Genomic DNA, 118117 nt, shown 5'->3' with positions numbered 1-118117 from the left:
GAACTGTTATGATTAGAAGTCTGGACAATGCTGTAAAATCTGTGGGTTAGTATTCAGTATTCATACAAACACAACCCACCTCCAAAAGCTTATTTCATCCTCATGCTCTAAAACACTTTTTGCATTATGTCTGAGCGTGTGCATACTTTTGGATGATCAGAAGTCTTGGGATCCATTAGCGATAGTGGAATGGATGAGTATGCATTTTCAGTCTGCAATAACTCTGTGAGGATGATGGACCCAAATGGCACAGAGCCATCCTCAAAAAGTGAGTCTGAGATGGTGAATATTAGATATGATGATAAAAATCAAAGTGCTTGCATTATAATTATGCATAAGTACAGCCTCCATGGAGCTAGTCGCATGGCTGGTGAGTCTCGATCCAGACCAAGGTTCATGTGCTTGATCCAGTTTGTTTTGGTACCATATTGCAATTTTGCAAGTGCACTGAAGAACTTTGTATGAACTATCTACATTCTGTTGTCATCATGTGGGCTGGATCTCCCGATACTGGAATTGATTGGTTTGTAGACGGCTGTGCATCTGGCGGTGGCGTGTTGTACATCCGGCCCCTTTTTTGTTTGAATGGAGAAAAATGAACAGATTAATCTCGTTGCCACAATACTGTTATTATTATGACTTTTTTAATAACGCTTATTTCCGGAGAGGAAAATAAGGTATAGGTTTCAACATTTGTATTCGTTTTTCCAGGTTGACTTTTAGTTTCTTAATTGGGCAAAATCACAGTTAAATAATTTGACTTCTCCACTCACCATGTGCCACCGTGGCTCATTTTTATATCTTTTTCTTTTCTTTTTTTTCTTGCATTGTTTAAGGGCTGACGATAGCCTTCCTCCACTTCCTGTAACTGGCTCAAAGTCCAAGCCATCCAAAAACTTGTCTTCACACTGCAAACAAACCGAATCAAGTTTCAGTTTGATCCAAACTAATTTTTGGTCCTTTGGTCTGGACCATGGTTTGAGGCACCTTTTACATCTGCCATTATATTTTGGACCAAACTGAAAAGTTTGATAGTCCAGACCAAACAAGGTGTGAAAGCAGCCTTACTGTTGTTTATATTGATTGTATTATTAATATGTTTTGTTTTGTCTGCTGGTGTAGTCAAGACTACCCACAATAACCAAAAGATCAAATCAAAATGTTATTATTCTGTGTGTGGAAAGTTTGCCGCTGAACTCATTAGGTATTATCAGCCATAACTATGATAAGGACAAATGATGCAGCTGCTTTAGAGGCTGCTGCTCCTAAAGTTTAAGAATTTTTTGATGGTTGGCCCTCTACCGGGGACCTTTTTGTTTTTAAAGTATACTTTCTTGTGTCTGACAGACTGTAAAAGGAAAGGAAAATTCCCCTTCTCTTCAGCAGAGACGGCTCGTTGCTTAAACTCCTCTTAATCCCTTCACAAATGCCTCAGAGCAGTTGATATATTTAGAGAGAAATGGAGTAGAAAAGCCTCTGTCACAGTCTTCCATGTTGTCAGGTCAATGGCCCTTTGCAAAGTCCAGCCTGCTCAAGTGCCCTGCAGCTTGTTATCACTTCACGCTCTGTGTGTGTGTGTGTGTGTGTGTGTGTGTGTGTGTGTGTGTGTGTGTGTGTGTGTGTGTGTGTGTGTGTGTGTGTGTGTGTGTGTGTGTGTGTGTGTGTGCGTGCGCGCGCGCTGGTGGTGGTGGTCAGTGAGTGAAGCCAATGAGCCAAGAAGCTGTCAGCCAGGGTCGGCAGTGACCATCCAGACAAGTCATTTCCGTGGTTAGGCTCAAGGACAGCTTTTCAAGATAACAGGGAAAACCATGTCTCACACAAAGGACACAGCATACCCAAGTATGGATTTGTCCTGCTACATTCCAGCACCTGTACCGTAACACCACAGATAGTCGCGCACTTAAAATCGACCGGTTATATTTTAGCAAATGATACGGAGCTAATATCTAAAAAATTCATGAATCCATCGATATTTGACCATATCACTGTCATGCCAATAATGATGTTAAAGCACACCCTCTTGTGTAATATTGCTTAATTAACTGTGTGGACAAAACAAACAGTATGAAGATGTTATCTCAGGCTGCGTGATATATATGAACATTATTTTGTGACTATCATCTCATATTTTTATAAGATTATTTATTCATCAGTTTTGCGTAATGCTTGAGGTAGAAAAACAAAAGCTCAGTGGAGCTTTCATTGATGTATAAACGTGAGCATTTCAGCTAAATGTATAACAAGTGATGGCCAACAACAAATTTAAAGTGACCCACACCTAAAAGTATTGCGCCATAGAGCCAGTAACTCCACAACATGTTTTTTTATTAATCTGTATAACTGCCATAAAATAATGTTATGACTGTGACTTGTAATTGTACGCCACAAGGTCCAAAGCCATGTGGAGAAAAAACAAGGCAACGCTCCTGAAAGGGAGTTTTATCTTGGATAAGAAACTCTACTAGATCATAACCCGAACAGGACAGAAGGCTTTATAGAGACTTGAATAAACTGTAGCTGCTGCACTAACATTACTGAGGACAAACGGTGGAGACAAAACGTAAACACTGGAAAGAGCTACACAAACTGTTTAGCTTTGAACTTCCCAGTTAGTGTAGATACTGCATGAATGAACCAGGGTCAGTACTTTGGACAGCTCCACTGTCCCCAACAAGGACCATGGAGAGTGCCTCACATGGTTACAGTTGCATTGAAAGGTTTGTGCTGGTCTCATAATCCAAACAATCACAGAAGGTTGCACAATATATATTAAAGCTTCAGCAAAAGGTTTAGTTGCTCAACAATAAAACCTGATCTCAGTTCGTGCTGCATTATTTCTTATCCCAGCATGCAAATTTGAGACCTTTTCACATAATAGATCTCCAATGAAAAAAGGAACACTCATTACTTAAGCTTTGTAATTATTCAGAAAACCAGTCTTGGTTCCATGAATTCTCTATTTTCATTATTCATCACATCATTTGTCATTTTAATGTTTTCCCCCTCTGCTCCACCTCCACAGGTCAAACATGGCTACTTCATTAACAACACAGTTTCATAATGTGTGCAAATTAAGATTTATAACAAAAAAATTACCAACATCTGACAAACTGTCAACCATTGTTTTATAAACAAAGATCATTATGTCGTTTCCTCCTGAAGTAGAAAATGTGACTGAAAACTATGATTAGACATCTTCACTATTTAGTAAACCTGCAGGAAAACAAGGCAACTGTGGCTAAAACAAACTGACAAAATGTGAAAAAATAAAATATTGGGCTCGATTTATGCTTTCCCTGAACCTGGTAGGAGTTCAGAGACTTGCTGAGGGAGCTCACTTCAAGCAGGCGGATGTTTGCCAACAAGAGTCTTAAACCCTGCTCCTGGAGTGGAGGGATTGTTGGACTACTTTCCTCTTCATCCAGCTGTCATTAAAGAATGCTGGCAATTGTCCAAAGAATGATTTACAACTGTGCACAGCGAGTCCTCTCTTGACAGCCCACTGAAGCCAGTCTGAAATGTGGAAAGAGAAATCTGAAATGTAATGTTCTCTGAACCTGCTCTTAAGAACAACAGCCCTGGGAATAACAAAGGATAACATGAAGGAACAGGCTGTCTAAATGTAACAAGATAGTCTGATGTTTGTGACAGTTCAGATTGACACTGAAACAGCTGTATGAACAAAACTCGTGCAACATACAATCAATTATGTATCAGCAAATAAAGAATGATACATGACTTTTTAAAATTGCCCTTAGGTGTGAATGAGAGTGTGAATGGTCTTTGTTCCCATCTGTCTGTGTTGGCCCTGTGATGGACTGGTGACCTGTCCAGGATGTACCCGGCCTTTGCCCAAAGTGAGCTGGGATAGGCTCCAGCCACCCCCGTGGCCCTGTTCAGGATAAGGCGGGTGTAGATAATGGATGGATGGACATGACTCTAGTTCAGGTAGGGATGTACAGCACACACATTGTAGCCAGACTCATATTACAGTGGTGCTTTAAGCAAACTGCAAATGGTGGTGGCTAACGTGGTCCAAATAATGATGTTAGTGTAAAGCAGGCGTAATGTTGATTATGGCCTGTTAATATCCATTTTATCAGTTGTGAGGTTAGGTTGCTTTTGTCACTCATCAGTCTAAATGCATAAAATACTAGCAAGTTAACATTGGCTTTGTCAGTTTGTGCCACAAAGTGTGCTGTGTGCCTTTTGTGAAATTGTACTGGTGAAAGTGACAGTCGGCTACGTTGCTCTTTGCTTGGAATAATTATTATCAGAGCTTAGTGAATCTGTGCTTTTTGCCAACTTCGGTGTCTGAACCTATTCACACCTGTACTGTAACATGAGCAGACTGAGGTTGCCAAAACACAGTAAAATGAATAAAGAATTAGATTTTGAACTTGCTTATTTTAGTCGACATCAACCCATTAATATACCCAGTCTGGCCCCAACATCACGTTTTATCACTGGTGCAAGATATCAGAGGTAACTGATTTCCACTAATGAACCTATTTGTTGGGCATAACTTCACAAGTCACTTTGTAAAAACGTAATGTTTCTATCAAGGATGAAAAACCAGGAGCAAACTTCACTGAGTCCCTGAAACCAGTGTGCTGTAGCTGATATCTGAGGAGAGGAAAAAAGATCAACAAAGGATCACATAATCATTATTTTTCCATGAGACAGTGTACAGGCCTCACCGGTCATTTCTGAAAAAAGCAGTGTGTCATGTTTAAACAGCTACACACCAGTCAGAGCTTCCCAGAACAAGCCAGCTTCAGCCTGCCATAGATACCCAATTTAAGTTGTTTAGCAGTTATGAAGTGTTACTCATTCACTTTTGTAGCCAATGTAAGTGAAGTTGTGGTACACGTTAACATTTAAGCAACATAATATATACAAGTTAAAATGGTCAAATCTATGTATTTTATTCGCAATCAAGGAAGAATTTGATGTCTCTGGGCAGATGATTCAATAAAGTAATCAAACAATTGTACTGCCTAGCACCAGTTTTTTATGAATCTGGCCTGTTTTTGGACACGTGAATGCCCAGATGTCACAAAGTGACAGGCTGCTCTCTAATTTCTTCAGAGGGGGAGAAGTCATGGTCCACAGTCAGCAGGGTGCTGGCACAAGTTCAACGCTTGTTAACTAATCGGTTTAACTAAATGACTAAGATTACTTTTTGTGCTGTAGTTTCCATGGAAATCCTCCCAGACAATTATCTACTCTGCACAGCCGGTGTGCTTCTGACAGAACAGCTGCAGCTATGAGTTAGTGCTGCTTTCCCTCATTTGCAGCATGTCCTTTTTGCAATTGCCTAAATACATCATTGTGAAAAGGAATTCTTTATCTTCAGATTCAACTACAGGCTCTGTGGCGCTTTCAGCATTCTGGAAGAATCCGGGACCATTTAATGTTCACTGAGATTCCCTAGAGCATGAAAATTTGACTGTGAATGTTTCTATTTACTGCAATAAGATAAGCAGTCATTGTGGTACGGTTTCCTGATATCCATCTCTACATTCAGTAAATATCATCCCAAGCTTGCATGAACGCGGCCTGAATGGAGGATATTTGTACTTTCTTGGACTTGAGCCCTGCGTAGCAACTCTGTTTGCCCTGGCAACAATCATTATGAGGACACAGTTCAGCCTCTGGGACGCTCAGTGCTTTGCAGCTTGTCCAAGCACACAGTGATATGTGCTGGCTTTTCAGATGAAATTGGGATTTAATGGAGCAGCTACAGCAATAAATCAATAAAGGTTGTTATAGAAACTATACACCCAAGTTGCAATAAATTAGCTTTCACGCATCAGAGTTGCCCGCCGTGCCAAACAGAAGTCCAGGGTTTTTGATTACAGGGCATTAGGTATATGCCTGTTAGTGACTCATGTGTTTCAGTAAATCATAAACCAATTACATTAAAATGGACAGCCAGCTTGGTGCATGGAGGCCATGGGCTTTGGTTATCGTGTTACCATTAGTAGTAGACCACTGCTGCTTCAGCAATCTCATCATACCAGAGCCTGTCATTGCAGTTGTATGAAAGCTGGAATCAATACCAAGCGACTCCACATTACATGAATAAATAAGGAGTGCAATAATTACACTTTGTACAATGGATTTCATGTAATGGGACTTTAGGTGTGTTTGGAAACAAAAGTGAGGATCTGGGGTGAACAGAGTTTTGACTCGCATGTCACAAAAATAAACCATATTGAATATTTTCTTCCTTGATTGTTTTAAGTTCTTGATATTTCCAGGCTTGTTTTCTATTTCTGTTTACGGTAATTCAGTAAAATCATGCCCACAACCTGAGAGTGAACTGAATTGCAACGAGCCCGTACTGGACCGAATGGAAGCTAATTGCCTTGGCTTATGTGTCAGCAAAGTCAGATAATTGTGTTGTATGATAAAAGGGTGCTTTGATTGGTGAATATAGATTTGATTATATTTAGTAAAAGTGAAGTATCCATGTTGAAGGCTGTGAGGGTTGCATTAATGTGTGACTAGTAAGGAATGTTTTTGTGTTTCTACTTCAAGCTTTCTGCAAACTCTAATACAAGGCATCTGTTTAAAAAACCAAAAGCCAAAGCTATTTAGCTGTTTACCACACCATCCACATTGTTTCCTTGGAGACGATGATGATACATTCCTTTAATTTCCTACTAAAAAATTGACAATCTTTGGTTTCCTATCTGCAAATGGCCTGGCTTTGCGGTGTAATTTGAATGCACAAACAGAGTTTCCCGTTCTTTCAGATAATGTCCCCACAAAACAATTTATGACAAAAGGGGTCTCAAAAAACAAAAATCTGTATCTCTCTGGTTCTGCTGCATTGATTTTTATCTCTTTTTCTAACGGTCAATCAGGAGTCCACTCATAAGTGTGACGCTAAACTGTACAACGCTTTTAACCTGAATGAAATCTAAATATTACCTCTACTTCTGAAAAAAAAAAAGTAATATTCTTGCAGCTTCACAGGGGTCAGGTTGTTGAGACAAACCTCCAGTTGTCCTCGTTGACTCGGGTCTTTAAGTAACAGATACTACATATGTTTGCGTGGTTCCCACACTGTGTTATCTGTATACTGTAGAGACATGAACCCCCAATGCTAAGGTATACTAACAGCTCAATTAGTCGTGCTGCGCAAGTACACATGTTGCAGATCTATGATCAATCTTGACTGTTGAGGTGATTAGTGCTTTTTCCCCCAGAAAAAACCTGCCCAGACAACAGATGGAGTTACTGTAGCCTGGGAAAGCTCGAGCTCCTGTTTAAACAAATTAGCTAAAGGTGCAACCTTGAATATTTTACTGTTCACTGCGCAGACGTGTTCATAAAACAATCCATATCAATGTTCCTGAGCCCGACCTGGCCTGCAGTTTCTACCAGATGTCTACAATCAGTCAAGACAGTACCTGATGAATGCATCCGGGGTTTTATTGTCTTAACTGATAGGGATAATGGGTATTTTTGCTCAGTAAAAGGTCCATGCTAATAATTTAGTTAATTATAGAGCAAAGATTTATAGATTGCAAGTCAATGAGCGAACATAATTGTATATAATGATCCTAACTGTGTGAGTAACTCTACTCAACTTGGCTTTATTTATATAGCACGTTTCATACAAGCCTATAGCCTAAAGTGCTTCACATCGGAGCAACTTACACACATAAAAAGCATAGATCCAAACAAATTGAAAGGCATACAAAACAGAACAATAAGAAAATAAATAACGTAAAACTTGTAAAAATATAGGTTCAATAAAATTAAGAAATTAAAATTGCAACAATAAAAACGTTATAAGAATCAATAATTAAAATTCAGGAAAGTAAAGAAAAACACAGAGGATAAAAACAATAATCAAAATTTAAAATCAGAATGATAAACATCACCAGAAAGCCTAATTAAAAAGATAGGTCTTTAGTTGGTAGGGAAGGTTCCTGAACTAAGAGCAGAGTTCACTATGCTTGCTGTGACTTGGGAGAGGCTTTGGAAGCAGGTTTTAAACGGCTTGGTTGGGATGGGGTCTAGAGCACAAGTGGAGGACTTCATTAGACAAATTACTTCACTGACAGCCTCTTCTGTCATAGTACTAAATGATGACATGTGGAGGACTTCATCAGACAAATTACTTCACTGACAGCCTCTTCTGTCATAGTACTAAATGATGACATCATAGCTGGTGGCCTACGGGTAGGAAGGTCTAGTGAAGTATTAGTGTCGGTGCTTATGATACTAGCTCTGACGTTCACTTTTTCTTTTTTAAAGGAATTCTTCACATTTAGGATATGATGAGTTGTTTTGAATACTAATGGTAGGTGCATTGTGTTGGTTTTCTGAAATAATCTTTAAGAAATGGGCTTGTCTTTTTTTTCTTTTCATTGTTGTAGGTTATGACTTAATCCTTAAAGATGTCCAAATGAACCTGCAGTTTGCTTTTCCTCCATCATCTGGCGGCTTTTCTGCAGTTTTTTTTTCAGCTGACAAATAGCAGCAGATTTCCTTGGCGATCTATGAATTAATTTTATTTTGGGGGGTTTTGCAGGAGTGACTGTATCTAATGTGAGTTTCAATTTATCATTAAAATCAGTAACAAGAATATAGAGTCAAAAAAACTGTCAATAGCTTTGTTTAATGTTACACTTCAAGACAACACTCTCAGTCAGGGCAGTCATTTGACGCAAATTGTAAAAAAAAAATAATAATAATAATCATCAGAGAGCGGGACATTTTGAAGTGGATGAAATGTCAACATCAATACCTTTTTAGTAAAGACTAAGTCGAGAGTATTTCCGTGAGCGTGGGTGGCAGTCACTCAAGATCCATGAAATCCAAAGCCCTTTAATCAGTGTGATCGTCAACATGAAAGTTAAATCACCTATTAAAATAATCTTATCATGATTGGTAAGAACAATAGACATGAAATCGTAAAACTCAGTTAAGAAGTTGATTTTATGTTTGGGAGGGCGATAGACAGTCACGATGAGTACAGGTTGTTGCGATTTGACAACAATTGCCAAGGATTCTGAGAGTGAACTGTCACCAAGTTGCGTTTTCTGACAAGAGGGATCAGAGTGACATTACTGTGCGAGACTGAACTTTTGGGAAGACTTGCTCGGTATTTCTTATTTTAAGGCGACAGCTGATAATAACCGGAATGGAGATGGGTGCATTAGCAAATGTAGAACTGTGATGGAAATCAGTCGGTAATTTTATGGATTGACGCTGCAATGTTACTGAGCAACAACTAATTCCCATATGACGTGGAAGTCAGGTTTCTGTCGGTTGGCAGGACGTCAGTGTGAGTTATATGTTGTAAGAAAACAACCTTCTCTGTTTAGATGAAGCCCATCCCGTGCAAAGAGGTCGGGTCGTTTCCAAAAAACAGTGAAATTATCCACAAAAGGAATTTCCATTTCACAGCAGCGTCTTTTGAGCCAGATGTTCCCCAGCTGCACATCTGGTTCAAACAGCTGTTTCCACAAACGGAGTAGCTGATAGGCTTGCAGTCCTTTTCTTCATTTGGCCTGTGATTATGCAGCAGATATAATTACTAAAGTTATAACGGATCAGACACCTGCACACAATTCTGGTTTACCACCACTATTTGAATATGAATGTGTCAGCCCTGTAGGGAGGGGATTTAAAATCAAATAATTTAAATAGACTATAACTTGACAATGAGATTAATAGAAGATAAAAGTTGCCTGACAACACCACCTAGTTTAGGGAGTCTAGGTCTCCATAAAAACACAGGCTCTTTTAAAATTGAGGGGAAAGCGGCAGGGATCACCAAGACACAATAAAAAAAAATTTAAAAAATAAAATGTTTACTCCTGTAATACTACAAAATAATAATAATTTTAAAAAAAGAGTTCAACAGCAGGTGAAAGCCTGCCACCAGGAGGGGAGTCAGGGTCTGGTTGTTTCTTCTGGTTCAGCCACTCGTCCTCTCCAGAGTTCCTCCAACCACTATTGACACCACCGCCTGTCGTCTTTACGTCCTCCTCCCGTCCGTGGCCACTTTTCCTGGTGCTCCTTGCTGTGCTGCTTACTCTCGCTCTGCCTTTTTTTTCCTCGTCCTGTCGTGCTGTAGTCTGTCCTTTTTATAGTGGCTCCAGTAATTGGTGTCCACCTGGGAGGGAGGGGAGATCCTGCCCTCCTGCGACGCTGTTGGCCAGTTTGGTACTGCCAGCACTCACGATTCATCCCTTTAGATCAAAAGAGCCTCTCCAGATGCAGCGGATCAGTGACTGCAACCAGCTTCATTAAGGTCAGGGTAGTCTCCAGTAGTGTGCCTGGTAAAATCGTAGGTTATAAAAACATGCAACTAAAGCACCACGATGCAAATAAAAACAACCCATGCTAAAATCAATATAAAAGCAACAATGATTCACAGCAAACATAAAACAACAATCTCCACAGAAAATATGGCTTACTCTCCTCCTGGTGACAAATGCATTTTTGGACATGTGCACCACTGAAAATCTGTGTAACTGGACCTGCAAACAGAATAGCTAATTGTTTTGAGGTTTATAATTTGACAGAATTTTCAGTGAAATTATATTCTTCTTGGATGAAAAGCTTGCCTGGTAGGTTCTTTTTGTACCATTTCCAGATCTGTTTTAAACGAGGATGAAATCTTTTAAAACTTTTTCTGGGAATCCATTAGAGTACCTTTCAATGATTCAGAGTTTAAATAAACTCCTCATTTATCTGAAACTGGCCCTCTCTGTGGCTTTCAGGCCCTGCCTCCTTAAAAGCCCACTTTTTTGTGATTGGTTTCCTGCCAGTGTGGAAACAAAGACTCTAAACCTACAAAGATAATTTCTCATTCTTGATTGGAGATGGAAACATCTCGAATGCAACCGTACATGTTCGAAACCTGAATGTTGTCCAGAATATGATGGCACTAACAACGGCAGCAACAAAGATTACAGCAGGACATTTTGTAAATATCATGCTAATTACCTGCTTATTGTGTGACATCACTGTGAATGTATGCTTTTAATATCATCCTGCATGTGCCCCTCTTATGTAAATGTGCCAAACTGTAGCTTGAGAGGCTTATGTCTTTGCTTCAGCATGACTGCCTTTTGTATCATAGACATAGTGAGCAGGTGGATGTGTGTGTGTGTGTGTGTGTGTGTGTACGTGTGTGTTCCTGTACTTCCTGGGCATGCTGTGTCTGGAGCAGATAACCATATAAAGAAATCTGTGACAAATTGGCATCTGCTTGTTGCTAACCAACTGTAGCGAACCCACTTTGAAGTATCCTTCACAAAGTGCCAGAACCACATGTCCTCCCCAGTTATCTCATTTGACCCTGGATGTACCTCTCCCAATTCTCAACCCCCACGTCATGATGTAACATGTAGACTTTTGTTAAACTGCTCTGGCCCTTCTTCTTTTTTTTTTTTACCCCTTTTACCTCATAAAAACCCAAACCTTCTTCGGAGTGACAATATCCACACCCTTTTAGGTATATAAAACCTGTCACTTTGGAGACAACATCCTGCCAGCCAAAAACCACAGGATATTTTGGGTCACAACCGCTCCAATACACCAAGTCCAAAATTGATACTCTCCCGACGCCAGATGACCACCAGTATTGACCATCTCGAAGATCCACGTCTCCCTTGTGGTCATGGGTCACCAAAAGTGTGACATTGATCGAAAGTGTTCAGTATCGCAAACTATGACTTTACGTGAATATGCAGACACTCTCTCTCACTTTCACTCGCTCAGTCTTCTCCACTCTCCTTCACCTCTACGAGTAATTAGGTAGAATGACTTTATCGTTTAAAATGTGATCTGTGTTGTAATGATATAGCTAATCTTATGTTGGTGAAGTGAAATAAGGGACTTCTTTTACACATAGTTTGAATCAAATCGTGCTAAGCGTGGGCCCTCATGACACCCCCTCCTATCCCCCTGAGATCCTTGCCCATCCTCTTCAGCTTAAAAGAGGGAGACTCGAGCTGATCACTGATTCATTTTAGTTTTCTTGTAGATTCATTTTAGTTTTGTTTGAGATTCGATTAGTTTTTCTTTTGGTCCATTTAGATTCACTTTAACTCGCTTCCCTTCGTTTCAAGGCTCCTTCAAGTTAGTTTTTGTTCTTCTTAGAGTTTTCAGTTATTTTTGAGTTTCGTTAAGTTTTGACTTAGTCATTTTTATATAAATTCAGAATTAAAACCAAACAACCTTCAAACATCACCTGCAGCTTTCCCAAAGAAAAGTAAACTACATGGCAAATCTTATAAAATATAGATAGAAATGACTTTCCATCATGTAACCTCCACATCTTACGTCACATGTTGTCATCAGCCTCAGGAGGAGGAGGTGAGGAGGAATGCTGCAGTTGCTGGTAATTGAGATGAGAGTGCACACTGATTAGCCGTTGGCTCCTGGTGGAGTTAGACTGAGGAGTACTTCAGGTACTTCAGATGGTTGTGGAAGTTCTTCCTGCTGTCAACAGACAAGAGGAGATTGTCTTTTGAAGGGCTTTAGCACAGAGGGAAACGACAAAATATAAAATAAGGTTCTTGATGTAATTCCTGAAAGGAGTCATTAAATGAAGGAGGAGAGGTAAAAGCTCCATTATGCATTTTTTTTTTTCATCTTGTAGCAGGAGCTTTTGGCTTTGCAATATTAACTCTCTTCTTTTTATCCTAACCTTTTATTCAGGGTTTCAGTTTGATGTAATTTACTCACCTCACCCATTATGTCATGAATTTCTTAAACTATTTATTTAAAATAAAAATGGTACAGTGAGATCTATTATTGGGATTCTGCCTTGCAGCAGTAATAAATCATAAAAGTATATGTTTGTTTTTGCAAAGTTGTAGTAAGTGCAAAACAAGTCTTTGCTATTTTCAGACCAACACAGTTGTCATTTTCCCATCCAGCACCCACATTGTTTAAATACCAAATGCAAACTCCCATGAGTGTGTTGGTCTTTAACATGAGGTGTGGTGAGACACATTGTTGGTGCAACGCTGTCTTGAGGCATTAGAAAGGTATTCCATGATTAACCATCAATACCTGGTCTTAAGTCAATGGTGCGGTATTTTACTGTTATTTTAAGGGTGCATTATGAAGATGGTGATATACATAGGTGGGTGAACAACATACGCACACACTGTGCTTGTTACACACACGAACACACAACAGTGACCAAACATGCAAATGAAAAAAAAGGATTCTAGTGTCAAAATGTTATTGTCTACATCAATCTGCCCCTGGGCAGAGCACTTGGCTTTTAAAGCGAATGGGAGATGACACTATGGTTTCATGTTACGCCCAAAAAACACTGCGATTAATTAACTTTGAACCATGCACCTTATTTTTTACTCTGATTATCTGCCGATAAACTAGCAAAAGCGGATTTGGACAAACCCTAAATGAATTTAGATTGTTAATAAATATCAGCTCTCAGGTAAAATACCACCATCAGCATGTGAACATACTAACAATAACAATGCGTGCTGAAGCTAAGCAAATGAAAGATTTGCAAATTAGCAATAAACACAAAGTAGAGCTTAACGTGATGGACATGTGATTAGTTTTTAATTAAACTATTGAACAAATAAAAAAAATTACCTGATGGAGGCATTAGAGGCAACAACAGAAGGATCACTAAAGTTATTACAGTTCATCCTGATGAAAACATCAACTTCAAACTGAATGTCCAAAATAAAATTAAAAAAGAAAGACATTTTCATGGAAGTTCGTTCAAAAGTTGTTGAGGCATTTCAAAACAATGAGCTGGAAGACACTATAAAGCAAAGAATAATTCTCTGTGCATTTTTTACTGCAATCGACCCCTTTCACATAGATTTGTCAAGAGATCCAGTGTTCTTATACAAATATTTATCACAGCAGTTTTAAGACATAATATTTCATAAGGGGAGAAATTGTGGGATCACACATCAGGTCATTGTAGCAGCTAGCTAATGCTAACATTTTACCTAAAAGGTGAAGAAACATAGCAGGTGTATATAAGGCATGTTTATCATCACCATGTAAGAGGACATCAGTCATCATCATCATCAGTCAGTTCAAGTACAAAGAGCTGCATAGACAGCTACCAAAATGTTTGACTTTTTATCGGCCATGATCGACTGTGTGTGGTCCAGGGTAAATTCAGATGTTACTCGGGCCAAAACGTGAATAACTGGACATCAAAAGAGTTCCTTCAAAGGAAAGCCTGACAATGAAATCAAAGGGGGGTTGTTCTCTCGTTTAGATTTTTCTCATGATGCCTATTACAGTGTGAATGTTTTTATCACGCTGATGGGACTCCCAATAAATCACCTCACCTCTTAATCTGTGGTTAGTAGAGAATCTTTGAAGTGGCGTTCTGTTACCAGTACATGGTAAAACACCAGAGCACAGTAAGACAACTTTGCTCCCATCTAATTGAAGACAAAGGAATAACAGAGAATTCGGTCATTCTGTTCCTCTCGGACGTTCTGCTGCAGTGTTTGCTGCAGCCAAGAGCTGCTGCTGATTTGAGAGTGTGACTTTCTCACATGGTCTGATTGACCACAGGCCGTGAACGAAAATTGGCTCCATGAAGTGAAATAATTTTCCAGTTTGACCTGAACTGCAGGCGTGGTGGTGCACTGAATCAGAACAAATGGATTTTCTGCCACAAGACCATTTCCTGCACCGCTTGCAGATGTTCCACTTCAGAGGGGTTCCTTATATCAAACATAAATAATTATATATATACCGGTACTAGATATGTGTTACTTTACTAATGAACCTATTCATGATAAAAGTTATGCATGTGCACAGAAAGCTCAGTAAAACAGGTCATCCTTTTTTAATTTCAAATTGAAATACAAGTTATATCTAACAATTGTATTGACTGTTTGAACTATAGAAAAATAAATAAATATTGGTCTTGTTTTGTCCAGTAAACTAATATTAATAACACTAATAAAACACACAATATATTCAATTATTATGAGCTGTTCTTTAAATTAGAAACAGTGGTTTATGATATTGCTCTTCAATATAACACTGCTGTAATGATTTTGTAAAAATCCAAAAGATTTTGTCATATTGATGCATCTGTAAGGTCGTTTTTGATTTTGTATTAGGTGCTGCAGCTTAACCGGTTTGTATCACAGCCAGTCAGAGGTGGTTGGTTTGTTTTTTGGTGAAACTTCCATTTGTCCTTCTCCCACCTGCCTGCAAAGCTATCTAGCACCTAATTTATTACTTCAATTGATTCACCTTCATCGCTGCTGTTTTTCTATGAATAGTGACAATGCTTATTTATACCAGGCAATATGTTGTATCCTCTCCAGGCTTGTAAACCTTTTAGTACATTTTAAATGTGGTCGGTGACTTTGAAAGCACTCGGAAAACTAAAAGGGAGAACTGGAGCTATAGGGCATAAAATACATTTGGTTTAGTGTATACGTTTCTTCTTGAAGCTTTAAGTTGTTCTAAAGTGAGCCTAACAAAAATTTACTACACAATTTGACCTAATGCACCTGCTTTATATGATCTGTTGCAGCATAGAGTACTTTTCTGACCTATAACAGAAAGTAAAAGGAACATGTTGCCAATTTATTACTCTTATAGTGAAATGTAGGTTCCATAAATATGCTTCCTCTGGCCCATAACAGGCTCCCCTGTCTGCTCTACTCAAGCATGGTCTAGCAGAATAAGCAGCACTCTTAATGGCATAGTAAATTGTCAAATCATATTGTCAAGAATGCAAATTCAGTATTAATGGGGTGTGTCCTCCATCTTTGTAAAGTGGTTCTTTTTCATAATTTTGCCCATGCAGTAAATAGCTCTTTGTGAAACAGAAATCGATTAAGATCTTAAAGGAGTCATCAGGTTAATGTGGAGAAAGCATCATTGGAAGCATTTATCACTGCTGAAATGAGATCAACAAAAAGTCCCCTTATGATATCAGTACCATTCTTCAAACATGTCTTTAATATTCAAACTGTGGTTTTATTTAGACATCAGCTAAATTATAAATTATTGACTTATTCTTTATGAATCAACCACTCTGTTTTTCCTCTCAGATCTGATTTCTGTGTTTACCGCTCTCGAACTGTGCAGTAAATTTGTCTTTGCCATTTGTTGTAGTGCAAATCACCTGATTGTTGCCAGTTGATTTTATGTCAGTTGATCAGAGGAGAGGGAACCACATTGTAACAAAATTAACATAATCAATCATGGCATTTTCAAACATTATCTCAGCTTGGTTGTCTTCCATCTGTATGACTTTGAGAGAATTTTAAATTGACTTACAAGCTGTCATGAAAAATTGTGGATCCAGTTAGGGCTGGGTATCATTAAAAATATTTCATTATCAATACACTTACTTTGACTTTGATACTGCTTCCTGAATGATACTGTTTTCAATACCAATTTTATAGAATCCATTTTAACAAAAAGAAAATTATGTCAAACATTTCAATACAAATCTAAAGTTGTCATGCATTCAGAGGGTGCGAGCGTAACACACATTGTTTTCCGTTGCTACAATTAACCGATGTTCCCTAAATTCCTCACATACTGTCGGAAGATGGTGGCTCGCCAGCCGAGAGGATCCTCCACTCCCTGCTCAGTTACTGTAACACACACAACTTCTATTGGTGAGTGGCCAAAAATGAGTTTGAGAGAATAAAAGGTGTTCTAATGTAACATTTTATTCATGTAAGATTTAATCCTGTGTAAATGCAACAAACGTTATGTGTTTTAAAATGAAAATCTGTCAATGTGGATGTAGCAAAGTTTGGTACCGAGTGACAAGATAGTAGACAGTACCGTTGCAGTTCAGTCGGTGTTTCATGTAAAAAATTCAGTACGAAGCCCTGGTTAGCAGAACTTAGATTTTAGTTCTGTGACAGGAAAGTGTTTCTACTGATTTGTGTTCATCCAACTTCAATTTAAACTTGACCAGTAGCTGTACAATCACCACCAGGTGCCACTAAATTTGTCCTTATTTTGTTGAGACAGTTTAATGCGCATTTGGCTGCATTTACCTTAGTGTTAACATCCACATAAACACTATCCCCATCTCTGCCTGCCCCACTACACCTGCTCTTCACAACAGACAGTTTGTATTTGTATTTGTTTGCTCAATGTTATTGCATCACGCACACATCAAACTTTTAGTCAGTGACTCTTGTTTCTGTGGCAGTATCACCTGTCAGCTTGTCGAGTTGTTAGCACTATATTTTGATCAAATGTGCCCCGTCGTGCTTTTAATTTGGAATGAAAAACAACTTTATTGTTCACCAAAGTGAAAATAGTCTTCAGTGATTTTCTTCTTTTTTTTTCTTCTTTTTTTTTTCCTCTGGCACAATCACATATGGCTGTAGGATCAGCAGAAGCAGCTTTTTCTGAGTTTAATTATGAGTCACTAGTATTGTTTAATCACAAATCCAATCTCTACTCTCCCAATTAAAGACTGAAAGGTGTCCCCATGTTGTACTGAGGCCTATTTTTTCTCTCACTTCTGGATTCACTTTGAGGTGTGATGTAATTTTATTCTCTTTGATGATTTTTAATGTCCAGCCTTTCCTCACTCTGACATCAAACACTTTGATTCTCTTGGGCATAAATCATGTTGATGTGTGTCTTTACACATACACATTTTTATGGAGTGTTAACCCATCAAAGGAGCCAAATAGAGGACACGAGGCCACAATAAATCTGCACCATCATTCACCAGCTGATGGAAATATGACAGCCCTGAGAGTGTGAAAGCGGGTTTGTGTCCGGTGTTATCGAGTACGCTGCTCATCGACACTTGTTTTTGATTTAATCACCAAATCAAACTGTGCATATTTTGAAAATCAGCAGAGAAGAAAATCAATCAAAGAGACGCAAAATAAATGTTGGACTGTTGCTGTAGTTGGTGAATTGCTCCAAAAAAAATCTATGATTATATTGGCTTTGATTCAAGTGTGCAAAGTCAAAGATGATTTAAAAATATGTTGTGCATGTATTAGTTGAAGAAAAAAAGCTGTGTCATTGTTTCAGTCATTTAGTGACACTTTTATCTGAGCTGTTTTCATTGTCAGAGCTGCAGCAGGGAAACTTTATGGATTCCCATTTGTCTGTAATCACCGGCCACAAACCAACATGGATAATTTATCTGAACAGCAGCAACCCCCAAATCTCTGCTGCTCTCAGTTAAAAGTGAAATGTGTGGAAGTTTACTTCACCCAGACAGATAACATTTGAGATGAAAGGTGACACTTTTAGCTTGATAGTACAGCAATAAATACCAAGTGTTCCAAGTGTTTGACTTTCCAAAGATACAGTATAGTTTAATCACTGTCTGCTGTAAAGCCTTGTGCTAAATTTACAAATAAGTCTGAGTGGTCTTTTCAGTGCTGTCAGAGGAATAAAGTTAACCAGTGAAATGTCAAAAAACAAGGATGTTATTACGTGCCCTTATCACATAGGAGCCTTGAATGCCAATGTGGTGTTTTGGCAAGCTGAACAAAAATTTTGAAATCATCTGAGGCAGGAAAATCAATCAAAAACTGCTGAAAATCTGTCACAGTGAACAAGCAGGACACACTGATGTAAGAGCAAATGTATCAAGCTATCCAGTGGACTGAAACACCAGTTAGTCACAGTCCGAATACATGAAAAATGTTGTATAGTATATAGGGGCTGCAGATGAGAAGCAGATTATAAGACAGACCATAAGGTGCATCTCTGTAGTCTCTGTGACTTTACTGAAGACAATAAACCCTTATTCTTTCAAAAGATAATCCCTTATTTGGAGTTTTGGTCATTACAGTGGAGTGTGCCATCTAATTAGTCGGTTCAAAATGTGCCACCTGTTGAGAGGAGTCGAGTTTTGATGACTGTGAAGGCCTGACCATACAATTCATATAATTGTAATACAAATAAAGCCATTCACTGACCTTCTGTACTCTCTAAGGAAGCCTCAGCATCTGTCATGTTGTCCTGAAAGCCTTTGTTCATGTGTTACAGGAACACTTCACTTTAATATGTAATGTTTATTCATGTATTTTTCAACAACTGAAGCACCCATATGTAGAGGATGTAAAGAGATACCATTAAAACACTGTAGTAATAATATATGTATGACAATAACATTATGTAATCATAATCAAATATGCCTTCTTAAAAGTCATAATAGCTGACAATAACTGCATATTAATAAACACTTAACATATTGCTGTTTCTGCTTAGTACACCATTATATTGTTTCGTAAATAAGGTATTTGTTGCAGTGTTTTTCCTTCATTGTGGCCCTTAGCAACTACTTGTTTACTAGTTGTTTGGCTTTTTTGCATTTTCAATTTTCAGTTTGAGTTTCAACCCAGCTGGATACAAACTACCGTTGTTGATGAGGAGAAGCTAAAGATCACACTGCAAATGTGCCTCTCGCTCCATATTCAGCCTGTGAGAATCTGCTGTTGTAGTAACCATGGTAACCAGCTGAGCTAATACAGTCGATGTTGAAAATGTCTTTGAAGTAGCTGGCGTTGAAGATACCATTTTGACTTTAGGTTACTCCGTACAGATGTAATCTTCATGTATGTATGTATGTATGTATGTCTCCTCAGTGCCGATCCAAACTGTCATTGTTTAAAATGTAAGCACACTGCGCTGATGCTCTTATTTCTCAACATGATACATATAACATATAGTTACTAACCGGCTTCCCTTAAACACCCAAATAATGTAAAAAGAAAATAGTATCATAACATTTTCAAATAGCCGGGTATCCGTGTCAACATTCCTGGGAAAAATTCCAAGCCGCGCACAATCAGTGAACCGTTTTCCATTATCCACTGTTACTCCAGAGAAGGTGGTCGTAGCTAATGCACAGGCTCGCTCTTTAACTCGTTCTTCAACTGCCAGCTGACTGATGACACACAGGTGAAGTCCAAAAACTGCAATTCCCACTTATCCCCCGAGGTGCAGGTCCAAAGTTAGTGAATCTTCGATTTTGAGAAACTCGGTAACTGCGTAACGTCAACACTATGAAAATATCTATTATCGTACAGCTGTCCAAAATGTCTTCTTTATCTGCACATCCGACTGCAAATACACAATACCTCTTTTTTCGTATAGTGTAATTTACAACTGTGGCATACTTACATTTTACATTTTTTATTATTTCACACCTCCTCTTTAATTCTTCTTTGCACACTAGCGTTGATGGCAAAGCTTCAAGAGGAAGATAAATAATATCCTTGAATCTGGTGACATACTTAATCAATCAATGCCAGAGTGCAACATTTTGCCTACACAGAGAAGTTATTGAAGCTAAAATGTCTAAGATACTCCCACACTGTTTGGTATCATCAGTGTTGATTGTTGTGCATCACAGATTAGATTATTTTGTGATCAAGTGTTGTAATTATGTTTTGGTGTCCACACTATTACTCAAGATGCCTTAATTTACCAGGTGAATTGCTTCAATTATCAAATTCAGATTTGATCAACTTTTTCATATGCTATCGGCAGAAGTAAAGTAGATAGAGCGGACAGAGATGGATGACAACAGCTTCAGTAAACATCTTGCATAAACCCACACACACAGATAATATCCCCTGCAAGCCTTTGATATGCAGATCATGATGCTGTGATGGGCTCCTTCAGGAAGAAGTCCATCAATGTGCGTGTGGGGCAGAAACATACATCCTCTTCCAAAATTCTCTGGGTTATTTTTACACCTCAAATGGAACAAATTCTATCTTTGGGGTTTCCATTATGTCCTCTGAGTTGTTTAAAATCACTTTGGTTCATGTTCCTGGTACAGACTGTACATTACAGCTCAGCATCAGGAACATTTCCCTCTCCACAACACTATCACCACAGGAGTAAATGTGCTCCAACAGTGAGTGTACCAGAGAAAAAAAAACCTTTAATGATGAAGTGCAGCAGGTACACGGCCATCTCGTCAAGTAAAATGCACTCTTTCTTTGTTTTCACGGTTTTGAAAAGTAGAAATAGCTTACCTCTAGTTTAATCTGATATAGGTTTGTATACAGAAAATAAGTTTATGTCAGAGGCCAGAAAGGTTTGAAATCGCTGGTGTAATCTTTAAAGTTTGTATTGTATTTAAAAAGCTTTTTATAAAAATCATTGTTTCAAATCTTCATCTTAAAAGTTACTAAAGCTTTCAGATGAATGTACTGAAGAAGAAAGTCTCATACTTTCCACTGAAATGCAGTGAAGTGGAAGTATAAAGTTGAATCAAACAGAAATAAAGTAAAAAAAATTTAAAAAAAAAATAAAAATTCAAAGCTCTTAGTACAGTACTTGAGTAAATGTACTTACTTATTTCCCACCACCGATCATAACTACACCAGCCATATTCAGGTAATGATTACTGCAATTCATATAAACGTTTTGAACTTTGTGACTGACAGTGGTGGCCTGTATTTATAGAATTTTCATGCTTCAGCGCAACAGCCGAGGTCATTTATGTATTAAGGCTGTTCATTCGTCCATACATAAGTAAGTCTATTTGTCTGTCAGTCAGTCAGTCAGTCCCATTCCTTTAAACGCCATAACTCAGGAACACTTTGAAAGACTGAATTCAAATTTGGCACAAACATTAAGTCGGCCCCAATGATAAACTGGATCCATGTTGGTGGTCAGAAATATGCACTTAATAGTTTTCAGGAAATTCCTTTAAAGTCCCTACGTCTTGTGTATCATTAGTTTGGACAGACATGAGTGTGAGCTGCAACTTAACTTAGGCAGTAGTTCTAATTTTATTCAAACAGCCTTTATTATCCAAGTATTATGAACCATTTTAAACAGTCACCCATGTTTGCAACTTATCCTTTTTTTTTTTTAAACACTCAGAGCTGTCATCTTCAGCAAAACATGCCTTAATATTTGTGTTGGTGGTCTCAGTGTTCGGTCATAGTTGGCTGTGAGTCGCAATAGTTCTGAAGAGGTCAGGTCAGACTCCTCTTTGAGGACAGAGGAGGGGATGCTATTTTGGGTGAGATGTTTTTCTATTTACAGAATGATGAATTTCTAACAGCAAAGTCGAGGACTTCTGGGAAACAAATGAAACATCAGATTGAGCCAGAGCCAGAGAGAAGAAGCTGCTTTGTCTGTTTGCTCAACAACACAACAAACCTCAGAGTGTGAATAATTGATACGGCATCTCTCCTCGACAGGGTCATGAGCAGGGAAAATACTCCCTCTAGCTCAACCTGCCAACACATCCATCTCCTCCATGTTAACACTGACGACTTATTTCCTTACTCAGGACTTACTTTATCCTACTTTCTAATGTGGTGGACTCCTGTTAGACCTGGTCCTCTTTGGAGAGGTAGCACAAACGTCAACATATTGATGACTCCTTAGGAAAATACATAGATCTTCTACAACTAGCAGATGGAGGGTAATAATGAGGAACAAGAGGCAATTTTCTGCTTGATCTATTACCATGCTGGTATGCAGACGACAGCATGTAATGCTGTTCTGGTACAGATTTTAGCCTCGGGTAAAGTGCATATATAAATGCATATACTTATTGCCCTTTGCTTGGCAAAGTAATGTCTCAACATCGTATATAGAGCAACCTCACTAAAATGTCTGAACATATAGCATGGCAAACACTAATGAATCGAAAAGGAAGCATGAACGTGGGAACTCAAACACATGTCTTGAGATTTTTAACTTTTATCAAATGCTGCTTCACTGTTTTAAGGCCACAAGTTGTTCAGCTTAGGAACAGGTTCAGTGTGTCGTATTTAGGTTGATGTATTGGCAGAAATAAATTATACACTCAACCAAGATATAAATGCAACTTTTTTGTTGTTCTCTTCCATTATTCAGGAGTTGAAGCAAAAGATCTATAACTATTTTCATGCACATGGAAGATTAATTCCTCTCCAAATTTTGTTTACAAATTTGTTAAAATCCATGTTTGTGAACACTTCACCTTTGCCAAAATGGTCAGTGATATGGAGTTAAACCAATTTGTAAAGGAAATTAGATAAATAAACCTTTTGTGTGCATAGACAAGTCTTGACATTTTTATTTCAACCCACAAGGAATGCATTAGTTGCATTTTTATTTTTGTAGAATGTAATATTTTATAGTCATATTTGTATTATTGTATAATCACCTGAAACTGTGATCATTTTTTTTCTGTTACCTGAGAGTGAGCCCCTTCTGAGGAGGCACTGCCATCTTGCTACAGTAGCTCAGTAGAGACAAACCAAACCTGGCTCTTGAGAGGGACGCTGTATTTTTCATACACTCTTAGACGGGCCGAGTATTTCGTTGGTTGCAATCTGCACCCTCACTTCTAGATTACAATAATCCCACAAACGGGTCCCTTAAACAGAAATCCAGGACATCCTTTCCGTCTTTCCTTTTTTGCTTATACTGAGTTCTTACTGCTGTGGTGTTTCCGCATTAAGAGATAATAGAATACATACTGTAAGTGAGGTTTTACTTACAATCTTCTTGAAGTAATTCAGTTTGAAAAACCCACTCATGATTTCTTAAATGGAAATTTTAGCTTAAATTTCATGAACTCATGATCTGGATTGATGTTTGGAAGCTACAGTTTCTGTGTCAGATTGCTCTTCTAGTTTTCACTGTCCTATAGTTGGAGTGTAAAGCTGCCAGTGTGCTTCTTCCACACTGCTCGTTTGGTAATCGGATAGCTTCCTCTCTCCACATCCTCTCCAACCTCGAGTTAGAGAGGTCGTTGGACACAGCCACCCTAACTTTTCCAAACCATCAATCTTACATTCACACTCACTTCACTCAGAAACTGGGAAGCTGTGCAAAGGGGAGACAGTGGCCAGCGTTTGAACTTCTCTCTGTAGCTAACATTTGTTACAGAACTATTTCTGTTGCTCTTCCTGTGAACAACTGAGTGCAACACGATAAATTTGTTCCGGAGAAGACTGCCTTAAAATAGTTATTCCATTTACAGGAGACCACGTCTCACTCGTCTATGAAGATGAAACTTGCACTCAAAGCGACGTTTCAAAGCAGCAGCAAACACTTTTTATTTCCGACGTGGTCAGACAAACACCAGTTCTGTTCAGCATCTACATGATATCCTTCTATTATCCGACGTGGCAGACTCAATGTGCTGCAGATATGCTCATAAAAATTCCTCTGAATATAGAGTAACATGTTTTCCATCCAATATGCATTCCTTCATTGTTTGCACTGCCTACGCTCCTGCACTACAGCCCTGTGTGTACAGTACATAGCAACAAACTGACCTGTATGTAGATGGCTTGTGGACTGGGGGCTGCCGTGGTGTAATGTTTATATGTTTTGCTTATATTTCTTTAGCTGTGTGTTCTTGTATCCCTCCCTATGATGATCTTTGTGTAAATATAGTGAGAGCCACAGACAAACTTATGTTTCAACAAAATTGGCCTCCAAAGTTGATTTTGATCATTTACTACAGCTTATTTAGTTTTTACTATGTGAATGACTTAATCACACAGAAAAAGTCATTTTTGCAAAAGGACAAAGTCATCTTTGATTTGTCTGCTGTTGGGAGCCTTAAAGTTCACTGAAGCCACTCATGCCAAAAAGTTACGAACTCTGTGCACAATATGGATAGAAGTTTCCACCAAATGGTGCGTGCATTAGAACAATTTTATTGTGCATACAAATTGCTCTCCTGACAGAATCACTCATGACCTTTCTATTCAGAGGCAGCAGGCCATTCTTCTGCCCTGATCAATATCTACTGGAACTGAAGGCTGGTTGTCGTACAGACCAAACAGGTCATCAAACTTTAATTAAATCTCTGGTGACAATAGTATCTGTTCAGTAAATAAAATTTCATGTTGAACATAAAAGCAGGAGAGAGTTGTAATGGCACCAAATATTAAGTCAGTATGTCTTCTTTTTGTTTGAGTGGGGTTATTGGGGTTATTTATATATATTAAATATATTTATTTAATTTGATGAATACATTTAATTTGATCTTCTACCCTGCAGGTTTCCCCTTCCTGCCTTCAAATCATTACATTTAATGGCAGCAGGGTTTCTGCAGGTGTCCACTGACTATAAATTGTAAATCTGTAAACTGTCCAGTTTTAGATTGCTGACTTCCGCTGCAGGCCAGTTTTGGGTATTAATGGCTTAACATAACTAACCACTTACAAGATCAACGACTGCTGCTGCTTCTGGTCTATCCAGAATAGCAGCATAATTGATCTCATTCAGAATCAATATGCGTGTAATTATTATAGTATATTATATATACAGAGCGGTTGAGAGAAGAATGGTGACTGAAACCCTTCAGAAAGGTAACTATCGTTTTCTATACAAACAACACTTGTATTGTTCAACATCTAATAGTAGATGTACTCTTTGAAAAGAATAATGATTGTCATTTAAAACGTGTTCTCTTTAATCGAAAACAAACAAAAGAGGAATGCTGTTTTGAATCTTCCTTTATATAAACTTTTACAGTACCAAGAAGATAATTCTGCTTTAAACTACTGAATTCTAATATGTGAAAATATGGCCATTTTTATTTGCCCGAGTACATCAAGTGTGAGATGAAATTCAGTGCAGGATTATTTGTAACCAAGATATGCCATAAAATGGAACATTTATAAAATGTTATAAGAAATATACCATGATACTGTACATTAATTGTAATACACTGAAGGTCAGCTACACAAATTGTATTGTTTGATTTCTCTCAATAGATGTCCTGTGTTCTGTACAGACAATATGATTCTGGGTATCCTTCATTGTTGATATTGGACACAAATGGGTCTATTTTTTTTGTGGGTGTTGCTGAAGATTCATTTTGGGGTGTTTTGTGCCTTTATTTGATAAGGACAGTGGAAAGAGACAGGAAATCTGGGAGAGAGTTAACCTGGCTATACACAACTTTTGCTCATAGCCTTAGTCTTCACTGTGATTGTAGTCTGGAAACTCTTTTTTGCATTAAGGTTTACTTGGTCAAACCCACTGGTCAGCCCTTCAGTGTGATGATGTTAAAATAGTTCCAACAATGTCGGCGGTGGTAAAGTTTTGAAGCACAACATAGAGTACAGTAATTGATACTCAATGTCAATTGGTTAAAGACTGCTTCAAGAGTTTCCCATACACTTTCCCAGTCACCCATATATTCATGTAGTGAATTTGGCTCTAGGCTATGAGAGAGTAGGGCAGTGAGTTGAAGCGGAGACTTCCTGCTCAAAGCATTTTCGCACCAATCTCTCGGCTATTTGGGTCACACTGCAAATTTGGTGTCAATCAACTACAAAACAGTTTTTGTTGACCTTCTCCTTTAGCGACAGGAATTTAAATGGAAAGCTAAGCAGAGTGCACCCATCATACAAACAGGCTGGTTAACTTAGGTGAGTTATGCCCCAATATATACTTCATCAAACAAGTTTAAGGATATAGATGTGGTTGAGAGATGAGCTACAAAAATATATTTTTTGAGAAATGACATCATCAGCAAATGTACTCAAAGGCACAGCTGTGAATGGTTTAAGGTGAAAAATACACTTAAAAGGAAAATGCTAATTGTCCCCTTAAGAGTAAGAAGTGAGCACTTTATCTAGAGAAAGAGACACTGACCACTCTTCTATCTTTCGCCTCTCAACAACTGTTTAGTATCTTTTGGTAATACAGCACCGACACCCTGTCCAAACTGTTTGTGGTTGATGCAGGCCTTCTGGGAACCCAAGTCCATATTTTAAACACTGCAGGCATTTTGGGCTAACACAGCAAGTTGAGCTTCAGATCTTTTATCTACATATTTGTGTGCATGAATGTCATCTTTGACTTCAGATGTGATGAATTGCAGATGGCCTCCAGTGAAGGCAACAGGGTGGTGCAACAGATTAAAAAAAAAAAAAAAAACACAGTGGGAGTCACAACAGCTACCTTATGTTTACATTGAAGACTTTTGTCACAGATTTAGTGATTGTTTGTTTAAACTGTTGATAGCACTTACCAGGCATATCTGCAAAATAAACACACAAAAGAACACACAGTAACAACATAAGCAGTCATGCTTCCAGTTAGTTGCATCGTCAAAGGGTTTTTTTTATTGTTAATGTTCGACATTAATCTGAGAGATGCTCACCAAAAAAGGCTCTGGCTGTGTGAGTGGAGATGAAACTGAAAACCACAGCTGAATGATGATATCCTCCAGGAAAAACAACCCTCTCACTCACTGATAAAATCTAACTGCAGTTACGGCTGTAAGTGTTGATAAAGTGTTTCGAACACTTCAGTGGCAACTTTACTTTTAAGCCTCTCCCAGTCCTGTTTCCATTTTGACCACCACCTCGAATACATGTCTGTAGAGCCAAACTGCTAACTCTGAGCCACGTGATGGTTGCTGTAATTTAGACTTCTTTGGTCGAGTTTTGAGAGGTGGTGGGTCTTACATTAACTGATTTAGGAACTCCTCAGAGTTACAAAATCTATTACATGCATGTAGTCAACATCAAATTCAAGTTGCACTGAACCAATGTGACAAGTATAAATATTGATGATTGGTTATCATTTTAAAAAAGAGTCCATTGATATTCATAAATAGGTTGAAACATCGAGTGATTTATTCATTGTTTATTTAATCTATTTTTGTGTTCAAAATTCATTCATTATTGTTTTATCAATCATCCGCTAGGTAGCCTGATCAGCTACCCTGAGATCGATTGCTTTTGTCTTCACCTGCAAACCAGGGGAATTCAGGGTGTTCTCTTCATTCCAGTAAATGCTTCATTGAGGAAACATCACCACATCACTCTTGTGATTATTTCTCCCCGTTTCCAGGGGCGTAACATTTTGGAGGCACAGCTGGGATCGCTCCTTAGATGTTTGGTGTCTACAACCAGGCGACTGAACCCTGAGGCAGCTAAATCCCCTCCCCTCCCCTCCCACTACACAACCCCAGGCGCAGTGTGAAAGGTGTTGCTGTTCGAGGAGAGCTGGAAGCTGTGGACTTGAGTTCATGTCACAGAGGCCAGCCAAAGATCATCGAGGACATCAACGAACATTCACTTCGTAGTCGACTCCTGCACAGTAAGCGTTTCTACTGACCTGTGAACATGACGGCCTTGGAAGAGCTACAGGACGAGATAGCGATAGAATTACACACACTGACAAAAGACGATTTGCTGGCAGTGTGATTTTTCTACATATTTCTGGTGAGCAGAGAACAAGGATCGAAGGAAAATCAGGCATGTCAGTTGTGACGCACATAATGAAATACCTTGGCAGAGAAGAGGTGTCAGAACTGTTACTCCTAAAAGATAAGATCACAGACCTGAACCACTGGCACAGATCCTGGAACAGCACAGGCTGAGGAAAGTGTGTTAACGGCAGAGACAAAGAGGAACATAGACGAACAAAGAACTGCAGAACAGCACAACAATGTACGAGCGGAGCAGTCCGCTGCTAATTCTCCTGGTCCTGAGACGCAGCACCAGCTCCGACCCACCATCAATGTGCAGCCGAGTCCATGTTGGCGCAAAGATTTCAAAATCTCAGGCCAAACTGGCGAACTAGGTCAGAAGGACAAACTGACATTTTCCAGCCTTGCTCATCAGATTGAAAATGGACTAAACAGAAGTTATCCTGAAATGGAGATAGTAGATGCTGTAATTCGGGCTATTTCCCCAGGCTCACAGTTACGCCGCTATCTAGAAGGAAAACCCCACTTGACGCTCCCCACACTTGGGCGCATCCTGCGCTCCCACTTTCAAGAAAAAAGTGCCACAGAACTTTACAAACAATTAGCTGCTGAAGCCCAAAACAGCAAAGAAAGCCCTCAGAGCTTCTTCCTGCGAGTTTTAGATCTGAAGCAGAAAGTACTGTTTGCTTCCCAAGAGTCAGAATCGGAACTGAACTACGACCCAACCTTAGTTCAGCGCATGTGTTTGCACACACTACTCACTGGACTCCAGAATGACAGTATTGGGGTAGACATGCAGCCCCTTCTACTAGATACTGAGACCGCAGATGAGCTTTTGCTAGAGAGGTTAAACATCGCTTGTGCTACCGAGACAGAAAGGAGAAATAAAAAGAAGTTTGCCACCCCTACAGCCATACTACTTCCAGCCCTCCTTCATGTATGGACTCCAGCAAATGTGAGCCTACTGACGTGACATATGTGACTAACCCCAGGGACAATGTAGAAACTGTTGTACAGACTGTTGTCGTGTTCAAGTGATGGACCGGTTCCCTGATCTGTTGTCAAAGGACAATATATGGACTGGTTTTTTTTACAGATCATTGCCATGAAAAGCTAATGGACTGTTGAAAGACAACTTATAAACTACTTATGTGGCCAGTCACCAGACTGGGACTGTGGCCCCAAGACTATGAACTATGGGCTGTTGACCATCATCGAACTGCGACCTTTGACCTTTGAGTCCCAACTCACAGAAGATCTTCCAAGTCAAGTTTGAGAGAAGAAAGAAAGAGGAAATGGTTAATTGTATTAATGTCGAGACGACATTTATTTTGTAGAGGAGAGTGTGACAAGTATAAATATGAATGAGCTGTTATCATTTTAAAAAGAGTCCATTCATATTCATAAATAGGTTGAAATATCAGGTGATTTATTCATTGTTTATTTAATCTATTTTTGTGTTCAAAATTCATTCATTATTGTTTTATCAATCATCCGCTAGGTAGCCTGATCAGCTACCCTGAGATCGATTGCGTTTGTCTTCACCTGCAAACCCCGGGAATTCGAGGTGTTCTCCTCGTTCCAGTAAATGCTTCATTGAGGAAACATCACATCACTCTTGTGATTACTTCTCCCCGTTTTCAGGTATGTTAATGTTGTTTTACAGTGAAGTGTTTGTAATGATTTCCTGATGAGTCCGAGGTGACGAGAGAATGTGTATGTCGTGTTTGGGTAAGTTAATGAGTTTTGTCGAGCAGTGTAAAGTGTATTCGCACGTGTAAAGTGAGAGTAGTAAAGTAACGTCACTGAGTGATGCAGCCATTTTGTGAATTCACCTGTCGAGATAATGCATGCATGTGAAAATGTTGATTGTTCTGTTAAAGTGTATATTGGAAATGTATGGAAGTCATTCCGGTAAATGCGTTCATTGAGGAAACATCACCCGTGATTATTTCTCCCCGTTTTCAGGGGCGTAACACCAACATCTCAAATAAGATAATTGGTCGTCTACTGGAGAACTGGAACAGACAGCTGGAACTATTGGTCATTAAGACAGCAGCTAACTGTCCTCCATCCCCCACGATCCAAGCTAAATTGAATGTGGCGTGTTGACTAGCTTCGGTTGCTGATGCTGAACTCTGTCACACTGCTTCTGTTTGTGCAGCTGTATGGTTGAGTGGAAGTGAGACACAGAGACTTGTACTGCAAAGTGATTTTAATAGTTTTTTGTTTACATTAATGACAGTAATGAGCAACATGTGACAACAGGGGAGAAGAGTTAGGGAGTGCCTGAGTCTCAAAACCCAAATATGAGTCCTAAACCTGCTTTCCATGCTTTAACTTGACCTCGAGAACAGACAAAGCTTGTCATCAAACATGAATCTGAGAAATATTCCTGGAATAACCTTGAGTTGTTCTTCATCGTCATCACTTCTGGGAAATTCTGCTCCGAATATGGCATTTGCGCATCGAGCCCTCCCACGTTTATTGGCAAAGAGCCTGATTAGTTTCAGGAGTACGATTCCACTCTTCTTCTTTGTGGCAGTTTAAACTTGATAAAGCTTAATCTCAAATTCTGCCCAAACAAAATGGTATCCGTTATTCTTGTGCATCTGCAGCTAAAACACATTTATGTTCATTCGTTTTGTTATTTATGGCGGGAAGATATTTGTGTAAAGCTTCTAAGAACCACTGTGATACTGGGCTCTCAAAGCCAGACAGTTCTCCACAGTGCTTTGTCAGGAGAATAGTCTAGTTGCACCAATATATCATTCTGCTATCGGGGGAAAAAATAAAAATCTGTCTTATTTGTATTTCTTTAAATCAGTCACAATCCTCTTGAACTTGCCATTTTCAGCGTTCAAGTTGATGCTTGGCGGTTGTTGTTGTGTTCTGTTGTAATGTGAATTTTGGGAGTGGTAAAAAGCAGATAGCAAAAAAGGAGGAAAATGTAGCTAAAATAGTTGGCCAGTGGCAAGTTTATGCCAACATTTTACATCAGATTAGTGCGAGTACTGTAAATGACATTTCTGACTTTTGGTCAGTGTGGCATCATGAGATTGAAGACATGTTTGTCCTTAATACATCTGTCTTTCACAGAGCAAACTCGTTTTAGAATGAGGATTTATCAAAACAAATGATCAATACAGATTACAGTTTCAGATGTTCAAATAGTGGCAAAAACTTTTGCAATAACTTCTGGAGATGTCTGCACATCAATACTAGGAAGCACAGTTTTCAATCGTAAAAGTGCTCAGAGAATATTGTGTGGTGTTTTTCCTCTGATAAATCATACTGTGTCAGTCCTGACTGAACAGAACTTTGCCACATAATAAAGTCTTCCAAAAAAAAAAAAAAAAAAACACAAACATATAAACAAACTAAAACCAGCATAAGATAAATAAAATTACAAATTATGTTTTAGGAAAACCATTACAAAGATTTATATGTAAAAATGGTTAATTATTAACAAATACCATAATCTGTATTTTTCAAGAACAAGTTGTTCCCTGAAAGATTAATCTCAATGAACTGAGGTTCCACAAGTTGATCTGCACTGGCTCACGACTTCAGGTACCTCTGCTCTTCATCCCCACTTTGACTGATTCAGCCTCAGCCTCAAGGATGCCCTGAAGACATTTCACTTCTTCTTTGGATGCTATTGAAGACAAAAGAAAAAAGATGACCAGTGAAATCAATTCTCAGTACAGTCCACAACCAGGGAGCAGCAGACAGACATGAAGCTTCAGTCAATGGCGCACTGTATTTTTTCTAAAAAGAAGCATCGTCTTGGATCAAAAGGGAAAAGAAAATAAGCACAGTCATTCCTTTTCTCTTTGCTTGATGAGCTGAGACAAGATTCCAAAATGTGTGCCATAAAGGTGAGCCAAAGCAGATTAACAGAGGTCCCACCACAGCAGCACTTTAAAGCAGCGACATTATAAATTCACCAACCCATTTACAGAGTTCCAAATGATTAACCAACAGCCACGTTTGTGATTCTAAACTAACCCTCGGATGAGAGCACATGACGGGAAACTTAACCGCTTGCCCCAATCTGACCTGCCGTCCCATCCAATTAATTGTCTCACCCATCAGAGGTGCCTTTTCCTGGGACCACAGACAGTCATTAGAGATATTTGTCTCCATTTAATTTCCATTAGCTCCAGATGGGCAGTAGTAGGATTCAGTGACATTATAGGAAGGCTGAGGGGAGGAGGTGCAGACCGCCAGGCAGGACACGGCTGAATGAGGCAGCAAGGAGGGTTTTAGGAAATTCAAATTCCCTGCTGATAGTCATGCAGTCAGCAGGTGGGAAGTAGTGGTAAATCATCCAACTAGTGAATCAGCACTGGAGCCAAGTTAATACAGTTTTATTGTGGCAGCCTCAATGAACTTGGGCCAAATTGATTCTAAATGAGCTGCTGGATTCTTGCAGTTTCATTATATTGTTTTTTTTTCTATTTAATACATCTATGCATAACATAAAATAGACTGGGACTCCCATCCATAAAACTTCCACACTGAACAAAATGATTCAAGTACTGTGTTTGAGTCTGGCACAATGGCTGAGGTTTTATCAGAGAGAAAGACAGAGGTTTAGTAAAACCTCAGATGTCGACGCCAGCCGTTCGAGAAAGAGGTGTGATTAAAAAAATGCAGATGTCTGGACAACGCCTGCCAGTTCTGAGAGCAACGGTGCAGAGCACTTCTCGGAGGTGAAAAGAGCTCAAACTCAGCCGTGAACTTGAAAGTGGATTCTGGGAATGCTGCGGTACTTCTGATGAGCCATCTGTTGGTCTCACAGGCAGAAATACTTTACACTTTTTCCACCGCAAAACTACTAAGAAAAGACAGGCAGCTAATAAATCCACTTAATGTATTTTTAACTGAGAATATGAGTGTGTGAATCAATAAACATTTTTTTCAAACCTTAATAGGGCAACAAAAAGAAGTCTGGCTTCAGGAGTTATAAACGGTATTAACAAAGATTTCTCATTGCATGATGGATTAGATCGTGCAGCAGAGAGAAGAGTTTTTTCTTCTTTTTTTTATGGGTGGATATGTGCACAGTGTGCAACCACTGCCCACAGAAATATTATTTAAATTGCTTTAGAGTAGTTGATTCAACAGTGCGATCGTTTTGGAGGCTTACATTTCATTAGAACAAGGAGACAAGACACACTTGAGTTACCTTGGTTTTTCTGTACAAGTCAAAACTTAGGACTCTTTCTAAAAAAATGTGTGACAAATTACTGTCCAGAAGATAAGCCAAACTTCCCCAGGCCAAACGATCTCTTCTTTGGGGACAGGAGGAAACTTTCTGGTTCTCATCACTCACTGAGAGCTAACAAGATTTATAGTCTCCCACAACTCGGTGTCACCATTTTAAAAGTTGATTTAGACTGGTAAGAAACCAATTTGTGGTATTCCAGGAATGTCTGATACTTACAGCTGCAGACAGTGCCTGCTTCAGATCTGCAATAATGTCGACCTCATTCTCCAGTCCCACAGAGAGTCGGATCAGTGTGTCACTGATCCCCAGCACTTGCCTCTCGTTTTCTGGCACCGATGCGTGGGTCATAATCGCTCTAAATTATGAGAGAGGACAGTGTAACTGACACATGAACTGGAAACAGAAAAACATCCTGAGGTTTCAATAACACATCAGAGCAATGTCTCAATTCAAGTTTATGAGTCGGAGAGGATTTTCCTTGTGATCTCTGCTGCCTCCTTGTGGTACTGCATGTTCACTGCAGTTTAGGTAACGGCAAAGGGTTTCAGATTACAGTCGTGTTGCACAACAACACTAAAATAATTATTAGTGCCGTACTAAAACTCTATTCTAAATGCACTGTTATGAAAAGTCTGCAAAGATACTTACGGATGTTCTGCTAAACTTTCATAACCACCAAGACTCTCGGCTATCGCGAACATCTGAAATAAGAACACAACAGAGGACATAAATAATGTGATCACATCAGCACAAACAAGTACGAAGAAGGAATTAATTAACATTTCAACAGGAAGCATGAAGAGGCGTGTCATACTGTAAAGAGCAATATAACCTTTTGTTGATGCGACAAGAATTAAATAAAAAGCTACTGAAGCACATTTGTCAAAATTAACACGAAACTGAAATGTGTCAACGACAGAATCTTTTTCTAATGTGAAAATGTTGTATGATTTTATGACTAATTTAAGTATTACATCAGGTCCAATTTTTTTGTTGTGGATCATGATGGCATTATAGTTATAGCACCTTTTCTTGTGTAAAACATTAACCACTGTCTCATCTCTGGACACGAGGTCTTGTACAAGACGGAAAAGAAATGTCTTCGCCTGAAAGTTTGACATAACTGCTGTGCTAAAGTTCCTTTGGAGCTGCGGTCCTGTGCCCAATCAATCTGGTAATCTGATCCGTCATTTTGCATAATCCCTTCAGACCTCACAACACCACACACTTGTCAGCACATAATCAAACGGATCAGATTAAATAGAATTTACTGCCAAATTACTTTGAGGCTAGTGAGGAAGGCAGTGGCATGCTCAAGTTTCCCTTTAATGTAGAAGGTGATCATCCCAGGACATCCAGTGCATTGTCTCTTCATCACCTCATACTGGGGATGGGAGGGCAGGCCTGTGACAAGAGAGGGAGAACTTGAAAAACCAGTCATTGATGTAGACAAATCCTCTAACCGATAGCACAGACAAGTGGGCTGGGCCTTACATTAACAGGGAACACTCCTTTGTGTTTTTTTCTCTTTCAAATATAGCCATGTGGATTTAAGTGCTTGTTTGAAAGTGTGTACAGAAGTTGTGGATAATTAATTGGAAAAGTATGACGTTACTGTTATGCCTAGACTTGTTTACATCAAAGTACAACAGACTAACTTGTTCTATTTAATGAGGAAATTGTAATAAATCAGCATGACAGGTCACTATTTAGGCATTGTGAATTTAAATGACCCACAGTGACAATGTGTAACGCAACAACTGTGTCTTCAGAGATTTTCAAGTTTTGTAACCAATTGTGGCATTCTCCCAAACCACATCAGGGTGGTTGGTTTGCACAGTTTGGCTGTTGGGGCATGTCTCAAAGACTTTAGGAGTACATGAGTGGTACATGTAAAATGTGTTACCTGGGAAGATGACGCGCTCCACTCTGGGATCGGCCTCCAGAAACTTGGCAGCAGCCATGGCGTTCTTAAAGTGACACTCCATCCGCAGGTGTAGCGTCTTCAGTCCACGGTTACACAGGAAGCAATCAAAGGGGGACGGCACACCGCCCAGCGCTGACCAAAGGCAAGGTCACATGAAAAAGAAAGAAAACAGACCTCGAGGTCACAAACAAAGCTTCCTAAAAGCCTGATCAGGCGCACAACAGGAGCATGAAGAAACACTTCCTTCTGAAAAGGTTTTGAAACTGGGTGCTGAACTTTGGCCTTAGGAGCAAGTTTGTGTTGTTTAATGAGTTCATGCAGGTCAGCTTTAAATAACCAGTTCACCATCTGTTTGACAGAGAGGGACATTAAATAAATAAATATAAAAGACTAGAACTGTTCTTAAATCTAACTTAATTTAATTTACAAAACTTGGAAAACTGGAGCCAGCATGTGTTTCATAAATGACTCAAATCATCAAGACATTTTAATATTCTGTCAACTGACACAGCATTTCAGCACTAGCCTACTGTACAGTACAGTATATCTGAGAAACCAATGGACCATGTGTGACCTGTACATCAAACACATTTAGGCCTTTACTCACCATTTTGCAGAAACTTCAGTCGCTCGTGCAGATCGTCCCTGTTCACCGAGACCAGGCCCATCACCACATCACTGTGACCTGGAAGAGATGACAGGAGCAAAAGAGAAGTCCAAATTACAGCCAGGTTATATTGGATCAAAAAAATTATGTTTGTATGTTCTTAGTATCGGTGTGATAAAGCCTTACTGACAACTTCAGGATACAATTTGAATATTTTGATATAAATTGTAATTTCACAAGAATGAAGTCCCGGTATTTTTAGAAATGTTGCTTTATTAAAATGAATTGGGTAAATTAGATTAAAATGTGAATGTTTTGGCAGCCTTACTGACAAGTTATTATTTATCCTTGAAAAAGACCAGTTTAATCAAAAATAGTGGGGGCTTGCAGATGTCTACGTGTGATAATGAAGTGTTTCCTGGTGAAGCATAAACTGTAGATCCTCCTCTCTCATTCTGACTGTTGACAAGTTGACTGCTCGGCTTGCACTCGTTTACTCGCTTTCTTTTTCCTTGAAAAGTAGCCCTGATACGACCTAATGAGCTTTGTAAACCATTGATCTTTACTTTTGATCTTTTTTTTCCCCCCATTCCCCTTTTGTTCTCTGAAAGTGAACATGTAATGAGTTAATTTACCCAATATAAATGAGAGACAAAAGTTGGAAATGTGTTAAATATGGAAAATATCAAATCCCAGAGGGCTTTTTACTTTAAACAATAGCTTTTAATTTGAATGCTGTTGCCGTGCAGGACTTGTAGTAATGAACAGGGAGCTGTACTGCAACGCAAAGCTCTCTATTTACTGTCTGTCTACATCCCGACCTTCACCTTTGGTCATGAACTCTGATTAATGGCTGAAAGAATAAGATCGCGAAGCAGCACAGGATCCTCTGACGAGCTGGAGGAAGCTGCAGGGGACAGGGACGTCATGGGCTTCTCTATTTCCCCACATTCTATGAGCTCTTCATTTAAAATGGATAGTCGTGACATTTGACCGAGCAGTAGTGAAACTTTGATCTCTGAGTCTTTCACTCAGTCAGTGACAGACGTGTGCAAAGGTCTGTCAGGGTCCAGAAAAAAACATCCAATTAATTTAAGGATTAGAATATTCTCTTTCTAAGTATAATATTTAAATACACATTCTTTTCATCTTCTTACTGTTATAGTAAGAATGTAGAGGAGGTTTCCCACTTGTTACAGTAACGGGAAACGTGATTATTTAGGAAACTAATGCACTCCTGTGTTTCATGGATCATTTTAAGATTATACTATGTTTGTATCAAATTTTGATGAAAATGTAATAAAAGTAATAAAATGAAGAGATGTACATAACCTACCATTCATGTATTTGGTGGCTGAATACATGCAGATATCAGCTCCCAAAGCCAAGGGGCGCTACAGGTGTACAATACAAACACGAGTTAATCATTCCACAACTTGTTTCCACATGGACTGGAATTTAATTGCAGCAGATAATCAAAATCAAAAGAGCATGAAAAGCACATCTGTAAGTCTGACCTGGAAATAGGCCGACATAAAGGTGTTGTCCACAACCACCACGATGTCTTTGTTGTGTTCGTGGACCAACTCAGAGCAGGCCTTAATGTCAACGACCTTCATCGTGGGGTTGGTGGGCGTTTCAATCCACACCAGCTGCATGTGCAAAGAGAGGGGGTCATTTCAGTTCAGTGCCATATTTAGGAGGAGTGAGTCATGTGGTTCAACTGCTGGTGTATTTAACATGAAGACCGTTATTACGCAACGTGCTGATTCACAGTCACCGTTTCGAGGGAACACAAAGGGAATGCACACACCTCATAATGCAACATGCACTTAAAACCAGACTAAAAGGATGTCTATTATGGTTACCAAGAACCGAAAATCATAAAATCTTTTGGAAGAAACACTGACACAAACACAACAGCTGGAGAGAACATTGAACTTAATGCTGTATTCTTCTTCTGAGTTTCCTTGACTTACCTTAGTATTAGCCTTCAGAGCAGCCTTGAGCTGCTCTGGTTTTGTACAATCAGCAAATGACACCTGCAGTCCAACTTCAGCTGCAATTCTTTGGAAGTAGCGGTTTGTGCCTTGTAAGTAAGAAAGTAAAATTTTGTTAACACCTCCGATCCAACTCACAATGTGCTTTCACAACACAAATGAGTCATCTAGGTATCGTAGATGCTGTACGTGGTAGGCTACACACTTGCCCAAGTTACAAAGGGGTGTCTCACCTCCATACACGTCATCCATGCAGACGATCCCATCACCTGCCTTCAACATATGGGTGATGGTCACTGTGGCTGCCAGTCCTGAGGCAAGAGCAAGGCCTGTAGGGGGGGGGGGGGGGGGGGGATCCCAAAAGTTGTTAAGGCCAAAAATCTGTTTCCTTTCATCTTATCAGAGGAACTTAAGACTGAAATACCCCAAATGTTCCACTTTTTTATGCACCGAGTTTTTTTCTAATACGTTGTGCCTCTGGGGAACCTTACATGATCAACACATAGTCTCACTTACAGTACTTGGCTCCATCTAGCGCTGCCACAGCCTTTTCAAGACAGTTTCTGGTTGGGTTTCCACTCCGGCTGTATTCAAACCCCTCCATGAAAAAAAGATTTTTGGAAAAATCCCGTTACACAACATTTATCATAATACACTGAACCATACACGTGTTCAAACAACAAGAGACCCTAGTCATTAAGCAGACAGGTTGACTATACAAGTGATCATAAATCCGTTTCAAGTTAAAATAACAGGATAAGATGACAAAAACATGGCCAAACCCAGTATTTTATTTCTCCACTGCTGAATACGTTTTACATAGAAGAAAAAAAATTAAACTTGTACCATTTAATTATTCTACTACTAATACTAGTACTATTTAGAAAGTTTTTAAAAAGTATTCTCTTCTGTACACTTTCCAACAGAGTATGTAATTAAAACAAGACTCAGGTAAAACCTACTGTATGGCTGGACCATGTATGAAATGCTGACCAGTGGAGTAACCCAATCAGTCAGTTACTGACAGACATTTGCATTTATAGGGCCCCACTGTTGTAGTCCAAACAACATGTTATATAAAGAGTGGAGTCTATTGCCCACAGCAATGAATGTTTGAATAGCTCTGAACAAAGGGTTTGTGTAGGTGACTGTGAATAGCGGCATCTGTAATATCAAACTACCATGTTAATTTTATCTGTTGTCTGTGACGACCTTCAACCCTCAGCTATATGACTGTTTGATCTGTGATGTAAAATTTTATTGGTTGGGAAATGCAATAGAAAATCTGCTTACTTACTTTTCACAGCAAACCCTTTAGTAAAGCAGATTGTAGATACGATTAGTTTTAGTTGGACTAGTTTACTCTAGTTTGAATGTGTCATATCTGAACAAACAGCAGCAGGTCTTTTGAAAGATAAATATGTACTCCAGACTTCCCATCTCTGTGAGCTCAGTCAGAACTTTGTGGGAGTAAACCTTGTTTAAGAAACAAGACCAAACGGTCAGGAGATCTGCATGTGCATTGGGTTGGCATATTTTTTTTTAACTTGAACGTTTAGCTGTTAATGCCGTACATATGCCCCAAGATTAGTCTTAAAACTGGGAAACCTTAAAGGGAGAAAAATAGACATGAGAGTACCTACATGGCCTCTGCTCAACAACTCCTTCTACGTGTTGTCTGTGTGCCAGACTTGTAATATGTAATTTCTGAATAACCTACCAGCTAATCATTAACAGAAACAAGTAGTAGCCAGAGATGCGGCCATACTATCGACAGAGAGATTATGATAGTGAGGGGGAAAACTGGATAGGTATCTGCCTATCTGCTGGTTTTAGTCCAGACTCCCCAGACATGACCTCAGGGCAGGTTCATCTCCACACTGAGGGAGGAAAGAAATCAAGTGGTCACTATCAAGGCAGATTCATTTTTGAGTGACAAAGTCACAGCTGTGGTGATTTGTTTGACACTTCCCAGGTTGTAGGTGTTTAATATGTACTTCGTCACTCCCAAAGGACAGCTTTAAAACGCCTCGAATAACCCATTACATCATCATTTTTGTTTTACATATTTGAACACGCATGTCTCACATAATGTACAAGGGTTTGGGATTTGGGCATATCTTGACTGCCTCCGACTGTACCGATTCTGTCTCATAAACGCGTTATCATAAAACATTAAGGACATCTGTCCATATTTAAAAAAATAAAAAAAAAAAAAAAAAGATCCCCACTTTTATAGCCCACTTTAATAGGGTTTGTTTCACACACGTGCGTGCCAGATAATTTCCAGCACACTCTCCTCTCCCCCAGCCTTAAATAACCAAGTCATGTCGGTCTACTTACGGCGTGGTTTCCTGGTCCTTGCTGCTTGAACGTGGTAGAAAGGGAAATCGGCGGCACTACAGCCATTGACTTCCACTGTTCCGGCTCCTGGCCGACGTGTATGGCCTCTGTGGCAAAAGATTTAAAGGCCGTACGGAAACCGGCAAACACATCGCTCTGCTCGTCTTGTTGGTGCGTTTGATCCATGGCAATGCGCTCCACCAAATATGTTCCGGAGTGAACTCAGAGTGAGTACGCATTACCGTTTAGCGCTAAAGGGAAAAGCCATTTAATGGAGATGTGCGCTGCACTTGGCCCCCTGAGCCAATCAGTGCTCATCAACAAGCCGAGAGCGGCGCTGATTGGCTGTGGCGTAGGGGGCGTCCGGCCAATGTGACGCTGCACGCTGTTTACGTTCTTGTGTTCCGTATGCGAGGTATCACTGATGCAACGTTTCCTGTTGTTTGAGTCAGGAAAGTGACACTTTTTCATGTCGTCTCATTTTATCACAAATTTACTTCTCCAATTGATGAGTGAAAAAGTCAGGTTTCTATCGAGAACCACATTAAAATTATATTTTATACAGTTTTATCAAGCAAAAAGTCAAGTCAAAAAAAAAAAAAAGAATGGGGTGAAGTGTCTAAATTGTAGCTCATTTGTTAACCACCGCCAAAACAGATGTTGTAGTAGCAACAGGAGGCATTAAATTTGGTGCATTTTTGTTCCTCGTGGTTCACATAACAGGGAAGTTAAGCTGCGTTTCCCTTCTTGAACCACAGGGGGAGGAAGTGCTCTGTACGTATGAATGCTTTGGTTGTCTGAAACCTGGCCAAGTGGGTGCTACCGTAGTTTGTCAAACACATTTCTACAAGTGCATGCAGTCAGTGGAGTCCTCAAAATGGCATCGACATCAAGTGAATATGAGACAATAACAGGTAGATTTATTACTCTAAGTGAGCTCTCGTATCCAGTCATGGGACAAACACATTTACCTTTTCTGATTACACCCTGAAGTGAGTTTAGAGGACTGGAAGTAATCATCCACCCATCCATATGGGGATGCTGCTTGTCATACTTAATATTTCTTGAAATTAAAATGTAAAACAAACATTTAACCTTGTATCCCTGTATTTCCCTTGGCGCTGGTCCAATAAATTGTTTATGCATCTCTTAAATTTACATTTCGGAGAGGATTAACATTCACTTGATGTTTCAGGTACACATTTAAATTATAATTAGAGGCAGTGTGAAACAGTGCAAGGAAATATACAGTACTGTGAGGTGAAAACTGGAAGCAGTCACTGAGGTATATAGTTTTAAATTATGAAAATGTTCATATTATGCCTCTAACACTTGTAAATTGCTGTACTTTGTACTCTACTATATTCTGCCAGTTGGAGTCACTCATTACTTTGTAGATTAATATAAAACAGATGAATATAAACTGTGGTAAATTTTTACAGTTTTAACTACCCAGCGCTATGTTAAATTGTAACTTTTACTCTTGATAAGATGACCTAAACCTTGATTAAAGGTGACAGTAAAATGCAGATTTCACAATAATGTAGTAATAATTTTACAGACAAATAATACAATCTACAATAAATACTCACAGGTACCATTTTATGTATTACAAGTAGTTTTGATAGGTAAAGTTTAATTTTCTGAAAATACCTGCAGTTTTAAAATGACTTTATTACAAGTATTAGTCTTGTATTCGTCTTTTTATTAAGTCTAAGCGCACACAAAAAAAAAAATCCAGAAAAAGAAACAGGAACAATAACAGTGTCCATTGTTTTAGAGTGTTACAAAAAAGAAAAGGGAAGAGAAGTACCCTTATGACCATGTGATTCAGGCAATTTTTGTGAAATAAAATATCAATGCAAACATAACCCCACACACAAACAGACCAGTGTCATCATTCGCTTTCTGCAGACAGCATTTTTATAAGAATACAAGAAAGTGCATAAGGAGCAAGTTGTAGAGCAGCAGCTGCCACTATCTCAGGTGGTCTTGCAACATGCCTCCCATTTGTCATGAAGGGTAATGTCTTATCTTATGAAAAATATTTTCCTTACTAATAAATCTTGATTAAAATGTTTCCAGGTAAAGCATATATTTCAGTTCTTTGAGCCATATATGGAATTTGGAGCTTATTTCAGACCTCCAATTCTGCAAAATTAGGCATTCGGGCAAAAGAAAAAAGAGAGAAATGGTCACCTCTCTATGAAGAGTGGGCTGAGATTTGGCCAAATATAGCCAAGCTGTTTGGAGTGACGCTGTTCTGAGAGTTTTTGATTAGTAATCACTTATGAGTGACCAGAAGGGTTTCAGTTTTTGGCAGGCCTAAAGCTGGTGGGTGACTGGTCTGTATATGGAGTGCAATTCATTTTTCAGTTACTTTAGCTGTCAAGTAAATGCAGTGGATTAAAAACAAATACATCTTAAATGTCATGGAATAATTTTGTACTTAAATCTAGTATATGAGTATGAAGTATGAACTTGTTATTTTACACCCCTCTGTATTTTAGAACACTTTGCAACATTTTTGTGTACTACAAAATAAAACAGGTGGCCCTTTTAGTGCTAATTTGAAACTAATTTGAAGCATTTTTTACGCCTCCCCTGCAGCTCTCACCAACCATCAAGTCAGACGAAGTCAGGCGCAGTTGAAGTCGAACGCACCCATAGACTGTAGGCTGTATAAAAGAACAAAAAAGTATGTATAAAGTATAAGTCTAAACAATATATATTTAAGTCACATCTTAGAATAGTGGACTATAGCCTACCAATAGATATTTTTTCAAAAAACAAGGAAGAATTTTCTCTATCTGGCATCGCCTTTGAGTGACCAATTGTAAAGCCCTATATACATACATACAGGCTTTACAATTACAAATATATATATATGTACCTTGGTATATATGTATATGTACCTTGGTATATATGTACCTTGGTAGGTCGGATCACAACCTGGTCCTGCTGACATCAAAGTATGTTCCTCTGGTACAGAGGCAGCCTGTAACCACCAGGACTGTGAGGAGGTGGACACAGGAGGCTAAAGATGCTCTGCAGGACTGCTTTGAGTCCACGGGCTGGGATGTGCTGTGTGGACCACATGGGGAGGACATCAACAGCATGACGGACTGTATCACAGAATACATCAAATTCTGTGAACACACCACGGACTGTACACTGCTTCCCCAACAACAAGCCGTGGATCACCAGTGACCTGAAGGTGCTTCTTAATCAGAAGGAAGCAGCCTTCAGGTCTGGGGACAGGGAGGAGCTCAGGAGAGTTCAGCACGACCTGAAGGAGAAGCTCAGGGAGTGCAAGGACTCCTACAGGAGGAAGCTGGAGGCCAAACTCCAGCAGAACAACATGAGGGAGGTGTGGACTCTCTGTGACGACTGGCCAGGTTAGGAGACAGCTGGAGAGACTCCGCCAGCGCAAGGCTGCAGGACCTGACGGCATCAGCCCCGGGGTCCTGAAGACCTGCGCCGTTCAGCTGGCTGAGGTCCTACAACACCTCTTCAACCTGAGCCTGAAGCAGGAGGAAGTCCCGGTGCTGTGGAAGACGTCCTGCCTGGTTCCAGTCCCCAAAAAGATGACTCCATCCGGCCTCAACGACTACCGACCGGTTGCCCTCACATCTCATGTGATGAAGGTGCTGGAGAGGCTGGTCTTGGCACACCTCAGGCCGCTGGTGAAATCTTCACTGGACCCGCTGCAATTTGCGTACCAGCCTCATGTGGGAGTGGACGACGCCATCATCTACCTGTTGCAACGAGCTCAGTCTCACCTGGACGGAACCGGTGACTCTCTGAGAATCACTTTCTTTGATTTCTCCAGTGCATTTAACACCATCCAGCCACTGCTGCTGAGTGAGAAGCTGCGGGTGGTGGGGGTGGACACGTCCACCGTCTCCTGGATCACTGACTACAGGACAGGCAGACCACAGTTTGTCCGTCTGGGCAGTGTGCTATCTGATGCGGTGGTCAGTGGTATTGGAGCTCCTCAGGGAACTGTTCTGTCTCCCTTCCTGTCACCTTCTACACCACTGACTTCCAGTACAACTCAGAGTTCTGCTACCTGCAGAAGTTCTCTGATGACTCTGCAGTGGTCGGGTGTATAAGGGATGGACGGGAGGAGGAGTACAGGGCAGTAGTGGAGGACTTTGTGGAGTGGGCGGGCAGAAATCACCTGCTCCTGAACGTGGCCAAGACCAGAGAGATGGTGGTTGACTTCAGGAGGAAGACGACGGCTCCACAACCGCTGAGAGTTCTGGGAGAGGAGGTGGACATGGTGGAGGAGTACAAGTACCTGGGTGTCTCCATCGACAACAGACTGAACTGGAAGACCAACATCAACGCTGTCTACAAGAAGGGGATGAGTCGACTCTTTTTCTTGAGGAAACTTCGATCCTTCAATGTGTGCAGCAAGATGTTGGAGATGTTCTACCAGTATGTTGTGGCCAGTGCATTGTACTTCGCTGTGGTCTGCTGGGGGAGCAGCATTGGAGCCGGCGACACCAACAGACTTAACAAACTGGTTAAGAAGGCCGGCTCCATCATTGGCTACAAACTGGACAGCCTGGAAAAGGTGGTGGAGAGGAGGACGCTGAGGAAACTATTATCCATATTGGATAATCCTGACCACCCTCTCCACCACCTGCTGCAGGGACAGCGGAGCACTTTCTCCAAAAGACTCCTCCAGCTCCACTGTCACAAGGACAGATACAGGAGATCATTCCTGCCCACTGCAATAAGACTGTACAATAACTCACCTCTGGCAAAATCCATCACACAACAATAACACCGTTGTCTGTTTTTCTTGTTTGTTTAAATATAAAAAAAACTTTGCACTATTGTTTAGTTAGTTTTAATTTAATTTAATTATTCTATTTTATTTTATTCTATTTTATTGTATATACTGTGCAGTAAAATAACAGTAAAAAATATTAAATATAAAAATGCACAGTATATACAATAAAATAGAATAAAATAAAATAGAATAATTAAATGAAATTAAAACTAACTAAACAATAGTGCAAAGTTTTTTTGTTTATTTTTTTTTTTTTTTTTCATAAATAGGCCTGTTTTTACAACTTCTTTGTATAAAATGACTTGTAAAATGTACAAATGTGTGATTTCCGCCTATATTTGATTCCAGAAAATCCCTCTTTAAGAGACAACACATGATAGAGAAATTCTGACAATACATTTGGGTTCGGAGTACAAAAAAAAAAAAATAATAATAAAAAAAAATATATATATATATATATAAGAAATAGGTCGTTTTTTCTTACACGGGACAAAATCTTTGTTAACCAGTGTGATAGGAGCAGTCCCAGCTAGTGACCGCTAGTAACCTCTCTTGAACTCTCGCGATACTACGAGGCGGAAGACATCAACCGAATGCTTTCACACCAGTCAACTGGAGCCGCTTATGTTGTGCAGCAACCAGCGACAGTTTTGGACGACAGGAGAAGAGCGAACAGTTTGTTTCCCCAACAAACCGGTGAACGGTCGCTGCTACTTGTTCGTCTTCGAACAACGTGTCGTTTTTTTGCGTGCCCGGTGGAAGAAATAAGTGTTTTCATGTTGTACAATTTCCAGCGCCTCTGCGTGAAGACTTCCAACTGGCGAATCGCATCAGTTCGCCCGGAGGGTCATCGTCAGCGACGACACCCTCTGCTCCGTCAGCCGCTTAGAAAATGACCGGAGAGAAGATCCGCTCCCAGCGCAAGGACCACAGGCCGAACAAGGACGAGGACTTACTGGAGCCGGACGAGGAGGCTGCAACCGGGACGTTCACCGCGTCCAAGACGAACAACAAGAGCAGAGCGAGTAAAATCTTCAGCAATCACAAGTTAATCAAGTCGTCGTCGGCCCAGCAGCAGGACCAGCAGTCGCAGATTAACGCCAACACCAACACTCTGTCAACATCGGATGTTATCGATGACAACAACAAAAACCCCATCGTCCGAACAGGGCAGGACTTTCCGGTGCACGAATGTGTATTTAAAGGAGATGTCCGACGTCTGTCTTCGCTCATACGGACGCAGAACATCGCCCAGAAAGACGTCCATGGTGAGTTTTCACAGCCGGTTATCACATTAGGGCCCCCCACCCCCCCCTGAAGGCAGGATCCTTAAAAACAATCACGATCGACCAATTTCAAGGTCCAGTGCAGCTTAGTTTTTTTTTTTTTTTTTAGCTCATAGGCCATCAGTCTCCGGCAGCAGTGGAAGTAGGCGAGGCGTCTCCCTGCCAAGGCCGGGAGAACTGAACCTCTAAAATGAGGAATGGTTTGATTTCACTACTCTGCCGTTTCTTCAAATCTAGTTCCCTCAAGTCAGCTTCACAGAAAGTGTGTAAGAGTCATAGTTTGAATGAGGTGCCACATGGGGCCTTTCTGATTTATCAGTAATAGTCACAAAAGCCTTCTGAGATGAGTCATCTTGAATCAACACTGGATGATAACTTGGTCCACCAACAGCCTACCATTAATGTGTCAGGGCGTCCTGTGTGAAACTTTGCCTGATAGCAACTCTTCTGTGAGACAAAGTCTGCTCAGATAACACCACAAATGCCAAATAACCCCCCCCCCCCTCCCCCCCCCCCCCCTCCTGAGCTGACAGAACCACAAGGGCGTTTTGTTCTGGGACCCAGACAAAAAAAGTTGGCCTGCACTTGTGCTCGGTGTCAGCAGCACTGGAATGTGGTCTGTCTTCAAAGCTCGGTGTCAGACAGGACATCGGCCTCTGGTGTTGTTGTGGAACTTAAACATGAGCTTTAAAAAAAAAGAAAAAGTCTCCCGCCCTGCTGACAGTTAGTCTGGCTCAGTGGCAGCTCTGTGTTTACTCCTTCAAGTGGATAAGCTGAGGCCGAGTTGAGGAAGGGTCACTGAAATTAGTGAGGTGGTCTCCATTTTATGTTAGCAAAACACACACAAAATAAAGCCTTATTATTTATGCCATTCTTCTCTTTGGGCCAATGTTAGCCACATACTATAGACACAAATGTAATGTACATGTAATTGTAATAAAAATACAAACAGATACAATTCATCCTCATTACAACATTTTTCTCACTTATTGCACCAGTATGGAAAACAAGTACTGGAATTGAAACTGCTATTCAACTCCAGTGGGATCCAATATTATAAGGCGAATAGATATTAGTCTTTGATATTTTATTTGTCATTAATGCTTTTATTTGGCTTTGTCAGTCTCTTTAAAAAAGGGATATATTAATAATGTTTATCATTATTATTGATTAACCTGATATTTTCTATTAATAAGTCTCTTTATAAAAATTACCTCAGAAAATAGATATATAGTGGAAGTTCAGTTTCTTGTTCTCCATCTGACTGAGAGGTATTACATTTTCAGTGATATTAACAGAATCATTTAAAGGCCTGTAACACTGTGCTTAATGAATGATTTAAAACAATTCATTGTGATCAAAACTGATAAACTGTCTTTCATTCAGCACTACTTTTTTCTTATTTTACTTCATAAAAAAATAGTCCCAGTGACCAGTTTTGAAAGCAAGGTCTGAATTATCTAGAAGAAATGGGACCATACTTTTGGAAAGGGAGCACGGCCAATGAGGTCAAATATATTTTTTTACAAAGAACATTTCCTTCACCTCTATTGAGTTGGTTTGGCAGCAAAAATCTCAAGGACAGATGTCTCAAACCTGAGCAGATTGATGGCATCATTAGTAAGTGAGAAAATATTTGTGATTAAGGTGAACTGATCCTTTAAGTGCCAGTGAACTGTTGGGGTCTATACGTACCCAGAAAACGTCCTGTGTTGTGCCCCTGCCCTGTTTGCCCTGCAGTTGATCCCATTATATTCTAGCTGAACTCCAGCCTGTAATTTCACCTACATCAGGGCTTCTACCATGCAGGTTCTCTTCATTGTGTATGTTTGCCCACCGCTCCTCCCCTGCGAGAAGAAGCCTGAAGGAGCTGAGCGGGCACTGTGGCTTCCTCTTAAGGGATTCTCCGGTGCTTATGTGGCACAATTTACATTCTGGGAAGAAAACCTGTGATTCTCTACACCTGGCACAAATGTTATTTTCCATGAGGGCAATTCTGATGTGCAACTCTGACAATGCATATGTCTGTTAACAAGCCATGCCCCCACCCGTGTTAAATACAGCTTATTTTGGGGTGCAGTTGGTTAATAGCCAGTAATATAGCCTGTCATGGTAGGAGAACACACACTTAGCATATCGTTTGGGATTTAGTGGATTCAGCCTTCCAATTGAAGCATCTAATTTACTCCAACTGTGACAGTCCTTAAGGCAAAGTGCCAGTCACAGTCTCTCGTCTCTTTATTCCAGTGTACAAATTCTGTTTTCTTTCCCTTCTTCAGGAAACACACCGCTGCATCTCGCTGTCATGATGGGACATAAAGGTGAGTAGCGTTAAAACATTTACCTCCATGTGGTTTATTTTTGCCTCTCTCTGTATTTCTGCAGCTTTCTAAAATAATCGCTCTGTGCACAGTGCATGTCCTTTGTTGGTGTTTACATTTGTTTGTGTGTGTCTCAGTTCATTTTCCTGTCTTACAAATCCCAGAAGGCAAGATGCCTATGCATGAATAAAGAGGTGGTGTTAATGGATTTTCTCCTGATCAAAATCAGGATTTAACTTTCTCCTTCTGTAATATGCTTTTCTCCAACTTTATTCATTCACGGAGGGCATTTGATCATATTTAATAATTGGGGATTGGATAATGTTGACACTGCAAGAAGTAGGATCCTCTCAGGAGCTAAAGTCTCCTGTTCTGATTGCTGTTACACAGCTGGCTCAAAGACTAAAAGTTTAAAGCTGCCACAGGGTAAGAAGTTCAGATAAGAGATGTAATTTTCAGCTTGCATAGTATTTGCTATGTCTGCTATTATTACTTTTCTGCCAGCGCTTCTCCTGCTGAAGAGGTGACTTCATTGTTGTGATCATTTTTAGTTGAAGCTGTTTTGAAAAAGAGACGGCACAAAATTATTTTTTGTTGTCTCTCCCACAGAGGCTACATTACAGCTCTGTGTGTTTTCCTCCAGAAGACCCTGGAAATAAAAAAGTGATACAAAGTGTGTGTTTGTTTAAGACATGATAGAATGACCGTGAGTTTAGAATATATGATGAATTTATCATGACATGTCACAGCATTGTAGAATTCTTTACATGACTTTGTTTTTAGTGCTGGCTGGACTGAAATCAGGCACATAAAACATTAAGGCACTGTCCCTTTGTGACTCAGTGCTTACATTTAATTTCAAAGGGAGACTTCAGAACATGCTTTTGAAAAATTAATTCACCCTTTTTTGCAGCAGGCTCTCTGCGAACAATTCAGGCATGGGGTTACTTGTGCTGCAAACTCCTATTTGTTTAGTGTCTGTCTCTGGAGCATGGCTTTCTATTGATTTCACGTTCACAAAGTTCAATTCCTGTCGTTGGCGTGAAGGCCCTGCCACTACCTATTGGTAATTCAGACAGCGGAGAGCTGAAGTATAGTGGCGGATGGGACGCCGTGGAATTGATTGCGTTAATGAGGTTGCCTATCTCTTGCCTGAGCTGCTTCCCTGTCCTCCTGGGATGCTCAGGCCAGACAGGCTGAAGGCTACAGCATGAGATCACAGTCTGGGTGTGGCTGCCCTGTTGTGATGCAGAGGAAAAGCCTCTCTTTGTGTATGGCTTTGTGTGTGTGGGTGTTTATTATTTACCACACTAGTAATGGCAGTTATACATATAATTTTGTTCATTGGGAGCTTTGAACAACTTTAAAGGTTGTTCGGGTGGAAGTTCCATGTAAAAGAGGAAGAGAAGCAAAAGCAGAGCACACAGTGATGAAGTCCAGACAGCTGATGTCATTGTCAGAGGTAGAGGACAGGTTTTTTTTTTCTATCGTGTTCCCTCAAAGGACAGAAAATAAACACGTTTTTCTTTTGTCCAGTGGTTGTGAATATTATCTCATATCTAGCCTCAAAGATAAAATCGTGGGATATTTCAAATTGGTTTCAGCTCTAGATAACAGCTGTAGAGAGTGTTTGGTATCAGTGTCTCAGTCTGGCCAGATCAGTATCCCTCTGAGAGGGTACACATGCACATTTTATGAGGTATTTTCTGTAAGACTAGAGGTTTTTATATATATTTATATGTGTATATATGGTGTGTATATATATATAGAAAGGTGTACATATATATATATATATATATCTATATCTATGTATACACCTTTATTTTTGATTAAAAAAAATCATAGATTTGAGTCAATCTGGAAAAAAAACAGTTCCATTTTTGCCTGAGAGGCTGCAATAATGTGGTTTCGTCAACTCCTGTTTTATTGGGTTGCTGAGTGTGTGATTGATAGGGGAAAAAAAAAAAAAAGGTTTGAAAATGTGCTCAGGCTTGATTAGAATAGGGAGGGGGGGAGGGTGATGTTTTTTTCCCCCCCCACAGCCTACAGAGCCCCATCAGTCGCCAATGCACATAGTGTAGCATTAGGTCAGTGCTTTATTTCACCATCCTGCGCCCTCATTCTCTTCTCAGAGTTGTATGAGACTTGAAGAGGACCTCGGTACAGGTGCTGCACATGTAATCAATCCAGCAGCTCACAGGGAGACTTCCTTTTATCAATACTTTCACAACAGCGTATTATTGAATCAGACAGTGAACCAGGGCTAATGACTTATCGGCCAATTGTTAAAGTGTCCAGACAGATATTTTCCATCTGATTAAAAGTAATGAGCTGCACTTGTTTGATTATTCTTTCCCATCATCCTTCAAGAACACATTAGCACTGTGATATATGCATATGCCACTACTAGAACATCTAAAAGTTATACTGCTCAAATAGGGAACACTGTTCATTCATTTATTCACATTAACCAGTGCTAAGATTCAAAACTGAAATCTCATAAATATTATGAGGATTCCTTCTAACTTTATTGTTGCTATTTGAAGAAATTCCGCCCACAGTAAACTGGATAGATATCAGAGCAAGATCCATCAGTGACAACTTTCTTGATTAAGTGTCACAGATCATGTTACTTCACCAGTAACAATAAGCAGGAACAAGCTTGTACCTGGAATTCTAAGTACAATAATACATCCATAAATAGCAGGTGGTTGCAGTCACTGTCTCAGAAGATGAGGTGGTTAACATAACACCTGCACTTTACTCAAAACACTAGGGGTAAGCAATATTGTCCGAAAATAATATCACAATATTTCAGGCTATTTCTGTGCTAAAAATGATGATATGACAAAACATTTCATTATTTAAAAAAAAAAAAATAGGTGTTCTAGTTTTATTTCAGCCAAAGCATAACAGTTTTCCTTTAATTATTCAGTAAAAGTTAAAATATTACGGTGTTTTGTTGTACATCTGATCTTTTGTAACCAAACCACTTTCAGGACGAAACTCGCTCCCTACTTTTGGTACCAGCTCCTCCACCGTGCAGCTTCTCCTAGCTGTGCTTTTGTTGCTGTGCTATCTTAGGCAGCGTAACAATATGATGTCATTATGTCAACCAGTTGGAATATCACCATTATGACAATGTGAATGTTTTTATTATTCAAAAATAATACCAATACGCTATGGCACACCCCTACAAAACACACTGAAAACAATTAGTGAAGATACCCTGTGTCCCTCCAAACATCATCACTTCATCCACAAAGTCTACTCGCTGTACCCGAAACCCAGACCAGAAGCTACTCGGGCTAGCAGGTGTGCAGCTCGGTACACATGGCCTGGCTGCTATCTCCATTGTTATGTAATGTATATCTGCTAAATGTTGTCCTTATTATTACACGAGGACTGGATTTAGCAGAGTGATGTATATGTCAAAGGCCCGATGGAGAAAAAGGTTTCCGTCAGAAAGCGAGCGCTCGTGTGTTTGGCAGCCTGCATTTTTTTCAACATCAACCTCTGTTGTCAGCTGCTCCATCCCAGAGCCCAGTCCCAGGTTGGACTGCTGTATAAACAGAGGTTTGCGCTTTTGTTTGCTGATGTTACATTGTTTGTGATGCACTATGCAGCTGAATTCGCCCTTTCTGCTTCCAACACATCTTCTTTATTTAATTAAAGCATACAATATGGGCCAGTATTAGTCAATCTTTCTGAAGTGCTCAGAATTTGTACAATATTTAGCAAAGCAAATTGCATTCAGACTAGTCATGAGCCAAGTCTTTGAAACTCAGCTGCATCACTGGTGGGAACACAATGGCTTCCCTGCACCCTGTTTATGTTCATTTTCGTTTTCTTTGCCATGCTTCCATTTTGAAGTCAGCTGTGCATTGGTGTTCGTGCTAATTACTTTTGAGGAGAATATAGCCCATCTGCGTTGGTCGTTGTCACAACATGCCCTTTTATTTTTCAGCAATTTCTCCACTCCTGGGATAGCTACACTCCTCTTTGTTGTGTGGATAATATGTTTAATTAGGAAGAGTTTCAAAATGTATCCCTGCGTGTCATTAAGAATGCATGAGACTCTGGCCTCTGTCTCATTAATAAAACATAGTGAGTATGTAGATAGTTGATGTGGTGTTGTGACTGTGTTACGCTCTCTTTTCATAAGGCAGAGATGATTACATCAGGTTGACTCAACTCAAGGCCGGTTTCTGAATTGCTTTCATTCTGATATTTAACAGAGAAACAAGTCTGCACAGGAGGACAGTAACTAGTTTGAATTTGTTCATATGACTCATAGGGTTAACTGTAAAGCCTGCCATGACAGATGGGCTGCATCCAGTGTCTATGCGGCTTTTGTCAGCCTAAGTGATCATTAAAAAGGCTGGTCAAACAACTATAATAAAGTTTTGGTCCCATCAAGGGAAAGCCCGACATGACCACTCAGCAGTGGACTGTTAGCACTTAGCCTCTGTTTTGCATTTGTGTGGTTTGCTGCTCACAGGGCTGTGACTGCTCCTGCCCAGTGCTGAGATAGAGCTGTACAGATGCCAGCATTATAATGAATGATGTCACGGCAAAACTGACAGCTGAGCCGGAACAACAGGCTTCATTTTTGGCCGGATGTAGTTTGTTGACAAGCTGCTCAGAGAGTGGAGGGATTTTGTACTGCTCTTGCTGCTGAACTTGCCATAGAAAAGGGATGAGGCTCCTTGGCTGCTTTCCAGTTGTTGGAATACAAGCACAGCTCTGAGGGTGACTCTCCAAAGTGCCAGGGGATGTCTTTTTGTGCCGTTTGACATTTGATTGTTGAGAATTCGTCCTCATTTTATAGCAGTGTCGACTCAGAAGGAGGATGCTGAGTTTCGTTTAACTCCGGGTTCCATATGGCTCGTTGGTTAATGGGTCAGCTGTCATCTCAATCCTATAAACAATCTGTCCCTCTAGAAAACCAGGATTATTTTTAAATCACTGATTTAATGCCACAGAAAACATCTCCAGTTTGCATCACACATGTTTTAGCCTGCAGCTGACACCTGTATCGGAATATACTGTGAAGTGGTCGGATAGGTTTGTAGTAAGAGCGTCAGATTACACAGAAGCATGCTGCAGCCTCTAAACAGGAACAGCAGAAGTAGAGCTGTATGAGTGCTATAGATCTCAGTTTTGGTTGATTCCCCGCGTGGAGTTTGATCAAAGTTAGAGCTGGACATAGCGCTTTCGTGTGTGTAATGCGTAAGTCACCATAGCAACATCAGGACCTGGCAAGAGGTTCATAGGAAATGATGAGTGCTGCTAAACTCTGCAGGAGACGGTACATTTTTAGATTTGAAACAAACATGTACTGTGTATTTTCTTAGGAAAAACAAGTGTATTTGTCTTGAATATCATTGTGCGTTTTAGATGTTTATCATCAGGTTGTCAGAAAGACAACTCAAGTTAGTACTTATTCACCAACTGGCCATTTGTCTTTCAGTAAAGGTTAGTTTTGGTAAATACCACACCACTTTTTTTTGTCCATTGTTTCTCTGTGGATTTCTATCACTAGTTAAAGGAAAATGAATTTCCTGATATCTTTGAGTCATCTCTGAGAAACCTTTGATGTGTTTTGTTCTGGTCAGAAAATCGTTATCCTTCTTCCCATCCATCCATTATCTATACCCGCTTTATCCTGAACAGGGTCACGGGTGTGTGTGTGTGTGTGTGTGTGTGTGTGGGGGGGGGGGGGGGGGGGGCTATCCCAGCTCACTTTTGGGCAAAGGCCGGGTTCACCCTGGACAGGTCGCCAGTCCATCACAGTGTTATCCTTCAATGTGACTATATTTATCACTCCGGGGGAAATTGATGGAAAGAAAAGATTTGTCTCTTCCTCTTGTTTGCATTGTGGCTCCAGAAAGTCTCTTTGTCAAGCAGGCTCCGAAAAGTCTCTTTGGTTTTCTCTCTTATTTGCAAGTGATTCCTTTTTGTTTTACTTTCCACATCTAATTGACGACTCCCCTGTGTCCTTATCTTGTGACCTGCAAATCTAATCAATATTACCATACGAAAGCAGATACAAAGGAATTGGGAGTGACTGTTAATTGTTTGTCAACTGTATAAAAGCTGCCCTGCTGGACACCTCTCTTTGAGGGTGCATGTATTTGCTCCTTCTTGCAAGAATAAATGTCCAATATGTTTGATTTTGAACCAAGCCTCTGAGTAATTTTTCTAACAGAAATACAACTAAGTGTGAAATACAACGAAGTGCAACTAAGATAAAAAAAATAATAATAAAAAAAAAAAACTTTTGATATTGTTTACCACTTTTTACAGATTTGCTGATTCCTTTTAAAGTGCAAATAAATCAGATTACAGCTGTATCTCTAATATCTTTATCCTTAATCATTGTGAGTGCAACCTTTAATCCCTGAGATGTGTGACTGTAAACCTGTTTCTAATTGGAGACTAAAAACAGTTCTTCATTTGTGGGAAAATATCATCAGTTAGTTTGTTTCCTCGCATATGTATATGTCCTTGGTTTGTGCTTGTGTCTTGTCTTTTTGTCTTTTTGTCTTTGGTGATTATGTACCTGACTGCCCCTCTTGCAGAGTGCGCCCATCTGCTGCTGGCCCACAATGCACCGGTGAAGGTGAAGAACGCTCAGGGATGGAGCCCCCTCGCTGAGGCCATTAGCTATGGAGACCGACAGATGAGTAAGTAACTGACTGGTAATACACTGAAACACATCTTCCAGACACCACCACCACCACTGCTACATTATTCTACATATTATGTAGGCTAGCCAGCAAATCACTGTGGCCTCAATGGGGGGAGAGGGGGGGGTTCAGTTTGGGTTTTTCCTGTGTGAAAACATCGGGGAAAAGTTTTGATCAACAGATGCAGATCAACAAATGGCCCTGCACATTCTTCCACACTGCTGCTTCCCAGTGCTTCCTTTGTCCCTCAGAGAGGGGACATTCCTCAAGGCCCTCTGGCTTTTGTACTCTGATGAAAGGCAATTCATTAGATGTTTTCTCTCACTCCTCATAGGCTGATGAGGCTCAAGCCCCTGTCTCACCCATTTTCCACACACAGTTCATACTGGTCAGAGAATGCACAGAACATTTTCTATTATTTCACTGTTGCTTGTAAGACTAATTAAAGCCAGTCAAGGACTGGGTCTAAATGGTTGGAAAGAGTTTAACTTTTACAAATATTGTATAATGAACAATTCTAATAGGGAGAATTTATTCACTGTCCCTCAGGTTGTGGCATGTTAATACACATAGAGCAGCAAGAAATGCCTTGTCTCTTTCTACAGCGAGTATCTTTAATTTGGAGAGTTCATTTAGCTGCTGTTAAAGTAAATGTTCCTTATTTTATTGAGTGTTTACATTGTAGGAGGAAGTCCATCGCTTTCAACCTCACCTGTTGAACAGTAACCACATATTCTGTTTTCTTTTGGTGGCAATGATTATTTTTGTCTTCCTTTTTTCAGTTTCAATTTGTGGCCACTGAACTGGTTCAGATCTGTCTTTTCTTTCTGTCTCTGACAGTAGAGATGTTCTGCTGATTTATAACGGCTTTTTAGGGATAGATAACATTCTAATCGACTTTGAGTTTTAGTTTCTTCTTTCCAATGCTGTGTGTTATAATTTTGTTTACTCTGATTAGTGTTTTCGAAAGCAGTATTGTTGTGAGACTGGTCATAGTGTGTGTGAGAGGGGGCAGTTAGCCTCAGCAACAACTGATTTTGGCATCCAAGAGGTACAGTATTGGTAATCCAAATGTCCATTGATAAGTATAAAAAAGGAGAAAATGAGCTAGACTGACTTTGCTGAGTACAATTAAAAAGTATTTGAAGTAATTTAATTTGACTTTTTTCACAGTATCAGTTGTCTTATGCTGATCAACATGTGTGCTGGCAGGGTAGTACATCAAATATTGGTGCAGTTAAGACAAATGAATGTGAATATCTTTGTGTTTTTAGTCGGGATTCTATTTTCAAATGTGTGAGCAAAGGAGTGTTTTGTTATTGTACAATTGCTAGAAGTTTAACCTTTGACTATTGGTATCATATCAGTAGGGGTCTACATTTGCACTGTGAAGACATCAACTGCATTTCTGGGTCCATCATTAGCCGAACACTGATACAGCAATTTTACAGTGAGACATTTGTGGTGCAGCAATAATGAAGCAGAAGGGCAGAACTGTGTAAAACAGGGGGTTGAGCACATTAGTGCAGCCACTTGGCACCAACGTTGAGCAATCATAGAGAGAGGCAGCTTAAAGTGCCTCCATCGACTGCTTCCTGTAATTAACTCTAATGCCACCTACCTTACCTTACTTGGAGGTGCAAGTGTCTGTATTGACTCTAATCAAGTCAGTGGTGACAGTTTACCTCACTGCTGGCAGTATTGTAGCTTGGACAAACCACCATGCAGTTTAGTGTTATGGGCATAGCTCTCTATTTTATTCTTCTTTGAAGATATTTTCCTGCTTTCTACAATCACCATTAATGATTGCTTTGTGCTGCTGCATGCAGCAAGTCTGTGTATGGTCTGGGGCTGGGAACTGTGAAAAAAGGTTGTAAAACAAACCTTATCTTGCCCTTGGTGTCTGATGCCCCACCAAATTGGCACAATGAGAGGGGCCAATCCCAAAGTGATTCAAAGTCCTCAATAGAATGGCAAACCTTTGGAAACAGAAGATATAGCAGGACTAGACTCCCACCTCCTGGATTTGAGCCTGCGAGAGGACTTTGCAGACACACTATTGGTATCTGGGCCTGTTTCTGTCTGCTAATTCTGGAGATCAGTAAACAGGTACAGGCAGATGGGTACAGCAGGTCAATCTGCAGGTCACCCGAATCAGTGGACAGGTGCTGGGAGTCAAAGGAACACTGGCTTCGGTTGCACTAAAGCAAAAACCCGGCCACCGAGAAGGACGGTTGTTGTTTAACTCTCTTTGCCTCCTTGAGATCTTTAATGTCACTCGAAAGTACAGGGCAAGTCCACTGCTGTGGCAGCTCGCGACAAATGGCTGACTCAGCACACGGTTAAACATTTACATTCAGCCCTCCGTATATAGAACTTTACATTTATTGCGCTGAATAGGAAAAAGGTAGAGTCCTTCACAGTGTTAGCTTAGCAGAGCTCTGCCTCACGGTTATTCAGTGTGAGCTGACTCAGCGTTTGTTAGGACTTTGGCAGGGAAGTGGAGGCAGAGGATCTTTTATCTGTTTTACAGTGCACAAACATCCTGGCCAGGATAGTGCTGAGAGCAGAGTCACATTTTATTGATGCCGTTATAGAGGTCTGTATTTCAGTTGATTTCCATAGTTATTGTTTGATTACCTATTTCTTTTCTGAGCAATAAGATTAACAAAAACATCATAATTTAGTGCTGTTGCTATGCTATTTTTAGCCAATGTCTGCCTAATTTCCACCAATATCAAACCATATTTGTTGGGACTAGGTGCATTTGTCACCTGAGTTTTGTCACTTCAGGCTTTCCATTTGAACAAGATGAGAAAATGTGGCTCAGTAATAGATTTTTCTGTGTGTTTTTTTATTCAGGAAGCTATTTCTGTCCTCAGTTGCATTTCTCTCAAACAGCTGTGTTGTCAGTTTCAGGAGCTCATTTGAAGAATGTCTCAGTCGTGTTGGTGTTATTAGACAGGGAACTGCTTTTGCATGTGGCTGTCAGACAGTAATGGTCTCGGTATCTTATAAAAAAAACAAAACAATCAGGCTTGACCAGAACTGTCTGATGAAAAGTTTAGGTTGAAACTGTCTGAAGTTTGGTTGATTTTTGTTTGGTCTCCCTTATGTTGATTATCGCTTTCATAAACATAAGCTTTCTGCTCTGCTTTCTTTGTTTCTTGCTATATTCACAATTTGAAAAACAGTTTGGAGTGTTTTGTGTGTAATCAAGATCAATTGATTGAAATACAGACTTTTTTTTCAATATGTTATTATCCCGTTATGACCTCAAACCCATCAAATGACTCGTGCATGAATTAAGTATAGTATCTAGCAGAAAACTATGTTCTTTTTCTGGCTGCAACTAACCATCAATGTTCAGTTTGTGTTTGAGTAAATGTCCATTCAAAGGCCAGGGTGAAATAAGCCAGGGATATGATTTTTTAAATTAAATTTTCTGACCTATTATGACCACCCACTTCACTTCTTGTAGTTTGTCTACACTGGCCAGTTTAGCTGATAAACAACAAACATGAAGATGCATAATATTTTTAAATGCATTGTTTGTTGAACTAGCCGGTGTTGGAGTCCCTTACATATAGTTTCATTGCAAAGTGAAGCCTAATTTCAATAAGCCCTCTGACACATGACTACAAAACAAAATATTAAAACTAAATGATTACTTCTGCACAGATCCAAATCTCCCACGCCAAAGTTTGGCCAAATTCCTTTTCAGCTTGTGAGTATTAATTAGACATTGTAAGCTCCTTAAGATAAGCAGACTAATTGTTAAATAGCAGTTTGTGGTGATGTAAAGGTAAAATTGGCCTGACTCTGTCTCTTTCCATTAGTGTGTGGAGGTGTAACTACTGAGCTCGCTCACCTAATTAATGGCAGGAAAGTGGTCTGATCAGTATCTGGGCAAATTAGTGCCAGCATGGAGAGTCAGTTTGGTTTAATGTCGAAGCGGTCGGCATCAGTTTCCCAGCCTGTGTTGGCTGGGTGGTCTGTGGCCAGATGGTGAGATTGTACTCCTTTCCTTGTCCTACTGTGAGGCGGTGGGGATCAGGAGAAGCCCCATCCAGAGCTTGTCCGCACTCATTAGACAGCCGGGCCACAAAGACACGCTCATCCTGTAGTTGTGTCTATGTCAGTTGGCACGCGTGTCGTCATGCGTGTCAGTGTGTGTATGTGCGTGCGTGCCTGTGCTCTCATTTGGCCTAGTTTTACCACTGAGCCCTCTGCCCTCTCTGTGCTACGTGGGGAGCACCAGTTAGACAATATGAACAACATGTTTGTTTATGTTGACTCGCCACGCTGACATAGAGCAGCTCAGGCAGTAGTCAGGCTAATGATTATGCCATATGTCCAGTGTTGCTTGTAGCCCTATTAAAATGTAGGACGGTCGGGTTGTCACGGGCCAAACATTTCCTTTTTTTGTAACTGTTTCCATGAGGTTATAACCGGCACAGTCATGTTGTCATTTATTCCCTAACTGGCTTCATCAAAGCATCACAATTATGTCAACGAGCAACAGATGCCCCCACTCCCTAATAAACAGCAAATAACATTGAAAGAAACGCTTGGTAGTTGGGTGTGGATCCTTTTTTATGTCTTTTTTCTTTTGCATAAACAAGCAAGTCTGCTGCAACCAGTTGGATAAAGAGCTGTGAATGCCGGTTAATGTGACCCATCATGGTTAAAAGTCTCCTGTGAGCCTGTTTCTCCCCGAGGTCATTAAGAAGGTTAAAAGCGCAGCTCATTAAAAGGCAGCTTCATATCTGCCGGGCTTGCTTCCTTTGAACCCTTTGGAAGGTTTTGGTCCCTGCAGTCAGGACACAGGGATTGGTTAGTCTGTTCTGCAAGTGTCCCATCTGGCTCCAGGAAGTTGGTACATCTCTCAACCAAGACCCATTGTTACTGTAAACCCTACGCTCTTTGCCTTGAGCCTTTTCATCATTAACAGGATTTCCATAGACAAACTGTGAAGATAAAGAGGATGACTTACAGTATATTCTAATAGGCTTATGTGCTTTGGTCTGTGCATTAAAAACAGCCTGCTTTAACCCCAACCCTCAAAATGACACAGGACAACCTGTGCTGTGTTGGGGGGCAGAATCACTTTCCTCTGTGGTGGTCCATTAATGCACCATTTATGTGGCCACCACAAATACTCTTTTACTGATATTTTTGACACATTTTAGCTGCTTAGGGAGATGAAGAATAGTACAGCAACATATGCTGTTGGCTCAACAAGTCACACACCAAAAACCTCCATCACCTTCTTCCTTTTGAAACAAAACTGAGGAAGGTCTGCAAGGCACTCAGACTGCAGGTGCTATACAAAATGTCCTCATGGAAGTGGAGTGTAGCACTCTTTAAAGTTGAGAAAATTGTGTTCACTTTTCCTCAGCCAACTAATCCTGATGGACAGTCTGTATTTCAGGCCTTGTGGAGAAGAGCAGTTGCCATTTGCCAAAAATGACTATAACATGGTGGAGAAATTAGTTTTTTAATATAGTGAATAATTTTTGTACTTTGAGCAAGTTAAGTTCCTGGATCAGATTCAGTAAAGCAAAAGGTTATTCAAAAAATTAATAGTCAGCTGTTACGGGAACAAATTACATGTTATCCAATACACTTTTTAATATTTCCTCTGTCTGGAAAAAAAATTCTCTTGAGCCAGTGCTTTTTTTCCACGCAGAAAAAAACTACCTCAGTGTTGATGCTTTTGGTCTCAGTTGTGCTTCTTTTCATCTCTTCTTCCACCTCTTTCAGTCACAGCACTGCTGAGGAAGCTAAAGCAGCAGTCCAGGGAGAGTGTGGAGGACAAGCGGCCCAAATTGCTGAAAGCCCTCCAAGAGGTACGTAGTCCTTACTGAGAAGTACTTCTCGTAACATCTTCAGTTTGCTCCCATTGGATTTTGTCCTGTTTGATTTTTATTTTACTTTGATTCTTCATCCTGTTTCTGGCCCTTTGAAGTCCAAAAGGATGTGAGAAATGTTCACTGTGTCCTTGTCCTCTGCTCTTTTCATCCCTATCCCCCTAACCTCTCTTCTCTCTTCCTCTCCTCTCTCAGCTACATTCAGAAAAGCACATCTGCAGGCTTAGATCTACTAAATACACAGCCTTAACAGATATAACCATCCCTCCCAGACCTCAGTCAGGTTTATCATACTGTCAATACTGTCATGACAACAAAGCAGAGCCACGAGGGACACATACACACATATTATCAACTGGTCAGAGTCAAAGACATTAAGGCTAAGTAAAGCCTCACAATGCCTTCGTGACTGTGTCACGTGACATCATCTGTACGTACACACACACACACACACACACACACACACACACACACACACACACACACCCTGTAAACATGTAACTTCTCACAGACATGCTACTCCCACTGAAATTATCCCGGTGGCTTTGATGGAATCGTCTGCCTAATATGATGTCACATACTGTAAACACTGAGTAATGTACAGACTGACATATATATTGCTCAGAGCTACTGCTGGAGGAGTCTCTGTATTGTTGTCGTTGCTAAACATGACGTGATGGAGGCCAAACTGTAGGCGCACTCATCTGGAAAGTTTAGCCTCTGGGTCAGCCGTGCAGCGACGCCTCCCCCACAAGAGAGTCAGGGAGGAAGTAAACAGATGAGCAAACAAAAGGAGGCACAGTGTCTAAAACCCAGAGTGTTTTAACTGTGTTTAAGGAGGTCATAGCACTTCACCTAACCCTCTGTCTTATTGTTTTATTGCCTGCAGTCCCTTGACGGTCAGCTGAAGCCCGTGTTTTACGTGATACGATGAGATCCTTCCTGCCTGACGAGGCAGAGTTGATTTTTCTGTGTAATCATCTCGCAGAGATTATAAAGCTCTGGGACCCGATGATCCTCCGCCAGCCTGACGTCATCACGGACGGCTGGATTAGACCACCAGTGGTGGAGCTGAGATCAGTACATCCCAGCCTTACAAGATAATTAGGCTGTTTTGAGTTGTTTCAGTCAGGAGTAATTTGTTTTGGACAGACATAGAGGCTCATGTTTACTCAGGTCCACATAGAGTGAAAGGCTTTGCTACACCATTTGGCTCATTTTTGTTGAATGATGTCTCTTTTATTGTTTATGTGCGTCAAATTCCTCATTGTTCATCTTTTTCTGTAAAGTTTTATTGTTTTTCCACACTGTCATTTTTGTTTCTGTCCAAGGATAAGCCTGCTGATATTCTGTATTTTTCTTCTTCAGTAAATCTCATTTAAAGTCCAAAACCAACAATGAATTGGCCCCAGTAACAAGTATTGGTATCATAGAGCTCTATTGTTGTTCAGATCTATTAAGAGCACATCAGTGGGCCTCAGTGTTGCACTGCGTAACTTGTTCCATCATTATCAAATCAAGAAATTACTCAGCCTATTTTATAAAAGAGATTTCATTTTTTTAAGTAATAATGACAAAGATTTTCATTTAAATGTCTGTTCAGTCACTATCTGTGGCTTGTGGCTGGATGAGGTAACACAATGGTGATTCAGCCCACGACCCACTGCTGGAAACCCTCTCATTTGGAGTATTATGAAATGAACGTGCTGGGTGTCTGTGGCGTAGAGACGGGTTTTCCATCACCCAGCAGTGATTGTTCTGCTAGAGAGGCGAGGCAGAGCTAACGCAACAGGCTCACTTTTCAACAACTCACTGACCGACAGCACACAGGCAACACTGTTTGCATGTCTCGGTGAAGTCCAAAAACACAGCTGTAATAATTGATAATAGCCATAGTTCATGCCAAAGAGTGTCAAAGAGCGATCCTGGAGGTTGTAATGGTGTTAACAAATGTGGTTGGGGCTGAGAGCTGCAGACAGGCCAGGAAAGTCAGAAAGTATTGAGAGACAAAGTAAAATGTTTATGGTTTGTTCTTTTCAGCAGATATGTTGACAAGAACGCAAATTACAAATAGCACCAGACTTATCCTTTTATATACAGCATCTTTTTAAATAATGACAAGTTATGAATATCTATTTTTCCACTCATGTAGTTTTACTTATTTGATTTTCTTTGTCTTCATTCACAGCTTGGAGACTTTTACTTGGAGCTTCACTGGGACTTCCAGAGTTGGGGTGAGTCTAATCCCACTGTCTGTTCTGCTGTTCTGTGATAGAGAGGCTGACAGCGAACGTCTTAGTTTCTCAAACATTATTCACTGTGGAAATTAACCATGTGCCATAAGTAAGGGTGTTGTTTGAAACGCCAACAGAAAGACGTCAGACAGGGAAATGGATGGTTTCAGTCTGTCAGTGTTAACCTTGAGTCATGAGGCACATGGAGCGGAAAAAAAATTACACCTCCTGCTGGACAAGAACTGACGCATCATGTGGATGTCCCACCTTTTATTATCATGTCTGTAATCTGTGCTAATACCAGAGTCACACTTGTGTCCCCAGCTGCAGTGAATGTACACAGAGGCTCACCTGGTACCATTTCATAATGATAAAATGTAGATGGGACATACTGTGCAGCAGTTGACAAAATGTACCGACTAAAACTAGCATATCAGAATTTGCTTAGTCTGCACAAGACCAGCCCCAGAATGTGAGCCAGGACCGACTTCTGTGTACTCACTGTGTCTTTGTGAATTATTGACAAAGTGGGCAAGATTATGTAATGCACATACGATAGTAACGAAATGTAAACTGGTTGTATAACAGTGCATTTGGAAATGGAGGTGGTGTAACGGTAAAGGTGACAATCGTCTGAACATTATATTTGTAGGTTGGAGAGCTGTAGATTTATGTGCTTAGGGAAGACTGTTTGTTTAAGGCAACACAGTCACATGGATCTGGGCTCTCATCAGATGGATTTCTGGCTCGGTGCCTCTTCAGGCCTGTTTAGACTGCACAGTGTACAGTACTCTGCTGGGTTAGAAGAGCTTCTTGATTTTCAGATTGCTTTTTTCCAATACTCAACGTCACAGAGTTATTTTTGACCGTTAAAGTACCTCTTTAGTTTTGCACAGTGATGGAACAGCAGGGAGAGTTTCTTGCTTTCGGTTACTTAACCTGGTGGGGGCAGTGAGTTATGAAATATTTAGCGACAGAGCTACATGTTATTGCCGGTATATGGCACTCTATTCTACAGGGCTATATGCTACTGCAGCTTTGAAGTGGATGGCGGTCTTAATTTTTGAGTGAGGTTTCTAAATTTAGGTACTTCTGAGACGTCTTGCATGTCCTTACTGTATCTTTTCATGTTGCAGTGCCTTTGCTCTCCAGAATCCTACCTTCAGATGCGTGTAAGATCTACAAGCAAGGCATCAACATAAGGCAAGTCCTGTCAACAAATGCTTTTTCATTTAAGGGGAACTTTGATGCTTAAAGACAAAGAGGAACAATATATTGTAGTGGATTTTCTTTTCTCTCTTTCACCTTATTCAAAATATTAATTTTTTGGTTTGTAGGAATGCAGTCACAGACACCACGTGTGTGTTACACAATTTTTATTCTTCAGATAATGAAGAGTACAAACTATAAATCTGACATGTAAAGGGCCTGGATTCAGGATGCAGAGCAAAGGATTTATTTTCCGACATATTCTTTCAAACCTCAGCCTCTATGCTCCTCTGTGAAGGATGCAATAAAACGGATTGGTGAACAGTTATACATGGTTACCTGGTCTACTTCTGAAGTATTGCTGAGTGTGGTTTGTGGGAAAACACCAAATTATCTGAGCTACTACCCCCTGCATACTCTGACAATAGTCTGCCTGTCTCTGCTTTCCCTCCCTAATCTTTGAAGATAACTCGGCTGCATACTTATAGAACACGGTTTCCCGACTCCCTAACCTTGGAAGATAACATATTTCCATCCTCAGGCCTTTAAAGGGAAAATTGGCCACTCCGTGTTAATGGTAAATGTTGTCAACTGGACCAATAAATTCGTCAACGTGTGCTATGTTGACTGGGAAAACTTTGTTTCTCTGTTGTCCTGCTAGCAGAGCCACGCCAGCAGCGCCTACATTTACTATAATGTATTGCACCTGAGCTGCAACAGCATCCAACAAAAACTGCCCACGCTGAAATTCATTGCACAATTTTTGTTCTGTCCTCTTTCTGCTGCATTTATTCAGCTGTACATTCTGGCTCCAATGCATATCCATGTTAGTCAAAACAGAGTAAAATGTGTCTTAATCCATAATGTCCTCTGCACATATGTCTAGGGATGACATTTTCACTGTTGGAAACATAGCTTGTTGCAGCACAAGCGAAGTGAACAAGGTTTGATTGTGTTTTTGAGCAGTGCGCCCCCTGTCAACTCAGAAAGCTCAGTTAGCCTGCAGTTCTTCTGGCTAAATGATGTCAAGTTACAACGCTGGTGTCAGAAGAACAAGAGGTTTTGCAGCAACTTCCCAGAAACTTATTGATGAATTGATATCCTCAATTGATCACATTTACCATCAGCACTGACTGAACATCCTTTTAACAATCTGCAGGTCCACATAGTCTCCTTCTGTTCTCCGCCACTCTGTGTATGATATGATTACATGTACAAATTCTATCTGACTACAAGTAACATGCTTAATTGAATAAATGTGAGACCAGGTATTGATTGCATGAGCATCACAGTTTCCTTCAACAGTATTTAGTGGTCTTGTAAAGCCAACAAGAACACCATCGGATGGAAACCTGATCAAATCAAATAGTAATTCTTTGAGGAAGCCTTGTATTGATGCACTTTACTTTTAATGGATACTAGTTTATTTGTCATCTTGTGCTGAACAGAACAGCCTCTTTTCTTTCTCTCCTCTCTACTTCCCATTTCCACTCATGAACTTAGTTTGGTTAACTAGAGTGTGAAATCATCGCCCGCAGTATGAGGAAGCTGAACGATGATGCCTCTGTGCACAGATCTCTTACTTCTGGTTTCAGTTTAAATCACAGCCTCACGGACGAAGACCTACTGTACAGTCTACTGTGCTGACTAGCTCGCTTACAATGGACGTCAGCAGAAATGCGTCCTACGGTGACACACGCTGACGCACAGTCACAGCAACACATCTACAGTGAGAATCCAGGCTGCTGTGCTTCATTGTCTTGTGGGCAGAAAGCCGCCACCGTGCCGAAGCTCAGCAGCCGAAAGGGTTAAGTCCCCCAGCGGCGGTGTATGCACATACATTAAGACATGGATTAGAGGTATTCACTGGGTTGTATGTGTGACACACCAGGCTGCCCTGTTATCTAGCACGTACAGAGATGCTTATCATAACATATCAACTGAATCTATTAAAATATTGAATTGAGTTCATAAAATAGTGTGTTGGTGTGTCTGTGTGCTGCGTCTTTGTAACCTTGAAGTAGAGCTCGTCATTATTCTGTGAAACTGCTCCTGGCTGTCTAATTTGGTATTCAAAATGCCCTCTTATTATCCTGGAGTTGAAGGGAGAAAAAGAGAGAGAGAGAGAGAGAGAGAGAGAGAGAGTGAAAGAAAATAACTGTCACAGCAAGTTCATTTACATTCGAGTGCTACAGCGCGTCAGGCCTGTCATACCTACCCACAGCACCTACCACTTTGTGTCTGGTCTGCACAAGCACATCAGTAATTCTCTCTGCTGTCATGCTTCATTCCACGACTACCCACTTCGACAACACACGCATGCACACACAAAAAAAAAATTCCTGAAATGCGCTGTTGGTATCCCGCGGCAGTGATTACCATACACATTGTCTCTGAACTTTCAGACTAAATGTGTGACATCTACCACCGTTTCCTTTTGCTTCCAGTTTTTGTTATTGGCTTGATTTGGCCAAAAGTAACGTCAGCTCAGGTCTTTTGTTGTCATCTTCCTCTTTCATTTTCATGTCTTCTCCTGTACACTTCTCACACTAAACCCTATTTTGGTCTCCTTTTGTGTATGTTCGTTATGTGTGTCTGTAGATTGGATACAACCCTGATAGACTTCACAGACATGAAATGTCAGCGTGGTGACCTCAGCTTCATCTTCAACGGCAACGCCGTCCCCGCCGAGTCTTTTGTTGTGCTGGACAACGAACAGAAGGTCTACCAGCGGATACACCACGAGGTGTGTGAGACCTTTAGTGGCCCACTGAACTTGCGACGTTCATTCGTGACTTATGGTTGGAAAGAACAGCATACTGGCTTCTTGCTGCCTTATTAGTCGTGTGAAAAACAATGGCGGGTGTATTCGAAGGATGTTGCTACAGTAAAGGCCATTTAAATTGAATAGGTCCATCGCCCGGTTAGCATTAATGTCTCTGAGTAAATGACGTGGCACATATTTTGATATTCCTTTCGCTCACTTGGCCTAAGGGCAGAACTAGACAAAAATGCCAGGGAAATTCAAATATAAGCAATTCCACTCTGGTGATCTTGAAAAGTCAGCCAATAGTTTTTAACATGTCTTGCTCTTGAACAGTGTTGGAGAACCAAAATAGATCAAAGTTACTTGCTCCCACTGCTGGAGGTTAGAGGTTAAGAGTCCTTATTTCCCATTGTCCTTATTATAGGAAGAAAGGGTGCTAGCAAAAAGTGAGCTACTCAGCCATAATGCAGAGTCTCAGTTTTACATCACATTCATTTAGTCAAATGTTTTTGTCCAATGTGACTTAACAATACGCTGATTTAAGTCACATGGAATATGCATGTTCATTGTTGCAGTGAAAGAGCGTAGAGCTGTGCATACATTAAGTGTTAAGCTTTTTAGTTGGTCAAATGCTAACACTGAAATTCCTAGTATCGTGCAGCAATACTAAAATCTGTTGTTGGAAGCTTCATTATATAAATTTGTCTTCCATGTTATTCAGCCCGTTTAAATGGTTATGTTAGCATTCTGCTTTACACCACATAATGAGCGTGCCTGTGCTGATGCCTGTGTTGATGTCTCTGTCCGGCATTTTCAGGAGTCGGAGATGGAGACGGAGGAGGAAGTGGACATTCTGATGAGCAGCGACGTTTACTCGGCCACACTCTCCACCAAGTCCATCACCTTCTCCAGGGCGCAGACTGGCTGGCTCTTCAGAGAAGACAAGACGGTGGGTGTCAGTCGTCATGACGGTGTGTCATAACTCCCACTATCTCAGGTTTTAGAAACACCGCTGTGGATCACAGGATCCCATCTGCAAGGAGGAATCTCAGGAATGCTGAGTGTTGTGTTCCAGATTGAGAAAGTTGGGAATTGAATAAATTCTTTAGGAAAGACCGGAAACAGAAATTAAACGACACAGATAACGGTGTGTGACGTAAACCTGATCGCAGTATGTGATGTTTTTAGCTTGTTCTCTCAAATGAAATAATTTTTTATCGATACAGGAAAGCGTTTGGGAGGTGTGGTGTGTGGAGGAGACAGATGAGGGCGGTGAACTAAACCTGTTGAAGAAACAGTTTAGCTCATTGGTCCTCTCCAGGGAGCCCCCTGGTTGTCTCTCTCTCTCCCTTTGAACCCAGTAATCTCCTTCATACCGGTCCACACCTCCCTCACGTTGTTCTGCTGGAGTTTGGCCTCCAGCTTCCTCCTGTAGGAGTCCTTGACCTCTCTCAGCTTCTCCTTCAGGTCATGCTGAACTCTCCTGAGCTCCTCCGTGTCCCCAGACCTGAAGGCTGCTTTCTTCTGATTAAGAAGCACCTTCAGGTCACTGCTGATCCACGGCTTGTTGTTGGGGAAGCAGTGAACAGTCCGGGATGGTACGGTGGTGTGTTCACAGAATTTGATGTATTCTGTGATACAGTCCGTCATGCTGTTGATGTCCTCCCCATGTGGTCCACACAGCACATCCCAGTCCGTGGACTCAAAGCAGTCCTGCAGAGCGTCTTTAGCCTCCTGTGTCCACCTCCTCACAGTCCTGGTGGTTGCAGACAATGGCGGACGTGAACTCTCTCGGCAAATAATACGGGCGCATCCCCACGGCTAGAAGTTCAATGTCCGGGCTACAGAAACATTCCTTCACAAACACGTGGTTGGGATTGCACCACCTCTCGTTCACATAGACTGCAATCCCTCCAGCTTTCTTCTTGCCGCTCTGCACAACGTCTCTGTCCGCCCGAACAGTCCTGAAGCCGGGTACGGCCGCGCTGTGGTCCGGGAAATGTGAGTGCAGCCATGTCTCGGTGAAACACATGATGCTGCACTCCCGGTATTCCCGCTGGGTCTTTACCAGCGCGCCGAACTCGTCCGTCTTGTTGCTCAAGGACCTCACGTTCCCCATTAAAATCGCCGGTACCGATGGTTTGAATTTCCTCCTCTTCGCCTTCAGCTTAGCTCCAGCTCTGCAACCCCGACGTCTTCTCCGAAGTTCGTCCGGGATTTCAGGCCTCGCTCCGGGCAGCAGCAGTAGAGGCCTACTCAGCGCGATCAGCTGATCACTGGAGTAAACAATGGCCCCAGTCCACTGTGCGTAGCTCTCTGTTACGAAGAGGGAAAAAAGTAAAAGAAGAGCCACCAGAAAAGTGGAAAAGTTACGGTCCATTATCTGACTGTCACTTAGCACACGTGAAAGAAAAAACAACTCCGAAGAGAGGAGAAAGAAAGACAAATACTTAAAACAAAACACACTCGGGGGAGCTGCTGTAACAGGCTGCCGCCAGCACGGCGCCATCTTACGATCGAATGATAGTGATGTCTTATTAGTCAGAAAAGTAAACATTGTTTCTCAGTATCCTCTTGTTATCGTACAAGAATATAGAATAGAATATAACTCTTGTTTGGGAGTTACAGTTCTGCTATTCCGTGCTACAGACTGCCACCACTTTCTTTATCATATTTCCTGCTACATCTGCCACACCAGGCAAGGAAGACTAGTGGTAACAGTGATAACCCCAGGAAGGAACCACAGGTGATAGGCTTCGGGTTAAAAACAACACAGGCGGGGCGGGGGTCGTGTCGGCAGTGAATGAGGTATGAGGGTATTGCTTTCTGTCCTCTCCATCCTTTGTCCTTTTCACATGTGTTTAAAAGGGAAATTGGTTGCTCAGCGGGGGGGGGGACTTATCTCACTGTTTCTTCTATCTCCAGGAGCGCGTGGGAAACTTTCTGGCAGACTTCTACTCTGTGAATGGCCTGGTGCTCGAGTCCAGGAAGAGACGAGAGCATCTGAGCGAGGAGGACATCCTGAGGAACAAAGCCATCATGGAGAGTCTGAGCAAAGGAGGCAACCTCATCGAGCAGAACTTTGAGGTGAGTCGAGCATCATCATCTCTGGCTTAGTGTCATTTCAGCTGGATGATGTAGTAGAGAGATATCCATCAAGCTGAGGGATCAGCGTGTAAAGCTTCAGGCCACTACTTGTGGGTGCTGCTGCAGTGCCCCTCTCATCTTTAATTGCAATGTTGTGGTTGAGATTCTGGGGTACCCTGAACCATTACATCACCACCGCCCTGTCAGTGATCGATGCTGTTTTATTATGTGGCCCTCAGTGCCCTCTTGTTTCATAAATGAAGTGGCACACAAGTTGTATTTATTCAAAGAAGTGACATTAAGCACAACAAACTCCGTCCCATGTTTCTGTTTTGCACGAGATACTAGTTCAACAGGTTTGATGCAGCTGTTTAAATGTAACTCTTACCCCCCCCCCTCCCCCCAAGTTTATTTTCTTACAGCTTCTCATTCAGTGATGAAGTTACATAATGAGTCAGTAAAACCTGGTTAAAGTTGTATATGCACTGTTTTTATTTGCCTTTTAGGTCATTTATTCCGACATAACTGTTGACATCATGCATCTTTGCCTTCGGGGAAAAAAAGCTTGGTAGTTTTCTATGGATAAAGCATCGTAAAAAGAACAGGCCATAGAGTGCAGCTGTTTACGTCCAGCAAAGGAACATGTAGTTACTTTGTGAATCACCTTTGAGAACTTGTTCTGCAAGATGAGAAGCAGTCGGAGCTCGGTCCGCTCCGTTGATAAACGTCCAGTTTACTTACACCTGCAGCGTAACCACCAGCCGAGCCCTGAAACTGTCCTGTCCCGCTGGAACCTTGGGGTAGGAATTGAGTCTCTTGAGACCAAATAAATCCCACAGTCCTTCACTCCTGCATCTGTACACAGATAAATCCTGCAGAAACAGCATGGACATCCTGACAGACTCTGTCAAGCATGGTTTATTGAAGAAATTCCTGTCTGGGTCCCCACTGAGTTGTCTTTGATGTTTTATTTGTTTCTGACATCAAAACAGTGAAAAGATGCCCCAATCACTGAGCCAGAACACCCCCCTCCCCCACCCACCACCTCCTCCTCCTCACCCACAGTGCATGGATCTGAGTCCCAGCACCGCCACCCAGTGGTGAAACTTACAATGCTGTACCTTATTTACAGACTCGCCTCTTCACCCTCCAGCCGAACACTACAGTATGTTCCAGAGTTTGCTTAGACAGCCCTTGTCCAAACGCTGAACATAAAGCCAGTCACACAGGGAAGACAAAGCCTCCCAACACTCAATGGATGCCTTTTAACTGCTCACTTGTTTTTTGTTGACTCTCCCTTGTTCTGTGCTGAGCTTTGTCTCATCACAGTGACCACTGTCGTCCATCAATACATGTCTTTTTACTCATGTCAATTAACATCCACTCATGTTCAAAGTGTAAAGACTGTGTTCTAGTGGACCTCAGTGCTGGTGTGGAAACAGTTTCTCCCTGTATTGATGCATGGGAAGTGGGTGAGATAAGCAGCTGCTGTGACGTAGCTTTGTTTACTAGAGACCAGGTCAGTCTGTGGACACAGACGAACGTGGTGGGCTTTCGGGCAGAGCTTGGTGCTATTGATCACACGGATGAAAGCTAAAGCCCCCGGTGCCATGGAATGATGGGGGTGGGGGGTGGCGGGACCGGCATACCAGCAGATCAGGGTCTCAACAGCCTGTGTGTACTCTGTCCTGGTCACAACAACATGCCTGGGCCGGTGCACAGTGTGAGAGTGAGCACTTGCAGGAAAAAAAAAAAAAAAAAAATCACCATAACACCTCCGTGGTGTCTGCAAGTGTAGGTGTAAAGCTTTGGCCTTTTTTTTTTTTTATTTTATTTTTTTACTCACACGTCTTCATTCAGTCGTCTCTGGGCACAGGGAGATGTCTCCCCACCCAATACATTTTTCCACATAATTCTGCCCTAGTTTCTGTACTTAACCACGACTTTCAAAAGAGCGGTCAGCTGGTGTGACACCAATTATTCTAACTGGAACACTGCCGAGAACAACAAGTTCATTTTTGGAGAAAGTCAAGTTTAGTCATAACAACAGAGTTCAGCAAGAACAGGCTGTCCAGACTGAAAATACACTGATACCGAAGAAGAACACTTATTCTAAGGAGAGACCGTTCTCTTCAGGAAGCTTAGATTATTAAAACACGAGGAAGAAGTTCCTGCATGTTTTTATCTGGGTGTTTGAAGAGAGTTCTCTTTGATGCTGCTCTGCCGGTGGGAAAATTCACAGTGTGTGTGATAAAAATCTGGTGAATAAATCCAATCTGGTTCTCTATATCGGTCTGACTACAGCTGCACTGGTGCTGAATTTGAACAAACTACCTTATATTGTACAGTTCCCATTTAAGTTTACTGAAGGTGATGCCTAAACAGGCCTTTTTTTTTAATTATTCCGGGTGTCACATTTCTTACCTATTGGGATTGGATCCTAAAGTCAGTCCAGGTTGAGCTGATGTGACTGTTTTATCAAAAGGAAGTAAACAACCACAAAAAAAAAAAAATAGTAAAATTATTCCTACTTCAGCAAACTATACAGTGAAGCATGTAAGAGGGTCCATTACTGCTTTTATTTCTTACTGTTTAGAAGTTTGTATTTCTACAAATAACAGCAGCCAGTGAACGTGAAAATGATTAAGAACAGTGACACTAATGTTCAAGATGAAAAGGAAATGGGTACAAAAGCAGTTTAAAGAAAACAAGTCTCGGTATTTGTCCCTACAGAGTTTCAGTGTTATTTTTACCTGTAACATAATTCAGTTCCGGGTGTGAGGCTGCTGCCAGAGCTGGCTGTGGTTTAGTGAAGCATCGGGGCCCTCCGGTGGCCTTCACTGTGCACGTCATCGCTCTGTGGAAATCCATTAAAGCAAGGTACATACCGTGGGCAAAAAAAGACTGATAAAGTCTGATATTAAAAAGATTTGACTCTGTTAATTGAGGTCTTCCTGTGACTTTTGTCAGATTGGCAGGTTGATTAGAAGTTGGCAGCTCACAGATCTTACAAATGAACCGCCCTGATTGGCTGAGCTGGACCATTTTATCATTTAGTTTTGTCTAGCAGTGTTATTTAGTCTTGAGGTCTGACCTTAACTTTTTTTTTTTTTTTTTTTTCCCAGCCGGCAAGAAGGCAATCTCTAACTGCCCCCTCACCCAACACTATATCCTGGGAAGAGTACATCACGGCTGACAATGGAAAGTAGGTATCTGAAACGACCAAGACCTCATCTCCAGACTTTTCACCACAACGTTAAATTAAATACTGTAATCTGCAGATCTGTTGGTTTGTGAATACAAGAGCTTACGTTATTGATTGTTTCATCAAAAAGTGATTTCACGTCTGTTGAGTGCTAAATTTATGAAGGAACATCTGTTCAGACGATTGGAAAACATATTCTAACCGTCTGCTCTCCCCTCAGAGCTCCTCATCTGGGAAGAGAGCTGGTCTGCAAAGAGAGCAAGAAGAACTTCAAAGCCACGATAGCCATGAGTCAAGACTTCCCTCTGGGCATTGAATCGTGAGTCCTCACTTTGAGCCGCCCTCAAGACGGTTGTTATTTCCTCCCAGCATGTGCTCAGTGGTGATGAAAAGGGAAAATATGAATCTGCTGAAATGAATTGAAAAGAAGACTTCAGTGGAACTTGTGCTAATTTCTTTTACACGCATTAAGACTTTTCAGTTTGTTGTTGTTCCGTTTTTAAAAGTGTGCGTGTTATCTTTTGATTTGGTTGCTTGTAACCCTGGTTTTATCCTCCCTCAGGTTACTGAATGTTCTGGAGGTGATTGCACCCTTCAAGCACTTTAATAAACTCAGGGAGTTTGTTCAGATGAAGCTCCCCCCCGGCTTTCCCGTCAAACTCGGTAAGCAGAGATTCGTATTGGATCAGCAGACGGTGGTTCGGTAATTGAGAGGGATATTTTCATGTCATGTTTTGAGATATTGAACCATATGTGAAACGAAAGGTTTTAATGTTTGTCTAAGATGTTTGAAATATGAATTTGTCCTCCTGCCTCCTTGCAGACATCCCTGTCTTTCCTACGATCACAGCCACGGTGACATTTCAGGAGTTTCGCTATGACGAGTTTGATGAATCCATTTTTACCATTCCCAACGATTATAAAGAAGACCCGAGCCGCTTCCCCGACCTTTAGCCTCAAGACGCGGGACTTTGAAGAGCAAAACAGCGACAAGGCGACATTATGCTACAAAACATACTTTTTGAAAAGGAAACCGGAGGGAAAAATACAGCGGTAACTGTTTTTTTTTTTTGTTTTTTTTTACGATTTCTGGATCCTCTCACCCACCCCGACTCTGAATACAGACTGCAGCCTGACGACAAGACACGCGACCAGAACGGGTCATCGCAGCTGACAGCGAGGTCGACACCTCCCCGTGTTTTGAGGTGGGGTGTTGCAGGTTATGACCCTCACCTTCAGATTTGATCGAAACGCAGCAGGCGAGGCAGGGAGTGCAGGTAGTAAACTTTGAGAAGTCGGAAACATCTCATCAGTGAAAGGGCATTGAACTTAAAGTGAGTGACGACAGAGCGGGTGAGTTGTCTGTATATGAGGTATGAGTAGAAAAAGAGGAAGCGGTTCAGTTGATGCTTTGTTTTAAAGTATGTAAGTACTGTTTATAAAGGGACTGTCTTAAATTGACCTGTAGTAAAGCACTGATATTACTGTGTGAGGCGCTGGAGAGGAATTCCACTCAAATTTAGTTTTTAGGTTCTTTTCCTACTTACTCCTGAAAAAAGAAAATCTTAAAATGCAAAAAGAAACATTGGTTATTTTAAATTTTGTAACATTGGATTTAAGGTCACTAAAACCTCAAATGACAGTATATGTAATCACCTGCAGGCCTGTAGGGGAATAAAGTTCTCTTTTTACACCAAATTATTCTCAACATTATCAACTTTAGTTCCCAGTAGTGGACATAAAATGTCCTTTTAAAATTTGAGTGTTTTTGTAGGTCAAAATCAGATTTTTTTTTTTTTTTTTTTTTAGAATTCCACTTTAACTCTGCACATTATAAACTTGTGCGTATGTGAGCGAGTGTGTGTGCGCGCGTGTAAACGTTGATTTTCATGGGCCTGGAGTAGCATCACTGAACTTTTGGGCACTATTTAGATCCACTACAGCTACTCTACTTTCAGTCGAGTCCGTAGACACTCACTTTGGGATACTGAATCTTTAATCCTGCGTTGGAAATGTCGAAGTATCATCAAAGCGATGCGTGTAATGCTGCAGATTTTTATGGTACCACAGAGTCCTTCTTTTTGAGTGGCAGCGAGTGTAAGTTGTGCTAACCAAGCCTTTTGTTTCTTACGTCACCTTTTTAAACCGTGTAACGATACTGCTAAAAGAACACGGGTAGATGTTAGGGACTGAGCGACGACAACATTCATGCCATTTTTTACACAAAACCACCAGGCTTCCTCCCTGCGCAGTATATAAATATATGTTTTAGTTCTTGATTTGTCTTTTCCTTTTTCTTGTGTGTCCTTTGGTCTGATGAGTTTCCCTCCACAAGAGGAAGAATTGTGTATTTTTTTTTTTTTTTATGTAGCATCATGTGAATTCATTTGAGAGTTTATTGGTTTGTAAATGGTGGAAGTTGATTTTTTGTTGTTGTTGTTGTTGTACATACTTGTGTTGTTTGAAGAAAAACTGAATCTCTTTAATTCTCCTGTCATTTCTCTCCCTCCGTGATTCACCATTAACATCCTTCAGATGTGTGGAACCAACAATAATTTCAGGTGTTTGAAAAGCACAAAGCACCAGGGAGCGTTTAGTGTTAAAGGCCAGGAGGTGGGTACTAAAGCCAGGAGGAGTGTTCAGAGGTGCTGCTGTGGTTCGTGAGCTCTTAAATGTTCATACACACAGGTTTCTGCAGGGTGTTACTTTTTGTACTGGTGGCTCAGTTCTTTCAGCGTACTTACTATTGAAACGATATGGTCATTATATCCATGTTTAGTCTTACAAACAAATGTGGTTTCATTTCTCACATTGCATTCCTTAGTACAGGCAAGTGCTGCTGGACGTGTGCTGCCTCAATGACAAAATGCTTTACGTTTTATTGGATGCTCCTTCCTGACTTCAGCTGCTTGAATTTGACATGTTTTCTGTAGGAAGTTACTCATCCATCTCCATGTCAGTTGTACAAGAAAAGCTGTTGTTTAAGTCCACGACACTATTTTCATATAAAACGTACTAAAATAAATATCCACATATCTAACAAAGTTTGGATTCTGTGCTTCCTAACATCCACATATTTAGTGTCTGGTGGAGAGTAGACTGAGGACGTGTTTGAGGAGTGACTGATTGCAGTTCTCCCAAATAGTGAAGGTCATTGTGTTTGACTTAAAAAACAAACAAACAAACAAACACCTGCTAAACTTCATTGTGTTTTTAGCCTTTCAAAAGTGTAAAAATACATTTTCAGGCAGTCAGGTGTGGGCTATTTTTGACTTTTAGGAGTTGCCAGGCAACCAGCAGTTTCAGAAAGCAAATTGCCACCATATTGCTTTAATATGTTCTTTCAGGGACACGAGTCAACAGTTTAACTCAATTTTATTGTTTCCTTTGGAAAACCTATTGCAGACAAAGTATTTTATTGCAACAACACATTTCAATCTGCAATGTACACTTATAAAGGGTCGTAAATAGGAAGGTCAACAGAGCTGAAACACAACTGGGTGCATTACAGTTAAAGCAAAAAGATTGAAGAACCGAAAAAAAAAAAAACAACATTAGGCTGAGTGGTGAGTGACCAGCAGTCTGAAGGAGGAAAGCGCTGAAACCTGACGAGTATAATATTTACAGATTAAATGCCGTGTATTCTACTGTCAGGAGGTTTGAAGAGAAAGGCAACACAAAAAAAAAATAAAAAGGAGACGAGATCTTAAAAAAGTACAGCAATAACAATTTAAAACCACATTTTTTGTTATTCATATTTTAGTTTTTTTTTTTTTCACGTCTTTACAAAAATGATCCGACTGCTTTTACAACAACCCCCTCCACAATGCTTCTACAGTTAAGACAAAAAACAAAAACAAAAATCTGTTTACCTTTGAGTGATCAGGCACAAACATACTGTGGCCTATATTAAAAATATAAAAAGGGCTGGAAAGATAACGCGCTCTGGTTCGGGAGGCTCTTAGTCGCTCATCTCCATGTCCTCCTGGTGGTGATCATCTCCGTTCAGTTTGGACTTCTTAGGGATTTGGCCCTCGGATCGCTCCATCTCCTCCTGGCCTTTGGGGGATGAGACCGAGTCAGAATCGCTCTTCCTCTCATCATCCTCCTCCTCTCCTTCTTTTTCACTGTCATAACCTTGTTCCTCCTCGTCGTAGTCTCGAGTAACCTGTGGCACACAGTCCTAATGAACGGTTACATGTCGGCATCTGCTGAGCTTTCATTCAATGTCGGTGAGAAATTCGCGGCCCTACACGTACCTTTACGTCTCCTTTCTCACTGTCAGACTTGCGGTCCCGGTCTCTCTCCTTGTCTTTGCTCTTCTTCTTCTTGCTGGTGGAGCGTTCCCGTTCGTCTCTGCTGCGGTCCCTGACCTCCCTCCTGTCTCGATCCCGCTCCTTCTCGCGCTCCTTGTCCTTCTTCTTTTCCTTCTTGTGGCTGCGAACGGGATGAACGCATCATTTTTAGTGGTTGCGCTCCAAACGACAAAATTGCAGGTGCAAACGGCAGCTGTGGTTGACGTGGAAAAACTCACCGTCTGGGTGATGGCGACCTGGAGAGCTTCCTCCTCGGGGACCGAGAGGCAGTGCGACTTCGCCTGTGCCTCCTGGGAAACAAGAAATTAGTAGGAAACAAGAAGATAATTTAAGTTATAGCCATTATTGTGGACTTTAGATTGTAACTATCCAGACAGCTCACCGATTAATGCTTCGAGACCTTCGAGCGCTGCTGTAGCTTTTGGGGGGCGTCTTGGACCTTTTCTTCGACTTCTCCTCCTTCCTCCTCTCCCTGTTCAGAGCAAACGGAACATCAGCGCGTTGAAAGAAACGGGAAACACGTAGCCGGATGCACGGACTGTTCTCGAAGCTCAAAATATTGCGCAAATTATTCACGACGACAACTGCGTATCCAATTCTGCAGCAGGGATCAACGCGTGGTCGATAAAATGAAAAAGGAGGAGCTGTTTTGCTCCTCGGGACGAGAGTGGAGTTGCTGACCTCGATCTACTTCGGCGGCCTCTCTCCCGGGAGTGGGACCTCCTCCTTCGTGGGCTCTTGGACCTCCTCCTGCTCCTTGAATGAGACCTACGCCGAGACCTGCTCTTCGAACGTCTGCTCAAAATAAGAAGTGACACGTTTGAGAACGTAAATTACTGCCAGAAACCGAGTATTCATTCCTAGTTTGTGACACCGGAGCCCGTTATTTCGCCGCACGGCTGATGTCTTTCATTCAGGTCGACGTACCTGTGTCTGGAGCGGGATCTGGTCCGCCTGCGTCGTGACCGAGAGCGGGAGCGGGAATGTTTGCGCTTGTCGTCTTTCTTGTCTGCAAAAATAAAAAAATAAAAAAAGTCACACATCTACCAGGTAGTCCAAACTTACCGCTCACACCGAAGAACAAATACTCCACAGACCACTGGACGAAACTCCAGCACACGGGCGATTTCACCAAATATAATGTAAACTGTTAAATAAAACATAGGCTGCATTAAGTTCGGCATACTAAAGAGTAATTTCGAGTTCTCCGTCATGCACGTTCAGGAACACGGTACTCACTTCCTGGTTCAATGGCTGCAGAAATGAGAGACTGGGCCTCTCGGACTCTCTTCATGGCTTCTTCAATCTCCTTGTTGGAGGCGTCCGTCTTCATTCCTGGATTCAGGTTCAGTCCGGCTGCTAATGGATTCAATCTGCAAGTGCCATCAATAATTTAGATTTTTCGCAAAACAATATTCATGCTGACTGAACTGCATATCCCGTTAAGAGACTGTGTGTGGTTTCTTACTTTGGGTCCATGGACTGCATGAGCTTCAGGAAGTCTGCAGAGAGAGCCTGAGAAAGAAGCGAGGAGGATTGTTATGATCAGCGGGAGCTTTTGTTTGAACATGATGCACCTGTAACGGTGGCTGATCCTCACCTGGGGGTTCATGTTCGGTCCTGGCATTCCCATGGCGGCCATTTGCTCCATGTTGGGAGCTCCGAGACCTCCGAATGGTGTTCCTCCCATCTGAAATGTTGGGACATACGACATTCTGGAAACTTTGCTCAATTTACAGCACTTTTTTTTTTTATATATGAAAGATGCCTTAAGATGCCGCGTTTGCTTTTTGTGGAGCAAAAATCCTCCACGTAAACGATGTTTTAAGAAAGAAGAGAATGCCTCTGAATTGCGTCGTCATGTTTGGGAAGTCAGAGAAATTGGACGGCATTCTAAACACGTGTCCAATTACCACTTTTTTTGATATAATAATTGAATTGGACATTACCGACTCCAAACTATCAGCAGTGTGTTCAAATGAACCGTATTATTGTGCCTACCGATGTTACCAACTACCGCACCAAATGAAAAACAGCACTGGCACTATTCATTTGTATTCAACAGGCGAATGTATGCTTTCATTGCAATTTTTTTTTTTTACCTAGCAACAATATTAATGTGTGGTATGTCCCATGTTCCCTTTTGCATCTCCTTCCCGTTTACCTTCTTCAACTCAAGTACTAATTTCCGACATGTCCGAGCCAATTGTTTGAACACCGAGTGTTGGAATACATCAATGGGACGAGTTCACAGGATCTTGGCAAGTGATAGAAAAATGCCAAAATAAATGCATACGAATTGAATGTGCAAACTCACTGATGCCAGAGGATTGGGTGTTGGAAGAAGGCCTCCCCCAGGCATCATTCCTGCCACGGCATTGGCTGGAGCCAGCAGCGACATAGCTTTAGATTCATCAGGAATGACTCCTGGAGAAAAACAGGCACATTTCAGCACATGCTCAACAAAACCATAGACAACACTCAGACAAGACTTGCAGACAAGCCACCTCAGTCTAACTACTCTGTAGTAAAAATAAAAAAAAATAGTAAAAATCCACTTTTCTTTTCTTTATATATATATATATATATTTTTTTTTTGTCTTTTTTTTTTTTTTTTTTGTCTTGTCTGTAAATCTTGAGCCCTGACCTTTTTTGTGAAAGTATGATTGTAGGATTAGCAGCTATAAATTTAAAAGTCACAATACACACTGTGGTCAACACTGCCAAGATTTTATCACCTGTACTTGTTTTTTAAGTCATGAACCAAACGTAAGCAAGCACAGCCAGTTGTCCCGTGGGATGTGCTCTCAACTTTCATTAGATGTTTTATGAACAAGCGACTCGCGCCGGCTGCTTCGCTATAAAGCACACAAAAACATTGAGATACAGAAAACAAAGTTCATGATTTGGGTGTAGACACAAGGGTACATTTCAACATCACTTACCATAACCAATACAAAAACAGAAAAGGCTCAGTCATTTTATGTGTTCTGGCCTTTTATTGGCAGTTACTTTATACAATCCTACCCAAAAACTTACTTGGCAACCAGATAAAGTACTGCTAACCAGATACAGTACTGCTAGGTTTTAGCCAATAGTATGACACACAAAAAAAACACTAAACAATGTCAAAGATAATCTGCACTAAACAGTTAAGGGCTTTTTTTTTTTTTTTTTTACCAGCAAGAGTCGTGCTAAAATCATGTAACATATGCCCATAGCTGAAGAAAACCAAACAAAGGGAAAATCTTATGAGAGATGCTCATCCATGGCTGTGCAATCTGAAAACAGGCTATTTTTAATCTGACATTTTTACATTGTAAAGGGGGGGAGGGAGAGAGAGAGAGGGAGAGAGAGAGAGAGACACGCGCACACACACACGCGCACATACACACACACACACACACGCGCGCGCGCACACACACACACACACACACACAACAGAAAGGACACTTGAGAAACAGGATAAGGCTGCAGAAGACAAAACTGTTGGTGGCATTTTCAGCAGGGCCTGGTATATAGGGCTGGCTGAACCAGGAAAAAGAACTGTAAAACACAACAACAAAAGAAACACCACTGTTAAACGTGAGATTCACTCAACTCGTTCAGAGTCATGTGTGGAGAGGCTCAATTCAAAAAAAAAATATTTTTAAAATAAAAAGCATTTTTACGGCAACATCAAGCAGAGCCATAACACTACTTTTATCTCATGTGTGTGTGTTAGTGAAAATCGGGGAACACAAATTTACAGTGTGAAATAACACAAGGCTTCAGCACAAGAAGCAAGTACACGCCAAAGGCAGTTTGTGTGCTAATCCTGCTCAATAACCAGATTATAATAAAATTTCACAACCCCGCCTCCCCTCCCGTATCTGTGTAGATGACGGCACACACCTTCAGAATCTAGTCTAGCATGCACAGCTGATTAGTTCATCTATGTCGCATGCTTTGTGCTGGATGTAGGGATGTCCCGAACATCTCTTCCTTTTTGGTTGTTTGATATTTGGGGTCTACAAAACACCAAGTCTTGATCCAGTATTTATATTTTACTTTGTACCACAGTCTTCGAAGAGTTTTCGTTCAAAAGGGCAATCGAGTCTGGATACGTTTGCTCAACGTATCTGCAGTCAGAAAACAAAGGCAGGTGGGAAACACCCGTGTACGTGCAAGGATGTTTAATTCTTTCTGACTGTGTTGCAGATAATATCAGTGGACGGAGGATCTGTGGCAGTAAATCAGCTTACAGGTAACACCGATCATATAGTATCCCCAACTTTAACGTTTTTAACTGCAGGTCTTTGAGAAGTTTATAAAACCGAGAACATGTTGGTGAAATGGGGGCAAATAGGACAACTTTGTTAAAGCTACTGTGTTTTCTCTCTCTGATGTATTGTATTGTATTATCAAACTGGAACTCCCTATTTTTTCCCGAGCACAAGAGGGCATTTTGACAGCTGCTGTTCCCAGAGTGCAAGAGGTTAAAATATAAACAGAGGATCAGAAATGGTTCAGACTTGACAGTCTACAGTAATTAATTTTAAATTAAAAAAGAAATGCCTGGATTGGCACCGTTCCACCTGCTCGGGGCATCCCTAGTTTGGTGCATGCCTTCTAATCGACACACATTTTATCTGAAAATTTGTCAAATCCTTTGAACATGTGAAGAATTGAGATTGCCTTGAACCCTGTCCCCAAACCCCTCATTTGCCTTAATAGTTGTGTGGCTATTGTTTTTTTTTTTTGGTAAGAAAAAATGCTTTGAACAGAGAGAGAAAAAAAAATAAAGAGTTAATATTTTACTGCAGAACAAGAGAGAGAAGGGGCTTGCGAGCCTGGTGCCATTATTTTTTCTAATCTCCTGATGGCAGCAGAGGACCACTTTCAGCCAGCAAGGAAGGGGCTCTCTGCAAATGACTTGTCCACTATGAGAACCACAACACAAATAACAGAGAGAGAAGTTTACAGCTAAATTGTAAGACATAGACACAAATGTACATTTCCCTTTTACATACCTAGAAATGCCAAGCACTGAAAAGCTTCTCTAGCTTTGGTTAAAAAAAAACAAAACAAAAAAAACAAGTCACAATGGCTCAAAGACTGTTTGCAATTCTATCAGATACGCCTACACATTGTGATGTACGTTCAGAGATAGCCATGTGAGGGGAAATGGGAATAAGACACACACCCACCTTCAGCAAAAGGGACCACGATCAGGGCTCTGTCCACGAAGACGGTGTTGGTCAGGTGTTGAGAGACTCCCACCGACTCAGACTCAAGGAATTTTACAAAACAGACACGTGAGGTCACAGGCAAGGGAGAGTCACTGGAAGAAAATACAGATACGTTGTGCAAAGAATACAAACAAGGACACCCAACATGCCTTCTGCAAACTGAGAGTTTGTGTCCTCAGGGACAACTAAAGTCTCTTCTGCTCCCTGCATCCGCTGTTTGGTACGACACGCTATCATTTCATGATATCACTTCTTACAAGTTACATTTGTTACTATGTTCTCGTGACAGCACAATAGTATCCATTCAAATAAAAGTTAAATAAGTCAAGTTGAACCCCCCCTCCCCCCTCTCTCCCCAGTGGTTAAAGGTTGTGGCACGTAACTTTCTGAATAGTAACTAATATTGCCTGGAAAGCACATCCTTGACATTTCCTACCTGTAGAGTAGCCAGGTGTAACTCAATTGAAGAAAATACAAAGCAGAAACAATTATTTTCCACTACAGCCAATAAGAACGTGCTACGATGTATTGCATTTAACAGCTGCTCATTAAATGTCCAAGTGAGATCTGAGGAATCAATCAGATGGATTGCCACAATAATGTTTTGATTCATTTTCGAATTACTTGATTGAAGTGAATTTTAAATTAGAAATAATCTCGCTGAGCTCTGCAATGCAACAAAGAGGGGTGCGACCAACAATTTCAATGCTGATTAATGTCCCAATTAATTGACCAACCGCTCTGCTGATCGATTAGTTGATGATACCTCAAATAATGTGGAAAACAAAACAAAAACAAAAAACAGGTCAATAGTAACAATTGTTATATAGCTTGTTTGATATGACGATCAGTTCAAAAGTAATCGATAGATTTAACAAATGTTTGGCAACAATTTCTGTAATTTTATCGAAATTTAAATCACGTCCGACATTTGTGGATTTCACAATTGTTTCATTCTTAAAATGTGTTAAATCAAAACAAAAACAAAAAAAATATATATAACCTGAATATCTTAGTTTTATCAAACAAAACAAAGTAAGATGTTCCTTATTTTCTAACATCACATTTAATGTCAATAACATCGACAATCAACAATCACTAATTGCGTCCCTTTAATATATATATATATATATTTTTTTTTTTTTTTTTGATGGGAATCTTGATCGTTTGCTCCATTAATCAAGTTTACAATCCCGGCGTCTGCAGAAGAGGTGAAAAATAAATCGCGTATATTATAAACACCCCGAAAAGGAGGACAGTTTGAGCGCGTCGACGCTGAGGAGAGGGACCGAAGACGCGGGCAAACGTGAGCATGGAGCACGCCGCGCAGCGAGGCCCGCCTCGGAGCCGCAAGGCCTCAAACTCAGCTCAGCGTGAGGCGACCGGAGAAAACGGGTAAGTTTAGGATACTCACTCAGGCGGAAACAGTTTGAGCTCCTCTATGTTTCCGAGGAATCCGAACAGAGTCCTCATTTGCTCGGACGTCGTGCTCGGGGACACGTTGGTCACCTGAATGACGTGCGTGTTGGAATTCATTTTTTTTGTTGTTGTTGTTTTTTGTTTTTTTTTTATCCCGCGAGTGCTAATCAAGCTAATGCTAGCGTAATGCTAGCAACGGGCCCGAAATAAAAAAAAATAATAAAAAAAAAAAAAACGCGAGCTAATGTAAAAAGGTCACAAAGAAAAATACATCAGGCGAGAGCAAACGTTGGCATTTTTCCAGCAGATACAAAGAAAGTGGTCGGTATTTTTTTTTTTTTTTTGCTGCGGACAACACAACGGTCGTGACCAGAGCAACAATGCCGCTGCCGCAACTGTCGTGAGGCTGCGATGCTGCTTTCACGTTCCGTTTGTAGACTCGTAATTATGATTAACGAATTATCCCAGTGTGTTTCTGGTGATATTTACCGGTGGTGGCAAAACGTTGACTCCATGACACGGTTTGAATAACACCCCCGTTCATTTGCATTTACCACCACCTGAATTATGTTTCATATTATTTTGTAATATTTAATGGTACTTTAAATTTATTTTATTGAGTTGCTTATTTGGTTCTTCAGTATTGCTTTGGAAGCTTCAGTCGTCTATATATATACCAGCATCAAACGGAAATGTACCTCAACCTTGTGCTCGGGTAGAGAACTTAAATAAACGTACAAGGATACCGTTCACCAATGATATGATGATATAAAGAATATATAAAGTTTTTTTTTCTGATAGCACTTAAAGGCAGCGTGACTCGGAATACGGCTGAAACTGAAGTAGGCGTGGTTACAGTTGTGTCACATGATCTTGTTGCTAGGCTGTTAGCTGGCGGCTTCTGCAACTGATATTAGTGCAGGTTCTCCTCCTTGAAATCGCACAACTATGCAAACGCCGAGGTGAATTTAGAAGGACCGAGGTATGCACATTTACACCGGCGATTTTAAACAAACCAAACCGTGCTTACGTCTGTGCTCGGGTGAAACAAACGTTCTCGGAGGTCAGCTCCAACGACCCTCATCTGTAGGCGCAAAGTCGTCGCTTGCTAACGTAGCAGCAGCAGCAGCCTCGTTAGTTTGGCTTGTCAACACGTTGCTGCGGTGAGTTTCAACATATGGTCTTTCAGAAAGGTCGGGCGACATTTCAGAGTAGTAGTTGAAGTATTGCCAAAAGATGCTGCGTAAACCGAGGCAACTCGGGACCGTCTAATTCGCCAAAACGCGGTCAAAGTGGACTCGGAGATCAACGACACGAGACAGGTAAGTGGATGTACCTCTGATGTACCCGGAGAAGTCAGTTTTATATTCTGTGCATGGTGACCTGGAAATGTCCCTCTTAACTTTGTCATTTAAGTCATTTAATGAAAGATTGGCACCAGTATGCGAAAAAAAATAAATAAATAACCATGCAAAATGTAAAAACCATCTATGTTACATCTTTAGATGACCTGGAAGGGAAATTATTAATCGGTGTCGTTGATTAATGATCCTCCTTTTTGGGTTATTTTAAACATTTGCATAAGAAAAGACGTGCACAGGGACAAGCATTTTTGTATTTGCAACAACAGATGTGGTACAGAATTTATTTAGGATTAAATTAAAGTTTTTAATGTGCTTTGTTTATTTGCACCCGAGTTGGATTGTAGAGGATATTTTTGAGTGAACTGTTATTCAAACTTTAGATACTCAGCTGTGTCAAACCAAAACCATTTTGATACAGCAGCATTTTAAAAAAAAAAACCTCAAGTTTCAACTTGCATTGTGTACCTTTCATTTACTGTCGATAATGTTCTCCTTGTTAGTGCTTAAATTTCATTTCTTTCTTTTTTTTTTACTGTTTTTGATTCATGTTATTTGCTGTTGTCGTCACCAACCTCTCTGTGCATCAAGGCTCTCGACCTAAAACAAGTATTTTTTTTATTTTCTCTTGCAGGAATATGTTGGCAGTTTATGAACAAAGACCGTGAACTCAACGAACACAAAATGGTGATTGTTTTTCTTTTTACACCCCCATTCTCATGACACACACAGGGAGATATGGGCCTCCTAAGACTGGTAGCCAGAATCATGGGTAGGATCAGTACATTCAGGTCCTATCAATTCGTGCTTCTCCTGGCTGCTGCCCTTGCTGTCGTAGCGTTTTACTATTTTGGCTCGGAGAAGCAGAACTTCTCCAGCACCACAAAGAGGATCAAGCAGACCCAGGCCAGCCACAACACCAACAGAAACGACGCGGACCTCACTGTCGACACCAGTCTCTCAAACCCAGCGGGATCAGAGGAGCAAGGAGGTGAAGAGCGAGATGGGGGAGGAGGAGAGAGCGAGGCTTTGAGGCCCAGGAAGGGGGACAGTGACCAACGCTACCACGCGCTCATGATGTTCACCAAGGTGGACAGGAGCCGGAGCCTGCAAGATAAATTCAGAGTGGCCCTGCTGTCTATGGTGAAACACGGACACTTCCTGGAAGGAGAGGTGTTGGTGCTGCATTTTGTGAGTGACCAGCCCAGCCAAGAACTGGGAGAGAGGATGCTGCAGGAATTTCTGCTGGACGCAACATTTAGATACGAGGTAGGTTCTCTGAAATGTGTTGACGCTGACTCTGTTCAGGGGATATCGGTGTTTGGTATTCAGATCTTTGTAGCCAAACAACATGTCTGAGACTTTTTGGTCCGCTGTTGCGTCGATCTTTTATTTTAACAGCACAGTCCTGTGTGAGCAGAGTCACTGGTTCTTACAGAAAGTTAAATTTGTAACATTATTAGCTAACATTCAACATTGCAGATGCAAAAAAAAATAAGTGTTAACAAGCTAACCTCTGATTTGGAGAATAATTTGCACACAAACACACCTCGAATAGAGTCGTAAGTATTTCCAGTTTGAGTTACAAGTATCTTTCTAAGAGAAATTAAGCTGTGCAAAATACATTGGGTGGATTTCTTATATAATCCTACATTTGGGAAACAGATAATGAAAACTTTGATCCCATTTGCAAAAATAATTTGAGAATCCTCATGGTTTATTTGAATTTGAACATGTTTTTGTTATTTTAGTTCTGAGAAATGGAGACAGCTGGAAATGGATGTAATAAAAAAATAATGAGGGATAAAAAAAAAAAAAATGCATGTATAACAAACAAATTTAAAAATCAAGTTTTTCAAATAACTTGGAAACAATCAGCAAACTTCACAGTTCATAACCTCGGACTTAAATAGTTTGGCGAACGTTTGAAATAAACTAGTTTTTGCTACATTTCGTCTGATACACGCGACGGCCAATGTTTTGGAGGTGAAAGGCCTTAATAGAAACACTAAAGTACAAAGGCACACATTTATGGACAGTCTCTCCTGGAAGGCATTCATACTGTTGCCTTAAACAGGTGATTACAATTTTGTATGGAGTATAAAAAGAGTTTGTTAGAGAAGGTCTGATCACTGAAGGTGGCGTTCTTCTTGGTTTCAGGAAGCTACAGAGATGATTGGGCTCCTCAGTTCAGATGCTGTGCAGCAATCTGACAGGTACTGACTTGACTATCCTGACACCTTTAAGCCAAATGAAAAAAGCTTCCCACTGAGAAACGCGTTGCCAGTAGGTGCTATTTAAAGTTAGGACACATGGGGGCAGTGTTGACCTGACAAACGGACCCCCATCACTTACTGCCGATAAAGAGGATCATGCCCCGTCTCTGTTGCTCTTTCTGTCTACCTTCACAGAGCACATGATCATAAACTTGTTTGCAAATATTCAGCAACGAGGGCCTTTTTGTTCAGGAGAGTCTCATGGTGTAAAACATCTGGTGTGGATGTTTTGGTTCTCTGTTATCTCCGGCGGAGCCCAGTCCCGCTTTGGATTGGTTAGAGGTTTGCTCAGCTTGGCATCTTGGCCGTTTTGAGCCCACAGGCTGCAGGCTGCAGAACGTGACTAAATACTGGATCTGGGTTTTGTTTTTGTAATATTTAGAGCGAGAAAGACGAATGTATCAGGACGATATATTACAGCTCATTGTAGATGTATTGGTACTGGTGTCGGACGATAAATTCTTTGAACAAGAAATAGCGGTGCAGAAATTTCAATTTAGTTTTGCGGTCATTTAGAAACACTAACCATTACATAGTGTGTCCACCACAACGTAATGACAAGCTAATATTTCACTGTAAAACATTTTGGTCGTCATTTATTTACGTGCACACGGTGCGTATGTTGCATACGTCGACGAGAAACTCTTTACCTTCAGACCCCTTCAATTTTCTCAAAGCTCTCCTCAGTATGAGCGCTTTATCACCGATGACGTCATTTAAAAAGGGAGAAACTCACACGTTACCATATAGCTTATATATTGCCTGTATCACTGAGTTAATATATGTGCTATACAGTGATAGAATGAAATTATAATTAGGCTCAAGTTAAAGTGCTTTTTAAAATCAAAGTTCCATGCTTCATAAATTCAGATGCCGCCTGGATTGTACCTGCAGGCTGTACACCCACTGTTTTAATCAGTCTCATGGAATCATTCCAGACCAGTGCTTTTTAAACATCGTGGTCTGAGATCATGAATTATGAAGTGATGTTCTGACACAAGCGCAGCGGCCACTGCCTCTTTTGCTGTGCACAAACAGACACACACCCACAGGAATCCTTCCATGGTTGCAGATGGGACGGGTACTCCCCAGGGCCCGGCAGAGGCAGTGTGCATGACCATGTTGACTTTCTTGTCTGCTCATCTTGAGGCTCATTCCTTTTTAGTTATTAATTTTAAGCAACATGAGGATAAAACAGCAGCTATGCAAGAATTTTAGCCTCCATTACTTCCCCTCAGCAGCGAATTCAATGACCCACTTGACATTTGCAATGAACAGCCTGCAGAGTCGCACCACCCAGAGGCTACATGCTCATTTCTGCTGACCATCCTTCACACAGCACACTGGACTCTTGAGCAGTGTGTCCTCCTGTCCTAATGACTGAACACGAATTAAGCAGTGTTATGATATGATTCCCAGTTTAACCTCTTGCTCCTGATGGCAGGGTTTTTGTTTGGAAGTCTACATGCAATATGTGAATATTTTGTAACTTGCAAGTGTAAACTAAAGACAATAAGTCATTCAGGAAGCTGCAGTCAATACTAAAACCACCATCAACGTATGAAATAGATCAAATAAATGTTATGAAGGGTTTTGGATTCTGTTTGTTTGTCCAGTGCAGTTCAGGTAAAAATGGCAGCATAGCATATTAAACTTCCATCTTTTGTGTTTAGATTAGGATATGTATAAAAAAAAAAAAAAAATAATAATCATATTGTTCTGGATGTCAGTGTTTATAGTCTTGAAGTTCAGAGTTTTCCCCTTATACTCGGGTCAGGAAAAGTAGTGCTGAGCATTTCAGGACACAAAAGTCATAAAAGGACATTTTGATCAGTGCTGGCATCTCTTCCAAAAGCAACACAACGACTGCCAAACACATCCAGCCTTTCAGGTCAACTTAGTGCAGCTAGTTTCGTTCTTGTGCTAATAATATTACTTAAGTAAGTGTCGAAGGAGAAGAAGCATATTATGCAAACTAAAAGGATCGGCAACAGTCTGCAAACAGAATGTGATGTTCTTCAAACCTAATTGGAACCGCTCACCAAGTGTTCAATCCTTGTCCTGATCAACAGCTGTTTCTTTGTCCTGGAGAAGTGTGGGTCTTAACATGACCACATGACGTGAACTGTTGCTGCCACTTTAAAACCCTATCTTAATTTCTATGGTTGGTTGGTCAGTGAACGTCTGGTTTAGGTCCGTTAAAAGTAAATGTTGCAAAAGCAGCAGCTACATTTTTTAATTGAGTTGTCCAGTGAATAAAAATAGAACTGCGGTTGCCATCGTAGGTTGGATATTTAACAATGGCAGGTTGAGTGACGAGTCTCTCTGACCAGCCAGTCATCAGGCTTGTTTGGAACCTCAGTGGAGGTGATACCAAAAAAATACCAGGTACTATCCACAACTTAAGTCCAATGGAAACCAAAAACAAAAAAAAGAGTAGAGTCACGTCGAGCAGGGCCGTTCCATGAGGTGGAAAAGCAGCTTTAGAAATATGTAAATTACCTTAAGATTTAAGCTTAAGGTCTTCTTGCATCATTTATTGTGGGAAAGTCATTGACATGATTTGTCTTTATTTCTATATGAATTGTTCAGGAAATCATACAAAAGAGTCTTTGGAATGACTACCAGAATCTTTTCGAATAAACCTGCTATATAAGTTGTATTTAGGATTTATTTTCTCGCCTGCTGGAAAATGCATAATTGTGTCAAAGCCTAGTATGTTTTTTTTTTTCCGTAGGTTTTACTCATATCTTGCTTTGGTTTGACTGTTAACTAGAATCTATTGAGGTTGTCCTCAATTGAAACAAGGAGAGCATTTGTTTTATTTTTTTAGTTGTAATGTAAAAGAAACACAAAAAGGAGTCGCTCCCTGCTGTCTTATCTCTTGTAACGTTTCTTAATGTATACTTTCTCATGATGAGGAAGCACCTAGTCTGATTTAGTTATTTTGAGAGTTTAAGAAAATATAATGAATTCATGGCATTTTAATATCTACATTGGAGTCACAATGAAGGGGCATTATCAATGAAACATTGTTTATTCTACCTACAGCTGTGACTTATGTGCCATTACATCACATTACCAACAGTAGTCCAGGACAGCGCTGCTTAAAGCAAACAGCTGAGAGCTTCCCTTAATCTGCCAGGGATCCTTCAGAGATGTTTGCCCATCGAGTCACATCGCTGTGGTTATAGTACAACAGACATATTGTCCAGATTTTGTCTGAATCCCTGAACATACACGTTCACTGATGTCAGGCTTAAACAGAAAATACCCAAACCAACTTATTTATTTTCCCTCGTGCAGGAAAACTTTAATGATAATTACATTATTTTAAAAATAAGAAGAAGCAGCAATGAGAGGCAATGATGGAAATTGTCAGCTTCAATTACATTTTATTTATGTAGCGCCAAAGAGACACAAGTCATCAAGTCATCTTAGGGCACTAAACACAGTAAGGTACTATATTAATTTGGGTTGTAGAGCAGTATGATTTGGGTCCTGCCATCATATTAAACGTTGTTTATAGTTAAACTGAAAAGTAAAATGGATATTCAGATTTTTAAAGTAGAAGTAAACATGTACATTATTATAATGTACAATTTTCTTAATGGCTCAGCTGATGGCATAAATCATAACATGTATAAAGGGCTATCCTAAAACTTTCACTTATGAAATTGAAATAGCATTATTGAGTCACTCAAATGATCAATTATACTACATACTGTGATTCTATAGCTCTTCTTTATTTGTTGACTTCACATTTGCAAAAGTCCAGATGTTCGTTCAGGAAAATGTCTCTTGCATCCCTGGTTCTTATCACAAAATCTTGCTGCATGCTGTAAATTGCTTGGTAATACAGACTAATTCAAGTGTTGCCATACTTTTACCTCAATGTGCTCTAGAGGTATTTTAATATACTGTAGTCATGATTTTGGAATGAGTATCTGTCCTTTTAAAAGATAATTACTTGAGGATGAGTTTGAAAAAGGTTTTTCTCAAAGTGGATGTGATAGCCAAGCTCAAGGCCTCTAAAACACAAATTTAAAATGTATTACAAGAACCGAAACCTCACACTAACAATATGTACCAATAAGATGCAAATCTCCCCAGGCTTAAAGCAGTTTGCATGATTCCCCTTTTGTTCATCTTCCCTGCAGGTGTTGTTTCATGACGTGGTGGCTCTCACACAGAAGCTCTTCCCCATTGTGGAGGCCATGCAGAAGCATTTCAGCGCCGGCTCTGGAGCTTACTACAGCGACTCCATCTTCTTCCTGTCTGTAGCCATGCACAAAATCATGCCTGAAAGTAAGACCTGCTAATAACTTCTCAGTTATTAAACTGCTGATTTTGGTCATTTTAGAATAGATGAGGATAGCTGTAGTGTCAGATTTTAATCTAACAACACAAACAGGAAAATGTCAGTCCTGGAAGGGAAAACCCACACATAAACAAAACTTTAACAGCGTCATACATCAGTATCGTTACAGTATGTCAACCAAACTGCGAGTGAAGCAGGATCCAAGCCTGTGTCAGAGCTACTCTTTACATCACTTTGTCATGACATTATGCTCTATTCTGCTTCAATTATCTGGCAGACGGTTCACTCAGGTGGTCACGTCTCTAACTGGGCACTGCTGGTGCACAGCTGGAAAAGGCAGTCCGGGCAGGTATCTAACAGACACGTGGCTCGCTGCAGAGGTCCTGTGGAGTGAGGAGGGAAGGATGTGCTCTGTCACTGCTGCCCACATTAGTGCCCCCTGTGTTGGCGCTGACCGATGGCAGCGACCTCCTCTGCTGTGCGCTGTTGTGGTTCACTTAGTGGGTGTGCAGCGTGGGGCGTCACTCCCCAGATAAACCAAACCATTTGGCTTTGGGGTTTCAAAGAATAGTCACCAGAGGCACACATATGAAAGCTGAAGTCTCTGTACTGCAGACAGCAGAGCGCCGTCTCACTTTCTTTAAGGTTTTTTTTTGTTGCTCATCAAAATATGTTCTTCACATTACACAGTTAAGGATGATATCACTTGAGGAGCAGAAGAGGAAAATTCTGAGAAGAGTTCAATGTCTTCAGGCAAAAAAAGGATACTAAATAACAGATTCTGTTTGGGGGGGATTTTTGAGTTCAGGGTTGTCATTCAGCTGTCAGTTCTGAAAAGTAATTTGTGGAAGAGTGTGAAGTTGTTCAGACTAGATTTTAAACCTATTCTTAAGAAGCATTTTGGGGTTTTGTATGACAAGCAGTTAGACTGGAGTTGTGTGTGTCTGTTTGTGCCTCACGTTGTGTCCCTAACATACTTATTGATTATCCGTGTGCCGCCCGGCTGTACTGTGTGTCCGAGTGCTCACACATTTCTATTTAAAGAATGCTTTCATCTAGAAAGGGCATAAGGTGGTAGTCTTAGGAGAGGCAGGTGGGGGTAAGCGGGTGTGGGGGAAAAACCCACACTGGTGCAGTTTCCTCTACACCATCCCTTCTATGATTTGACTATTTAAAAAAAAAAAAAAAAAAAAAAAAAGACTTGTCTATCAGTGGGAACATATTAATGACACAGAGGACGTTCAAACTTCCATCCCTCCCACTTGCGGCTGCTATTTTTATTTGTGAACATCACTTTTGTTCTCACGAACTTGTGAAGTGGGAGATGTTTTGATTTCAGGCAGTTTAATTAGGTTGTTGGAGGAGATTTCAGAGGAAATGGTTTGAGCTACATATATGGAAAATTAAAGTGTTTGTCATGTCTGATTATTATCTGTCGCCGTCCACTGTTTTTTTTTTTACTACTAATCGCAATGTGTTTGTGGGTAAGAAAGACCTTTGTTGGCAAAATACTTAAAAGAAAAATGGTACCAAATGGACTTGTGAGCAAGCCGTATCTGGTGATGGAGAAAATGAGATGTGGGGATGAAACTATGAAGTGGACTTTGAGGGAAGATTACTTTGTCAAATATTTGACAGTGTCTAATAAGAACGTGGTATTAAAATTCCAACAATGACAAGCTTACCATAACGGAAGCAGTCATATAAGATAAATGCCTTAAAAACAGAAATCTCTTTTCTCACCATCTGTCCCGGGTGGGGGGTGGGGGGGTAAGATTGCATAACGGAAACAGTTTTGATTAACAATAAGGTTCCTGTTTTTGTTAGTGGACAGGTGTTGCATGTTTTTGTTTTTCCCTCTGGAGGTTTCGACATGTTGGGACTTGAGTGATTCCTACAACATCTCGCCCTTTGTTTTCCACCTGTGGTAGAATTGCCACTTTTAATGTGTGAACTGCTTTACAAAAGTGATAAAGACACTAACTCGGCGTGAGGCAGTAGCTGACCTGTTGTGTTCAAATTACCTCCCAGATTGATGTCAGAAACGGTGACTGATGAGCAACCCCATTGCTGAGATGCTTGTGTTCTGATCATTTGCCATCAGCAGTGTTTCACTGGTTGAATTCCCAGCCGGCTCGACCTCTACTGCATGTCTTTCTTTTCCCACATTTCCTCTCTGTCTACACTGCACCGTCTGAATAAGGGAAACATTCCACTAAAAAGTTATCTTTGAAAAAAAAATAAACCACACTGACTGATTGCAGTAAACTTTAAATTCTATCTGAATTTGCCTCTGGTCAAACTTTTGATACCTTTTACAGTTGTAATACATTTCTTGTTTGTTTTTTTTTAATTTAGTTGATCTTTTCCATTAAATGGATTAAAAAAAAAACTTGTTACTGGAAACTTAAAACGCATTTTCAGAAGTCTACTCATCTCATTTTAGAAAACCCCTGCAATGATCATACTTCCTACCCCGTCCATTCAGAGTTAATAACATGGGGCTAATAACTTCCCTGTGGTTTATTGCATATAAAATAACAAGCCTGGTTTGAACGTGACTAGGGTAGCTGATGAGTGGACCAGAAGAGGGTTGAATATGAAGCCCTGGACTTTTTCACACTCAGCCTGGTGACATGGTGCATGTGAAAAGCAGAACAGATACACTTCAAATGTATTTTTCTGTTAATAATGCATGCAGAGTTTGTCCATTTGTGTTCATCTTACTTTGATCTACTGATGATTTGTTCAGGTGTGTCTGAAAGGTCACTTAATAGTAGTGTTTGAAAGTTTGCAAACCCTTCAGAATTTTCTATATTTCTACATCAATATGACCTAAAATATCCTAAAAGTATAGAAACCAAATAAACAAAAAAGACATAAGTATTATAATTGGTAATTTATTTGTTGATCCAGTATTACATATCCATGAGAGGCAGAGAGAGAAATGGAAACCTTCGCTCTCAGTATCTGGACTGACCCCCATATGATGCAATAACTTCAACTAAATATTTCTGGTAACTGTCCATTGGTCCTGCACATCAGCTTGTAAACCACTTCAGTTATATTCACTGACATCACGGCAACAGTTCTGTTTACTGTTTGTGATGGGGTTCAACCTCAGTCCTTCGATAAAACAGAAAGAAAAACAAAAAATGGCATAGTCGTAGGTAGCGATGGTGCAATTTATTGTGTCTCCCAAAAGTGCAGATTTGTGGCAAAAATATATTTACAGGTAAATACCCAGTACCAAACAACACAAATGTTTGCAAACCAATAATAAAAAAAAAAAAATAATAATTCTAGACCAAAAAGTTTGTACAAGTCAACAAGTTACTCATCAAAATGGCTGTTACCTTCTTCATAACTCTGCCCACACTACCCCCTCCATCCTAAGGAGGCCCCTTTAAATATCCTAAGACCCTCCCATCAGGCTAATTTATTACCCTCAAATGTACAATGCAGCCAATCTCTACACCCAGAGGTTATAGTTTGCCTGCCTGCTGCAGAACCCAAAACAGGAAAATACAATATTTTTTTCCTTCATGGAGCCCAACCACTAGCTCCCAGATAAACCTGTCTGTTATGTTTAAGACGATATTTTTAATGACGGGGATCGTCGCATCATAAAGACGTCATCCAATCGCGTATCGTTAAAGGCGTATTTAAACACCTGGTTGGCCGCTGCCTTCAGTTTGAACTGGACGCCGGGACTAGTCCAGGAGGAGAGTCGACCCACAGTAAGTTGGCTAGCGGTGTTATACTAAATGTCTCAAGGGTGCACCCCTTGATCATTTCCTGACAGCCAAATAACCATGACGGTTCCCGGATTCCGACGTAGTAATCGGCATGGAGTGTGAATGAACCGCGGGTGTGTGTGTGTGTGTGCGCGCATCTATGTGTGTCTGAGTGCTCTTCATGCAGTCAGTGACGGGCCGCTCCGTGACACTGTTTGTGGTCAATAAATTGATGGCAAAAGTGTGCACAACATCATTTAATTTTAGTGGTCAACAGTTCCAGCCAACATATTTAAATTTTCATTCAGCTAACATTTTAGAAGTATTGGTATCCTACAGGCACCAAGTAACATCCAGCAGTTTGGTTCAAGTTTAAACTTTGTTTGCAGTGCTGAAAAAAATGATATTGCAGAGACTTCTTTTAAACGTTGCAAACACAAAACAGTTGTTTACTTCCACATCCAGCAGATACAGAGTAAAGTAAGTCCAATAATCCAGTTGAAAAAATTTGATTGAAAATTGATATTTGGGTAAGAGGCACTGTAACTATTGTTGCCTGGTTAATGATAAACACTGACTCTCTGGTCTTAAGCTTATTGTTTTTTCATTTTCTATACTTTATTTCCTGACTGCAGTAATCAATTTTTATTCAAATAGAAAACACCTCAATTTCTTGATGCATTTGAACTTGATGAAAGTAAATGTGAAATTCAAGTTATCTCCTTTACAAAAACAAAAAAAAGAAAATGGGGTGTTTTCCAGTGAATGTTGGTAAAAGCAGATGACAATGTCCCTTACAGATAGGCTCCTAAGTACTCACATCAAGACAACTGTTGGGGCTTAATAAGGTTGACCCACTTTCTTCCTGAAAAAAATGTAATGTCGTAACACTGTTGCTGTTGTTGTGATGCTGTGGCTGAGTTGAGGTCTAGACTGATGTGACCAGAGCCTCGGGCGAACTCTTAGCCACAGTAATAACATTATTCCTGCTTTAGATTTAGAACACACACACCTTGCCAAGAAGGACTTTAACCCATATCCTATGTTTTAACACATATTTTCTATTTATCCATTTATCTAGAGCAGTAAATAAAGACAAAACTCCAGTTTTATGTTCGATCAGAGAAGCTGACCTCCTGTTTCTGTAGTTCATCCTGCTGTCAGTCTCTACTTCACAATAGACTCCTGGAGTCTTCCTTGACCTAGAATTCAGCTGAGATCTGCCATCATTAAAGAGATCTGAGTTCTCTTCAAGCTGCTGGGAGGAGATGAAGAGTAAATCCAGGTTAGAGATAGTTTAAACAACAACTCTTTGGAAAACAATCCAGGTATTTTTCAGGAAAAATTGGCAAGAATTGAAACAATAAATGAACTGATACTGGGGCTGTAAAATGTAAATGTAACATAATTAGCTGAACAAATGAAATGTGCGTACAAAGTCGATTAAAGTTTGATTTATGTGCGCACATCCAGACAGTTCCTTTTTTTATGACTGGCTGATGGGGACAAATATTGGTATCAATGCAGCAAAGGTAACAGAATTTAGGACAATAATACAGTACAAAATGAGAAAATGTAAAGGTTTTACTAAAAAAAAAAAAAAAAATCACATTTCCTTTCTCCTTATTTTCCTTCTTAAATATCTCCTTGTGAATTAGGAGGAAAAGATGCAGGTCAGGGACAAATAAGAAAATTATCTCCTTCTGTGTCCTTCTCTTAGCTCTCTCTTTCAACTCCTCAGGCTCATATCCAGTTTTCTGCACACGCACAACATCAGCCAAACCTAAGATACTAAAATACAAATTGACAGCTGTTACAATGTCTCACACTTTCTTTAACATCAGATCCCTCTGTTTATCGCAAAGTGGTTTGATAATGATCATTTTATTTGTTATTGAACAGTAGATTTTGTCACAGCATAACAACACCAACAGGTTAACCACCGAATCAACACTTACATTTGAATTTAAAACATGTTTGTAAGAAATGGTGGCTGGTAAAATGGAGATATGACAATGATTATAAAAACAGTTTGCTTCATTCACAGTTTGGACTCTGTTGCTCTTTATGTCTGCAGATTATGCAGCCAGACAGATGCTGTTGAAGGTGCCACCACAACCAACCTCTTTTATAATGTCAAAACAAAACGTGCTCAAGTACCAGGAAGGTTAGGTTAGGTAGTTACTTTATTAATCCCCAAGGGGAAATAAGAAAAAGGAACACTTGAGGATGTGCGACAGCTCCGGCACGAGTGAAAAATAACAACTAGACACGTTTGCTCAGTCACTGATAAATTGTTATTGTTCTTCTTACGATGATAAAATCCAGCATTTTGTCAGGGGCAGGAGCACTTTAATACACGATATAATTAGGCATCAGCAGACTACGTGCTGCCTGACAGTGCCAGGTTCTGGGGAAAACACTGAAGTATTTCACATACAGTTGTAGGAAAATATCTTAACTTTAGTAAAAACCATATTAGTCATTTCTGACGAATATAAAAATATGCAGTGATTTAAAAACTCCAGCGCTACTTTTACCTCCACAGGACCTTTGTGTTGAGTCACTGGTCCAACATCAAACCCACCACATCACATCATGTTGTAACAACTGAAGGCCCTCTTCCTGTTCCTCTCCCACCAACTGAGCCCAGTTAGTGCAAACAAACAGCGCTGACCACGCGGAGATTACGGCTCCCGGCCCCTTTCTGTTGTCACAGTATATGAAGGCATTGTGATGGGCAGCTTCCTTGTTTGGAGAGCACAGAAAACAGGTTGCTGCCGCATTGCTGAGTCATCTTTTTTCCATCATTTATTACAGGAGAAGGCGGCACGTGAATATTTTTTAGCGCATACTTCTCAGCCAACCATAATTTTTTTTTAACAGTTACAGGGGAATTCTTTATTTTGTATTTCAGTCCCTTTATTCCCTTTGACGAACTTTATTTATTTTTATTTTTTTTACTAGAATTTATGCTGTTGTCCTGTAATTTAAATCAGTCCTGCTTTGGATTTCAATTGTGTGTTTTTACCCCAAGACAATATAACACAGACACAATTAACATGTGTAACAGCTGAATGCCACTCAGACAACTTATTGTTGTAATTACCTTCAAATTAAAATAATGAGGAATAATATGGTACAATTTAATTATCGTGGGACATCTATTGTTTAATATTATTCAATATTATGTTGAAAATTATTGATAATGGAATGTTTTGAACAGTCACTACCTGCAAAATGTGCAAGGATGCAGTTTTTAAAATCAAATGAAACTAAAGAAAACTCTTGTTTTGTTTTCTAATGACTTGAGCAACATTGATGTACACATTAGGAAACTTAATGATGGTATATTGGCATAAGGATAGTTAAAGCAACAAACCTAGCAGCTTGTATGCTGCCAGTTTTACACTTTTAATTGAGAAATTCAACATGATGAAATTAAATCTGCTTTGCTTGCACATAATGTGAACTTGTCAGTGATTATGTTCATTTTAAGTGTGGCCTCTGTTTTCCTTCTAATAATTTAGGAATGACACAAGAAAAACTAAATCACAGTCTCTGTATTGTTGCACACTTTGTGCTGTGATAATTCTGGGCATCTTTAACCAGTATTAAGCTGAATTAAATGTAACATTTTAACTGAGACACGTTGTGCATGGAGAAGATGGTGATTTAATGTACCTGAAGGATTCTGAAGATCCACCAGCATAACGATGAACTGAAAACAGAGTTAAAATATGTTAAGCTTTCATAAAAAGTCAAGATCTCAGTCACTTATTGCAAAAAAAAAAAAAAATTACAACCTGGCTTATTATTGTAAAGTAGACCCATCATTTTAGTTTATCAACACAAGCTGTACTAATACCAACACACACTGCACACACCTGGACCAGTCAACAGCTGTTGTCAAACCAGCCCATACATATTTACTGCCAGTAAGCTGCAGGTTGTTGTCTCTGACAGTACGTCTTCAGCTGAGCTGGCAAGTCAGTGTTTTCATAGGTTGAGTAATTATGTTGCGCCAATGGTGCACCTTTCCTGAGTATTTCCCATCTTTTCATCACCATGCCAACCAGCAAAACATAGGAAGCTGAAACAATGAACAGATGAGAGCCTGAACATCCTGGTTACTGTAGTTACAATTTAATCTACAAACAACAAGGTGCCGTGTTCTTCATTGACTGTGTGTGCGCTCACAGCTGCCACATGTGCTGTTTGTGCTTTTATAGTATGAGTTTTTATACGTTTCTCCCTCCAGTTTATTGACACTTACATTTAGGTCAATAGTAACATTGCAGAAAGAAAAGGTCAAATACACCACTGCAGGGCAGCCATTCAATTGTGTTAAGCTTTTTAAGGGTCTGCTTACTTCCCATAACTCTGGTGAATAAAGTAGAGTCCGTCCAGGAATACAGAGTGATCATTCAGGCTGCATGACATGCTAGTGGAAACAGAAATTGATCCTACCTGCACAGTTGACTGAGAAGTACATTTCTTGGGATATATTATGGAGAACTCATTTTTATCATTTATTAAACTTGGTTAAAAATAAATAAAAAAAAATGCTTCTATTTGTCAATCAGCAACTATTATTTTACTTGTTAAAACATGTTCTTGAATAATCGTGTATATTTTTTTTTTAAGTGTGTCCCTGCCTCATCAGTGTTTTGTGCTTCTCTTTTAGGTCTGACTCGTATAGTGCAGCTTGACCTGGACCTGAAATACAAGACCAACATCAGGGACTTTTTCCAAGAATTTGACCGGTTTCCTCCCGGAGCGGTGATAGGCATCGCCAGAGAGATGCAACCAGTGTACAGGTAGGCAGTGCGTCACAACGCATCAGCTCCTAGTGATGCAAACTTGTCAGGCCAACAGGATACTAAAATCCGAGTGTGCAGTCTTTGAGTGTCAGCTGACGCAGACCCAGTCCACTGCTTCGTCAGGACTTGTGAGATGCTGACGTGCACATGACTGAGGCTCCCTGCTGCTCTCACTGTGGTGCTCTTATTTTTAACTGTCCACTCAGTGTCAGTGCATGTTTTTCTGGCTCAGACTGGCTCAAGGGTTGGCATCTGTCAGGAGAGAAGTCTCTGCAGGAGGACATCCTTACTTTGTTTTAAAATTGTCTCCAACCAAAAGTAAGAGTGAAGTTCTGCACTGTGCAATGAATGAAATGATCACTGGTCTTACATCTGTCAGGAAGTGGTAGAACTGTGCATATGTCAAACATATCACTCGATATCAAATTGATTTTGTAATGCTGTTATCTCATCTCCACGCCGGTCATTTGTGTTCGCAGCCACGTAAGCAATTTTCTCTCAGTTTGTCCTGATTTTGTTTTTCTGTAATAGGTTAAATCTCAGTATAACCCCAGATGGATTTATTTTTTTGGGCCTTACTTGCATATTCACAGTTAGTTTGTCTCAGTTTCAAAGTGAGAAAGGACATCAGAAGTCTCTCATGCCGATGATTCACAGAAACTTAAACGGTGTCTGTCTTTCTCAGCTAGCAGCAACAATTTAAAAGTTGTAATGCAGCTTTTAATAGAAACGATGATTGGCCTTTCTGATGATGTGTGTAATCACGTCCCTCCGTTATTTGTGAGATATGAAACCGCAAACTGCTCACACCCACCCTGTAAACTGGAAGACGGGGATCAATGAGAGCAGCTAGCACAGTTGGTCAATTGTCCAACACTGACAGTATGATGAGACGTTTTCATGAATACGCTATTTTGAGTCCCTCATGCCAGATAAATAATTGAGGATTTTGCAGGATCCAAGCAGAGAGTCGGCTATTGTCAGGAAATGTTTTGTTCTCATCCTGTGAGTCAGATGTGTCTCATCTCTCTTTGTTAGAAGTGTCTGGGGTAAATAAACAATCTGTTCATTCCTCAAACTGGCAAACTCTGGCAGCACGCTGATTCTATCTAAGTGCCTGTATTATTTGCCCTCGGTGTCAGGTTCATTGTCAACTTGACATCAGTCAAGTAAACTTGTTGAATCCTTTTTGACTTGAGACTGCAGCGTCCCATGGTGGCACTGCAGGACTTGAGAATAACTCCTTCCGCCTTTCGTCTTCATTCCTGTGAACAAGTTATAAAGAACAGCTTGTCCTCTCAGACGATTGTTTCTATCCTCAATAAATTCCATTCATGTTATATTGATATTAATGTGCGTGCAGAAGAGTCACAAGTATCCAAAGACATCAACTGTTTGGTGAGATAATGCTCGGTCTTGTTTGCTTAGAGTATTCTTTTATGAGATATCTTTGAGGGTAATTTATAAATTATAATAATGCAAATTTATGGTACGACTGCTGTTTCGTAGAACATTCAGTGGTCATGCAAAAGTGGGCTGCTATTGAGAAGCTGGACATATTTCGTGAAACACGGACAAAACATTTGTGCAGTTGAGATATCCTTTTGCGTCTGTTGGAACAGCAGGTCTCTTTTATCAGTCAGGAAGGTTGTTGAGTAAGATGTTCTGGGAATGAGCACACCTCAGCTTTTCATAGCCATTATTCTCCTACTTCAGCCCTCCTATCAGAAACTATTTTTCCATGTTGACTTTTCAGCTCATCAAGATAATGAATTATAGTTAAGTTTTTATCCTCATCTGTCAATTGAAACAGTCATTGCAAATTTCATTACCTGGTGTGTGTGTGTCTGTGTGCGTGCGCACGTAAACAAGGGCCTCCGACTTTCAGGCTCTTTGTTCCTCAGCAGATTTTTCCGTCCCTCTCCAAGATAGCAAAACAAACAGCCCTGGTTCGTTTAGACTACCTCGCTGTTTTCCACCCGGGAACAGCATCAAAACAGGACGTGTGTGTGCGTGTGCGTGTGTGTGTGCGTGTGCATGCGTGTGCATGCGGGCGTGTGTGTGTGTGCGTGCGAGAGAGTGAGCGAGATATAGCTTACTGCTATAAACACAGGCAGGTAGTTTCTTCTGGAGCCTTTAACAATGAATCAGAACTTGTTTGATTTTAGAAAGAGCGTAAATAAGCATAACTCAGTTTGCTTTCATATTTAGCTTTTTTACTATTTTTAAACCATTCTCATGTCATTCACTGGAAGCCATATTTATCAGTCTTGTATTTTTTTTTGTAAGATTCCTTGTGCACAAGGAATCAAGATATAATTCCTCTTTTTCGGAGTAAGGGGAATTTTTATTTTACATGAATGATCTCCTGTTGCTAATGGGTAACTACACTAACATTTATCGTCCCTAAGTTATACTGTGGTTTTGTTTTTATGATTTGATGCATGTACATGCCTGTCACGAGTCACAAAGATGGGAAATAAGTATGTGATCAGTAGAAAAAATTGTATTCAAGCGAACACGTCACAGTAAAGATAGTCGTGCCTAAGTTATAATGTCAGTCATTTTAAAAGTGGAGGTGCAGTTTTACTGCCAGGCTCCATTTGACTCCAGCGTCTCCACACAGATCTGTATCTCTGCACTGCCACTCTGTCAGCTCAGTGGTTTACCAACGCTGGGAGTCCCATGCTCCTGTTGTTCCTGTGGGCCTGCACACACTTGTTTAAAACACACTGCAGCGCGGCAGGAGAGCGTGCCTCTTTGCATTCAAAGCTGCACTGGTGGGAAACTTTCACACAAATTGTTGGCCCTCGGTGTCTGTGTTTACAGACCAGCCAAGATCGGCCTGAATGTTTTCGTGTTTATCGCAGTGGTATGAAGACTCTGAAGGATATTACTGTCCACCCAGTCAGCAGCTACAACTTGGCTGCAATAAGAATAAAAAATATCCCTGAAAAATCCAGAGGATACTTGTCCTCTTTAAGGATTTTTGCTCAAACAGTGCTGACTGGTCATGTCCAGTTCAATGTCTGGTTACAATTCAAAGCATTTCGCACCAAATGAAATGCGTAATATTGACTCTTCACTCTTTCATGCAGAATATAAATCAGCCCGAGTCAACATTTGTGAAGCAGATCTGCTACCAGTTAGTAATCCCTGTAAAATGCCTCGTTAGCTATCAGCCAGTGTCCAACGGACTTTGTAATACTTTCATTTTTGAAACTTGCTATTTGCGAGGCCGTGTGTGCATCCTTTCCACTGGAGTGTTTTCCTGCGTTGAGTAGAGAGGGCTCTCAGCTTTCACTCTGTTTTGGTGCTAATGGACAGAGCATTATGCAGGAGAACGCATCCTCCCACCAGCCACATTCGGAGCTCATCCTGTCACTGAAAAGTTCATTATTAGAAAAAATGCCCCGTGTCTCTTCCCCGCAGCTGCATTTGTAATGTTTTAAAACCCAGGAGGCAAGACCCACTTACATAAGTGTTACAGCCTCAAAGCCACGAACACTTCGAATGAGCCAGAAGAAAATCACTCTCTTTATGCTTTGCGTATTGAGTCTCCTTTGTGTGATACATCCCACGTCTTTCTTTTTTTTTTTTTTTTTTTTGCTGTAAGATGGTGAAAATGAAATATCTAATTTTGTGAACTATGGAGCGCACTCATCGACACATCTTTGTTTGTCTTTGTTCTGATCAATATTAGGTTTTGCAACTGGTACATATAATGTTCCTGTTGAATGAGGATTTTTACCATCACAATAACCTCCTTGAATAAACCTTACGCTACAGAGGTTCCCAAACTTTTCAGACTATGTACCAAACCAAGTTTCCTAAATACCACGTCCCCTTGCAGACGATGACAACGATTTCTTTTATAAAACAGTATATCCTGTTTTAACCATGGAATGGTTCAAAAAGGCTAAATAACAACAACATAAGGGTACTGTTTGAAAATCAAAGACAACATTTATTAATCAGAGCACAAAAATCACTCAAATTCAGCAGCAGGAGATGCATAGAAACAGCTGTTTGTAACTTGAAGCTCTCTCTCTGACCTGCAGCTCCAGCTTGTCTCTCCACTGTATTTTGGACTTGGTTGCCATTTTAAAATTCCACTCATTCCCCTTGTTAAAATCAACAACTGAGTAGTCCCAGTCAGACTGCGTCAAGTTAACTTTGGCTTTGATGGTGACATTACCCCATGTGGCTGAGCACATAACGATTTAATTTTTAAAGTATTTGAAATAATTAACAACTAATATTCCATAAACATGATGTGAATGAAGCTGTTGTGTGTAATAAATTGAAATTAAATAACAATTCTTAGGACTTTGCGCATTAGTTGGGGCCATCTGCAAGGTCCTTGCGCACCACCAGGTGGAGCCCGTCATATCACCAATACGCACACTGTAGTTTGGGATTGGGATGATTTTCAAATTTGTTTATACAACTACCTTATCTTATTTCCTTTGTTTTTACTGGCACCTGGCAGTAATGAGTTCCTACCACCAGAAGGTGGCAGTAAAGCACCTAAGAGCTGTTTGCCAACAGCCATTAAACGGACAAAAGGAGAAGTGCTGTGAGATTAGTCGCTACAGTACAAACAGAAACATGAAAGGATGAATATACAGCCGTCAATTTTTTTTTTGAGGAACTTCATAATACTTCCTGAATAGTTCCCAGCAAATATCAAGTAATCGTTTTGCTTGAAAGGCCCATTCCTAGTTTGTGAATCGCTGTTTTATCAGCTATGCAGTAAATCAGCTTTTTTCATGCTTTTTTTTTTTTTTTTTTCTTTTTCGTGATTCTGTAAACTTTGATTTTAAATCTTCAGCAGCATTTTCTACTTTCTTGCTTGAAGGCTACTCTTTCCCATCAATGCTGAAATGTTCTTTTATTGGAGCAACCAAACCACTCTGTGATGAAAAGGACCAGACATTTCATTTGTGTGCCTCAGACTCTCCTCTGTCAGCGAGAGCATTTTATACAGCTTTCAGACAGCATGCTGTTTCTTGTCCTGAACAGTGTGGAGGACAGATTCAGATGAGATGGCCGTACAGAATGTCCTTGTCACCTGCTAATGCTTTTCACTCTTTGGCGAGTGAGAGAGATATTTGACTTGAAAGGTTGGCAGTGAAAATTGGAGGCAGGAGAGCAAGAAGGAGTGAACTGTCAGTAGTGGAGTAGGGGCACCGATCTATGCTAGAGGGTTATATGCTTAGTTTGACTTGAATCCAGTTTGAGTGAACTGGTACAAAGGAACACAATAAACAGGTCAGTGTGAGAACAGAGCTGCATTCTGAAGCGCTCGCTCAAATTTCTGAACATCTTCAAGACCAACGTGACTGTGTTCATTAAGAACTGAAGCAAAAGAAACTATCTCAGAGTATAAAGTTTATACTGAAGTTACTGTGACATAAGAGCAGCACACAGGTTGTATTTCAATGGTGGCAAAAGGCTTTAAAAGTTTTTTGTGGATGAAAACGAGTTGTTGAGAGCAGTGTGGGTAGTTTAGCTGGTAGTTGTAAACGCGTCTTTCTGACTGCTATCGAGTCTGACATTTACAATTTTGTTGGGGTATAGTAAAGGTCACATTGACATGATTCAATCATGTAGATTGGTGTCGTTGGTTTTGTGGAAACTAAACAGAGTCAGAGTCACTCTCACTGGTAAATTCATCCACACACTCTGATTTGTGGATGTCTGACATGTGAAATGTTTCCTCTTGGCTCCCCGACTGTTGTAAAGGAGAACTGCAACACGAGCAGGTGGAGGTGAGCAGAACACTATAGAGCAGTACATTGCAGATCTTTAGGATTCAGTTTTATATTTTTTTTTGTACGTGTATAAGAGGAAATGCAAATATCCATGCATCCTGATGGTCTCCTCCTGCATCGTAGAACTACAACATTGTACACTCATCACATGCACGATCATCCTTTTGGCTTTTGTGGTTCTTATGTGTTATAATCAAGGTACTCATTTTTCTTTTGGTTTTATCTCAAAATGTGGATTGATAAGAAGTTGAAACGATACTTAAATGAAGAGTAAACATTTATCCAATGCTGTCTTAATACTCTCATGTCTTAATACTGACAAGTTCCAGCCTCAGCTGGGCTTTCTGGCTGCACAGAAGGTGTGCGCCTTCTGAAGATGTCCATTTATGTGTCTAACACTGTCTGCTGAAGCCCAATATTTACTTCAGATCATCTGTGGAATGCATTTTTCCACTAAATTTGCACTGTGTATTCTGTCTGCCATTACCTTATCTGTCACGTTTAATAACCGGCATGGTGTCAGTCGTACATTATGGCCACGATGCCACTAAAGTAAATGCAATTTGTTCCACTTAATACATTCTTATGTCAAAACAGCAGAATGGAAAAGTCTTTTTAAATGTTCCCAAACGGGCCACACTCACATTGGATGTGTCCTCGGGCACGTAGGCCCAGCGTATGTTGTCAAAATGAGAAATGCTCCACAGGGGCCAGAAATCCCCAGCCACCGAGCCAGCAGATTGTATAAAACTGCGGGGACATGCTACAGCTGCTGAATACGGGTCAGTAATAATATCAAAGTGTGACAGAATCTGTTGCTCAACTCTAGATTTGATCAAACTGCACACACACACACACACACACACACACACACACACACACACACACACACACACACACACACAGAGAAAGAGAGAGAGAGTATAAGCACAATCATTCTGCTAAATTTTCTCATGTATGTGCACCAAGAGGGCAGGCAGAGCACGGGTCGAAGGTAATTTTGTATTTTCTGACAAAACTGACTGCCCTGCAACAGCCCTCTGTCTCCCTATCACCGTGCGTTTCAGCACATTTCCCCATTAATATTTAATCTACAGTCGCTTTCCTCCAGCCTAGCCAGTACTAAGAATAATCTCAATCGAATGGCGTGTGCATGTATGTATATATATATATATATATGTGTGTGTGTGTGTGTGTGTGTGTGTGTGTGTGTGTACAAGCATGCAGGGAAGGGTACATTCCCATTCATCCTCGTATTCAGTAGGAGTGGAACATCTTTGCACCAGCTGTTAGTCAGTGCACGGAAAGGAGCATTTTGTACTTTCTTTAAATGAGCACACACACAACCCTCTCTTCCCCAAAAGAAACGGTCTCCATAGATTTCCTAGAAATGTAAACCACAGCAGCATACATGACAGATTTAGACACTTGACCCTGTCTTTTATTTCCATGCGTTTCTTCTTTTCCCCATCTGTCCCTGCTGCGCGATGAATTCAAGAACTCCTGCATACTTATACATCAGGTGTTCAACAAGCAGCCAAACACTCAGCGCTGAAAAGGTAGCCGTCTAATTGTTTTGGTTGTCGCAGGACTGTCCCAGCACCCAAACATCCCACCCCTCTACTTGTGGCATCGACTTGTGTAGAGTTGTAAAAAGTGTAGCTCCTCTCCTGTAGCTTTGTGTACTTTGAACATCTGGTTCGTGTTAAGAAACCTTTCTGTTTTACACAGATACCTTCGATCTGTCCTGTTCATGCCATTACATCATCTCTTTGAAATCCAGTGTTTTAGAAACGTTGGATGAACACGGTACATATTCCTTAAGAATCCTTTGCTATAACGTAACCGAAACACATTTTTCCAACAACCTACATACACAACAGGACTTGTACAGATTTTCTGGCATGAATATATACAGTATTCTATTACAACAGACCAAAACTTATACCTATGACAATTTAACAAAACTTTCCATATTTACAAAAATGCAATGTAGGAGTGAGAGAATAAAAACTGCAGGAGACATGGCCGTGTAACACGGATGGTCAGGTGACCACGGGGGGAGAGGGTGGAGGGGTGGTGACCGCCACTGAGTGCAGCTTGGACAGGACATAGAGCTGCTAGTCAGAGCTAACCAGCCGTGAGAAGCTTCTGTCAGACCCTCTTCTTTTGAAGAAGTCCGGCGGAGCTTTGGCAGTCTGTAGAAGCGCATTTATGCCCCCTTGGCGGTGTGTACCTGCTGAAGCGGAGCTGGCAGCTTTCCACCGAGAGGCTCTCCAGTGTGTGTGTGTGTGTGTGTGTGTGTGTGTGTGTGTGTGTGTGTGTGTGTGTGTGTGTGTGTGTGTGTGTGTGTTGGATAGTGTGCGCATCTGGTCCTTGGTGGTTAACATTACTGTTCATCAGCCGTAAATATCTTGTTCAGTTCTGAATACAGTCATCAACATGTGTTGTGTTTACTGCCGCCGCAGAGAAACCACATCTTTTTCAGGTGCAAGGCTGTTTGTTAGTTTTTTTTGTTGGTTTTTTTATGCTTGTGAGTACCAGTGTTACGCTTTTTGTGCTTGATGCTGCAGCTGCTACGACAGTCTTAGGTCAACGTACAAATAGTTCCTCTTTAATATATGTCAAAGTGTCTCACCTTGTATCTACACGCATTAAATCTGCGCATACCAATGTGTGTTGAATGAGGCTCTGTGTGTCATTTAGCTACTTTGGAGTTGGTATGTTGGCAGAACAGGGTGCTGACTTGGCACCGGCCTCTGGCACTCCATGCTCTGACACTCCTGGACCAACTCTCTTCCTGTGTTTGGCCACAGTGTTGTTTGTTCAACAGACGTGGACTGAACCACAGATGCCCCTCAGCCTTCTGAACATACAGCAGCCCAAACGTATATAGAGTGAGAGAGGCATTTCACTATTGGTGTACAAGTACAAGAGGACAGTGTTCAGACAGGAAATGGTGGTGTTGATGACATAACATTTCTTGTGTTGCCAAGTTTTTCTTGAGGAAGCCAAAGACACAAATAAGCTTTTTTTTTTGGCTGTAAACCTTAATATGCGTTTCATTTATACAGCCTGTTTTGATTTGCTGCCGAGCCCATCTTTTGGCTGATTTTATAACTGTGTGAGTTTAATCTTTCCAATCCTTCCGTCTGGACACACCTTTATTCATTGTCCTCAAGAGTTGTGATGGAAGCGTACAGATACTTTGTAAGCTGCTGCGGCTAGTAAACTACCTGGTAACGTGCAATTACTCATTGAACAGCTCAAAAGCCTCATGCGGCTCATTGAACTTTAATCTGTCGCTCATATGACAGCAAAAATGATATGCTAATGCAGCCTGTTCACATACACAATATGGCAGCATATGCCATAAACACCAGCTGTCAGTTGCCAGTTTTGGCCCCCTGTGAGTGAACCACAAGGGTGGAAGTGCTGTTGGACAGGTAAATCCCAAACATGGGCTGGTGTTGGAGAATTTGGGCTGATTTTAAAGAAGCTACATAGGTACGCGGGTAAATCAAAAAGTTCAGAGACTGCTCCTTCATGGATAATCCCTGCTTCACAGGGTGTTGCGCAATGAATTCGTCTCCCAGGGTCAGACTGTCAGCACCAAGTTTTACTTTGAAGTTCTGAGGGAAAACATTCGTTGCTCACAAAAGCACGTGTAACTCTGGTGCTGATTTTGATCAAGCAACGAAACTTGGAGTACTTACTCACGAATGTTGCAGCTTCTCTGTGCTCTATGACTCACAGTGCTGTGGACCGTTTGTGAACAACAGGAGCCGTTTCTGAACTTTTTGACCCACCCTCGTACGCGACTGCGATATGAGCATGCACCTCTTTCATGTATATCTCAGCTTTTACTAAGTTCCCACAATAATAATAAAAGGGTAGGAAACTGTCCCCAATCTAGCAGCACCGCTCACTCATACTGTAGTAGTACGAGTTCAGCTGTAGTGCAGTCATTTATAAATGGATCAATTTCTTCTCGGACAAATCTGAAGCCAGATGATCAGCCATTACAACTCCAAATCTATCAAGTTAAAAAAAAAAAAAAACTAAAAGTTTTGCGTTGCTCTCTGTTGTCATGTAAACAACTTCCCACAATCTGCTGCTTGTTTAGTTCTAAGTGTTTGACGAACTCGCACTGATAAACCCACAGCTGACAACGTTTTCTTCTTCCCTTAGACACACCTTCTGGCAGTATCGGAAGGAGCACCCTCAGACCAGAGTTGGAGAGCCTCCTCCTGATGGCCTCCCAGGCTTCAACAGTGGTGTGATGTTATTGGACCTCGGTGCTATGAGGGCCTCAGCTCTCTACAACCAGCTGTTGGAGCCCAGCAATGTTGCCAAACTCGCAGACCAGTATCGCTTCAAGGGCCACCTGGGTGACCAGGACTTCTTCACCATGATCGGCATGGAGCATCCTGAGCTGTTTTATTCCCTGGCCTGTGGCTGGAACCGGCAGCTCTGCACCTGGTGGAGGGACCACGGATATGGAGACGTCTTTCAGCTGTATTATCGCTGTGATGGACCTATCTATATCTACCATGGGAATTGTAATTCCCCCATACCAGACGACTGAGCCCTGGCCTGACACAAGAACTGAAAACAAGTGTCTGACAATTTAGTTTAAGGGATTTTTTTTTTTTTTTTTTTTTTTTTTTTATTCTGCTTACTGGCAGGTAGGGTTATACTTTTATGGCAGTTTCCTTTCCTGACCACAGTCACAGACTCAGCCCCCTGCTGGTCAAGGGGCCACTGAAGGGCTCTCCCGTACCATATATGGTGATTGGAGTCATCAAATAGACTGAAAACGGCTCTGCTTAATGGCAGTGCAAAGGGCTTAATTCGTAGGGGCGTGTTACTTCAGGTACTAAAAAGATCAGATTTGATTGTACGAGATCTATGAAGTTGAGTTTGAGGAACAGAACCTTTAATTATTAGATGCCAAAACACTGCAGGATGGTTCATAACATCATCAAGAAGGATTTTACTGCGCTTCATTGTTTAATTTTGTTGTTGCAAAGATCACAACGTAAAGGACAAGTAGTCACAGGAACATGCTCTTCCATGGATTTGATTGGCCGATGCAGCACCTTTCTGAATGGTGTTACATTACGTAGCAGCAGAACTTTTATCGGCTTTGGTACCACATGTTTGAGCACTGTCCTCATTCAAATAAATGAGGGGGTTAATGTCAACATGAATGCAGCCTGATGGGTCATACAATATTGATGTCACTGGTATTTTTATTTGCTTATATCATAACAGATTTCAATTCATTTTGGTGTTTGCTTTGACGCGAATCTAGAAGACAAGTATCAATTAGACCAAGTACGGTAACTCCGAATGAAACTGAATCACTGCTATGTGGTGAAATATTTTCTTTTAATTCATATAGTAAGCAGATGTTTTAACCGACACCTGTAAACCAGAGTCCTGGACTTTTTTTCCCCCCTGTTTCGCTCCCTCTGCTCATTCCATTCTCCAGCACCTCAAACTTTCCATCAGTGGCCGGCGTTCACCCAGGATCACTTATCTTCCCGCAACACCACACCAGCTGAAGGCTAATCTGCTGCCATTTACTTCCCGTAAACAACGTCATTGTTTACTGCCATATGACTCCGTCCTTCCCGAGCCACATGGGTGTAGGGCACAACGCGCTGTCACACTTTCTTTCAGACGCATCTTCTCGCAAGTCGAAAGGCAAGGGGGGGAAAAAAAAAATCACACGCAAACGGTAGAGGGCAGGTCGGAGAGATAATGGTTGACAATAATGGCATTGATAGCTATTATTCGTGCCCTGCATTTGCAGTTTAGCTGAGGCCAAACACATACTCAAATCGGCCAATAGCACTGACACGCACACGCACGCACGCACACACACACACACACACACACGCGGACACGTTTTAGAAGGAGCGGCCGACAGCGTGACTGCAGACAATGAACCACTTTTGAGTTTTCTTGCTGTGCTCACTGAACTGACACTCCGATTCAAAGAGATGTCAACACTCGATATTCATCAGTCAGGAATTGACTGAGGTGACACGAGCGCACACACACACACACACACACACACACACACACACACACACACACACACACACACACACACACACACACACACACACACACACACACAGACAGACAGAGTGAGGCAGCTGAAAGCCTGACACCGCCGGTGGATTCAAAGGAAGGCTACAGAGCCCAGAGAATAAACGGTATTCCAGATCAATAAGCTTCGCTTGAACTAACCTTGAAGCTGTTAAGTGTTTTTCTGCCTCATTCAAAAAAACAAATCAGCCTCTGTAACATGTGAATTCATTCTTGGCAAGAAGAAAACGGCTGAATCTGAGTAATTATAAAAATATAACTTCAGTTTTCACCTGATTTTTACAACTTCAAAGCACAAATTTGACCTTCAAAGGCTTTGTTGGCTGGTTGTTGGTTTGATTTATTGACTGGGTTTATTATTTTATCAACAGTTTTTACATAATAAAATACTGACAGTAATACTGACCGAAATAAAAACCCACCTGCTTGCGCGGCTGCCCTGATCCGCCTTCTTCAGTCGCTGACAGTGACGCGAATGTCACTCAGAACACCTCGCCCGGCTCATAGCTTCATTGCTGTCAGGTACCTGAAGCATTTTAAAGGTCTCTGTTGCAGATTTGCAGAGTTTGACACAAAATTTGATGTGCATAAAATCACCACGCACACGTGCGTAACTGGTGTTGATTTTGATCAAGCGACACAATTTGTAACATTTACTCATTGGGGTTATACCTTCCTCCTCCTCCTCTGTGCATGTCATGGTGCTGCCCATCGTTCGTGAACAATCATTTTTGTACAGATGTTTATCTCTGCATTTTTTCAGAACTTTTTTTTTTCAAAATGTTGCTACCCTTGTGTTTTTATCTTTCTTAAATACATTATATGATCATGTTTTATGGTTTTATGGAAACTAACACTTCTCCCTTAAGTTATTGTTGTTATGAAGCAGTCCACATTAGAGATGTGTTTGTTTGTGTGAGTGGGATGTAGAGCTGACAACTCTGTGGTTGCTTTTAGTCACCTAAAGGTTATGGCGAGGTGGTTTAAACAGGCATGTGTTTTAATAGAGCGCCCTCAACATTTCTCATCATACAAACCCATGTCTTTGCTCCTGTTTGTGTGCTGCGAGCGAGGCGTGACCTAGTTGTCACTCATTTGCCAACGCAGCCTTTTAACTCTCCATAGACAAAAAACCCCCGACATCAATCAGCCCTGACCCCGAACATTAAAATGACCCAATTTACACCCGAAAGGAAAATGCTCCTTGGATCAAGATATGCTGCAATATAATTCGATTTTTTCTTTTTTTAATGTGTTTGTAACATCTACACTCTTAAATAATGCGACAAGATATTGCTGTACCTGTTGTACCAAGAAAAGATTTGTGCAGTTCTAGTTTTTTTATTAAGGGTTTTATCTGACAGCAGAAACCGAGCCTCAGCAAAGTGAATATAGTGCCCAATATCACAATTTTCCATGACATTTTGCATTAACAAAGTTGCTTTTTATACTTCCTGCCTCCTGTCGTTCCAGTGCCTGGCCAGCTCCAACTCTGATGAAATTACATCAGGCTGGACACAACAACCCTGGGCTATTTAGGCTATTATTGTGCTGTGATTTCTAAAATCCCTCAGCCTGGATTCATCAGCAAACACTAGGAGCACATTTACCTTCAGGGGGAGCAGCGGAAAACTGTGGGCTGGTGTAGACCTGATATAGCAGCAGCATTGATGTCTCGTCCAAGAAGCGGCTCAATCTAGAGCTTGGTGAGTGTTTCTCTATTGAAGACTGACAGTGAGGAGAAGGCAAACGCTCTGCACAGTCTGCTGCTTCTAATCACCGATGACTCAGTAAATCAGCAGTACAGTCAAAGCCAGCAGAAACATCACATGATGATACTCCCACAGACGTGCACACAGCGTGAACGACACACATTCACGTATCAGAGCCGATGATCGTAAGGCGACAAGTTAAAGAGTGTTTAAACAGGTGATAACTCATTTATTCTGTCTGAACCACTGCTTGTTCCTGATGCTGGCTTTCTTTAAACATACTGGAGCTCTTTTATGTTCAGGTGCTGCCAAACAGCATGAATTTGCCATTAACTGTATCTTGTAATGTAAATTTTGTTTTTTCTTTTTAGGTGTGACTGTTCTGTCTGACAAGCTGACACTTCTGTACTTGACTAATCAAAAACCCATTGTATAGCAACGATGATGGAGACCAAAAATTTGACATTGCCTAATTAGGCATTTAAAAACTGAACTTTCCTGCCATTGTGTTCCAGTACATTAATCATGATTGCATTTGTTTTGTCAGTTTGGAATAACACCAATCAAATTTGTTAGTCTCTTATTTTTTTTAAATACATCTTTTTGCAGCCCGACACTGACTGATACGTGCATGTTTTTAGGGTCTAGTTTGCGTTAACTAGAGTTTTGAGTCGCTCCAAATCCATTTAAAAGACACTCCCTCTGACCCCACGCATTTATTTAGTATATCCACATATTTATTTTTATTTTTTTCACTCTGAACATTGTAACATCATACCAATAATCCAGCTCCTGACACACGTTTGCCTCGATAATTCAATGACAACTTACTTCATCCATTCCTCCACTCAGTGTTCACACCAACAGTTACTGATTAAAAGAAATAAACACGAGTGTACAACTGACAACAATAATTACTTCTGCTTGCTCGTGCTAAAAGCTGCTTTGGCAGAAAAAGTAAACCGATTGAAACCGATTGACTTTGCTGACAGTCTGTCCCAATTTAACACGGCATTAAATAAAAAATACACAAAGTCTTATTCCGGTGTGAAACACGTTCATCTGACAGGAGCGCTGCGTGTGCGTGTGTACACGTGTGCGTATGCGTGTGTAGCTATAGCACAATTCACCACTTGGAAAAAAAATGTAGGCCAGTATTTCCTGAGTGCTCCTGCACCCTCTCCAAGTCACCCACTCTCTCAATGTGTCTCTCTCCTCTCCCACTCTCTCCCACCCACTCCCTCAGATACCTGGCAGTCTGCCCATTAAAAGGCACAATAATAAGTGGCCCTCATCTTTCTGCACACACCTCTCTTCTCTTTGGTTGGGTTTGTTCGTTCTGCACTCTGCTTTCCTCTCTCTCGCCATCTCCACAAATATCTTTGGAATAGAAATATGTGTAAAGGAAATGTTTTTACCCAAGTTTGATATTAATATCATGTATGTGTGTTCAGCGCAACTTTCGGTCTCAGACATGTTTAGCCTGGCTGAACACAAAAACTTGGAAGCAGGGGAGAACAACTAGTCCAGCAAAGCAGTTCGTTTCAGTCTCTACAAACCTGCATTTTTTTTTATTTTTTTTTTATACATGTTGTGTATGTGTACTCTATTTTGATAAAGGGGAGGCAAAGAAATTAATATCAGTTACTGGAGTTCAGTTAATTCTTATGTCACACATGAAAAAATGTCCAGTCTGTATGTTGTCAGTCTTTAACAAACAAACATTTCCCACAATTTTGTCATGCCAGATATTCAGGAGAAAGAAGTTAAGCTTAAAGTAGACCAAAGTTTAGAAACAGTTACCTTTCTTTTCTGTGTTGTGTGTGAGTCTTTAGAAGAAGTGCATGCGTCACTAAAACCTGACAGAACCAGATTCTTTGCAGGACAACATGCAAAGAGAGGGTGAGAGATTTGTATTTATTTTGCCATATGCACAGTAAAAAACACGGGCAGTTACGCCATACAATAAAATGATTTATTTGCTAGTCGTCCTTGACCTTCACCAATAATTACAAATATATATATATATATATATATATATATATATATATATATATATGTGTATAAAATAAAATTAAAAAAAATCCACGACTAAGAATAGAAATAGTTAAATAAAAAAAATGACTTGGCAATCCCACCATCTATTGATTGCTTTGTATCAGCAGCACAGGAGTTGTAAATCTTTCTAAGCAGTGCAATATTTCTTATTAATGTCATGTGCTATATTCAGCTGTGGCTCTTCCACCGGTGCCGTGTCCCATTTCCCACAAACCCACTGTCTTTTACCAATGCTTCTCACTCAGCTTTACACAGTCAATATGCATGAATGTGTTTTTATTCAGAGGACTGCTACAAAAGCCACTGAACTCTTCTGATTTCCTGACAGCCCGGGAGTCTTCTAACTATGCACCGTGTCAAGGAGAGCATCAGCATTGAGAAAAACTGAATGCTGCTGCTCTCATAAAACGCTTTCACATGCTTGTAGATCCTGGGGCTTCATCCAGAAAGCAACAACTTGAATAGAATAGAGCTTCTTCATCTCACCAGTGACTAGTCTGACCTTCGTGACTTCATCAGAAACTTGTCACAGTCACCGTTTAAACCCTACAGAGGCTTTGAATTTCATAAACCTACAGAAGAGACCAGTACAGAGAAATGACGATGTGCTGTATGTGCTGGTCTTCTCTCCCCTCTCTCTTTCTCTCCTCTTGTTTTTAATCGTGCTCTTGTCATTGTACTCAAGGTGTTGCATATGCATAACAAGACACAAATTAACATGCGCTCCGCGACACACAACCCCACCACCACCATCTGTGGCATTCGGAGACCGCTCTGTTTTCCGCCTCTCTGTGTCAGAGCAGCAGTAACTTCTAAACAAGCGGGAAAATCATGACGACAGCAGAGGATCATTTAATGAGTCACAACAGATGAAACATCAGCCCAAGGCGCGGCTTGAAATTGGGCCGCTGACTGTGAACATCATTTCTGCAGTTCATTAGATAAAGTAAATAACAAGTCGGATCTGTGTAATTTAAAAAAAAAAAAAAAAAGTTTGATTTAATAATCCGTGATCCAAGATGACAGTTCCTGACAGCAATCTGGAGATGAGCAATATAAAAACGGTGAAAGTGCAGCACCTGGCAGCAGATGAAACCCCCAGAAGGATCCCGTTTGACAGAAAGAGATCAGTAGTTGAACGTTGGGATTTGAGAAAGACGGAACGTTATTTAATTTCCAAATGTGCTCTCTATCTTGTATCACTAAT

The 118117-nt window shown here is 40.7% G+C and overlaps 4 protein-coding genes and 1 long non-coding RNA gene across 10 annotated transcripts; 3 read left to right on the top strand and 2 right to left on the bottom strand.

Moving 5' to 3' along the window:
• Window positions 1–29627: 29627 nt before the first annotated feature.
• LOC138200629 (uncharacterized) lies at window positions 29628–31527 on the top strand. Its single transcript, XR_011178411.1, has 2 exons — window positions 29628–29809; window positions 30134–31527. It is a non-coding gene; the product is annotated as an uncharacterized lncRNA (long non-coding RNA).
• On the bottom strand, window positions 30363–40572 carry LOC138200627 (cystathionine gamma-lyase-like). Its single transcript, XM_069153474.1, has 12 exons — window positions 40279–40572; window positions 38452–38533; window positions 38169–38264; window positions 37915–38024; window positions 37453–37587; window positions 37272–37329; window positions 35936–36013; window positions 35308–35460; window positions 34684–34805; window positions 34050–34102; window positions 33618–33756; window positions 30363–31823 (listed from the first exon to the last, which is right to left on the bottom strand). The coding sequence occupies exons 1-12, from the start codon at window positions 40462–40464 to the stop codon at window positions 31806–31808; spliced, it is 1230 nt and encodes a 409-aa protein (XP_069009575.1). The 5' UTR covers window positions 40465–40572; the 3' UTR covers window positions 30363–31805.
• Window positions 40573–45654: 5082 nt separating this feature from the next.
• LOC138200625 (ankyrin repeat domain-containing protein 13C) lies at window positions 45655–76237 on the top strand. Its single transcript, XM_069153472.1, has 13 exons — window positions 45655–46350; window positions 48648–48689; window positions 55274–55378; window positions 61148–61233; window positions 63443–63488; window positions 64625–64691; window positions 67299–67443; window positions 68282–68413; window positions 70390–70551; window positions 73677–73756; window positions 73977–74075; window positions 74319–74419; window positions 74580–76237. Exons 1-13 carry the CDS (start codon window positions 45975–45977, stop codon window positions 74708–74710), a joined length of 1572 nt encoding a protein of 523 aa, XP_069009573.1. The 5' UTR covers window positions 45655–45974; the 3' UTR covers window positions 74711–76237.
• Window positions 76238–77114: 877 nt separating this feature from the next.
• Window positions 77115–85131, bottom strand: LOC138200622 (serine/arginine-rich splicing factor 11-like). 4 transcript variants are annotated; one of them, XM_069153466.1, is made up of 12 exons: window positions 84718–85131; window positions 83262–83395; window positions 80390–80499; window positions 79673–79762; window positions 79541–79587; window positions 79312–79445; window positions 79000–79081; window positions 78754–78867; window positions 78473–78544; window positions 78291–78362; window positions 78016–78193; window positions 77115–77939 (listed from the first exon to the last, which is right to left on the bottom strand). In XM_069153466.1, the coding sequence occupies exons 1-12, from the start codon at window positions 84837–84839 to the stop codon at window positions 77718–77720; spliced, it is 1377 nt and encodes a 458-aa protein (XP_069009567.1). In that variant the 5' UTR covers window positions 84840–85131; the 3' UTR covers window positions 77115–77717. The 4 variants fall into 4 exon arrangements, with proteins under 4 accessions (XP_069009567.1, XP_069009565.1, XP_069009566.1 ...); XM_069153464.1 differs by having other exon boundaries at window positions 78455–78544; window positions 84718–85130; XM_069153465.1 differs by having other exon boundaries at window positions 77115–77924; window positions 78455–78544; window positions 84718–85130.
• Window positions 85132–85595: 464 nt separating this feature from the next.
• xxylt1 (xyloside xylosyltransferase 1) lies at window positions 85596–116904 on the top strand. 3 transcript variants are annotated; one of them, XM_069153469.1, is made up of 5 exons: window positions 85596–86044; window positions 86718–86770; window positions 92520–92667; window positions 101105–101237; window positions 111209–116904. In XM_069153469.1, exons 2-5 carry the CDS (start codon window positions 86735–86737, stop codon window positions 111603–111605), a joined length of 714 nt encoding a protein of 237 aa, XP_069009570.1. In that variant the 5' UTR covers window positions 85596–86044; window positions 86718–86734; the 3' UTR covers window positions 111606–116904. The 3 variants fall into 3 exon arrangements, with proteins under 3 accessions (XP_069009570.1, XP_069009569.1, XP_069009572.1); XM_069153468.1 differs by having other exon boundaries at window positions 86718–87352; XM_069153471.1 differs by lacking the exons at window positions 85596–86044; window positions 86718–86770 and adding exons at window positions 87274–87352; window positions 88244–88299.
• Window positions 116905–118117: the final 1213 nt, after the last annotated feature.

Source organism: Embiotoca jacksoni, unplaced genomic scaffold, assembly GCF_022577435.1.
Source record: "Embiotoca jacksoni isolate LCO1_2020_lvr unplaced genomic scaffold, fEmbJac1.0.p SCAF_19, whole genome shotgun sequence".
In the NCBI taxonomy this organism is placed as follows: Eukaryota; Metazoa; Chordata; class Actinopteri; family Embiotocidae; genus Embiotoca; species Embiotoca jacksoni.
This window is presented reverse-complemented; position numbering and strand designations above follow the sequence as displayed.

Coding starts and splice junctions, on each gene's coding strand:
- LOC138200627 (XM_069153474.1), bottom strand. CDS start 40,464: ATGGATCAAACGCACCAACAAGACGAGCAGAGCGATGTGTTTGCCGGT. Junction 37,588..37,914: donor CTCTGAAGGCTAATACTAAG/GTAAGTCAAGGA, acceptor TTGCACATGCAG/CTGGTGTGGATTGAAACGCC. Junction 35,461..35,935: donor ACTGAAGTTTCTGCAAAATG/GTGAGTAAAGGC, acceptor GCCTTTGGTCAG/CGCTGGGCGGTGTGCCGTCC.
- LOC138200622 (XM_069153464.1), bottom strand. CDS start 84,839: ATGAATTCCAACACGCACGTCATTCAGGTGACCAACGTGTCCCCGAGC. Junction 79,588..79,672: donor GACCGAACATGAACCCCCAG/GTGAGGATCAGC, acceptor CTTCTTTCTCAG/GCTCTCTCTGCAGACTTCCT. Junction 77,940..78,015: donor GTGAGAAAGGAGACGTAAAG/GTACGTGTAGGG, acceptor ACCGTTCATTAG/GACTGTGTGCCACAGGTTAC.
- xxylt1 (XM_069153468.1), top strand. CDS start 86,822: ATGGGCCTCCTAAGACTGGTAGCCAGAATCATGGGTAGGATCAGTACA. Junction 92,668..101,104: donor GCACAAAATCATGCCTGAAA/GTAAGACCTGCT, acceptor CTTCTCTTTTAG/GTCTGACTCGTATAGTGCAG. Junction 101,238..111,208: donor GAGATGCAACCAGTGTACAG/GTAGGCAGTGCG, acceptor TTCTTCCCTTAG/ACACACCTTCTGGCAGTATC.
- LOC138200625 (XM_069153472.1), top strand. CDS start 45,975: ATGACCGGAGAGAAGATCCGCTCCCAGCGCAAGGACCACAGGCCGAAC. Junction 61,234..63,442: donor TGCTGAAAGCCCTCCAAGAG/GTACGTAGTCCT, acceptor CTTCATTCACAG/CTTGGAGACTTTTACTTGGA. Junction 63,489..64,624: donor CTGGGACTTCCAGAGTTGGG/GTGAGTCTAATC, acceptor TTCATGTTGCAG/TGCCTTTGCTCTCCAGAATC.